Source organism: Falco peregrinus, chromosome 7, assembly GCF_023634155.1.
Source record: "Falco peregrinus isolate bFalPer1 chromosome 7, bFalPer1.pri, whole genome shotgun sequence".
In the NCBI taxonomy this organism is placed as follows: Eukaryota; Metazoa; Chordata; class Aves; order Falconiformes; family Falconidae; genus Falco; species Falco peregrinus.
This window is the reverse complement of record NC_073727.1, coordinates 57342884-57467828: the sequence shown is the minus strand read 5'-3', so window position 1 is coordinate 57467828 and position 124945 is coordinate 57342884. Positions and strand designations below refer to the sequence as shown.

The 124945-nt window shown below is 41.1% G+C and overlaps 2 protein-coding genes across 16 annotated transcripts; one reads left to right on the top strand and one right to left on the bottom strand.

Annotated features, from left to right (window-relative positions):
- Nucleotides 1-14749: 14749 nt before the first annotated feature.
- Nucleotides 14750-88323, bottom strand: PUM2 (pumilio RNA binding family member 2). Of its 15 annotated transcripts, XM_027779243.2 has the most exons (22): nucleotides 88147-88323; nucleotides 83303-83414; nucleotides 60978-61046; nucleotides 55277-55382; nucleotides 54795-54982; nucleotides 53981-54153; nucleotides 50404-50674; nucleotides 50016-50109; nucleotides 47962-48087; nucleotides 46646-46785; nucleotides 44901-45039; nucleotides 37969-38112; nucleotides 36640-36921; nucleotides 31664-31900; nucleotides 24896-25163; nucleotides 24209-24338; nucleotides 22084-22218; nucleotides 21683-21820; nucleotides 19887-20012; nucleotides 18841-18962; nucleotides 17370-17562; nucleotides 14750-16672 (listed from the first exon to the last, which is right to left on the bottom strand). In XM_027779243.2, exons 3-22 carry the CDS (start codon nucleotides 61026-61028, stop codon nucleotides 16541-16543), a joined length of 3195 nt encoding a protein of 1064 aa, XP_027635044.1. In that variant the 5' UTR covers nucleotides 61029-61046; nucleotides 83303-83414; nucleotides 88147-88323; the 3' UTR covers nucleotides 14750-16540. The 15 variants fall into 15 exon arrangements, with proteins under 15 accessions (XP_027635044.1, XP_013150421.1, XP_055665399.1 ...); XM_013294967.3 differs by lacking the exon at nucleotides 83303-83414; XM_055809424.1 differs by lacking the exons at nucleotides 83303-83414; nucleotides 88147-88323 and adding an exon at nucleotides 82238-82534.
- A 9258-nt stretch (nucleotides 88324-97581) lies between these two features.
- LOC101924251 (b(0,+)-type amino acid transporter 1-like) lies at nucleotides 97582-112021 on the top strand. Its single transcript, XM_005232077.3, has 6 exons — nucleotides 97582-100210; nucleotides 101710-101843; nucleotides 104662-104791; nucleotides 106729-106853; nucleotides 107274-107361; nucleotides 109152-112021. The coding sequence occupies exons 1-6, from the start codon at nucleotides 99398-99400 to the stop codon at nucleotides 109383-109385; spliced, it is 1524 nt and encodes a 507-aa protein (XP_005232134.2). The 5' UTR covers nucleotides 97582-99397; the 3' UTR covers nucleotides 109386-112021.
- The last annotated feature ends 12924 nt before the right edge of the window (nucleotides 112022-124945 follow it).

Genomic DNA, 124945 nt, shown 5'->3' with positions numbered 1-124945 from the left:
AATGCTGCTTCAAAAGAAGCGCCCTGCCGCGCGTTACCCCCGCTGCTGGAGTTAGCAGCAACTTAGGTGCTCTCCAGCGCTGCTGCGGGTGGGTCTTTGCACATCCCACCGTAAGACGGCAAAAACCCAGGCAGGCAGGCGAGTATCCCACGAAAAATACACCACGGGCTGAATTTTATTACCTTGCTTCCAGACCCAGGGCTGGAGTTCCTGTTTGCTTCCAGTCAATTCAGTTGTCTCGTCTGTTTTTTTTTTTCCCCCCCCTCGTGTGTGTATGCCAGCGCATGTTGAAGTGTTTGCTGTAAGCAATGCAACTGCATGTGTGTGCAAACGGTATTTAAAAAAAATATATTAAAAAAAAAAAAGGCACTTTTTCAGAATTAATATTGCTGGGAGCTGCAGGAGCGCACGCTGGCTGCACAGCCAATGTGTGCCACGTGCCCACAGAGCGGCTGGATGGACAAGGGATGTGGCCAGGGCTGCAGGCATGGGGCTGTGCTGCCCCGGGACTGCTCCTGGGGGGGGTTACCCAAAAAAGGAGCCATAACCGGTGCTCCCTGGTCGCTCGGGAGGCTCTCGGTGGGTGCCGGCCCATCTCTGCCAGGCCCAGGATCCCTTCCCACAGCTGTGGCCCAAAGGCTTACTAGACCTAATTGGATATTCAATGTGGCTAAAACTGTTGTGATGTTATCACATGTCTTTAATTAGCTCGCTTTCTTCCCCCCTCTCTTAAATTACTCATGCAGCCTTCCTAGGAACGATTCCTACCAGGCCGCCTTTCTCTCAGATGAGCCATGGCCACCATGCTCTGCTCCCCACGGTGGGGCTGACGGGGAGAAGATGGCAACGTGGGGCCCCACAGTCAAGCCAGCCACTGGTGTGTGGGGCAGCTGGGCAAAGCAGCGAGGTGGGCTGGGGAAAGGATGCAAAATAAAAGCCGTGGGGGGATGTGGGTGCCTGGCAGATGACTCTGCAGGCAAAGCGGCTCCAGGGTGGGAAAGCAGGCTGCCACTGAGGGATGGCGGCAGAGTGGCCTTTCCGAGCCACGTCTGGAACCTGATGCAACCAGAACACTGGAGATGAGACTTTTGGGACGGGACTTGGGACAGAGGTGCTTGGTGCTGCAGCCTGCAGGGTGTGAGGCTGAAAATGTCACCCGAGCTTGGTGGGCAGGTTGTGACATCCAGCTGCCGTGGCATCAGTGGGCATCGGGAAACGTGCGCCGGGCATGGCCAGCCTTCCCGGCTGATGGTGGCATCACGGAGGATGGTTTGGCCAAGGCTGCGGCTGATGGACCTCTGCAGCCACGAAGGCGGGGGGAGATGCTTCCACAAGGGCTGCTCCTGGGAGCAGTGGTGAGACACTGGTGGGCTTGTGCGACGTGTGGGTTTCCTGTAAAGTGTGGGCTCGTGTGTGTTCAGGGAGATGGTGGATCAAATAGTGCTGTGGTACTCCTTGCTGGATTTGCTGGAAAACTTTGCTAGAGCTTGATCGGGATGTTCTGGTCAGGATCTGTGAATGGGGTAAGGGAAGAACAATGCTGCATTTGGAAGCCAAGTGTTTTCAGTGACATTCCCGTGCCCTCTGCTTGATCATTGAAGCATGCTAAGTATTGTGGTTTTAGTCAAAAGAGCTCCATGCTGAAAAGCCAGATGAGACTTGTATGGAAAGGAGTTTCTTGGCAGCCCTGAGCTCAGGGGATGATAGGAGTTGGTTGCCTCTGCCCAGTACAGTGGAGCTGTGGGGATTTCCCAGAACTGGATCAAGGGCTTCCAGCAGTGTAGCCCAATTGAACTCAGCCTCCCTGGGGATAAGGGGCTGGTTTGAACTGTGTCCTGCCATGGGATGAGGGGAAACACAGCTTGGGGAGGAATCCAGCCGGCTGCTTCCGCCACCACCAGAGGCAAGGGGGGAGCAGGGATGGCAACTGTTGATTTTGGGCAACCGCCACCATTCTTCACTGCGTTCTGCAGCAGAAGCCATCGTTCCTTATCCCCTAATGAATGTGAGCATCGTGCAGGGGCAGGAGGTGCCTGCCTGGCTCTCCAGGTGTCGGACCTACCCAGAGTAGTGTGTGAGGATGTGGCCACCATCACCGTGTGTCCTCACCCTGCATTTGCCCACCAGCTGCGGTGGAGCCTGTAGAGCAGAGGATTGCCTCTTCTCCTGAAGTCTGGTGCCATGTGTCCTTAGGTGGTTTATTAATGGGCTGTGACCAGATGGGGTGGGGTTAGAAAAAGCTGATCCTGTTCCCTGTTCCTTAACAAAGGCTGGATCGTACCTGTGGCATCAAGCTGGATACGTTCACACATTGCTTCTCAGTGACTTCACCTGTGGACAAACTTGTTTGAGAATGTTACAGCCTGACACCTTGGGATGCAGAAGGGGAGTATGTTCCCTAACACGCGGTGGGAGGTTAGAGTATATGCAAATATTGAGATTGCTTTAAGTGTACAGGCAGTTGCCTGCCTGCTGGGTCGGGGAGTTGACAGCTCACTGCTAATGGATGTGGTCTCTGGTTGACTTCAGATAGTTGGCTTCCCTGCTGATGATTGCCATTTTCTCTGTTGTTGCTTTTGTGCCTGAGAGAAAACTCTTTTTTTCCCCGCCCTAATTGGTAGCTCAGTTAACTAAAGGGGGCTTATAAGAACTCCACAACTCCTCATGTGTTTCACTTCTCAGCTACAACGTGTAGGCAAGGCTTTGAGTAAAAGACCTGAATCTGTGTGGTGGTTACTGAACAGGACGGAGAAGAAAGAGTGTGCCCTCAGACACGTGGGGCAGTGACAGGGTTTAGTTAAATGCATTCAGATCGAGTCTGCCCCAGAAAGTGGTTGGAGCGAGGTGGGAGATGCACCCGCAACAATGATGGTGTCTGGTAAGGCCTTGAAGTACTGTCACCAATGTTCCCTTTGGTGTCCGGGTTTTTCCCACGGATGGTGCCTCAGAATGGTGAGCTGGCAACAACAGGTCTTGATCAGTGGCCTAAAACATGGGGGTGGAAGAGGAAGGGTTGGTTTCTTGAAAGGGCCAGGAGGAGGTTATGACAATATGGCTGGTGGTCTGTTTGGAGACTGTGGAGACCAGGAAGGTTTGCGAAGTTTCATTTGCTGCTAGCCCAGAGCTTTTCTACTCTTTTCCCTTTAAAGTCCCTCTGGCCAGTGTCTCTACTGCCCATGGTTTACACCACATCCTCCTCTTTCTAATTCCATGAAGTAACAAAAGAGCAATCCACCCATTCCTTAAATCAATACCAAGTGTAAGAACAAGTTTGCAGAGGAAGCAGCCTGGACCTTCAGCCTTGAGTTACCAAAGGCTTGTCTGCCAGCGTGCAACATTTGGCATCCAGTCATTGTGCTGGCTCATCTTCTGGGAGCCCAGACACTGCAGTCCCCTCCCCGAGTCCCCAGACCGTCACTCTTTGTTCAGGGGGGTGGCACAGAATACATTAACCCTCCTCCTGCCTCCTCCCTTGCCCTGGTGAATCCTGTGCAGTTTGTTTTGGATGTCCTTTTGCACTGATGTAGAAATAATTGATTCTGACCCTTTCAAATGCTGACTGTGATTTATAGCAGGATCACCTGAACCCACCCAGTATGCTTGCACAGTGGTATCTGATTTTGCTTGTTCTGTCCAGCTGCCTTTGCAGTGAGTCAGACATCTCTGAGCAACACCATCTGCCTCCTGGCTTTCACTCCCAGGAAGTGAGAGACTGAAGGAGGCTCCCCCCGGGCCCACCCCAAGGTGTGGGGTGTGAAGTTAGCCTGAGGGGCTGTCTGCTCTGATCTCCTTTCTTCTCCCCCATGTAATGCTCTGATGGAAGAGATGACCTTGCTTATTTGGACAAGAATAAGTCTTCCTGCAAAAACTCCAAGGGTGTTTTTTTTCAGCTTAAACAATGCAATGTTTAATGGTCCAAGTGTCAGTGTAGCAGCAGTGTTGGCTTTACAGATACCAACTGAAACAACTTGGCTGCCTCTCCCAAGAATTTGGTGGCTTTTTTCCTTTCCTCCATCCCCTTTGCCTGTGTCCTGCTAATGAGAACTTCTGGGTGAACACCGAAAACTATATATAAATGTATCTGTGCCACTAACCGAATATTTCTCAACCTAATTTAGCAGAGCTTCCTTTGGCAAAAGCCCAGCTGGCAGTGGCATGCCACTTTTGTGATAGTTTTCATAAACAGCTGTAATAAACCCAGCTGCATTTCTTTGATGCTGCGTGTGAGGGCCTTGTAGGATCCTGCACGCTCATTACAGAGAGCCTCAGAACTGGATTTTGGGGCCTGGTGCATCAAGATCTATGGAGGGGTTTCCCATTAGCCTCCATGGGGTTTGGCCAAAGTTACATGGATGTTGCCCACAAGAAAAGACTGACTAAGTCTCTCCTAATGAGGTCTTTTGCTGTAATACTAGCTTGTGCTTTCAGTATTCAAAAATTTTGGCCCATCAGTCTCAGGACTTGTGGACTAAGCAGGTTTTTCTCAAAGCACTCACCTGAAGAACCGCTTATTTTTGGGGTTTTTTTCCTTGCCCAGGGAGAGAATCTCCTGCATTTCTGTGACTCACTTACCCATGTGGTTAGCTCAGGCCAACCTGCTTGCAGTGACTAACGCCGGTTTACAGTGCAGGATCCCTCAACCTCTGTGACCCTAAATAATTTGAGCACAGAATGGGGTTTGCCCTGGCATGAAAATGACTGTGTGGAGAAGGGTATCGTGATTCCCAGGATCATACAGAGGGGCAGCTGCTGCTTCCGAGAGCTTCGGAGAAAATGGAAGAAGCATAGGGAGGACAGAGCCCCCCTATTTCCACAGCATCCCCTGCTTGGTACCTGCTGACTTTCTCACAGCCAGCCTGGCTCTTGCAGGGGCGGGGGGGGGGTTCCATCAGTCCTGTGGTGCCATGAGGGATGGGAACTTTCCTCAGTGCATCCACTGAGGAAATGCTGAGACCAAGACTCACAGGTCGGATGCCTGAGCTGCACATACTCTAACTGTGGACAAGAAGTTGGACCCTTTGTAGCTGCCTGCCATCCAGCAAAGCAGGGCCTGTGATACTTAGCCTTTTTAGTGCCTCAGTGACTGCTGTGAGACTAAAAGTATGTATAGTTTTAATCCTACAGCTGGCTCTGGCAGTGCCACAGAGACCCATTATTTGTTTGGGAGAGGTGGAGACTCCAGGTCAAATGAGGTATAATCTCTTATCAAAGAACTCCTGTTTTTTCTCTCTGTATTCCTTTACTGTCCTGGTTTATTATAGAGGCTCCTGGATGCTCAAATAACTCACAGAAAACTTTAATAAAAGTTTTCCTTGTGGGATGTGGCGCCTGTTTCTCTCTGACTGTACCAAATATACAATGTACTCTTGAAGTTAGCTATCAGTTTTTGCATAAACTAGTGCTATACTGCTGGTTTGAAAGTTCCAAATGAAGAAGAAAACTAAAGAGTTTTAACCAACATATAGAAGTATTCAGTCCACATGGAACGTGTTAACTGTAGGCTTCAACACCATCACTTTTAAATAGCCAAGTGACTTTGGTTAGGTGTCTCTGCTACGTGGAGATTTTGAGTAAGCATGTACAGCTCCAGGAATTCTGTCAAAGCAGGTTTAATACTCCTATGTATGCAAAAAAAATGTGGTCTTGGAAGAAGCAGATGCTGTAGCAGAGCAGTTGTGAGAGCGGGGTTAGGCTGCATCAGAGGCTTTGGTTCAATTTCAGTAACTGCCGGCTACAACAGACATGTGCAACATTGTGAAAAATGCCATTGGTTTTTTTTGTTTTCATCAAGCTGATGTGATCTGGACCCAGACTCACTGAGGGTCTTTGAGGAATGCTGCTCTGGGGATGACTTAAGGTTTTATCATTTACTCTTGCTACCAATCAAGACTATGCTGTGAATTTGATATGATATAACAAACAGGTTTTCTTCCTGATTAACCAAGAGGAAGCATCTTGCTGTAATTAGCATCCCTCATTTAGCATTTCGAGGCCAGTTACCCATTTCCACAGATATCAGCTGTCTCAGGGCTGTGTGCAGTCACTCCACTGCCCTATCCCTCCAGGCAGTACAAGCATCTTTCAGCCCTTGCTGTCATAGTGTTGATTCACCCACTGATTCCCCACCCATCCTGTCTCATCCTTCATCCTGGACCTTCTCATGACTTCATTAGGAGAACACCTTTGCCCAGCTCCTGCTGTCACCCCACCTGGGAGTGGGGTTGGTGTAACCCCCGCCCCAGGTAGGTTTGTGCTCCTGTGCCACAGAAATGGAGCTGGTGCAAGGCTGGAGCAGCGACAGAGCAAGCTGTGCTTGAATTGTCTGCCCATCCCCACACCTTACTGGTGATTAACCATCACCGTAGGAACATCTGCCTGGGGGTGCGAGGCAGGGTGCATGGCCAGAGGGAGGAGAGCAGGGGGGCACAGGGGGACACACACATGGGTGAGGAACTGGAAGAGACGAGGGGATCACGGGCTGAAACCTCATTTGGGCTGTGGGGTGGGTTTCTGCAGCACTGACTTACGTGTCTATGGGGAAGAGAGACTTGGGGGTTTACCTTGGGTTTAAGCTTTGTGTGCATGCTGCCTGCCCCACTCTGAGCAGCACTAACGCTGGCAGGGTGAATGCAGGTATTTTAATTGCTTAATATTTTCCGCTTTTTTGTTTCCTTTCTGAAGTTTGATTTCTTTTTAGGTGATTGTGAAATCAGCTGTCCTTCACAGGAAGGCCTGGAATGAAGGTTTTGCTGTGCATAGAGGTTGTCTTTTTATTATTATTATTTTTTAAAGATACCATTGGATTTCAAAGGTGCTCCTTCTCTCTTCCCTTTCCCCTTCTCCCAGTATTTATAATCCAAGGAGTCATTATGATTATTACTTGGTGGTTATAGTAGCTTTGAGCATGTGTGTGTGGATGTGTATGCTTTGTTTCTCCACCTCTTGTCCCATCCTATTCTGCAATATAAAGCTGTTCTCACTCCCACCCCAACCAAACCTTTGGGCCTGTTCCTGCCTCCTATTCCCTCCCCCCCTGCATTTTAACCACTGATTTACAGAAATCGGTTTCTGGTACCTTCTAGGTGAAGAGACCCATTGTCTATATGAAGGTGTCCAGTGCCACCTTATATACCCTTCTGGAGCAGAAGGTAGAGGCCAGGCGGAGGCAAGCTCATAGGGGATGTTCACCTGCCCCGTCAAGGTGTCTTGGACGCTCAGGAGTCTCTCAAATGGCACCAGATACCCACGTAGGCAACAGGATCTGTTCCCAGTGTGTCTGCATGGAAGTGTCTACACCTAAACTGAAGTGGGTTTAAACTGGGATGGTGTCTCCCCCGTAGCCTTGCTGATGGAGTGTAGCTGCGTGACCCTGGTGGGAGTATCCCTTCTTGAAACGGGTAGCAGGAGCCGTGCAGCACTTCACAGAAGTTTAGAGCAGGTGACTTTTAACACCCTGGTCACATCTTTGGGCTTCTGGTTCCCCACGTGTGGAAGGGGTGGCATGCAGGACAGGGTGGATGAGAGGCCCTTTCCCAGCAGGATGCGAGCTTGTACAATTCCCAAACTGGGATGAATAACCAGACTCTTGGTTCTCATGAGACGCAATAACATTTCAAGGAAATAGGAGACATCATGTGAATTTTGGAGTACTTAAGATCATCAGTTTTCAAACAAAAAGGCTTTTTAAGAGCCAAATGGCCCGGCTGAATGAGACCAGTGTACAGCCTGGCACTCTGACAGGAGTAAACTCTGCTCCATTCATCCCATCCCTCCATGCAGGGCATTGGAATTGGTTCTGTGGCTTGCACTGAGTTTGCCCATTCTCAGTTCTTCAAGCCTAGCTTCAGCCCTCTGTAATTCTTGCTTAACGAGCAATTGCTCTGATTGTTGTACCAGCCTCTGGAAGCCAGTTCATATACAAAGGTGTGGAGCCGGGAACAGCACTGAGGCAGGCTCACCAGACCCGGGCCCAACAGAGAAGCAGCTGGGCTGAACCCTTCCTTGAGATCCTAGCTTGTACGAGAAGATGGTCTCCTGAAACCTCTCCTGCTGGATGGATCCTGGCAGGGGAGAACTGCAAATACTTTCTGATGCTGTATTGCAGCTCTTAGAGAAAGGGAGATAAGGATTACACAGGCAAGGAAAGAGAGGTCTTCGTGTCCACCAGGGAATCTCTAACTTCTTTTTCTCCTGAGGCAGTCAAGGAATAGGGTGCCTATATTTGCACTCATGGGAGAAGAGAATATAGTTGTGAATGTGCTTTCTGGTGTCACCTCCGTCACTGGCCAGGCCGGTGCTTTCTGCCACCACCTTCCTGTGTGTTGCCCTTGCCATAACATTCCCCTTTCCTGCAGTTTCTACTGGCCCTCAGTAAGCAGTTGTTTATCTTTGGGGAACCTTACTTTATCTTGGGACCTACTTCATGTGACACCTGAAACAGCTCTGCTGCCATAACACTGTGAAAAGCCCTTTGACAAGACCAGAATGTGATCTTGCAGCCTGAGAGGGCACGGCAAACGTGACCTGTAAAGAGAGGGACTTCAGCAGGCTTGGCCAAAATTCCTCACCAGTCCCCACCAGTGACATTCCTCTGCAGTGGTGGAATGCCACGGCAGCTCTGTGCTGCTGTGGATACGATCTGTAGGTAGCAACCAAAGCAAGTGTTTGTGAAACCATAGTGTATGAACCTGCCTTGCGACCAGCTGACAGCCGGGCTGTGTGCCGTAAACAGCCTCCACCACCGGGCACTGCTGTGCCGAGGAAGGGTTGTCTCCCTCCCTGCCCGCCTTAGGCTCCGCCGGGAAAAGATCCAGCAGCCGAGCTGGGGAAGGGCTGTGGTGCTTCGAGGCTGCCAGGAAATCTGAACCCTCCAGGCAGGTCTTAAGCTCAAATGAAGCTCATTAGTGCTGCCCAGCTCAGCTTAGTGAGGGGTTTCTCCCTGTCCTATGGTCTAGTACATCAGCTGTCATCTGCACTGTGCCCCTGACTCTTGTTTGCAGATCTAGATACTTCAGGGTTGGGTAGGGACTGTGCAAGGAGAGGAGGAAGAGGCAGAAGGCCACTTGTGCCCCAAGGCTGGTGAGAGGGTGAGCGTTTTATTGCTATGCTCGTTCTTACTAATGAAATGATGAGGGTCTTTAGGTCTTCCTACATTTCAGCTGCTGTATAAAAAGCCTCTGGAGTCTTTCCAATTTGTTAATGATGGGGGAATGCTGCTCCCGAGATGTATTTTGCATTAAGTGAGTCTGGGAGAATCAAGGTGGAGACAAGGATCTCAAGAGCGGAACCTACCCACTCCCACCTGCGCGCTTTAGGAGTCATGCTCCATCTTGTGCTGTTCGTGACGCAACGAATAGTTCAAGCTGTGCTAAAAGCCCAGCCCAAATTCAGGAGTAGAAAGTAAACCCGCCCAGCTCCTTGCGGTTAGGACATATTCCTGTGAAGTAAGGGAGGCGGGTTCAAAACCCTGAGGCTGAAAAAGGAAACTAATTCAAGCATCTCATTTGCTGGGCAAGTTCCCTAACCACAGAGCTAGCATGCAAAAGGAGCAGGCTCTGTCCGAAGGGCTCGTGGAGGAAACAGTCCTGCACCACCTCACTGAGGAACACCAGCAGTTCGGGTAAACCTGTGAGCTTGGGCTTCCCTACTGGCTCTCTGCCCCTGATGCAGGGTGGTAGCTTCCTAATAGCCTTTGTGTTCTGAAACTTAATACAGACTCCCAGAATCACAGCATAGTTGTCGTTGGAAGGGACCTCTGGAGATCACCTAGTCCCACCCCCTGCTAAAGCAGGTTCACCTACAGCAGGCTGTGCAGGATCATGTCCAGGCGGGTTTTGAATGTCTCCAGGGAAGGAGACTGCACAGCCTCTCTGGGCAGCCTGTCCCAGAGCTCTGTCACCCTCAAGGGAAAGAAGTTCTTCCTCACATTCAGGTGGAGCTGCCTGTGCTGCAGTCTGTGCCCGTTGCCCCTTGTCCTGTCACTGGGCACCACTGAAAAGAGCCTGACCCCGTCCTCTTGACACCCACCCTTAAGATATTGGTAAACATTGGTAAGGTCCCCGCTCAGCCTTGTCCAGGCTAGAGAGGCCCAGCTCTCTCAGCCTTTCCTCATCAGGGACATGCTCCAGTCCCCTCATCATCTTTGTAGCCCTCCACTGGACCCTCTCCAGCAGTTCCCTGTCTCTCTTGAACTGGGAGCCCAGCACTGGACACAGCACTCCAGATGCAGCCTCAGCATGGCAGAGCAGAGGGGGAGGATCACCTCCCTGGACCTGCTGGCCACGCTCCTCCTCATGCCCCCCAGGACCCCATGGGCTTGCTGGCCCCCAGGGCACACTGCTGGCTCATGGGCAGCTTGCTGTGCACAAGGGCTCCCAGGTCCTTCCCCGCAGAGCTGCCTCCCAGCAGGTCAGCCCCAGCCTGTGCAGGTGCATGGGGCTGCTCCTCCCCAGGTGCAGGACCCTGCACTTGCCTTTGTTGAACTTGATTAGGTTCCTCCACACCCAGCTCTCCAGCCTGCCCAGGTCTCGCTGAATGGCAGCGCAGCCTCTGGGGAATCAGCCACTGGTCCCAGTTTGGTATCATCAGCAAACTCGCTGAGGGTACGCTCTGTGCCTTCACCCAGGTCACTGATGACCAAGGTGAACAAGAGCCAACTCAGCACTGACCCCCTGGGGGCACCACCAGCTACAGGCCTCCAGCCAGACCCTGCACCACTGATCACAGCCCGCTGAGCTCTGCCATTCAGCCAGTTCCCAACCCACCTCACTGTCCACCCATCTAACCCACCCTGCCTGAGCTTACCTATGGTGATGTTATGGGAGACAGTGTCAGAAGCCTTGATAAGGTCAAGGTAGACACCATCTACCACTCTCCCCTTGTCTACCCAGACAGTCATTCCATCATAGAAGGCTATTAGCTTGGTCAGGCATCATTTCCCCTTGGTGAATCCGTGCTGACTACTCCTGATAACCTCCTTTTCCTCCACATGCTCAGAGATGACCTCCAGGATGAGCTGTTCCATCACCTTTTCAGGGATGGAGGTGAGGCTGACCAGCCTGTAGTTTCCTGGGTCCTCCTTCTTGCCCTTATTGAAGACTGGAGTGACAGTGGCTTTCCTCCTGTCCTCCATGACCTTTCAAAGATGGAGAGTGGCTTGGCAATAACACCTGCCAGCTCCCTCAGCACTCAGGTGCATCACATCAGGGCCCACAGACCTGTGGGTGTCAGGTTTGCCTAAATAACCTCTAACGTGATCCTCCTCAAGCAAGATAAAGTTTTCCTTTCCCCAGCCTTTCTCTCTTGTCTCCAGGGTCTGGCATTCCTGAAGGCTGGCCTTAGCAGCAAAGACTGAAGCAAGGCGGCAGTCAGAAACTGCCTCCTCTGCATCCTTCATCACAGGGCACCCACCTCGTTCAGCAGTGGCCCCCCGCTTTCCCGAGCCATCCTTTTCCTGGTCATGTATTTGAAGCCCTTCTTGTTGTCCTCGACATCCCTACCCAGATTTAATTCCATACAGACCTTAGCCTTCCCAGTCACCTCCCTGCATGTTCAGACAACATCCCTACATTCCTCTTAAGTGGCTTGTCCCTTTTTCCACATCCCATAAACTTCATTCTTGTTTGATGTTTGCCAGAAGCTCCTTGCTCATCCATGCAGGTCTCCTGCTCCCTTTGCTTGATATTTTATTCATAGGAATGCACCTGTCTTGAGCCTGGAGCAAGTGATGCTTGAATATTAGCCAGCTGTCTTGGGCGCACATACCTTCTAGAGCCTTAACCATAGGATCCTCCAAGGAGGTCCTTAAAAGGCCAAAGTTAGCTCTCCTAGAGTTCAGGGCTGCAATCCTACTTACCACCTTGCTTCCTTCATGCAGGAACACGTAACGCTGGGTTCTGGTTCACTCCCTTGGATGAAGCAGTTGCTTCCTTAACACAGGCACTGTACTAGCAGGGAAAATTGTATTGTGTATATATATAATTACATATATAATCGTATATACAAATGTATTGGCTCTGGAGTGCTATCAACACTTGATGGACATCCTTTCATGCTTTCCATATGGGAGGAGGTGACCTGTGACTGGCCTTTCCCTTATAATGGTGCTGGTTTCCAACCGCTTCCAACGATGGAGCGGCGGGGGCCTGGGCTGCAGTGTCACACAGGAGCGCCGACACCCCAGGCTCATTCTGCAGCATCAAATTGTTCCTTCCTGGACAGCAGGATCTGCATTTGTTACATTCTCCCAAACCTCCTCAGCCCAATTCTGTGTGCTAACGCTCGAGGAACCAAGCAAGGCCCCGAGAGGGATATGCTGTCCTTGACAGGAACCACACTTCCTCAGCCCCAAGCCAAGAGGTGCCTGAACCATCTGTCTCTGGGCACATATAGCATCTCCCGAGTGTTCCTGGCACTGTCTACAATCGCAGGAAATTCTTCAGGCAGTGCCTGTAGCACACATTCATTGAAATATCAGTGTTGCCCACAAGACTGATGAGATCTTAGGCTTGCTTCAAGCGCTACCAGTAGTAGCTTGGTACTATGTGAACCACTGTGTTAACGGACAGATGCTCCTGCCTTGCTGTGGGCTGGGGACAAGGGCTGGGACAGCTGAGATCAGCTACAGCATCTGTTTTTTCCATTTCCTTCCTCAAGCAGCAACACAGAACTACATCATCACTGAACAAAGCCCCCAAACTGCCCACTCCCAGGATACACCATGACCAGCGACCATTCTCTGTGTAAAACCCAGCATTAGAGCACTGCAGCTGCCCTGACTGCAACCGCTCAGTAGCGGATAGCTTTTCTGTGGAGCTAGCACTGCGCTTCCTCCACAGGTCCATGACATATGTGCAACCTGCAATTTTAATGACCAGTCACTACATCTTAAAATGTTTTTGCAATTGTTCCTAACACGGTGGGAGTTTTTGTAACCTCACTGTTTACCTGTTTTCCCAGTTACTAGGATGTTGAACAAATTTTCTCATGGGCCAAAACTGACCAACAGATCAACCCCGTTACCGTGCTACTACGCAGCGCATCCTAAGCCTGTTCCTTAGGAGCAGAGGGAAGAAGCATGATTAAAACTGTTTCTGAATCTCCATCAGAACTCTAAACCATCTAGACATTATGACCCCAGGAACCTCAATCTTCCCCATACTCTGATGAAAAAATATCAGTGGATCTAGTAGTCAGTGATAGAGGCAATAGTATTACGGCTGTACTGTCCATAAGGAGCCACTTCGGCGAGTTACTTTACCACCACCAAAAGCAGTCTCTTCCCCTGCAGTCAGACAGACCACTTCGCTCCACATCTTAAGCTAAAAATGTTCCTTTGAAAAAATCCTGGACAGTAACAGAAACAAGTGTGGATGCACCACCACCACAGACAGGTAACAATCTTAGCCCTCTCAAAGGGTCAAAACTCATCCTGGATCCAGGGGTGTACTGCCATCAGCTGTAGCCTTACCTACGTATCGGTGAAGATGTTTTTGTAAGACAAGATAAAGGTTTAACTGCTCAGAACTGGCCTCTGGAAACTAAACGATCCAATACAGGGTTCTTCGATCATTGACTGATTACCATCAGGTCACTAGGAATCAGTACCTGGTCAAAGAGCAGCTCCACGGCTAGCAGACAAGTCACGTAACTAAGAATAGAAAGAACGGCTGGTTTCCTACAGGAAAAACACAAGACCAGATATATTTCACACAATGTTATTCACACATTTTGATTTTTACAGTATATACATGTGAACATTACATTATTCAATACGAGCCACCTGGAGTCAAACCTAATCGAACTGGTCCATAAACAATCTATATCAAAAAGCAATACTTGAGCAAAAAGTCTAGTGGTTCTACCCAAAGCATCAAACAGTTGAAAGGAAACCCAGTGATTTTCATGTTCCTGGATAGAATTTGTGCAAAATGATTTTTGGAAAGCAAGTGGAAAATTATGTTCAAGATACTGAAAGCACTGAGGATGATGGTTATAGGACTGTTTAAATTCAACCATGGCACGAATGCTACAGGGACGAAGTACTGGGACATCATCAGCTTCTGCCTGGACATCCCTGAAAGCCTAACTTACCGTCTCACATGCTGAAGAGAATGTTGGCTCTGCGCATTACGACATGCAGCATCTGTACACAGGGTGAAGATGGTCACTGAGAACTAACGTGTCCAAGGAAGGGGCTCGAAAGTCACCCTTTATGTGACTATGGGAAAGCTCTGGGTCCAACGACAGGGCTTGTACCTTGAGAGGAATTTTGTGAACTGTTATGCAAAAACTACTCTGCGATTAGAATTGTGCTTACTACTAAAAATAATTAGGCCTACTATGTCACTTAATGCAGGCACTAAATGACAGATTCAAAAACTGGAAGTAGGCCAGAACAAACTTTCCCATTTGCCTATTAATGATTCAACGCTACCCTTGAAAACGTAGCGCCTCAGTTGTATGCTTTAATAAGATTTAAGTAAACCTGCTATAAACAGTAAAACAACAGAATTCCTTACACAAGTTTATGCCACTACCATTTTCTTTCCTCATGATCGGACCCCTACCGTAACAGCCTTTATTTGATCAATGCTTGAGACATTTGTTTTCAAACTATCTTGTTGATCAAAACTTTTAGGTTAAGCCATCCAAAATGAATGTTCTACACAAAATACTTACTTCAACACATACAAAGCACTTTCTTTATCTTTCAGAAACTGAATATACAAAGTAAGCTTTTTCCAAAATATTTCCATAGGCAAAGGATTAAAAAGGATTTTAATTATACACATATGGTCACAATTCTGCCTTAAAAAGATCATTGGGAAATGTACATAAGGCCGCTTGTAAATGTACATCATCTTTATGTTACTGTTACAATGTCATATGTCCAGAGAAAAAAATTGACAGTATCATACATATTTGCTTTATGCTGGGAGAAGGTTATTCAAAAATACAGTACTCTTCTGTACAAAAAAATCATGCCACATTTATTAAGATGGAAGAAGCACTGGTTTCTGTGATAACCGAGTATTTCAGTCCATTTCTTACTATGCTTATTGTCCCAACTTCAAATTTGAACAGACTGATTTCCCAAAGTGTCCATATTAACAGAATCAACAGCTATGTTATAAACAAAACATAATGTTTCTCACAATAGATAAAAAGAAAGCCGGTTCATATTTCTGAAACCATATAAAGATAGAATTTAAAAAAATCACTCTTGATTTGCTGAAATAAATTTATATTATACAACACTATATGCCAGGGGGAGAAAAGGGAATGGGGATATGAATATACACTAAAATGCAAATTTTTGTCCCAAAAAGGGGTAAAACAAATTACATTTACAGCATGAGGTTTACAAATGTACATCTGTACAACCAAGGTAAGCATCACTACTAAATTAGCAAGGCTTGTAATAAACATCGAAACGAGAGATTTGTTTTCCAACTGTAAACTTACACCTATTAACTACACGTATACAATGCATATATTTATAGGAAGCAAAAAAGCTATCTGAATATTTAATCAATCATGCTTAAATGTTGAGCTATCAAGTTTACTTTTCAGTGGCCCCTTTTCTCTTCATCGATACCTATTTTTTTGCATCTACAGTGAGAAAGCAAAATAAATGCTCAACACTTTCAAATCCTTACAATTCTATATGCGAAATAAAAAAATACAAATCTCTACTCTTCCTGCATTGTAAAACTGACTGTAAAGTTAATACAGGGTTCACTCCTTTTCCAACAGTGTATTGTACTGAATGGAAGCACCACCATCATTTTAATCCCTCTACCTTGTACAACAATTAAATATATAGGTATATACAGCACTTATTTTTAATACATTGATCGAGAAAACCTTAGGGCACCATTAAAAAAAAAAAAAACAAAACCAAAAACAACTTTACCCACAGCAAGTCATGAAAGCTAATTTTGAAGTTCCCATTGTTTTGTTACTCCCTACTTTAAATTGCTGTGCCCAGTTTATTATTTGGATAGTATGTTGTGAACCACCAAAATACAACTTAACTTTTCAACATGTTAAATAATGTTTATGCATCTGATCAGTTTTAATCTGGTATAAAAGACTTCACACAAAAGGGAAAAAATAAGGATTAATTCTATATACAACTCTATAAACCTGTTGTGCTATGGTGCTGGGTAGACCTACCAGATTGCAAGCCAGTGTATTAAAAGAATACTGTACTTTTTCCCTTTAAAAACTATTTCAGTGACTTTACAAGGTAAAAATTTACAAAATATGTGACAGCTATTTTGATACAATTACATCATATACAGGCATTCTGTGCTTTGCCAGCCATCCAATCTGATAGGTCTCCGGATCAGGGCTGGAGATATTTTTTTCTTTTTTTTTTTTAATAATTCACTCCCAAAAATATACACAAGAATAAAAATTTTACAAATGGATGAACAAAGTCAATAAATAGATTTAAAAAAATCAGAACGTTTATAGTTAAGTTGTATGTTTTGATCATTCACAATTCAATTTTTCTTCCATTTCTTTTTGTCTTTTACAGCATCCCATTTGGTGGTCCACCAATTGGCCCCAGATCAGCACTGTTCTTCAGGTAATACTTTTCCAGCTTGGCCAGAATGTGTTTGCCATAGGTATATTTACGCAGAGTTGTGATGTGGGGTCGAATCTGTGAGAAGAAACATGTTATTTTATCTCCCCCCCTTCAAAAATTTTAAGCAGCGGTTACCACACTGTAAAAACACCATGTAAAAAAAAAAATGTCAGAAGCCTGTATTTCAAAACGTTCTAAGTTACTGGAAAGATGTAAAACTGGCAATTTGGACTCAACTCACATACCAGTCACGGGAACTGGGAGTTCGCCATTTTGTGGGAGCGCCTTCCTGGCGACTGCGGAAGCAGAGCTCCTGCAGGAATATGCTGCATTAAACAGCCCAGGGCAATTATGGCAACAGCACTTTTGTCCATGCCTGGATATTCTTAAGTAGAAAATGTGCCTGTATGTTAGGAAGTGTGGGATTCTCTTTTGGGGAAATACAGAATGGGTTTGTATCAGCAACCAGCAAATAGAGAGAAACCTGTATTTCTTCTATTATATGAAAATGTAGTATCTTCACAGAAAACCTGGCATAAAGAGAGGATATGAAATCCAACTTTTGAAACTTTTCTGTAGATTTACATTTTTAGCTCACTGCTCCATGACCTGAATATATTGTGCTTTATTAAGCTCCACTGAATTCAGTGTTTACACATCAAGTTCTAGATTACAGAACCAGTGAGTTTTACAGCTAGAGGGAAAGGTATTCTAGCAGAAATATTAGTACAGATAATATTTTCTGACCCAATAAAACCATATACAAATATACCTTGTGCATTATTATCTTCCGCTGAGCAGGTTCAGCCATATCAATCATCTTCTGAACAACATAGTTGGCATACTGGTCCTTCATCATGGTGTATAAGGCACTATGAGGACCATCATTCTGGCAACAGACCTCATCAATAAGTAAAGCTCTTTCAGAACGAGAAGCATGAGTTACACATTTTTCTACCACATTGCTGAAAAATAAGACAAACGCATTCTGTGACTTAAGATGTAATGTTCTTTTAAGTAGCATTTTAAAATTTCACTGAATAGTTCAAGTGTCTTATCACTAAAGAGAACACCGTAAATGCATCAAGTCCCGATTTCCAAATCTTTAGTCTGTGATGAATTAAGAAGTACTATACACTCCTCCTCATGTAAAAAAATATATATATTTTCTGATAATTATTATCTTGTAGGAGGGATTTTCCACTGGACCTACAGTGGAGATACTGGACCTCAGGTTGCAGATGTATTCTAGTACATCTATTTCTGTTGTGGGCCCTTTTTAAGGCACAACAGAGAAAGCCAGAAACAAGGCTTTCTGCTTTTTGAATAAAGATGCTTTTCAGGAGCATGCCTAGATCAGAAATACTGTCAAGCATTTCTTTTTGTAGAGGAAGTCTGACCTTCCAGAAATCTCAGAAGCTGGAAGGGCCATAAATGCTTATAAGACAAAGTGATTCTTGTCCTAAATTTGCGCTTTAGAAATTAAGCAAGATCCAAGGAAAGGATTACGAACAGGACAGAGAAAAGTCCAGATAAACTTGCTAGTTTGCGTACAATCCATTTTTAAAACAAATATCCCCATAACATCGCAGCGCATTTCTACTTAATGTTGACGACAAGGTTAGTCTCACTAGATCATCCAGGATGAATTCATTCTGAGGTGTGCTTGCTTTAGCAAAAGGCACATAACTTATATTTCAGCAAAAAGCTGAAGGATAAGTTTTAGGTTCTAAATTTAGAGCAGTTCAGGGGCAACAGACTCCTGCAACTCCTTTGAGACTTCCTAATGCATAAAATCCTTGCCTGGCTGAATCACGGCTTATTAAGGATAGCCTTTTTATATCTGTAAATTGCTTGGCTGGACTGATTGATAGGACTGTCAGGAAGTCCCAGCTTACAACCATCAGCATATCAAGCAAGTCGGAGAGCTTTTCACCTGGCTCTGGGGATCCTCACATGGAGACTGGGAATCCATTCTCTGTGCTTGTACAGGGTGAACAAAAAACATCCCATAAACCCACGGAATCTTCTCTGGTTTGCCACAGAACAGCACTTCCCCCTTCCCTTTCCCAAATCTAGTATAAAAATACCACTACTGTACATCTTTATAAAAACACAACATTTCAGGAGGCAAGTTACACAACAGAAAAAAACCTACCATTATCCTTTTTGTAACACAAAAAAATACAATACTACAACTTTAAAAGGTTAGTGATCTTTAATATATGACAGCTGTGCAATACCTGGCAAATTTGTGCTGACTCAGAGCTAGAACTTTTCCTCTTATTTCTGAAACTATTTTACTCTTGTCTTCAGGACGACCATGCTCCAGTACATGTTGAATAACGTAATTTCCATATTGATCCTGAAAATAAGATGACTTCAATTTTCTTTTGTGTTCACACCAAGTAATCCATATAGCTTTTGTATAAACTTTCAAATTACTCTTCACACAGATTTAAGGAAAAATACAATAATAACGTCAACATTATAGAAACAAATTGATGCAAGAAATATTGCATCAAGAATTAATGGGCCACAAAATTTACATGCAAATAAGCTATAAACCCAGCATTTTTGTAGACTACCTTTTCTCTTAAAGAAAGAAGTCCTCAAAATTAAGATCATTCTTTAACAGCCCCAATATCTCCCTGAACTTCAGTTCCTCAAGACAGTATGTTTTAAGTAGACTTGCATATACAAGAAACCACTGAGAAATAAACTAGACTGTAAATATGCAGCAAAAGGCTTTTTGTTTGTAGAAATTCCTACGAACACCAAGTCCCTTCCAGTATTTTAAAACTGGTTCTATTTCAAAGCCATTTGTGGCACACATTTTGTTTGTCTGAGACCATGACAGGAAATCATGTTGTGTAAGGTCTTTTACCTTCTTTTAGAAAAGATGCCCTTTCTGCATAAGAATATGCAACATTTGTATTTCTGACAATGTATTTGTATTTAGACATCAGACGTTATCTAAAGGACATCTGAGTAAATTAACTACAGAAAGGCAATCTTTGCAATAACTACACTAATTATGTGCATTTACAATGTGTATCCGAAGCTACAGTCAAAAGTGTAAGAAAAAGGCTTTTTATATCTTCTTTGCCTCCCAACTTCCAAATTCATTTTCATTAAAACTATGGAAGGAAAGAAAAACAAAAAATCAATGTCTAAAAAACTAAAGAGGCAAACGCATTTAAACTATTTCTTAAACTAAGAAACAGGAATAAATTATGACAACAAAAAAGGCTCTGTAACACATTAAAAAATTAATACACACACTAACCTGCACCAGTTGTTCTGTGTGTTGATGCAGTTCCTCTAAGATTGGCAAAGTCTGCTCAGCAGTACAGTGTTCCAGAATGCGCTGAATTACTCTACAACCATATGGATGAGTTGAAAGTACAAATACCTTAAAATAGGATTGCAAACTGAAGTTAAACCAACTGAAGCTTACAGAGACAGTAATATTCAAATGTCTGAAATGGAACTGAACATGTCAACTACTATAAAAAAAAAATTTGCCTTCCAGTATCAGAATTCCACCTCCAGGAGAAGCTGAGAAACAATGAAAATGCAGGTTTTTGTGTGTCAAGGATTCCAGTAATTATATAACTAAGAACTCAGGTTTTCATTAGAGTATTTCTAGCCTATTTATCTGTAAAGGAAAGCCTGGAAGTATGACCCTTAGTTAAGCACTGTTCACCTTTCAAGCTTTTCTTTGTACTTAGTACTTCATCTTCAAATGTTAAGATTTTGAAATTCATTTAAAAAAAAGTTCAATTATTACGGCTGATTTTTCACTAATTTCACATTCTAGCATATACGACAGTCTTCCTGTTACAGATACAGAGTTTGTAAATAAGTATTCAAAACATACAGTCAAAATCTTGCTTATTCCTTTTGTTTCCTTCTCCAGAAGCCAGGTTTGTGTTTTGGGGATTAATTCAGAAGGTTTAAGAGGCAGTGTTGGTCAGAACTGAACACACAATCTTGTCTGACTAGACAGTGATCCAAACTATGCAGGCAGGCAGGTGAAAAAGATACATATTATTATATGACGTGACTAAAGCCTATTACTTTTCATTTGCCACTTCAGATTAGCTGGTATTTTTTTATATATAATTACTTGGAGCTGAGGGTGGATGTCTAGTAAAGAGAGTCACATTTTAGTCAAAAGGCTGTATTTACAGTTTAGAAACTGCATCTCATCTACCCCTATACCCTTTGATCTAGAAAGACCTGATGCTAGAAACCTTGGCATGCCATTTATTACTATGTATAACAATAACTCAGGTATTGCTGTTGTGTAAAATGTGAGAGAAGGGTATTGTAGATTTTGTTCAGAAATACGTTTGGCCATCCATTAAAGTAAAATTTAGTTAACACAGCCAAGTTAGTGAGATTTTTACAATTCTTAAGACTATAAAAGTATACGTTTGTCTCAGAATATTAAAATCTTATTTAGCTGCAGCATATTCTTTAGCCTGCAGCACAGTATCAACCTTTTATTAATAATTTTTTTGGAAACAGAACAAAAACCCCAACCTTAAACAAACAAATACCACCACCCCCCTTCACTTAACACTAGCTCATATGTAGGAAACAGATTAGTAGATTTCTTCAAAGTATTTCCTTAATGACAGACACTGATTGGGAAACGCTGAAAGAGACTTGCAACATAACCAATGGAAAATGGAAATTTTAATGAAAAAGTATATGCTAGAGAGCAGATACTTTATTGTTATGTCAAAAACGGCAATGTTAAAAGTTATAAAGGAAATCTGAAATGGTGTATCACAAAACTCAAACAGAAAGCCTGGCCTTAAGCCAAATACCTCGTACGTATTTATAATACATCCAAACAGGTCTTTCTAGAGCCCCATCTCCAACAGATTCATCTTTTTACAGCATGTTAACTGTCTCTTCAACCGCTTTTCCATTTTATCATCCCTTTTTTATCCTACTTAAAACAAGCTGACAATGTGCCAAACACTATATTGTACAGGCAAATGATGGAAAAAGATCTGCAAATCAAAGCAACCCTACAGAAGAGGAAAGGAAATGAACTGCTGACATTACCTGTCCTTTGAACGCGTCAATGATGAACTGGAGCGACTGGGGTTGAACACACTCAATACATTTTTGTACAACATGGTTTCCATTTTGATCTTTCACACATTTCAGAACATGGCCATCCAACTCCTTCACCATTTCATTCTGAAGACAAAAAAAAAAAATTATCCTTGTCTTTACAATGATTCTTCCTCACCCTCAAAAGAATATTCCATTTCATCCTAACTATCCAATCTTCATATACACTGGTGGTTTACTTCTGTACGTCAACATTTTAATTTTAATTTAAACAACTATTTTAGTCCCTAGGGCATTTCATAATGAAGGAAAGGATCGACAACTTAAACAAGTAAAAAGACTGATGTAATAAAAAGAAATAAAATAAAAAAAGTATTGCTCTAACTTACAATTACCTGCTGGTCAGGCGAGATTGACTCAAGTGCTTTCTGAATAACACGACAACCATACATCTGTAGGGCTAATGGCAGAACATGACCACGTATGCGTGTTGCCAGGGCTAACTTTTGATCCAGGCTTCCAAACTGAAAAAAATAAAATAAAATAAAATGCTGTTAACAAGTGAAGACATAGTGCAGCATGCTGGAGTTTACATGTCAGAGTAAGTACTTTCATGATATATTTCATGTTTACTGTGTGCCTTGAATGATTTTTCCCTTTGTACTTCTGGTAGGTGCATTTACCAGAAGCTTTTATTTTCTAAATGCAACATTTTGTAATATTCCACATTCCAGTCGCATACGTGCTATCAAATGCATGACCTTGAAAGACAACAGAAGAAACTGAAGTAGTTTATACTTCTCTGTTTGTAGGAATATTTAAGTGCAATAACCCACTTATTTAGACAAATTATACCAGGCAAATTAATTGCAGATTACTATAAAATACTAATTCAAATCTGTTTTTCTCTGATTATCTCAAATTCGTACTGGTCAGTGTATATTACATCTTGTATACAGTAAGCAAGCTGTAACAGGAGGGGGCGGGGGAAGCAGATTTCAACCCCTGAATTTACCAAGAAGCTACTTCAAACTTTACATGGCTTGAATGATGATTCTGACCATGGGCACTTCAAGAAATTTAGAAATGCTTGGGCTCTGCAGACCAAAGTCAAAATGTTTTTGAACACTGGCTGCATTAGTGTAACTCAACCAATGTCCTTCAGCAGTAGCTAGTTCCTGCCCATGTTATTCCTTCCACAGTGCTACTACAGCCTCCTGTGCTGCTCCCTGTTGAGCAGAGTAAAGCCAGTTGAGCTTCATAATAATACACATAATCCTGTTCCCAGATCCCCATGTAAGATCCTGAGTTGGCACAGTACAAGAGACAACACAGAAGCAATCAGCTGGACAACCAACTGGGTAGCACCAGCAATATTCACACAGCACTGCTGAGAACTCCCAAATCCGACATCTGTAGTCATCCAAGACTCTGAAGAAAACTCAAACAACTTCGCCTTCCTACTTAAATAATGAGCCAAGTCCTTTACTACACCTAAGGCCTACTGCACTTTTTCTTGAGAACTCTTCCGCAGAATTAAGATGAAAACACTCAACTGAATGATTATCTATGTAACCATCCAACCTAACATTATGGAAAAAACCAGCACCTGATGACCCTTGAACAAGATCAAGATCTTACCATATGTCAGCCAGGCTTTTCAGAAGGTATTCTGATTTGTAAAAAAAGAGCATCAAGCAAAAAAAAAAAAAAAGTAATCACATTGTTTCATAGATTATTCCTTAAAAACTACATTTTTGTTTACAGCAACCATCTTATTTCTTAATGAATGTTTTCCAGCTTCACCTTCTATCCACCCCGATACTTCGACAAGCTCCCTGATTTAAAGTACACTAAGCCAGATATCTTTCCTACATGTAACTTTTTCTAGGACACAGCTATTGCTTAATTCTCCTCTCAGCAAATCAAATCTTGTAACTCTTTGATAAGGCCTTTTTTTTTCCACCCCATAGTTCTTAACAAAATCCAAAGCTGTTTTAAATACTAGTTCCCGTAATATTGGATGTATGTTATGAAATCCCTTCCTCAAAGTTTTTCCACCCCAATACATGTGTTTCTTCATATACAGCACTCGACAAAGTTCACACCGCTATTTATTTTGGGTGCAAGCGCTTCTTAGAGACCCACTTTTTACCAGGATGCAGGAAACAATAAGTATCATCCTTCAAATCTTTATGTTCACTATCATCTGCTAAAAGACTCTGTAAATTACTCTAAAAGGCTTGCAAAGCCTGAGTGTGCAGCCTGTACGTTCATCAATGTTCACCAATGTATGTACCACCAATGTAAAGAGCAACTGTGCCTGTTTGCCTGTTACAAATAAAAAAACCAAGAGGATACAGAACAGAAAACATGTGTGCAGTCTTACACGCCTGGGTTTGGTGGTGAAAGTCCAGTAGAATTCTACTATGATGTTAAGAAAAAAGTTACATTTAATCAGATTTTACAGCATTTCATTTGCATTTCTGTTCATACACTTAGTGTTACGCTTACCTCAAAGAACTTCTGTATTACATAGTTTCCAAACACATCAGTCATCAACTGATACGCTGCTTGCAGGATCTCATTAAATACCATCTGGCGCTCAGCTGGAGTAGCTCGCTCCAGCTTTTGCTGTATAAATCTAAGTGCAAAAAAAGGTACATTATGCTTTACATAAACAACAGGAAAACCTCTCAAACACTATTTCAATGAGACACCTCAAAATTCTAAAGCAAGTATTCAACCCTTATAAAACTTATTAAAATGAAAGTAGTGCCTTTGCGTATAAAACTATACATTTTAGTAAAATTATACTTAAAAACTTTCATTTGAAAAGGATTAAAGATGAAAAGAATAACAATAGCTAAGTACCTGATGATGTATTGCTGAAAAAAGTTTTACATTCCAGATGCCAGATATTTTGTTTTCTTAATCAACCTCTTTTTCATACCTAAATACTAGTTTACAAGTCTAGTTATAAGGCTGCTTCAACACTGAAAACTTCCACAAGCAGCTAAATTTATACTAGTTTTATAATGAAATTTCCTAGAGAAGGAAAAGGTCAGTGTAAGAGCATGTGTGCCAATTAATGGCATGCTTTGTATTAAGATGACTACCAGCTCATTCAAATGTCTGACGTTAATATAACAATATCAAAACAGTAAAACATTATTAAGTTATTAACTTCACTATAATTACCTAGAACCATGCTGGTCTTGGGAAAATTCAACAATATGTCCAACAAGGTCTCTTAATTGAAGATTAGGGAAACGATTGTTTCTGAAATCTTCCAGCAATCGACTACGTCCAGAAGGCATAATATCAGACCTACTGTAACGAAGGCGTGAAGGAGGGAAGAGCTGACTGGTGGAGCTAAAAAGACTGGAGGTACTTGCTGCACTGCGATACTTTGCTTCGGCTCCAGGTGCTGCAGAAATATAGCGACCACTACCATTTGTCAGTCCTCCTACAAGGAAGCAGTTCTGTCAGTAAAAGCCATAAGGAAAGTAAGCAACAGCAAAACAGTAAGTGTACTAGAACTACGGATACACCCTGGAGCCAAAGAAAACAACGGTGTTGTCTTGTTATTTATATTTACCTCATTATGGTTGGAAAAGTTAGATAGCTTTATCTTCCAATATAATAAAACCATTCTCCTCCTCATTTTTATTTTATGTGAAGGGCACCAGGGAAAGAAACGCCATTAGAATAATATAACAAAGCAGGTAAAGTGAGCACCCACTCAGAGTTACAGAAACCTTAGAACTGGGTGGGCCTTAGCTTAGTGGGCAGATTTCCACTTCATAAGTAATACTCACACCTTTGTTAGTAGTCTCAAAGTTAGCCAATTGTTTCAAAATAGACCATGAAATCTGAACTACCCTTCAGTCCCTACTGAGGTACCTTTCCAACTTACAGGGTGAAAGGGCATTTTTGGGGAGACACACATGGTGCCTCTTGCCGTGCTGTACCTGTTCTGCAGGATATTTGATGACTTCAGCATCCCAGGCTTTAATCTGGTACCTCTTGTAAGCACTAAATATGTCAAATTTCAAACCAGGTAACTAAGAATGCTCTACTTAATTCTAAACCACTCAAAGATATAAAGTTACTTTTAGGAACATAAGTCTTTTCCTTGCTGTGAAAACATTCACTGTCACTACACTCTGTCTTCCCTTACTTTCTAAGAACTAAATTGCCTTCCTATGTTTAGGTTCTACTCCTTTTTGCTAGGATTCCATCTACAGCTATCATCATCTCAGTCCTGTGAATTTCTCCTCATATATTGCTCTCTAATCAGTTTATGTCACTCATCTCCTCCAACAGCCCTCTCTCCCCTCTATTTTACAACAGGCAACAATTATCACAAACAGCATGCAAACAAAGCATCTTTCCCAACTACAGAATGATTTTAAAAGGGATACTGCTAACTATATTACAAGCAGAAATCCTCAAAGACAATTCCCACCTAGAAACCTCAACTCTACTACTTAAACAAAACCCCTAAAATTATCAAGTATGAATTAGAGAAGGAAAGCATTTTCAGTTTCCCTATCTAGAAAGTGACACAGTAACTGAAAGCCCTTTCAAAGTCAACAGAGGAAGTATCTACATTTGAATTTAAAACAAATTGCAGTATGTGCTGTTTGAATGGTGCTCTATTACAAAATTAATTAAAAAAAAAATAAAAATCAGCTGACAGTGCCCCAGCCAAGCCTTCTTTTGGTTCCAAGTATTTATAAGGCCAGGCAACAACAGTGTTACAGTGGGCTGGTAATGTATTAATAGTAAAGTATCTATTTTGAAAGGTCAAAATTACTATACCAGAATCTAAGATGTTAGTGCTCTGCAAGACATATCAAGCATCACGTTTATGCATTGTGTAGGATTATGCCCTAAAATAGAAATAATTAGTATTTATTTTACAATTAGTTTTCAAAATTCAGTGTAAAAATCAGTAAATACTTTATGCCCCGCAATACCTTTTAAAAACTGCTACATTTTCCTTGAAATTAAAGTCATTTAATTCTTTACAGCCATAAAAATCAAGGTTTTTTTTAAACTATCATTTTTAGTTTCCACTGACAATCACTATTTCCAGAAAAGACCTGACAGCAACATGACACTAAAATACAAAAAGAAAAAAGAATCCCAATATTCTGCAGGTGAAGCAGTATGGACAGTGATGTTCTATGGTCACTTCTCTTCTAGGAACAGCCTTCTAAAGAACAAAAAGTTATGCACCTGAAATTATGGTATTTCTCAGCTAGATTTCTTAAATATATGAATGAAGTCTTAGCTTCCCCGTAAATGCTGTGTAGTAACACTATTTAATACCACGAGAGGGCAGCAAAGTCCGTTCAAAAGGAAGTGTTACAGGCTACTTTCCTGTCGTAGCATCTCTATTACTCCACTGATCACATGTTCAATTCTGTGCCAGAAACTAATAGTTTTGATTATATGTTCACAAACTGCATGGCTTTAATTAGCATTCACATGTGCAGTTCCATGACTGTATCAGGAATAGTTTCAGCTTTGCTTTTTTTTTTCTTTAACTGAGTTTTCATGCAAGTATAAATTAAATTTATCCAGCACTTAAAACCAGAAATTGAGAAACTTTGTAGTTTTTAACATGCTATATATGTGTAGTAGAACTGCACATATACATTTCACACTCAAGATTATCAAGCCTTTCTTCAGTCTGATTTGGGAATGATTCCTTTTTAAGTCTTCCAAGACAACTAGATGACTATGCTGCAACTGGGAGGCTCTTGTCTAGCCGGTGAAACTACTTCAGAAAATCATGTTAAGCAGGATCATAATTCAGGAAGGCTGAAAACATATCCACTGTGCCTAGAAGAACCTGTCATACTTCAAAAGCACACAGAAAGGTTAACCTTTTAAAACCCTGGGCACTACCATAAAAACCAGTAATTTATAAAGTAACTAGATTTTCTTCTCATAAGCTTCTACTACAGCAGCAGTATTATAGCTCAGTGGCAACTCTGCAGATTTGCAAAACTGTAAACCCCCCAAAATAAAAGCATATTGTCATAGGTACTTATTATATGCAGATATACTCTTGTATACAACGTATACAATTCTTGTATACAACTCTTAAAATTATTATTTTTTTTATTACTTTCTCAGTCCAAAAATCACCAAAGCATTAGTGTGGACTTTAAGGACACCTGGCCTCTTTTCTGAAAACTTCGGGTGTGCACAGCTTAGAAAAGGAAAACTGAAATCTGAATTCTAGTTACCCTATCACCTCCCCAGGCTCTTCAAGAACTAAGGACACTTGTTCTACAGATTCTGATTCCAAACTACAAAGTTAACAGCCTAGGTCTTATGAATTATTTGGGGAACATACGCTACTGAGTAAAGCACCTAGTCTAAACATTTCTGCAAACGCTGACATTTTAAAAGACTTATCAGGCATCAGTACAGCCACACAATTACAAACCGCTGGGGAATAAAGCATACAGTTCATTCTTCAGATAATCACTTAGGTATCACTTCTGATCTTGTAAAACAGAGTTCTCCGATGCAATGATTAATATTACGTTTGTTTTACAGCTTAATTGAACGTAAAACCCTGTGGCTAGTCCATAGGGAAGAGGAGGCACAGAGGTATAAAGGGGATATAGACCATCTAAAACAGAACCTTACTAAGCTTCAAGGACACAAAGCATGTTAAAAGTACTAACTCCTTAATGTGGATAGCGTATTTAATGTAAAGGAGAACGTGAAAAAAATACTAAAAACTAGATCTAAGCACATTAGATAGCATTAGTCTGTTAGTACTTACTATCAAAGTATTTTAAAAATTAACTAAGACATAAACCAGATTTACTGCACAGTAACTGTTTAAATCAGTCAGCAGTATTATTTTCTAGTAAAATAATGCATGAATATATACACACTTTAAACTTGATTTCTACAAAGTATTTGTTGACCTGTAAAAAAACATAGCTTCATCTCATCCTCAGCTAAAAAATTTCATCTTCATATAGAAAACAGAATTACACATATGCACGTACACATATATGCATATATATGTACATATTTTACCAATCAATGCAAGTGCTTATTATGCCTGGTTTACTGAAGCCCTACAGAGTAGGTACACAGCAGAGGCAATGCAAAGTTCCCCATCCTGTCTAGCCAAGAGGCCTTCACTCTTTCCTAGAATGACCACTTCTGAAGATAAAAACATCAACCTGACCTACTAACAAACTTGGCTTGCAACACACAGAAAATAATTACCTCCGAAAGTCCAGATTTTAAAAATCCTCGTCTACACCAAACCCTTCAAATGCTGCAATATACCATCAGAGTATGCACTATCAATCTAAAAGGATTTTTAATAATGTAGGAAAAATCCTTCCCTCTTGCTGTTTTTTGTCCCTGGGAGTGAAAGGGTAGTTCAAATTCATGACCTTACTGCTCCAACTGATTACAGCAAAGCAGCAGTTACAGACAACTGACAAATCCCTTCAAATACAGGAAAACTGACACTGGAACAAAGCAATTAGCATATTCCTATTTTAGGATGTTGGATAAGAATTGGTGAGAAGAGATAAACCCAGTAAAATATCACAAGTTTCTTGTAAAAGGGAAATTGGTCTTTTAAGCTACAAATTGCAGCAGTGTCTGACAAAGGGGTTATAAAACCATGCACCCTTTCCCAGTATTGTGCTCTAGTATTCTGGTGGCTATAACAGGAGCAATCGAGTTTGATTTTAAAATAGGAGTTAAACTTAGCTGAACCTGTTGATAAAAGCAGGCGGGACAACAAGTTTTGAAGGTGGAGGGAGAGCTGCATTTGACAGGCATTATCAGAATACCAATGGAAACTGCATGCATACATGAACTTACAGTGTTGTTCTACTCTGAAAAGTGACTACGTGTTTAATCATACCCTTCTTAAAATATACTCCCTGTTTGATTTCAGGTATAACTTCTCACTTGGCGAGGAAGCTTTGCCTTCTTGTTTTTTATGTGTGAACAAAATAAATGCTTCCAAGAGTAGCTGATGAACACACCAGAATAAATTTAACAGGACAGACCATTAACTGCAGAAATAGTCTTCAACTTTTAGCAGTGGTGCACCTCGGACATAACTGCTCAAATAAACGACACAGGGCAGAGCGCAGGAAGTGCTAAAAAAAGACTGCATTTTTGTGAAAGCAAAAATCCAAAAGACCTCAATTTTCAAATTTCAGATTGATTTGGTAAGGTAGCGAAATGTTTACCCGTAACCAAGGTCCACTTCATTTGCAAGATGAAGAGGCAGTACACATGGAAGCCAACAAGCTTGTGTCAATTTTCAGAGTACAACTGTACAGCGTGTAAAAGTCAGAATGATCTAGTACATGATTTTAACAAACTCTTATGCTTAGTTCACACTGCCAAACAGTCTGAAGTGGATTAAAATCAGTATTTAACAATTTCTGCTAACAGAGGTAATCCTCTATACTGATTGCAGCTTATTTTCTCAGAATTGAAAAAAGTATTTTAACATTTATCAAATGTGAAGCAATATAAAAACATCAAGTGTTTTGAATTTTAGATAATGCCTTCCAAAATTTGTTTAAGTATAGTTTTCAGCAATATGAAAACTATAGTGAGAGTACTTTGAAAAGAAAGAAAGAAAAAGATTTCCATGATAACCCCATTGTCAGATGTTCAGAACTTTCTCAAAAGCCTCCATTTGGGCTGAAACTTTCCATGCTTGGTCTCAGCCCAAAGGTGCACTTTGTAGACCTGAAAAAGGAAAAAAGGTAAGTAAAAAAAAATAAAATGTGCTGAAACATCCCCTTGCCCAGTTTTACTTCGGGTATTCAGCACTTAACCGTGAAGGGGATACTGAACTGTAAATGTAATATATTTAAATTACTTTTAACCTTGTTATACAAATCATTCACATATTTCTCTCTAAGTGTATTTTGGTAGGCACTTGAGTTTTTTCCTGTTTTATTTGTGCTAAGAGAAGTACAGGGGATTAGGTTGCCTATTACACGCACGAAAGTGTGCACTGAATAGTTACTGGAGCAACTGGCAACTCAATCTTGAAATATATGATTTTAGCATCCAAATTAAATGACCACAAAGACTTGCAGTGAAAAGAAAAGAGAAAGCTTATCGAGAAAGCTTATCAAGTAACCTCAGGTTAGAGGCATTATCTTCTAAATATACTGTAGGCTGTGGTGGGGTTTCTGTAGATTTTTAATTTTTATTGCATTTTTAATTTTTTATAAAAACAAGGTTGAGCTCCCATGTCACCTAACTAGCTCAAAAATTTTCTACAAAGATTACTATCATCATTCCTTAAAAAAAGTGTATCTGGTAACAGAGAGCCACCACTGACAAAGCCTTTGCTACTTCTTTCACAAAATATTTTGGTTTTTTCCACCAGCCTGGTAATAAACTATTGTCTTCCTGGCAAAGCATCTAGGCCATGAGGCAGAAGGCTCACTCACTCAAAAATAACCTTTCAATACATTTTACAGTGACAGCTTTGCTCACTTTCTACTTTATCATGGTAAGGGGCAGTAGTGAAAGTCGCTTCACTGTTAAACACAGTATAATCTTAAAACATGCTTTAAGTGGTAATACACTGTAGTAGAAACAAAATAATGCACCTTTGCTCCTCCATACTGTAGAAACATAATACAAAAAGGACCAGTAAGTCTTACTGGACTCTCTATCAGGCTTCTGCAACGGAAGAGAAATCAGTTGTTGGCCTGATATTGCAAAAAAGCTGAGTGCCCTCCACTGTCAAATCAACGAGCATTTGAGCATGCTCTTCACCTTTCAGGAATGGCCCCTCTTCATTACAAAACTGTTTAACAGCAAAGGTAATGTGACATCTCTTATGCAACATATATTTTACACATAGAAATACATACACACATACAAACAAAAAGTGTTTTTTTGGTTTTTTGTTTTTGTTTTTTTTACCTAAATGCAAACTGGATGAGGATCCATGTGATGAAAGTGATGGCGGTGGCGTAAGTGAATGTCCTGGCGTTTGGCTTGGCAGAGGCATGCCTATTGGACTTGGAGAGGAGGAAAATCCCAGACTATTGTAAAATGGCTGCCCTATGGGTGCTAGGCTGCTACTAGATCTTTTGTACAAGTCAGAGCTAGTAGATAGAGAATCTCTCCTTGTGGCACTACTACTTGCAGAACTGCCAACTGAAGAAGAAATAAAAAGACCCTAATTACACAGTGTCAACTGAATAAAACCTATCCCCAACTACAGCTGGGCAATAACAGATGCGATCACAATAATTACAGCAATCGTTACGACAAAGACAATTACTGTGATAACCACACATGCTTTTAAGTAAATCTAAGTGGGTATAAACATACCACTGGTAAGTAATTTCACCAATGCCCATGTCTTTCAACATTTCATTCTAGATTTCTCACAGCAATATTGTAGTACTCTGTTTTAACCACCTGGCTTCAGGCTTTGGGACAAATAGGGAATTTATGAGATTAGATTACACTGTCACTTTATTCACTTTATAGAATAAATGATTCTAAAAATATTTCCACTAAAGTCTTTGATAAATTTTTTTCTACTGTAAATTATGAGACAGTGATACTTGATTTCAGGAAAAAGGCTAAAGAAAATTGACTGCTGTTTAAGGGCTCAGAAAATCTACGTTGCTGTTCAGCCGTTCCTGAACTTCCTCCTTTGTGAACCCCTCACCTGTAGGAAAAAAATGACTGCTTAAAATTCCCTACGAGAATTATGGTTCTCAAAGAAGTGTTTTGAAAAGATATTATAAAGAGGGAATAGGCTAAGGAAAAGATGAGCAGCAGAGCAGAGATAGGAAAATTAAGGAGAGAAACTGAAAATGTGATTTTACTGCTACCAGTATTTCTCAAAGTCAAATCAGATTAGAAGCTTTGGATAACAGTGTATTAGTGAAGGATTGGTTATCCTGCACAGCATCATTCAGCAGGGCGATGAACAGTCTAGGATAAATTAGGAGAACAATAAAAAGCTTTTAGAAATGTTAAATTCTAGTATTGTTACATACTAGTGAAATACTCAACTACCGTGCCTGTAATAAACACTGGAACTTTATTATACTCATGAACAAAACCAAGATTATGGATATTAACAAAGATACTTTATAAGCTAAATTTGGAAAATTGATTTCTACTTCAACTTAAAAAGGTCAGAATTTATACTTCCAGAATCTTCACCCTTGTCAGGCACCTTTTCCTACTAAAGCTGGCAGCATGGCCCAATATAAAGGTCTCCTGATACTTTCCATTTTAAGGCACTAATTTATTTTCTCGTAACATTAGCAACTTGGCTAATACTTTTCATGGCAAGTATCCGCTTGAATGAAGTTTTTCAAAGAGGCTGTGCCCAAACGCTGCCATTTCAGAAAAACAGGCAAGGAAAGATGCTTTATCCTTAGCAAAATAATCCAGCTACCTATTATTTGAAAAGCTAATGCTTTCAGGTACTCAGACCAATACGCTAGCAACAGGAGACCTTTATTTTCATGCTCTTCAATTGAGCTAAAAATCTTAGCAAAATCACAGTTCATACAAGTTCAGCACAGACTTATAGCTGAAAACTTAGAACTCCTGTCCATACATGGCACATCTGAGATAGCTAATAAACTTTTCCCTGCAATTGAGCTTCTAGGCTTCTGTGTGCCATGCCAAAAATGGACTGAGACTGCTGTCCAAGATCCCACCTTATGTTTGGAAGGCCCATCAGGCAGTGTGGAAAGGAAGTTTTCCAATTCAAATGCAGAGGAGACAAAAGCCAAACACAAGAAATAGACCAGGGAAAAATAAAAGAAAAAGAAAAACAAAGAAACCAGAACCAGGAGGAGAGAGAGGTCAGACAAAGGAGCCAACAAGGAGACTGCAAGAAAAACTGGCAAGCACTTTTCAAAGCCAGTGGGACTGAGGATGAAAAGAAAGCAGATCTGAAGAAAAGTCAGGCTGTAGAAGGTATATGTGACTGTGGGGCAAAAAGACTGGAATAGTAAGCTGATGATGGGAACATCACACAGTACAAGCAGAAACAGAAACATTTGGGAGGGGTAGGGGAAGCAGGAGATAAATACTGCCTGTAAATTGGGAAGACATACTACAGGAGAAGCCAGAAGGAAAAGATACTGGACTAACTAGGCAAGGAGATTGAGAATAAGAAATCAGAAGAGCAAATTAAGGCAACAATTAGAAAGAAATCTCAAGATTTGAGACTAGGTCTACAAGTTCTGGCTCAGCTAGTGAACCATGTGAATGTTAATATAAAGCTACATGATGGATTGTTATTTTTCCAACTATGAAAAAATCTAAGCAAACTTTAGCTTTCTTTCAGGGTTTCTTACTCGGCTAAATTACTGCAGCTTAACAAGTTACTGTGAACCAGCTGAACGGCATTTTCACACACACAGAGGCAACGCTCACAAAAACCAGAAGATAATTTAAATTGGCTTACCCCTCTTCACCACTAAGCTAATGTAATTACTTTACACATGTTACAAGGCAGAAGTAGGCACCTGGAAAGCTGCTGTAGTTGATCTAATTCTTAGCTACCTGTTAAGCTGCAGTAACTTACTCCATTTTAGGTTTAGGTACATGGTATGACTAACTTTGTAATAAGATAATAGATGTAATGTAAAGAGATATAAATAATGTAAATAGACTGTAACTGTAAAGTACATACAGCCATTTATATGGTATGCTTGCCTCTTCAGTTTATATTTTGTTGTTCAGTCATTCAGCTAGAATACGCTCACCTTTACATTTTTTGCAGTTTTTTTTTTTCCCCACGTAACAACTGAAAACGTAAGGGCAAGACCTATATTGCCATCTATCAGTCTTCACAGCTATTTTTTAACTGAAATTCAACCTTTACAACACATTGAGTTACAAAGAAGCTGAAACTTTGGCAGGTAAAAAGTTAAACTTGTTTTTCATTTGCCTCAACATGCATTAACACCATTTGTTTAAGTACTTGCCTGTGTAATTCAATGCATATATACATACAGCTCATGAGCTCTTTTAAAAAAAAATAAATCAGAAAGCATTTTTTAAGTGGCTATTATGGCAAGTACAATTTATACTTGGCAGAGGGGCACTTTCAATATACTATTATTCCAATAATACAACTAAAAATATTTAAGGTTTAGACAGCACCTTTCATCAGCACTTCTCAAACTGCAAAAGCATAGGCTTTCTGCTTCCCTGTGGAAACTACCATGCTAATTAAATCACCTAGGATACTGCTGCAAGGTTCCAGCACATGCTGTCTATGCTGAAGGCTTTGGGCAAAGCCCTGGAACTGATCCTTGCTACAAGAAAAAGGCTTACTCTCCTGTGGCAGAAAGAACTATGCTGATTATTCTTAAGTAGATCCACAACTAAAATATGTATTCTATGGAGGTCCTTCTGATAATGCTGGATAAAGACTTTTATGACTTAAAACGGGTGCACTGCATTAAATATGCAGATATACTTATCATCACTATCAATGTAATGAAACTGTATTAGCGCAAAACACAGCTGCTGAGAACTCGCTGAAATCCTACAAGTAACTCAGGACAAGTTATATTACAAAATATAGCACTGGGATAGCACAATTACTTTGTAAATAAGATCTACCTGCTCGGGCGTTATGGAAAACTAAGAAACTGTACATGCCTGAGTAGCCTCTACTTTTTTTAAAAATTATCAAAACTTTATTCTGGATTTTTTCACATTAATTTTGTTAAAATACATAATTTTTCAGATTGACTGATGAAAAACAAGACTGAGAAAAATCTCTGTATTGGTACACAGCATATTTGATATCACTATTCACCTCCACTTAGTTACCAAATAGCAGGTATCATGTTTTAACACTGATGTGTTTTTCCTTCAGTGTTTACATATATTAAGATATCTTGTAATAATCTTCACTTTTTAAATTTTTTTTCAACTTTTTGTTTTAAATTCCCTTAGGGCGTTTAGTTTTGAATTAGATTTGAATTTAGAGTTAGATTACTTCCCCCCAATTTCTACCCATCTTCAAGATATGTAAGGTTATAAACATGCTCTGCTGATTTCATTAAAATACTTCTAAATAATAAACAATTCGGTGCTGTAACTTAGAGAGTAATAGCCAAAGGAAATATTCTTTAGAAAAGATACTTCGCTTGCCTTACTAATACTGCATCTGAAATATAAGAAAACCTACCTTGCATGTTTTAAAAACTGTGTAAGAAATTTCTGCTATAAGAACAGAAACATGAAGGCAACTTTTTTTTTTTTTTTTTTTTTAATACAAACAGGTCGACAACATTTAGGAGCATCTGTTGAATAATTTAAGGCCTCAACTTGCAAAGAACTATTTAGGCTTAACTATGTCTAAGATTAAACCTACTAGAGTTAACAATGACTGTTCTTCAGTATTAAGTCTTTCCATTCTATATATCCTATTAAGAATCTTATGGAAACAAACACTTTTCAAATTCAGAAAGTCATATGCTCTTTAATTTTGTAAAAAAAATGGAATTTTCCTGCAATGAAAACTAGAACAAAAGAATGCATCTCTCAAACATCATCAATTGTTATTTTAAGCGCAGAATGAAGATTTCCTTGAAAATAAAAAGCAGCTCAGTAAAAACAGCAACAATCTTCTGCAGCAGAGTACAGTGCTCAAAATGGAAAATATTTTGGAGATACCTATGACTACAGAATATTCTTCAAAAATGCATCTTGTATACAGAGCCCGAGTGAATTTAAAACCCCCTTTTTCTACCTCTATAATTTGTTTTAAACTTGAATAACCTATTTTTGCACATTCTTTATAGAAATGTACGTGTATCTAATATGCCTGGATATAGATGCAGTTTTTTTTATTAACACGAAAGTCTCACAGAATTTCCTCACTATATTAAACAACCTACCTGATGAGCCAAATCCACCAAGTGCAGAGCCGATAGCTGCTCCTAAAGAGCTGCTACTTCCAAAGCCAAGAGATGTGCTTCCTGGTTGGCCAGGACCATGTGAAAAAAGGGAACTGCTCTGGGAGTTACCGGTCAAAGAGTTACTGCCATAAAATGAATTGGATTGTAGGCTACTGTTTGTTTGCTGTTGCTGTTGTTGCGGCTGGGCACCAAGTGGCCGAAATAGACCATTCGTGGCTCCAGTGAGATTGTTTCCTGTTCCTCCAGCTGAAGCAGCTGCAGCTGTAAAACATGTTTTCAATCATGATTACTCTCTCAGACATTTCTGACTGGAAATGGAATATTGAGATCTAAATCACATTTTCTTGAAGCCCCCTTAAACAAGCAGAAATCCACATACTGAAGAACTAAAAAAGACTCTATAGTATTACCCAGTCTTAATTACCCCAACGAAAAAAACAGACAGTGTATGTTGTAGGCTAATCAAGGCTGTAGAATTGTTAATGTAATTTAGGGAATTTTCAGTGTAAACATGTAAGACATTACTGTTTACTGAACCGTACTTTTACACCCAAGGTTGCAATAGCAGAATTGCAGCTAAGAGTCACTGAAAGACATCTTCAGCTATTTATGTCAGAAGTGAGTTCTCCATAAAGAAGCTTATAGATAAACTTAAAACCTAATTTTCTGAACAGATTAATTCATCTGGTGTTAGCATTTTGGATTTTAATTTAACAAATACAATAAATGCATGGTTCAGTAAAGTAGTACCAGACCTCATCACTGATAAAAAGAGAAGAAGAAAACCAGATACTTTTGATATAACTAATTCTCTTCTGCTGTCCCCTCTAGTTATTTCTTTGTTGCCACACTTTTCAGGAGAAAATACTTTCAAGAGAAAAGCATAGCAAGGCCCCACAGCACTCCATCATCTTCTGCCAGGCTGAAGCAATGAAGTGATGCTGCCCAGAGGACACTACTTAGGAGATTGATGAGAAGTGCGCGTTATATGTGTGGGGAGAGGAAACTGAAAAATGTTCACATCTGACAAGCAACAACATTTGCAGAAACATGCCTGTATATGTATGGGGAGAGGACTGTAAATTTGAATTTAAAAAAAGGAAAACTACATCTCTGAGAAACAGCAGTCTCAGAGAACGGGACGTGACAGAATAAGAAAAAGAGTATGTATGGTATATCCTTCACAACTAGAAAATTTCACGGATGCATACAAAACACATCAACAATATCAAATACTAATCAAGCAACATTACTGTTAAGATTCAGTATAAAAGTGGAAGAAGCCTCCATGCAGGATTAAGTACTCACCTGCTTGTGCTGCTGCAGAGCTGATTATAACAGGAGCTGAGGCCACCAATCTGACTGGTGCTCCAAGGCCAGTCCTTGCTCCAGGGCCTACTACTAAGGCACCAGTCTGATCGTAATAGGCAGTGGGAGCTAGTACTTGATAGCCTACACAACATAGAATACAAGAATTAGTAGTACAGATAGTCTCATATAGTCTGTGTTTCTTCTCACCTTGAAATATTCTGAAAACAAACTACAAGGGGGAAAACAGCATTTCTGCCATATTACCTTAGAACGTCAACTGGACATCAGAAGAAAAAGCAGTGAATATTGTAAAACAGTGTGACAAAAATCTTACTTAGGAATGCTCTACATAGCTTTTAAAAAAACAGAGTAACAGCTAAATTTAGTAGTCTAAATCTGAATTTTATTTTCAAGGTTAACAAAGGAAGTTTCTAATGCCACAGTGAAAAGGTAGAGGAACACCACAATTGGTCATATTTGGATCGTAACTGAATCAGTTTCTTTCAGTATTTTAAGATAGTCTACATTTCTCTTGTACTCCTTTGTACGTGGAAAAGGTACAGAAATCTGTACAATTGAAGGGCTGAACTAAATGCAGCTTTGGCAATTCCATACATGACTTAGCCACACTTAAAACTGTATCTACAAAAACAGTAGGAAAAGAATGCTAGTAAGTGCAGGAATACCTTGGATCAGTCAATTTTACAGAAAAAAAGACTGTAATCCAAGTTTAAGTTCATTCAGTTGACAGTTAAGAGTTGGAACTAGGAGAGAAAAAGGAAAAAAGCAAGTAGTAGGAAGGAAAACAGGATACAAGCTATGAATGAAGGCAAGAGACAAAAAGGAGCGAACACCCCCCACCCCCCCACCCCCCTTTATTTAGGACAAGAGCAAGAGAAGAATTAATTTTATAGGTCTGACACTTTATAATCAACTAGAAGAACTGGAATAAGATCCCTTAAAAAAATGGAGGACAAGAGCTAGGATAATCTAAGAAAGGGTGCTGACAAAGATAACACCATGTAATTTTTAGGTTGACTAGTCTTATAAAGCAATAAAACAAGACCCAAGAGAATTTTGATATTCCTCCCATGTTCAAATATATACTAATGCTATTAAGAAAAAAGTCAAGATTGCAAAAATCACACATCTATTTTTGTACATGTAAGAACCAAGACTTTGCATATTCTTTTCAGTCAGTTTCCATGTATGTTCAGAAATAGGTCTGGCAGAGTTCTCTGAAATATATATGGATCTGAACATAAAGACCTGGGCCTCTAATTCCAGGACAGTACTTCCATCACCAGGCTTCCATGTCGTATTTTCTGCTCCTCAATTTCTAAAACAACTGTGTTATCTCTTCTACCTAGATGACTTGCTTCAAAAACAGAGGTATAACCACCACCTGCCTACTGGCCTAGTGGTTATGGTCCTCGGCAGGGAAGCTGGAGACGCAGGTCCAAATTCTAGGTGCCACCCCTCTTCCACCTACAAAATTGTGCTGTACTGCTCTACCACCTTCCCCACTATGAAAGGCTGCTACATTCCCAGGGTATGGAAAGGCGACAGTGGCCGCTGTTTGTTTTACTGTATTTCTGTACAGAATACAGCATAGAATATCAGATTAGTGACACAGCAGGAAAGGTCTTTATAATACCACATACGTTCCTGCATATATTTGCAATATTTAATTACTAGTACCTACATCGTTTCTACTTTTACTGATAGCACATTCAATTTATAATACCATGTTGGTCCCGCCATTTGTTACTGCTGTATCATAAAAACCTGCTTTTTCAGAACTCACAATTAGCTAATGCTTACAGGTATTTACTCTGTCATGTCCACCTACCCTCTTCTAATGTTCAAACCCACAGATAATGCTATAGCTGTATACAAAAAGGACTAATCATATATTTACACCCTTGTGCTCATCTGAAACTAATAGACAGCATTTTAAATGACTTTAGGTCCACAATGTAAAGCAGTCTATTTTCCAATACAAAATACTTGGGGAAAAGAAAAACCCAAGAAGGTCACTTACACAGTATTGCATAAATTAAAACTACTGGGATTAACAGTAATGCAGTTTAATACATTCATTTTAGATCTTCTAAAGCAATTGACTAGTATGACTGCCGAATTAAATGGAAACAACTTGCACTTGCTCTTTGCATTACAAAATGCCCAGTTTCTCTCGATACTTCCTTACCACCATCTTATCTGTAATGCCACCCACAAACAGGTCATTTAAAATTAGTAATAAGCTAGGTCATTAGCATCAAGATAACATCCACCACAGAAAGTTCAAGCTGTGTACGAGAACTGATGGGTGCATCTATGTTCCTAATCTCTGAAATGAATGCATTCTGACCTAGAATACAAGGCCTCTCCGCTTTCTAATCTACTAAAACAAAGCAATGTAAAACTATTTATGAAATTGCTGAGACCTTGCCAAGTGCATTTCCAGCCTCAAAGGTATAAAATTATTAGCTTTGACATCAAAAATGATTTCAGAGAGACCATCTCAGATTAAATAACTGAACAGCTTCCATAGCAAAACTTAAGTCTTCTGCTTTTCCCTCCTTCAGTGTTCTACAAACTTTGCACAAAGATAAAACTATTTCCCAGCCTTCACTCTTACCAAAGATCAAATGACAACTTCCCAGATCCTCTAATTTCCTTTTCTCTTCCCCTTTCAGTTTTTATTACCTCTCCATCACATCCTCATCTCCCTGCAGCTGTGCAATTCCCCCTCCAAATTAACTATAAAACTCATTCAGTGCATTCACATTCAAGCTTACCATGGTCTTCCACTTCAACCAAAAACCTAAAACATACTCTTTGCTTCCTAATCGATTTCCTAATCGCACCTTTTATTTTAAAATTCAACTCTCTATCTACACTTACTGCCTCCTGATCAGCAGGGAATATAAAAGTAAACAATCTGATTTACCAGTAGTGTGCTTTCTTGAAATGATTTCTAAATGTCTTCAAAAACAGACCGAAAACTTTTTGGATTCTTTTCACACAAACCTTAAATGTTCTTAAAGAACGCACGGAAGTCTGTTCTCTTGGCTCCTGCAGCCCACTCTTAGCATTGTTTTTATCCATCCAGTAATTTCTTTAGTGTCTTTCTGGATACTTCACACTCTGTTCTCACATTTTTGCATGTAATACCACAAAGCTCTGCCCAGATCTCCTACTCCCTTCCCTCTATGCAACTTTCCTTGCTGATGACACCCAAACGTATGTCAAACTTTGTCACTTCTCTCTACTCCATTTAAGTTAACAGATGTGACACTTCTTACTGCCAACTCCATTATCTGCCCCTTTTAACACTACCATCCTGACACCTTTCCCTTTCTCCCCTCAGAAGCATAACCTGCAATTCACTGTAGTCATCTCTCCCTGTGTAGAAAATTTACAGCTTCTCCCTTCTCAACATTCCCAAGATCCAGTTATTTTCCTCCACATATGGATTTGAAGATTTATTCAGCTCTTAGTCTTCCATCTTTCCTTAAGTGCTGCAGTCTTCAGTCTCCCAAGCTTACCAAAACCCGAACCACTGTAACCTTTCATTTGTTCTGACAGGCATGCAATGCCTTATTCCCGCACTTGCCCTCTCGCAAATCAAATTCCTAACTTACTATCTTACCAGTGATTTATACTTTCTATAACTTTGCCAATACTGTAATTCCCTGTATGCCCACCACAACTAAATCTGACTTCTAGTTCATCTGGAAGCAGAGAATGCATGACCCATCGTAATGTCACACTCCAAATTCCTCTGGGTAATAAAAAAATGCAATGCCAATAGAAATTGTTGAGTTTTAATGCTTTATACAAAACCAGCACATTCAGACAAATCAATTTACATGCCCACCTGTATGCTAGATGCACCACTACAGGCAACACTAACAGCTTCTCTTGCATGAATTCAATAAAATTTTAAGTTGCATATGATCTAGCCAATGCAATCAATGAAGCCTCTAGAGGGATTAAGCTGACCTGCCACTAGACATCTCTTTTAGGGTACGCTGAGCAGCTCTGCAGCCTCTGTACAGAAACTGCACTAGGAAGATCTTCACTGAGCACAATGACTCCTTAGACAACTGAGGTCACATGTAGATTCCTGAATTTGGATGACTAAGCCGAGCCCAGCCACTGCCTGTGATGAGGACTGGTTTTATTCGTAGAAAAGAACATACTGATCATATTATGATGAAACTGGGAGCACACTCTGTCTTGCGTATTTATTTAATCAGAAACTTTTGTTTTTTAAAAAATCCTTGTTACTGAAAGACTTGTTAAATTAGGACTAGAATTTAAAATGTAATTGTACAACTCCAGTGCAAAATGCATTTAATTTTTGATAGTTTTAAAAAAGAACCTGAATTCTTCTGGAAAGAGACTTAAAAATATTACATGAAAAGTAACCTGGATTTCAGACACTCTCTCTTTGCACTTAGGATATGTGCCTGAAGTGCTACTTGAATATACCTCCCTAAATTAATGCAGAAATACCCGAAATATCAAATTTGAAAAATAAAACAATCCTATAGTTGGGATAGCTCATTAATTTTATGCAACATGAAGGCTGTGACACGGAGAAAGCAGCTGAAAATTTAAAAACAGCAGTATGGACAAGCTGAAGAATATACTCTCATCTATTAGCTCACAGTGAAACCAAAGTACAAATATTCTCCCTGTAAAGAATATTCAAACACTTGAAAAACTGTTTGGACCTACACTTTCTTGTTAAACATCTAAGTCCATTGAAATAAGATTTTCACATATTTTCTGCTTGTTTATTACATTATATGTGTTGTTCGTGGTTACTACCTGGGATCCACTTAATCACATTTTGGTATATAGATGTAATTTAGTCATCTTGACCCAATTTTAAAGTATGTGGTTAGAAAGAGGCACACGTGGAGCCATGCCTACTTTATCCTAAATCAGGCAACTAAAATAGAGGCAGATGAATCAAGACTAAAAGTTCCTATTTCTCTTCGCTAGCTAAAAAAGGAGCCTTAAGTATCTAGCTCAAATACAGACATCTAAAAGAGTATCATGATTCCAAACTAAAATGGCTTGTATTCATTTCATCATCCTTCAGCCTTCTCCACCTAAAAAAAGGAATCACCAAGCACTCCCTATGACTCACTATGAAACCATCTTGTGCTGACTGAGAAAATAAATGTCCTTTTTGTTTATATTTTGAGCCCTATTTCCTCTAAGAGCATGGTCAGTAAGGCTGAAAGCCAGTTGCAAACAATTCCTATTATAGAACAGTCTGAAATACAATCACGTGAATAAAGTTTTTCTCTGACCATCCAAGCATGCGGCAGATGGGACAAAGAAGCAACCTACAATGGAAACTGAACAAAAAGGCTCTTGCCCTCACACAAAACCTCTTGGGGCTTGTGGAAGAGGAAAAAAAATCTTCAAGTCCCAGCCCAGTCTTCGCAGGACAGGCTCTTGCATTACTGAGTTTATGTAGTTTACCACACGGTATTACTCCCAATCATCCACTTGGAGAGGGGCCTTTCTGTGGGTTTAAGAACAGCCCTTGAATTATTTAATTATTTCTTTTTGAAAATAACCTCTTTTTACATCTTCCTATAATGGAGTCACAAATTTGGGCTGGGTCAAGGTTTCAAATGTTGATCTGACTCAAGTCAAATCTCACAGCCTTTTTACAAGGCACGGACCACTCCACAGTTTTACAGCTCCATGTCCAAAACAGGAACTAATAAGTAACTATCAACACACACACACATCCCAAAACACAGAAAAAAAGGGATAGCAAAACCTTTGAGGCTTTTGCAAAGATGCTTACAGCATCTTTGATACTCCTGTTTGCAGGCCTTCTCCACCGTTTTGGTGAGGCACCGAGATACCTGACAAGTGCTGTAACAGCACACTTTGTTGACTCCTCATTTTAGGTGAGAGAAAGATGCTAAAAGCTGAAGATACTACTGCATGAAAATAAATAAAAATGGCAGTTATAAAACACAACAGACAAAAGAAATCACAGGAGCCAGTCTGTTCCACAGCTAAACGTGTAAAATATGACTGTGTGAGGTAAAGCGCACAATGCAGTCCCCAAGCATCCAGCAACTAACTGACTTCTATAGGTTGTGAGGCATTTCACAGTAGTGGTGACAGAAGAGAACCCATACAAGTTAAATGCATCTGCAGCTATCATCGACGTTATCTAGCTTAACTATGTAAAATCTTAATCTTCACATTGAAGAACAGCTAAGTATACTTAAATTGTTCTTGCTCAGTAATTGTATCAAACACCTAAAAGTGATACTTAAAGCTAACATTATGCATTTATGACATGTGCAGTGAGACTCCAACCAACCATTCCCCAGATAAATCGGAAGCCATGCACACTAGAAGAATCTGAGGCTTCAAGCTTTGGAGTACTTCCACTTCAAGCATGTTGCAATCTTCAGAGATGATTAAGCGGTATTTTTGTTTTAAATTTCCTAATTATGAATTCAATTTTAGACTGTTCTTTTTATTATATGACACAAGCAAAAAATTACTGCAGAAAGACAAATTAATACTTCCTCTTGCATCAGAGTAACCAGATGCTCATGACCTTTTAGGACAGCATGTAGTTGCTTCATTATGTATGAAATTGTCCTGCAAAAATCTACAATACTCCTTGTGCATACATTCGTAGTAAGGACAGAGAAAATGCTCCAAATAAAAAGTGCTAGAGGAATTTCTTACGGTCTGAGAATCCTGTGCCAGTATTTTAATCCAACTGAACAATATAAAACTATATAAACTCAATTCTAAGCAGCTTAGCATAAATGTAACAGGACTTTGATAGTTAATCTGTTCTTAGATAACACAAGTATTTTAACTTTTAGTGATTCTCTTTAATCCACTGAGAACATACATACCTGGCATGCCTGTAGCAAGACCCTGACCAAAAGCCAAAGCTGGATTTGCTGCTGCAGCTGCTGCAAGTGACTCTGCCTGCTGCCCTTGCTGACCCTGGTTGGGAGTAAGTGGGCGCTGAGTTGCTCCAGTGCGCAGAACCTGGAAGAGACCAGTATGACACCCTTTCCTTAAAAGGTAAGAAAGCAAGCCTGTTATGTGCTAAAAGGTCTAGAACAGTTGCTTTGTCCATTTGATGTCACTTAGCTCTGAATTTCATTTCAGGAATACTCCACGTTATTGGTTTCAAGGGTATACACGTACAAAGAACAAAAGGCATAAACTATTTTGCTGACAAATGTGACAATAAAATACCTGCCCTGCTCTGGACAGCAGAACTCATGTATGTTCCATCAATAGTTATGAGTATAAAGGAAGAAAAAATTGTAAGAGTGGCACATTTATGACCGGCATTATTTATTACTGAACACCTTCCCTGATAAACACACTTGTTTACATTATTTTCAAACAACCGATTTTTTTAAGTCTGAATACTTCAGGGCTTGTAGTAACTTGTCTAATTAATTACCACCAACAGTGCTGTAAAAAATGCATCCACTAATTTTAAGAATTCACTTATTCACAACACTCCCATCATGGTGCAGCACAGGCTTACTATGATGTTCTGACAGTGTACCTCCCGAAATCTGATTGAAAAACAATCTCAAGTTTTGCCACTACTCTATTCCTCTTGGTTAAAATAACCTTTTTCAGGTCCAAAATAAGAAGGAAACACAATTTACAATATATCCCCATAAAGTATCTTGGATGCGATTGGCAGAAATTGGATATTAATTTTATAGATGAAGCAATAAACACTGGAGAGATGACACACATTCAGTTTTCAGTGCAGTTCACTGATAACAATAAGCAGTAGGAGGAAAGATCCACATGAATATTAAAACAGTGATGAAGCTACTCTGGAACTTTACAGTAACTCAAATTCCCTTTTCATATTAAGTTTGTAAGAATGGCGTTGAAATTAACCATATTGCTAGCTCATAAAAAACTATTTTTTACATTAATTCAACCACAAGATCTAAGTAAGATTTGAGTTTTTCCTTTGTGGAATAGAAAAAGTTAAAGAAATTAAAATTTCAACAAGGTCTTGTAACAATTGCTTACTCTTGATTTACCGAGGCAAAAATAACATAGCACATGGAGATGTTGCAATACAATTACTCTGTCACATAAAAATACACAAGGCAACAGATTCGCAGCACCTTTATGCCCCTGCTTTTTAAAGTGACAAAAAAAGTGTACCATTCTTTTCCAGCTAATTAATAAAAATGCAGATTTTTCTTCATCAAGCTTCAAAGACAAAATATCCTCCTAAAATCACTGAAACATCTCTTTTAATCTCCTTATATTAGGTTTCTAGATTAGTTTTTAAGTTTACATTAAATTTTTAACAACAGTACAGGCAGCATTATCTAGACATAAACATAACAACATATTACCCTGGAAAAAAGGAACTGTTTTTAATGGGTTTTATTTAAAAAACCAGGACTTCAAAATAAGCTGTTTAGTATGCAGTAAGGGAATGATAATCAGTAACGTAAGGGAATTGAGAATTTTTAATATTCATTTGTTATTTGATACAACACAACATCTGAATTACGTACAGTTTTCTACACCCTGATCCTTATATACTGAAAATACAAGGTTAAGGAAAGGCTTTAAATGCACATCTTTATGAAGGACATACCGGTTGCTGTCCCTGTTGTGCCTGTGAAGCTGCTTGCTGATTTGCTGTGGTATTTGCTGCTGCAGCTTGCTGCTGAAATAAATTGGCTGGATACACCCCCCATGGAACACCATAATACTGAGGTGGAACCACAGCAGGACCTAAAACCAGAAAACATCATTATTCCATCTATTGCAGCTAGTTAAAACAACTGTTTATATTGTTTGTAGCATCCCTCATTGATCTAAATGTCAAACCAGAAATTAGTATTAAAAAGAAACGAATTCCCCTATTAGCCAAAAGGATACATGAACACAAGTGGGTTCATTTAAAGGATTTACATCAAACCATACCTTCTCCACAAAGAAACAAATACACTTGTGAGAGTCAAGTGACAATAAAAAAACCTTATGAGTAATCAAAGCTTGTATAGCAAAGAACTTTTAAAATCAGTTTCCGTGGCTGAAAAAAAAAAATATTTCAGAGCATCACAGAACGAACCAAATCCATCCTCCATAGTGATACACTGAGACTTTGATCATCTACTATTCCTCTTTCCAATATGCTTCCTTTGCTTATAAACACAACTCCTGCCTCTGCCTCCCCTGCCTACTACATCACACTTCAGAGTGGGCACACTTACCTCTTCCAGTCTATTGATAAAGAACCTGTAGAAGAACAATCTCTCTGTATCATTGTATTGTACACATAATGCATTATGTATACATGTATTTAGTTCTTTCTACTGCCTTTCCTGTGAAACCATCAACTGGAGATACCGGGGTTTTTTTCAAAGCGTTATGCTCAGATCTGGGCACTAGCTGGACCTTGAATACTCAATAGTGTTGTTTCACAGCAATATCTATTAACTTTTTAAGATATTTTCCTGGGCTTGGGGTTTATCTGTTGTCTGGGCCTCTTAAAACGCTGGAGACCATCTTTATTCTCATGCCCAATGGGAATGAGAAAACCTGGAATGAGAAAATTAATGTGCCAAGTAAAAACATACAAGGAAAGGCTAGCTGATTCATCTTTTGAAAATATAAAACTACTAATGTCAGATGAAACCTTACTAAGGATATATGTTTTTAGAACAGAAAACACCAAATTATTGTGTATGTAAGTCCAGTGGAAAGAAATAATGAGAATCGATATATAACAGAAACCTAATCCCTTTACATTTTAGTGAAATTTTTCAATACTGCAGTATTCATTTTCCTTCAAGTCCCTCCTTCCTAGAAATACATTTAAAGAGAATAAACAGGACGGATTTCAGGTTTTTTTCTGACTTCATTCAGTAAAATTATCAAGATAGACACTAGAAAGTGTTCAGTTACCTGCTAGGGTAGCTGCTGCAGCTAATCCAGCTGCAGTGTATGGGTCAGTACCTGGAGGAGCAGCACTGATAATGTATGGGTTTGGCACAAAAGCAGCTGGAGCCAAGCCTGCTGAGAATACGCCTGCTACAGTAATAAACAGAGTTTAATTATAGCTAACATACTTAGCAAGCATCATCATAATCAAACCAACCAAATCACAAAGCATATCTGTTAAAATCAGAACTGCTTGTACTTTGGAAGTTTCTAAGAGCAGGTACACCGTTACTGAAATCAACACTTCTATGTCTTCTCACCAGTCCTTTCTTACTAATCCCACAGCCTAACAGCTTTGTTTTGCTGGATCTACAGACTCCAAGGAGATTTATCTCATACATATTTACCTACTCTTATATAGATGGGATTATTCAAAGTGGAATTTACCTTGCCCAACTTTAATTATCTAAAAATTTCACTAGTCTTACAACTAAATCCTTATCAGACAAATTATCTAGTGTCTTAAGTGAATAAGCCAGATAGAATGAATCACCTAGGAGAGATACAGATCTCTCTTCACTGACAAGGGGGGGGGGGGGGGGGGGGAAGAATATCTAACCAGGTAGTTTAGATCAGATACCTGGCTTTTAAACAGCCAGGTATGAGATGCTAATCTTATTTCAAGAATCCAAATTTGATATAAGGATTGTAATGGAAGGAGACAACTGAAGAAACTCAAACAAAGCATCACGACTCAAGAGTTTTCCCCTCTCAGTCAGGTTCCTGTACTTTCTCCAACACTGGGGCAGCAACCAGTGCAGCAAGCACAGCGCAAACTATGTTCCTCCTTCCAAACAGGAGGCTTCTTACTAAATTTCTACTAACATGCATATCAGAAGAGGCTGCGTTTCAAAGGGGCAAGATACAACTGACGGTCAGACAGCACTATACTAAGTAGGGGCTCCTCTGCAGTTTAGAAGTCAAAGACGGGCAGAAGACAGGACCTGGAGTCACACAAACATCTCAATCTGCCATGTTCCCAGCTCTAAGACTGCATTAGTCAGCAACTAACACTAAAGAGCTGCCACATAAACCCCAGCTACAGACTGCTGATTCCAGTCTGAACAGGCCTCACAAGCTAGCTAAACAAGCCGGTGAGAAAAAAAAACTGTCACCATATTGCAGGAGAACATGGGACACATCCCTTTGGAGATGCTACTTCGTATTTCCATCTGGCCTTCTGACCCTCAGAACCTTTTTCCCCTCGCAGAAAAGGGAGATGGGTGCACACACCTCAGCAGCCCAGTGGCAGAGAACGGGAAGGGCAGGACCTTTAACTTGCTCTACAGTGTCAGAATTTTAGGAGCTCCCTTTCTTTAATAAGGAACTGCTTCATGTGCGTTCCAATCTCTCTCACCCTAAACACAGAGCATCCCCAGAGAGACAGACAAAACTGTTGTCACTGAAATACAGCCTCCTTGCCAAGTTGCCAGCTCACTAAGAACTTCATGCATTTAATTCACTGAATTACTTTTAAAGGACAGAAGAAAAACACTTCCTAAAGAACTAATTCCATCACAAATAAAGGTACCCACAAGAATAAAGAGTTACCTGTTTAAAAGGTGCCATAATAAGGAAGAATGAATTAAGCACCACGGAAGTTTGATTTCAAAATCCTACTGTACAAGGGTTTTTAACTGGATTATCAAAAATACTAAACTGCAATAACTGCATTATTTTTTATTTTAGTAAATAAAGCTAGTGTGTTTCTATCACTACTTATAGCAGGAAAGCTTTCTGAATTTTTCTTCCGAAGTTTAACTATTGTGATATACAAGTAAAAATTATTTTTCTTTTTATACAACTGTTCAAAGTAGACAAATTTACACAACAAAACTTTCTCTAAGGACAGGATAGTCTTAGCAGTCATTCTGAGCTGTTTTCAGAAGAACACTAAAATGGGCCAACTGATCAGTATCTATTTGAATCAGAATACTGTGGGTAAGCTGAAAAGATTATACCAAGGCAACACACCCGCTTTTGCAAAGAATGCCTGCTGTACTTCACAAAAACCTCACCTATGTGTGGCTGCTGAGCTGCAGCCAGTGCGTATTGCTGCTGCTGGGCTGCAGTTAACTGTTGAACAGTCAGAGCATTAGTCCTCTGGAAAAGCTATTGGAAAAGAAAAAAAAAAGAAAAATATGCATTTCAGTTTTCAGAAGTCAGGGCCATAATATACTTGGATTTACTTACAAAAAGTATTTTAAGCCAAGCTTCTATCCTAGTAAGTTACTAAACTAGAAAATTATGCACCGCTATTCTTTTAGATTAAGTATATATTTATTTGCCTTTGACTAAGCCACAGACAAAACTGAATTAAATGCATTATACGCTTAAATGACTACCAAACAGGATCATGCACAACTTAAAGGACCAATCCAGCATGTTTTCAAGTCCAGTACTAACCTGTTGCTGAGAACTGTAGTCAAAAAGTCCTACAGTAGCTCCTGAAGAGTCCATTTGTACCTGATTGCCAGGATAGTCAAACTGTAGAGAATCAAGACCAACTTGTTCCATGGCATCTAGGTTCTGATTTTCCGGATTTGAAAATTCTTCTACCAGAGGCTTGTGGGCTGTAGGATTGGGAAGTGGACCCAATCCTTCTGTGGTGCTGGGATTGGGGCCCAAGCGTTCAGCTACTTCTGTTGGGGAGGCTTGTCGACTTCCAGGGGTACGACTGTTAAGAAGAAATTCAAGATAAGACTCTTCAGCCTTAAATAAATCTGTCCATGGACAGAGTACATCATTTTATTTCAAAAGGATGTCTGAACTCAGAGACTTTACAAAGGGAAGTAACAGACTGATTTTAACAACTTTAACCAGCATGCACTAATGGCTCAAGATAAAGGACACATTTAATTTCAAAACATAACATTATTTATTCTTTAAAAAAAACTTAAAAGACTATACAGCTGTTCAAATCACTGTGAGAAAAATAAACTAATCTTTGAGGCTATTTTGAGTGAAATGGAGTGAACTGTGGTCACCAGTAACTTTTGGGATAGCTCTTTATTGCATTTTGGGAGTGACAGGAATTGTTAGAAAATACATTGAGAAAATACATTGAAGAGAAAATTAAAAAAAAAAAAAAAAAAAAAAAAGAAGAAAAAGAGCAAATGTCTAAGTGCATCTCACACCAAAGGAGAGCAAGACACCATAAAACTCAAATGGAGAAGACAAACATATGATATAGCAAGTATCTTTCACATCTCAAAAGCAAGCAATATATATTTAATTTTTTTTACCTTAAGAAAAACAGATCAACAACCACCTCATTTAGCATCTGACTAAACCATTTCATTTCCTACACAACTCACTTAAAATTGACTACACTACACTGATGACTGGTATGGGGAAAAAACGTGTTCATAATAGAATCCCACTGTTTCCATCTCAGTTTCCCTAAGAATAAATATAGTCTGTTGTTCCAAAAGAAAATCTTTAGAATGGACCAAAACACAGATGTTTGATTTCTGCTGACAGTAAGACAGAGATACAGAGCTGGAAACTGTTTACTGTGCCAAACACCTGAAGGTTCAGTTTCCAAATACGAAGGGCTGGCAGCAACTGAGATCTAAATAGCTACACTTACACATCTCTAGGTGCACCAGCATTGAAACTCTCATCAGAGGAGATGAAAATCTAGTTAATACCATCGACAGAGCCTAAACAGCAACTCAACTGACCAGTCATCAGGTGTTTATTTTAGGATAAAAGATGAATTGCTCTCTCATCTCCCACTGGCTGTATTGACTACATTCCCACTGACTACAGGGGAATTTCTGTGCACCTATAAACACATACAGGCAAACATGTGAAGTGAGATGTCAACAGATTCCCAACTCTATATTTGGTTAGATTTAGGGTACTTTGATTTGGAGTGGTACCCGACCGTTGGTGTCAGGGCACATTGTTTAGACTACCAATTTTTACTGGCAAAAATTTAACTCAACTACTAGGAAGGAATTACGAGAGAGAATCTATGATCCCTTAATAGCATTATTGTGTTGGCAGAACTCACTAATTAGTTTCTCAAGAAACAACTTCCAGTTAAGTTTGCTTGATTAAAACTAGGCTCAAATACAAAACACCATCTTGCACGATGAAATGACATTTATTCCAGCAGTACACTGCCAGACCAGTATGGTACACTCTTAATTCTAGGATGGAGACACAGCCTTAATACTACCTGTTCTCCTCCCTCTTCAGGGCTCCAAAGTTGAAATATCTGTTCCTCAGTGAAGCACAAGATTAAAGCAAAGAAATCTGCCAGTACTTAAGTATTTGCTAACACCAACCGCAAAGACTGTATAGCTAGAAAGCAGTCTTTTAGTGAGTTTATTCAACAATACTGTCTGATCTATTACATTGGACAAAATACTTCAAAGGTAACACAGTTACACTAGAGTATTTGTTAATGTAACAACCAGCTTCATGATGATCATCTGTAACATACCGGCTACCGTCTAAGTACCCTAGCTAGCAACCATGTCTTCCTCAATATACAAAGCTTGAGTGTGAGGCCATTTAATATTCCTTATTCTTCCCAAGTGACACATAGCATCAACAAAATGAAGACCAAAAGGAAAAAAGGCAGTTATTTCAGTACATATTTTAGTTTTAAAAAGCTGTAAGTACAATAAAAATACGAGGAGGAGGAAAGGACAAAGTTTCTTTGTTAATACTGAAGTTTACCTAATATAGGTTGCTCCTTACATTGGTGCGTTCTGTTGCTATAGTTAAAGTTGTGTCAATACTTCAATTATAAACCTCTGTTTGGAGGGCTTTATACCACCACTTTATACGGCCCATTTAAATTAGATGGCCTTTTTTTGGGTTTTTTTGAGAGGTTTACTGGCTTTGGATGCTTTTTTGCACTAATTTATATTATTTAAAAGAAATTATTTAAAAATACAAGGTCCTTTGCAACTATTTCAAAATTGAAATAGATACTGGTAAAGAAAAGCAGGACAAAATTCATTCTGCGTTTTCTGTAAATATTATTGAAGGTAACTTTATTGTGTGTATTGCAGCACGCATCCGAAAGGAGCTAATTTGAGCTCTCCAATATGCTTGGTATTATTCTTTTCAATAATACTTCTTGAAAAATAGACTTGAAGAATCCCTCCTTAGCCTCAGGTAGAAAGGGTAGGAATACTTACGTATGGGATTCAAACATGCATTTTAATATACTTGTTCAAATATGAACTAATGAAACCACAACTATTTGGTCACATTCATCACATTAATACAAATTTATGAGCAGCAGTCTATTTTTCTGATCTTGTTAATGCTTCTGTATGACAGTTACAAATGCACCACAGTCATTTAAAAACAAAGATCAGGCCTTTAAAAATACCAAATTTAAAATGCAGTTTAGATTAGGAAAGAACAGTCTGGCTGTGCTGTCATATAGGAGTTCACATTTCAGAAGCTTGAGCCTGGTCCAGTTTTTTCTTCCTCTAAGAAAACAACCAAACCACAACACCATTCTATATTGTGTATAGGTGACATTTAACTGTGAGAATAGGCAAATACATTGTTTCTCCTTAGTCAAATAAATGGCTTCTATAAACAATTTTATGGGGAAATAATTGTTAGGAATTAGAAGGAAAACTAAAATTCTGTAGGACTTATTCTCTACAACAATCAGATGCAAAAGTTAGAATATTATGAAGAAGCAGAGAAAGGAATTTAGTTTGAAATTAAAAGGATTAAAGTTTTCATCCCTCTAATTCACCACATTTTGAAGGTACCCATTTACTTTGAATAATTACTACATTAAGATGAATTTGTCTCATGAGAAGTGACACACACATTAATGACATCCTAAGAAACATGTGGCACAGTGGGAAAGGGAGGACGTGAGGTAGGAAGAATCATTCTGCAGCTGGGTAATGTTTAAAGCTGACACACAAACCAGAACTATAATAATGCCCTTAAGAGACATGCTTGTCTTCTCAAGAAACAGTTAAAAGCTTACTTAAAATCTTTGCAATCGGCATCCATTCCATTTGGCAAACCTCTGCCATTTATTTTAGTAACATCCTCATCATCTCCTTGTTTAAGATCTCTGTTTTTGTCCTCCTCAAATGGAGAAGCCTTGCCTTTCTGATCTCCTTTCTCAGGTCCATCTGTTTCAGCATCTCTAGTGCCCTGAGGAAAAAGAATCTGTTTGATTCTGAATATTGAACAGAACACAATAGGAGCACCACAAGGTGACCTAATTCTACACTACAGTGCACGTAAACAATACAAACAGTTTGTTTTCAATGAAATTGCATTTGGTGGGCAACTTGGTCATCAAGTTTCAACCACATGCAATTAATAACTGCCAAAAATGTGAAAAGGAATGCCAAGATTTATAATGGAAGAGCTAACTCAACCTTAACTATAGCGGTGCTGTTAAAGCAGGAACACTTCATATTTGATCATTTATTTTATACAGTTAAAACATCCTAGTACAAAACAAACCCACACAGAAACATAGAATAGGAAGATCTAGAATAAAGCCCATCACACATCTTAAATTAAGCTATTTGCAATTTTTCCTACCTTCATTTAAAGGTGTTAGGAAACTACTTTTTTTTTGGACAGCTATTCAGTCATGATTCCCAAGCCACTTCCCTCTTCTGCCCCCCTCCAAGCAAGAAAGACAGACAGATAGCACTATACACTTCCTTCTAAAGAGAAGAGTTAAAAAAGAAAAATGGACAAATAGAGTAGAAAATATAACCATGTAAGACAGTAAGACCACAGCAGGTAACTAGGCAAGCTTAACACACTGCATTACTTACAAAAGCTCCTTTCCTAAACCGGGAATCCAATTTATCAGCTGGAGAGGAACTTAACACATATTCTACCATGCTCACTCCAAGGCCACCACTTTCTGATCGTGGAGACAATACAGCATTTACTTCACTGTTTCCATGAAAACCCTGTCCAGGCTTTCTCTGTACCATAATAGGCTGGGACATAGAATGGTCTGTTAAAAACAAATAAATAAATGAATCTATTGTATGTAAAAAAAAAAAATACAACTTATAATGGTTTTGCATTTCAGAGGCAATATTAAACAAGATCCAAATTAAGTTATATAAAAAATTCCAAATCTGTTTCAAAAAGTGTTACTGGCACAAAACCACCAGTGTGCTATACTTTTTCACAACTAAAATCAAGGGAAAATAAAATTTAATACACAATTTATAATATTAATTTACTTTGAAATACTATTTAGTAAACATGACTATTTTTCAACACATATACATCAATCACTTACGAGGAGTTCCCCATGCAGTCTCTCTCCACTCATCACCAAGGAATATCCCTTTTTGTCCATCTTTTGCTGAATCATCAGGTTCCCAAAACTTTTTGGCAGGTAAAAGCTGTTCCAAAAGAGAAAATGGTTTTATTTAAGATATGCTTACGGGCAAAACCAGCAGTATTATTAAGAGGATATGCAAGAAATTAATTTTAGAAACCAAAGTCAACTTCACAGAAGGAAGCATGCATTGCCAAGGAATAACAACACTCAAAAGTTGTGCTGTTACTGAAGCTGACACTGTATAAAGAAATCACTCAAATGACCCCAAAAAGGCTGAGATTCTGAAGTTATGAGGGAGAGATAACAGAATATAGAAGCAAATGTGAAAAGACAGTCAAATTAAACCCAGTGTTAAACCAAGTCAATCCCCTCAGAAACTAACGCTGCCTTCTTTCTGTGCTGGCTCAAAAGCTTGGCCTGTAACTATCATGATGTACAGAAACAACAGCAGTTCATTGTAACATTCTGTTCACTACAAATGCATCATGTTCCAAATTCCGGAAAGCTACTAACATATATATGGTGGCAAACCAGCTCCTTTAGACCACAGGGATCTGCCCGTTACAAATGACACATTCAAATTCAAAGTTCCACACACCAATGATTTCATTCAGCTGTATGGTATTTTTTTTTCATTACTACTTCTAAATGAGAAAGTTTCAAGTTAGATCAGTATGACATCTTGTCCTGACTTTGAGGACAAAAGACAGTACACACAACAGAATCAATGCACAAACAAAAATACCTTGTTTTTACTTTTGTTTTACTACTTTTACTTTATTCCTCTGACTTTTTGCATTGGTAGCAGTACAACTGCCAAACACTGCATATCACATTTTCTCTTTCATATGTAATTAAAAGCCTGTATTCTGACTATATCTTACATGCCTTACAAGGCTGATCACCTGAAACTACAATGAAAACAGATTGCAAAAAAAGTAGGGAAGAGCTCTGAAGACAGCATCCTAATCTGTCAAATTCAGCAAAATGTAATGTTCAATTTAAAATTTAAGATTTTGTCAATTTTGAAAAAAAAACCCAAACAGATGTAATCTGATAGAGCTTTGTTTACAATAAACAAGTATGTCCTGAAGCTTTCATTCTCCTGTTACTTAAGCAACTGAAACACCCTTCTGAACTTCACAGCTTAGTATGACCCTTGATGAAACTAACAGAAGTATTTTTTCAGGTATTTCTTAGTACAGCTTTGGAAGAGCTTGTGGAAACAGCTTAAAGGAAAGGGTAAGATTCCATGAACAGGCCACAATATTAACACTGAAACAGAGATGAAAGATTCCTCTGGAGTAACTTAAGGATTGCCGATAGCTGGTTTTTTGTGCTGCCTGGAACTCTTACCAGAAGCAAAGTATTTTGACTAGCTAACCTACTGAAATTCATGGGTTCCTCACATAAATTAACTGAGAAGGACTTAAAGTGGAGGATGATAAACAGCTAAAGCTCAACGAAAATACTGTATTGTATTTGCAAGAGTGTTACAGTTAGGACCCTGACAAAGATGCCCGCTTTCTCAGTGCATGGGAGAGTCATCAACAGGCGTCAACCAAACACACTTTGGGAGCACCAGGATTAAGCCTACCCCAATTTTAAGGGTTGAAGTTAACCATTAGAGGACAAAAAAAATAGATGAATGGAATCTTGCAACTGTGATTCAACTCAAATCAAAAGATTATCAATTTCAGATCAGACTATGCAATCTATGCATCCTTTTCAGCTTTATATTGTAATTGATTTGCAGTACTAATTTTTCATTTTGCAGGACAGTGGTAGAACAGGTATCATGCTTTCTATGCAACCTTGGTTTTGAGAAAGATAATCACATCTTATTTTACATGTGGTCTAAAACAAGTTCGTGTCCAGCTGAGATCAGAGATATGAGTAATACAGAAGTGAAGGTGTCACAACCTAACACAACTTCATCAGAATAAAACAGATCAAGTAATATCTTGGGTGAACTAAAACAATTTAAAATATGCTTACCCTGAAATTACCAAATTCTACTATCAGACACATGTTCAGACAACACAACATTATGAATATACAAATTTTTAGCAGAACACACTGCAATACCACTTTTGATTTCAAAATTCATTCACAGAATTTCCATCAGAGCAAAAAAACCCTATCCGCTGGTAAAGAGCAGCAATAATCCTCACTGCAAAAGTACAGGTTGTTTTGGGGGATTTTGGTGTTTGTGGGGTTTTTTTTAGGTTTACTTTAGTTTTTTGGGTTTTGTGTTTGGTTGGGTTTTGGGTTTTTTTTAACTACATATTCTCAATTCCAAATGGATATATTCAACTGCTTGCAGCCTTCATGTACTCCAGTACACAGAGAATATAGATTATCTTTAGCACAAAACATAATGTATCATCTATACCTCAGAACATTAAATTTAAACTGTATCTTATTGAAGGTTAAACATTTACAGAAAATATTACCATTAAAATTTCTACACAACAAAACTACCCCAAATATTTAAACAAATGGAATTTTTTGAAGTTAACAAGTTTGCGCGTCCCTGAGGGCCAGTGATTTAGATTTATTACTTTTGACAGATGATGGACATGACATACATTATACTACTTCTAAAAAAGGGATGTTTTATTTATTGCATTGCCACATAAATGAGCAGCCCTAGCAGCTAGCAACTATTCAATTGTGGAACTTAAAAAAATATTTTTAAAAAAGTATTTTTCAGAAAAGCAAAATGTTCCTCTAACAGACAAAACACCTTATTTAATTAGCCCTACTGAAAAAGACTTAATCAAGAAGTCATCATAAATTAATACAAGGAGCTAAAATCATCATGCTTTACCGTTTGAGAACATGTATCTTGCTCATTATTTCCTGCATTTAATCAAATTTGAAAAAAATGTTACAAAGATACATCCAATCCTAATTCTAAATAATGTTAAAGATTGTTGTATTTCTTTCCAACAGTATGCTAAGAATCCTTTTCCAGTATCAGCACTGATCCCTGTTATGTCTCTGCCAGATGAACAAAGCCCTTTTCTACACATTGATAATAACCAATTATGCTAAAGCTGCCTCTTAACCAGCTCTCTGGTAAGTAACTACGCAGTCTCCATTAGTGGCTCTTGAATTAAGGATTCTTTAAAAATTTATTTATTTATTTATTAAGTTTCAGGCATCATTCTTACAGGGCTTCCACAATTTCTCTGAATGAAATTTTGACACCAGAAATGGATATATTGTCCCTAAAACAAAATTTGTGTGTGCTTTGACCCTGTAGTAAGTTACTATAACAACAGAGATTTTTATATATATAAAAAAGTTTAGTTTTATATTCTGTTTGGGAATAAATTGTATATATGCCTGTATCAGGTCACACTAGAAGTCCTGAAATCTACTATGCTGGCTCTGAAACAGCAAACAACAGATGCCTAGAGAAGAGAAAGAGCACCATGTGTTATTATTTCTTCAGAATATTATCACAACCTTAAGGGTCACAATAGCTTTTAGAAGCTGGAGCCAGAAGCATCATCTGTGTATAACCAATCTAAGAGCTGAAATTTTAGGAGACATTCAGAGAAAGAAGCCTGCAATACAGCAGATCTGTTATTGAAATATTAGTTTGTTCCTTTACAGAGTAAATTAACAAAGCATTGCAAGACAAACAGATCAAGGAAAGCATACATCTGGCTCATGTTATACTGTCCTATTCCTGATACTGATTGATACCAGGCTCCATCCAAATGCAGCTCAGACAGCTTAACAGAAGGATTTCCAGCACCTATTGTTTCCAAAATGTGTTATGGTACAATGAGAACAGATTTCATACCATATTCCTTTACTTCAGCACATGGAAAAGATACTTGCTTGAGGACTCACAGACAGTCTTGATTTTAGTAATGATGTGAAAAGTAAGACTTAACAGCCCTCTAATGCCAAGTACTGATTCCCCGTCAGGGGAAAAAAAGACCAAGAAGGATTAGAATTATAAACGAAGTAATTTCAGTTCAGAGAAAAATCTATCCAGGCAGAGAAGATAAGGAAGAGAACAACTTCCCAATAGCTAGAAGCAAATGCTTGACATCACCTCCCTTTCACAATTTTCAAAGCAGACAGAGGGCAGCAGGGAGGAACATATAACTACCAACTCTAGCTTACAAGGGTATTTATGAGAACATTTTCTTTAATAGTTTAGATGGTTATAATCAAAAAGAAGATTAAACCAGCCTTGGAATCTATTCCAGAACTACTTTGGCTTTCTGTGTGTCTGGGTTTTTCTGATGTGGTTTTGTTTGTTTAAAACATCTTCACAGATCCACAGAACGCCATGTAAACAAAACCATAATCATGCAGAAATACCTCCCTCAATCTGAGATACCCTAAAATGAAGATCTGCATGAGCAGTCATATATACCTCGGTTTTAATACCCAGGCATTTATGCCATCCTTGATTTTCACTGCTTTCAATCTTTCAGAGTACTTTGTGGGTGGCACAAGAATAATCATCAATATGAATGTTACCTATCCACTCTACCGCTGTTGGTACTATCACAGGTATCTTACTAACACCTTTACCTTTCAAAGGATTTAAGAGCTGGGGGGCAGGGGGAAGCAAGCATATCTGATGTGGCTACTTTCTAAAGAACAGGCCTTAATTTATCATTGATTTTTCAAAGGGGAGATGGTTTAACAAAGTCAACATGGAAACCTGGATGAAGCAAAAATTGCTGAAAACCCAACTGATTGGTAAAACAGCCATGTGTTCAGTCCAGAAGCATTCAGCAACTAGAACACAGTATTTGTTTTTCATCAATGTTATGGTTTCCATAGAGATCACAGTTGTATCATCATTTTAAGAAAGTTAAGCTGAAATATTGTCACTGGTTTGATTATCAACTGATTTACATAAATATCCAGCAAGACAAAAGGATCAATATTTGAAATCTTAATTCAATGTGAACTTATCTTATTACCATGTCCTGTCAGGGCAAGTAACCCTAACGCATGTTGATTACTTTCAAAACAGTTTAGGGAACTGCTTTTGAAGGAGCTCACTCATCCTCCATGATCTTAAATTCTACCCCCGCCCCTCAAAAGTACATCAACTTAAAAAAAAAAAACAAAACAGACCAATCAAATTCCTTCTTCCCTCTAGCTAAATTATATAAATGCAGTCTTCACCCTTGTTAAAATCTTCTTTTAAGGAGTAATTACCAGTCAAAATATAGTTAATTGCCACACATTTCTGCTAGGATATATGCCAGTTTCACTTTTTCTGGAGCCAACCCTTTTTCAGATCTCAGTCTCCTTGGCTTCTTAAAGAGCAGTAAGCAATTGTTTCACTAGCTTGTATGTGGTGACACTGAAAACATACCTCATTTCATAGAGCTGCACAAACTTTCAAAGTACCCTGTCACTGTCCCAAGAGCATTAGGCATCTAGTTAATACTGACACAGTAACACTGCAGATGCATTCAACAACCATCCCAGTGTTCTTGAAAAGTACTCAAGTTTACCTTCATCTCAGAACAAAAATCTTCAGTTGCCTGAAAAAACAATTCTGTCTTAAAAGAGGCTCTTTGCTTCATGTTACCTTATTTAAGACTTCTTAAGTTGTATCAACATTTCCAAACTATCAACTGGATTTTCAACCCTCAATCATTACCTCTCCCATTCCCCGAGATTCTAGGGCAAGAGCTTGAAACTCATGATTCATTTCATCCACAGATCGAACCTGTAGGGGGAAAAACAAAAGAATGATCCATTCATCAAGTGTCTTTTGAAAAGTTGAGCTTGTAATACTCCACAAGATTTTTCATAATTAAAAGCACACACAAAGTTTGCTACTCAATCTAGGCTAAACATCAGTTTAGATTTCATGAACAGATACAGTTAGTGACCACTTTAATGAACCACGCTAATATAACACCACGTTAAGAAATTCAGATATTTAAAAATTTTAATCTTCACATAAACGGATAGATATCACTGAATATGGAAACAATGACCAAATTGCAATAAATGTAAAAAAAACCAAAACCAACCAACCAAAAAGAAATTAAAGAATTGGACATACAGTATCTTTGGGAAAGAAGATGAGCCATTGCACAAAATGTTACTGAGTACACTTAGTAGCAAACAAAGAAAAACTTCCAAGACACGTCAATATGTTGCTTTTCAAATCTAGTAACTGACTGCATTATCACACTTTCTCATGCCTTCTTCCACAAAACAGCATTCATCCTTCTCTGTGTTGTCTTTTTCGTTTGTTGTAAATATGAAAGGTATACTACACCAGAACAAGAGTCGCTACTGCTACAAACCACCTCCTTTTCCACAGCATGCAGACACAACGCAGTCGGTACATTCTTTCCTTAGAAAATGGTTTCCACAAGGAATTTTTAAAGCCATGACAAGCTTAAAAAATAAATTAAAAAAGGGAAATTCAGATTTGTTTCTTCTCTTCCCTTCTTTCTCAACAGTAAGAAGCAGCAGCGTAAAATGATAAGCTTATACAGAATAAAAGTAAAGTTTCCCTCCCAATTCCATTCTCTTGAGGAGTTAATTTCACCTAGTAAACCCATCTATTAACATTTAAAAATAAAACAAAATTAAGTTATTCCATACAGCTGATAACACATTAAGATCACTTTTCAAAAAACACTCAAATACTAGGCAAAGACACAATTTTAACATTCTGGTGCAAACAACTTTTCCAGTTCTTAGCACTGAAAAAGTGTCCATTATCTGTCAATAGATGGTCTAGTCTCAAAATACTGTTATTGCTCCATAATCATTATAAGCCATTAACTTCTGAGGCTGAGTGTCTATCTGTTTTTGAGGAAGAAATTTCACAGCTTAAAGAAATATTCCCTCAGAAAGAACATTTTTAGTTAAGATGGATTCTGAAACTCATTCTGAAACTAATTCCCAACAATTCCAGTGATCTACTGAAGAGTAAATTTAGTTTCACAGTGAATTACGGGGGGGGGGGGGGGGGGGGGGGGGGGGCGCGTAAATCAGCACCTTGACCGGTTTTCCAGTGATGCGAACATTTGAGTCAATGAAGTTGACTTTATTCTTATAGAAACTGAAAGGAAATTTTCATGTATCCTTAGAAGAGATAAAGGCATTTTTTTCAAATTAAGGTTTTTTTCACATAAATTACAAATAAACTGGTTTTTATTAGCTCCAAGGGATAACCAAATCTTTGTGCATGCACACAAAAAAATAACTGTAAAAGAGGAATTATTTAGAAAGAAAAATCAGAAAATAAAATTTCGAAGACTTCTGAATTTGGATATTACAGTTTCTGAAAACATCATTTCTTCTATAAATGGCTGAGAGAGTTGATTATCTTACCATAAGCCACTGCACATGCTCAAGTCATGGACTTCAGTTTCAATTACAATCAAATAGTAAATTAACTGTTACTGTCTCAAAAGGTGGTTCTGGTCTAATGATATCTCTATAAACAAAATTTGTAGCTAAAGCTTGCCAAACTATACTTAGCATAAACACTACCCAAACCACTGTTAGACAGAAAACAACCAAGCTTGAAAGATGCTTAAGTTTTCCAGCTGAGGTTTTTCTGGGTTTGGTTGGGTTTTGTGTCATGGGGTTTTTTAATTTGTTTGTTTCTTTTGGTTTAGGATTTTTTTTTTCCATTGTTGGGTGTTTGGGTTTTTTTTTTAAATTTCTGGTGGTTTTGTTTGTGGGGGTTTTTTTGTGGTGCAAGGCTTAATACCAAATGCTTATTTTTCACAACACAGCAAAGTTCAGTAACACGGCCACACATACTTCCAAAGTCTCTAAGATAAGACAATCTAAGCATGAGGGTAATAACACAGCTAACCACCTTTTCCCTGAACTGCTGAGTCAAGTCTGTGAAACAAAGTTTTCGTACACTGAACAGTGACTTTGCTTACTGGCTCTTTTCTTACAATCATGAAATTTAAGTTAGTGTTACCTATTGCTATCAGCAGCAAGACAAATAATATGGTCCTTTTACTGTAGCAAAGAGGGTCTCCATTTCCGTTTCCATCAAAACTAGCAGCCTACAAAATCCTGTCCCGTATCATGAATACATGTGTCACAGATCAGTTTACAGACTGGAGAAAATACAGGCAGCACTACCATCTTCAGAAGCTCTATTGTCTTCAATGCTAGCCCTATCACTACAACAAAAGAAAACATACAGCATGACAGCCAAGCTAGATCTACTACATATAAAGACATGCCCTTTATCCAGAGGAGAAACTTTGGTTTGGATCATCTGTGTTACCAGGAATTTTTATTTTCTCTATTTCAATGTCAACATTCACCTGATTCATATGCTCCAGAAAGAAACATTGTAAATATACATTTTTAATCTCAAATTCAGATCATTAAAAAAACACCCTCTACTTTTATTAATTCCCTGTCACCTAGAATAACTCCTAAATTAAAAAAAATAAAGGCCTATGAAACATACTATTCAACATCTACAATTTTTTCCTGCTTTTGGTCGATTACATCTTTTCCCTTGTTTTTTTCTCCCCCACAATCACTCTGAAGACACACCCTCCATTCACCACCTACCTGCTTTTAGGATTAGTTGCTATATCTAATCTTAGTTTTCAGGAATTGAACACCAAAAAGCCTTTCCAACTATGAGAAGCTGGCAATGGTTTCAAACTTCGGATCACATCAGATCATTCCACAGGGCCCTCAAATTATGCATAAATGGGTACTACACACCAAAACAGTTTTCAGGTGTAACAATTTCTCACATACTGCTGTTAAACAGATAGAACAGCTTAAGCATATCCATGAACTTTTACCCTGACATATCAATAGCAAATTCTGATCTTTTTCCACTTTCACTCAAACTGGATACAACATACTAGCACGTATTAGTCAATTTTTCATCACAGCATTAGGAATGAAATTCTAACACATAGTAAAAAAAATTACATTTTTTTGGTAGACTTTCTTCCTAAAGTTTACACTTTTTCTCTCCCCCTGAATTTTACAAAATAATTTATTTTAATTCTCAAGGCCTATGCAAAAACCTTCCTTTACTCTGGCAAAGATCCTAGTAAGAGTAGCTATCTCATTTCTCCTGTATTTTGCTACTACCTCATACTATGTTCACAGGACAATCCTCAATCCTGAGTGCTGCAACATTTAACCAATAGATCTAGTTCAGGACACAGCTAAGCACATCTAGCCAGCTACTGATGGAGGCAGTCCTTCCATCTTTCCCCAACAGCTTTTACCGTCCCCCTTGCAATGAACTTGGTGATCAAGTAAAATGTTTGATTCAGAAGTTTTTTTCCTACTACTTCTTCCACGCATGAGAATTTCACCAGACGAGCCAGATGAAGTGGCTAAAACACCACAGCGATGAGACCACTATATTTCACACGGGGAAAGCAACAAGAAGAAACTGGTCTGGAGCAAGGTGAAGTAGGAATACCTGCTGACCGGCAGCTACATGATAAACCAGTAACATGAAACTGTGTCCTCACATAGGACAGAATTCAGGAGGCAGACTGGATAGTCATCTAGGATTACGACAAGAAACACTGCTTAAAATAATTCCAGTTTCTGGAATCCAGACAGCCAGATCCAGATCTAAGGACAAGTACTCTCTCCAATAACCCTGAATCCTGCCAGAAATAAGCTTCTAACCATTTTCTTGCAAAAGCAAATCTCAGCCACTTCTGGGGGGAGGGGAAGAGTTGGAGAAAAATAATAGCAAAACAAAAATATAAAAGAGAAAGATATGAATTAACCTTATATATCAAAAACAGTTAAACCATCTGACCAGAAAGTAGGAAAACTATTTTTTCTGCATTAAGAAATTCCAAATCTCACCCCTTCCCTGCAGGTGATTACCCTAACCACTGTGACAAGGAAAAGGAAGACACATTTTGCTGTTGAAGCTGTAGTACTAGGCCAGAAATTCAACACAAAACACCCAATAATTACAGTACTGGCTGGAAAGAAAGGGAAGCTGCTGTTCACATTGCAAAAGCTTCAACTTTTTTTTCTCTTTTTTTTCTTTATTTTGCTGTATGACTAATGCAAAATATCTTCCTAATAGTTTCTACAGGGGTGGGTCTTCTGCAGCATTTATCTTATATATGATATATGTTTATAGCAGAGACTTAGCATTATTAGCAATTTAAACTAATTTAAGAACACAAAAATGGGTATTTTTAAAACATGATACATAGAAACTCTGCCAGCCCTCCATTAAATTAAACACTGACTTGTAAAGCCATGTCAGACACTTGATTAGGTATTAAAAAACATAACAAAAATATTTCAGATGGGTAGCCAGCTTGAAATTAGGAAATAAAACCAGTATTTAATACAGATTAAACATGAGACAGAAATCTATTAGGTATTTATAACAAAGGACAAAACGCCTAAACCGCAAATGCCCAAACTTCTATCATGAGATACTGCAGTTCAGGGCTGTATACAGAGATTTCTACTCCAGAATCTATTTTGCCAAGTTACCTAAACCGTCATTATTTTGGTTTAGAGGGCAGCCAACAGTGCATCCAGATAAAAGCTGTTGAGCAGCTGAACAGGCAGCTACCAGAATCACAACTGAACTGTTTTGTACACAAGATGGTTACATAATACTAAATATTTTGTGTAACGTTTTAAGAAAACAAGGCATTTGTTTGATTAAGGCTGGCTTTGGCTAGATGCATCTTCTCATGCCTCTTTGAAGCCTCAAGGAACCAAAGGTTTGATTACTACCAAAATGGTTAATAAAAGTTGCTGCTCCCAAGTAATTCAAATTCTACAGGTATGCTATGTTCTGAAAAGAGGTAACATTTTCTGAGGACCACAAGGAACAACACAACTGCAGACTTAACCAAATACTCCAAAATGTTCAAGCTCCTTAAGCAGTCCAAAGAAACAAGATGTTAGGCATTTCTGACAAATTGTTTAGGCAACCAATTTTAAATTCTGACACATATTTCCATGGTTATAATCTCAAAAGCAGAACATCTTCCCTCATTAAGTATTTAACAATTATCATTGCATTAAAATACAGTATTCTGAAACCCAACTTGAACTTTTTGCAGGTAAGTCAGTAATTCTTCAATCCCTGTATTTTAAGCTTCTTAACATATTCTCAGATTGAACTATACTTTTCCACTATATGACCTTTGATACACTGAAACACTTTAACAACAGCAAATTTAGTTTGTCAATTTAGTTGGCTTGGCTCAGCAATCACTCTGGATCTTAATGTTCTCCTGGTTTTTTTGCCTTGTGACTTCGTATTGTAGTTTGAGAAGCCATCCTCCCAGTGCTGAGGCCACCCAACAATGAAAAAAAAAAAAAGTAACTACTGGATTTCAAGGGAAGGTTTCTGCAGCACATAGCAAGAGGAGGGGAAAAAAAAATACACTCGGCAAAAGCATTGCCCAGTCTGCTAAAAAATCTAAGTCAAAGGGGCAAGGTGATCATAAGACCTGACACTTGCATACACAACACTGACCAATGTTTTACTTGCTTTCTTTTCAATTGTATCAGTAATCTGGATGCATGCACACAGGAGAAAGTAATTTCCTAGGTTTTTATCAAGTGCACATATATAAAAATTTATATAAAATTATGCTGGATAGCATCTCAAAAGTCACTGCCAGATCTGAAAATTACAAATCTGCTTGTATAGTCCCCTTGCCGACAGACTACACAGAGCAAGCATGAAGCAGAGGAAAGTGATGGACATCTTGCCACCTGCTTCACAACCACGTGATGGTTTATTGGCCTAACAAGATTCAGGAATCTTGGGTTCTGTTCCCAGCTGTGGAACAAAACACGCTCCAAGAAGTAGGTAATAGCACACTTGTTTCCCCTGAACATGAACTCTTCCATCACATAAGAAACTTCTCTCTTCCTTGCACAGGCTTTCATGCCTGTCTTCCCATATGACAAGTTCCAAGTTTCGCCTCAAGAGTGGTAAAAAAGTTTTTCTAAACTACTGTCAGGTGTCCTCAAGCTCAGGATTTTAAACCCTACAGTCAAAGAGTGGCAGAACTATCAGCCTCACATAAATCAATAACAATGTGTCTGTGCTGAAACCAGATTTTGTAACTATTTACACTGTTTGCTCCATTTGAGGAGCTAAAGTGATATATTCCAACACAAGTAGGGAATATAGTTTATACTAAAAAACTTAGCAGGTTTCTCACCAGAGTCTTAATTGTATAAGAAATTATCGACTCAAAAGAGTTTAAGAATGTACAGAACAGGGAGTCAGGGTGACAGATGTTGCAGAAGATTGTAAAATTAAAGTCTAGAGAAGAGAGAGTTGATTAAAAGTTATCTATAATTTTACTAAAGAAAAGAATCCCAGAAAAACTTGTCCAATTAGTTTATATAAACAGGAAATTATTTTTTTAAAAAAAACAAAAACAAATTAAAACAACTGATTGAAATAACGTTTATCAGTTTTTTAAACTTTTTATTTAAATGAGCTACAAACAAAGGTAATTCTTAAAGGGGGTCCACTGGTCCTTTACAGCTTGTAAATCAAACTGAAGAACTCTTTCATACAAGAAACTGTATACAGGTTTAATCTTCAGTGTGAAAGTTTAGGTGTGATCCCACTTAGTTTGGTGAGACTCTTAACCTACCGACTACTGCACTTCAACATGTGTGTATTATTCTGCATCTCTTACACCAATGTTCCTGCATAAATATACCACAAACAAAAAAAGGAAGACATTACATAAACTCAGAAGTTTGAAAACAACGCTGTGAAATGTAAGGTGAATTTCAGTTCTTGTCTAAACTTATTATTTAATTGGTGCCAATTCCTTAATATAGGTACATGACAAATTTCTTTTTTTCCAATTTAGAAAATTACTTTTCTTGTTAAGCTAGTCAGTCAGCATCACCTTCCTATAACAGAGTAATAAGTGCTACTGGTCATGTAACAAAAGTTTAGAGGAATTCAGACAAATTTCTAACTATTATTTTTCCATTCTACACCAACAGGCTTTATCAGTTGAGCAGCAACACTCACGGCTACTTCTGTAAGGAAACCTGACACTAACTTGCTGCATCGCTGTTTCAAGACATCAGCCTTCCTTAGTTCATAGTTAGCTCTTATTCAAAAACTTTACTTAGTAAGTTAAAAAACCATGAAAAACTTGAGGCTCTGTAGGCAATATGTTATAAAAAAAGGCTTAAAACTGCCTTTTCTGAAGATTAAAACTGTACAAACCCAATACTTACCTATACACAACCAAGAACTACGGACAATTTATCTCCATTTATGTGTGTTGTAATGATTAATGAGATATGACTTCCATTCTAACAGAAAGTCAACAGGCTTTTCTTAAACATGTTAACAAGAATCAAAACAATTACAACGTACAGGCCTAGAATCAAGTAAAAATTTCTGTAAGTTAACATTATACACTGCAATCAAGACTTTCTTTGCTAATATGTTTTCTTTAGATATGTAAATTATTTCCACTTCTCTATTTGCTGCCAGAGAATCCAAAGCAGAACATTTCACACACACACCCTGAGAAATAAAAAAACAGCTTTTAATTTTTGTTTCAAAAATTACTTATTTTTTCAGAACCACCTTAAGAAGAATGTGATTTTAAGGAATCACATGGAATGTAACTGATTTATAAACAATGTAATTTATACCAAGAAAAAGATTTTGTACATATACACAAACCTCCCCCTCATTAACAGTAGGGCTGAGGAAATTACAAGTCACTGACAGAATTTCCAGGAAACTCTTTTCTTTCATGTTATTGTAGCACTGATACCAGAAAAGTTCTCCCACCCCCAGCAATTGTCGATATACAGCAATCCCCTTCTTTGGAGCATTTACTTTCATTTTCTTCACTCCTGAGTATGGCAGATATATTTCCCATACCATTCATTTTTCAAGGATACAGTTTTCAAGAACACTAGATTGAAAAACTGAAGTTCCACCAGTAATTCTCCTGCCCAGAAATTTCTAGCATCATGACTTCTCCCTCAAAGCCCCAGTAACCTTTCAACAAGCTCTGATGTTTGGTTGGGTTTTTTTCTCCTCCAGCTGGCAAGCGGACATGCGGGAATACCAATACAGTCTAATCTTCTCAAACTGGGCACTAAAGCCAGAGCTGAAGAAATGGAACTACGTAGTCTTTAGACCAGGGGTCCTCAAACTACAGCCTGCGGGCCAGATACAGCCCCCCAGGGTCCTCAATCTGGCCCCCAGTATTTACAGAACCCCCCTGCCCCCCCCTCCTCCCCCGCCGGGGGTTGGGGGGGAAACCAAGCAGCCACAGATGACTGCCTGCCACTTCATCCGCGCGCCGGCCCCCTGGTTAAAAAGTTTGAGGACCCCTGCTTTAGACAATTAATTGTATCACAGGTTGTACAAAAACAATCCAAAATTTTTACTTTTCAATTCACTATGAATAACTAGTTGTTCTAAAGAAAGCTGCTGATAAAACACACAACTTCTCTGTAACACCAGCGTAAAATGCCAGTGAAAAAACCCCACAGGTTTCAAATACATCAAAGTCTCCTTCAAAATCTACCTTGACTCTTCCATCCTTTTAACTCCGAATAATTTTAAGGACAGTCAGAGAGCAGCAAAGCATATTTCTTTTAATGTATTTTAAAGAATTACTGTAAGGAAGCATATGTGTTTTTTTTCTTTATCTGTCTACAGCAGGGGAATGGACACTTAAACAAATTGCTGTTATCACTTTTTTCAGCTGTTTTCTAAGTATGTTCTCTTTGGACAATGTATGTATTCAAACTAACCACAGATTTCTACAATTGCCTAAAAGCTGGGAAAAAAACCAGCCAACTGTAAAAAACCTAAAGAGACTACTTCTAATTCAATAAGTCTCATTTCTAATTCAGTAAAAGCAGCAGCTTAGCCTTGGACATTAATATCTCATTAAATGTTGGCCAGCATAGTCCTTCAACAGAAGTCTAAAATAATACCAAAGAATTTGTACTGATGACAATTAAGCAACTAGAAACAAAGGAGGGTATTTATAATTCAAATTGAAATGATAAAAGCTTTGCAACAAAACCTGGTTCAAGGATTGGCATTAAAACATCTGTGTTACAATGGATTTAAAGTCAAGTTTTTCAACCTTTTCACTTAAGCAGCCAAAAATTTAAGAGCACTTACAGAAATACAAAATTTATAAAATACAAAAATTTTAAAGCAGCTACCAGCACATAAACAGCAGAACTTCGGGAAGGCAGAAGCAGTGACTTGACAAAAAATTCCCATGTTTGAATTACCAGCTAAAAAATATGGTAATTGCCATTTCCATATTTTGATACAAAGAGGTGATCTTACAGGCAAAATTTCTTATTACATTTCTAAATTCCAGGTTATTCATTCTAATATTTTTAGATTCTAATTCTAATAACTCTTAAATTCTAAAATTTAAGGGAATACTAATAAAAATAAAGTATTCCCTTAAATCATTTACCTGACTATGTGCTGGCCCCCTGCTTCCCTTCACGTATTTCCCTACCACTGCTTCGCTCCCTGTGAATTCCAACTTCCATTGTCTTCAATAAAGGAAAAAAAGCTTTCATATAACTCTTCTGTTACCTTCACAAAGATACACAAGGGCTCTAAACCACCCTGACTTGAAATGTAAACTGCACCAAACCGAGGTGGTTCAGAAAACTAAATGTAGCTCCTCCATGCAATAAAGCAGTCATACACTTTCACATGACCCAATTTTAGTCACACGAGAAAAAAAATAGCAAACTACATTCTAAACCTGCAGGTAAGAACTTAGATTAAGCAAAGTAAGTAACACTGACCCAAATTTTAAATGTTTTTATTTTCTTGCCACCTTTCATAACAGAAGGGAGTAAGAAAATATGGAGAAATATACTGCGAATGCAAAATGCCTGAATGACTATATGCAGCCATTTTTTCCCAAGCTTACTAGCTCCCACCACCTTATCCTGGATGTCTATGCTAAACTCTCCTAGAATGCCTAAACCAAGTTTTAGCTTTGGGACAAAACTCCACAACCACGTAATGATCACATTTAAAACAAGGCCTCCCTCACAATCCCACCTAGAATCCAGATCATATGGGAATAAAACGCAAAGAAACTTCCACTGGCTCCATAAGCAGCGAGCTCGGGTCTTTGGTTCCCATTATGTCAAGCTCCAAGGTGCATAAATGCGTTGGCTGCTTCCAGCCCACATTACCTCCAGAAGCAGTGCTACCATTCAGATTTACGCTACTGTCAAAAATTCCTCACAGACCTGAACCAATCCTGCACAGAGCTACTGCTACACAAGTAAACAGGATAATTTATCTTTATGTAAATCAAAGAATGCACAGTTGACCACATGGTATTTGTTTTGCTGTAGTACCACAGCAGAGTCTCCCTATGCTAATTATTGAGTAAGCACAAGTCCAAAAGACTGCTTCAAGAGAGCTCTCAGTCTAAGCATAACACAGACTGATACAATGAGAAACTGAATTGGTAAAGTAAGTATAAAGTAGCCGTTTACATTAAGATACTCAGGAATGCATGAGTGCCAAACATGGAGACATCAAGGCAGGTGAAAATGCGAAGATTAACTCAATAAATAAATCGGCATGAAAAATCTGAAGGAAGCACAAGCACACTTGTGAATGTACTTAATAAAGACACAACTACTAGTGCAATCCACAAAGAGTGGGTAGCAGTTCACAGTTTGATAATGTACAATATGCAGTGGGTGGGAACTGGTCAAGTATCTCACGAGCTAAAACTATCAGCTGCAGTTTGAAATGCTGGTGAAAAAGTCAGAAACTATGCAGATGCATCAAAACAGGAAATGGGATTGGAAGGGGTAATTAAGGAAAAGGCTCTGAAGAACAGAAGTTACATGAAAAAAAACTTACTTGCACAAATCAGGTGACTGCAATTACTCTCCTTGTCCTGATGACAGTTAACATTAAGATCTCTATCCCATGCACTATGTGCTTGAAAGTACTACAAATACAAATCAAGTATCTGCAAAATTCAGTGCTGTAATTTTCTTCTCTTTAGCTAGGGAAGTGATTTACAGTATATCACAGAAAATTTCTCAATGTTTTTCTTTCAGTTGAATTACAAGAAAACACCTTGCAGTATGTCATAAAAGACTCCTTTGTAGCTGTTTCAAATCAGAGGGCAAAGACAGACAAGTTACCTCTTTCTAGTTATGTCGGCTGTCAGAAAGAACTATGAGAGTCACAAGCAGGTAATAAGGGGGTGTCTCAAGTATGCAGGCTGCAAGACATTCAGATTTTTTTAAAAACACACACAAAGCCACAACCTTAAATTTACCTGAAAAACTTCTGACACTTGCTTCAAATTATACAGCACTAGTATGATAAAAAAATCTCACCAAGAACTTATCAAACAAGGTTGTTTTAACAGGGCATACAACATTTTCCAAAACAGGAATCAAATGCCCTCCCCCCCGACACGCTCTCCCCTACCCACAATGGAAAATCCTTCCAATCCTAAGTTTTCTTTTCCTAGATTGTGAGCCTTGAAAAGTTTTACTAAACTGCAAGTTTGAGAAGCTGCTTAAATCATACATGATTTAATGAATGTCAAATTCATAATCTGGGTTTCTAGTTAAGTGGAGCTAAACACTACCATAATTAATTGAAGAAAATAGCAAAATAAAAAAAATTAAAACCATTGAAAACACAGGAAGACAACACTAAAAAAGTTGTTACAGATCCTGTTGATTGCAGAAACAGAAATAAATGATCTTCAGAACAGCTTCAGACAGATGTTAACTTCACACGGAGAAGAAGCCATCAAGCTTTTGCTAAGACAGACTAACAATAAAAGGGAAGTATTTACTACATAGCTGCTTAGCACTTGAAAAAGTCTTAGAAGTATCTGTTTAAGAAAGTTATTTTGAAAGCACTTTAACATAGTTAAAATTCACAATTATACTTTATTTTTAAACTTAAGTAAAAGTTCCAAACAAAGTTAGGAAATAAAATATGGACTGCAAGCTCACTTCGATTTCTACAGACAGTTTTAAGTAGAATCTATGAAAGGAAGAACTAATGATTCAGGAAATGCAACTCCCACTGTAAAGTCGGAAACACATTTTGTTGTTCCCAGTTTGAATGATGAGATTATGTTCACTGTTCCAAGGGATGGCTGACTGTGAGGTCTCATATGGGAAAATTATTTCCCCATTTCAATTGCACAAACATATTAACTTATCTTATTTGAACAACAAACAAAATCTGATTGTTTAAAATCAAGGCAAAAATTTTTGCTAGAAGTTATCCGTTTTATCCTGGAGGAAGCATGTTAAACATTTGCACGTTTTATTAGTTTAATAACATCCACACATTTTTCTCATGGCTATATTAATTCTAATAGATCACCATCAAAGCCATGCCAAATACTTGCAAAAACCAACACACAGAGCTTCTCCTCCATATCACGGAAGTGTCAAAAAGCTCCTGAGCTCAGTCAAACTCTCTTTTTTCTCTCCATCCCTCCAACGAAAAAGTTGTTTGGTTTTTTTTACAGCAGCTATTAACAAAGCTTCTGGAGAAGTTTGTAAATTTTAACACAAATGAGTTACAGCAACTGCAGTTCAACCAAACCTCTGTGCAAAGACATACTTCATATTTTTTGTTTATAGCACCACTATCCTTCCAACGCTTTGAAAAGGCTGCTACAATCAAGAGTATTTCTCTGACATTCTTACTTCTCTTCAACTCTTCATCAGGAACTGACAAAGGCTTCAGTAGACCCAGCTGCAGGACTCTGATGTTTTCACCATGAGTTCCCACTTTTTCCTCTGCTGGAGGCAGAGAGAGCAGAAGCAGCAAACATGTTAAAATTTATAACCTGATGTATTTAAACTGCTGAAGTGCTTAAGTACTAGGGAAAAAACAGGACAAACAGCTTGGGCAGTACCACACTCTTAGCTCTTCACTTCAGCACATGGGAAGAACATTTGCAAGTACTCTGACATCTAAGAAAATCCAGAGCTTCTCAAAAACCTCATCTCTTTAACTCCAAATATTGCAGTGACTGCTGATCACCAACTCTTTGTATCCTAGGCAATTCTTCATTACAGAAGTGATATGAATTAATAACAAACAGATCACTAATCTATCTGCAGCCCCATAGGGATGTTAGCAAGAGGATGATGCCACAGTGGACGGCTGTCTTCCTCAAATGCTGTGCTATCTAAGAGCTTGAAGTGCTTTTCTGGTCTTAAGGGAAAGAAACTGTCAAAAAACCAAAGGAGTAGTCTATACCAAAAAGTTATAAAGGATAATGAACTAAACAAAAAACTATTTTAAAGGAAAATGAATGAGAGCCAGGGATTGTTATTTCTAGATTAAGAAATTTATACTTAATCCTGTTAGTCAGTAACTAGAAGCTCACTGCTGTTTTAATATGAAAGGTGGCAAAGGCAGTTTCTTGACTCAAATCAACACTTGTGGCTTTGACATCTTGCATTAAGGAGTTGTGTATGCATTACCTTTCAGCTGAGTGTCCAAAGATCTTTGGATATCACCCCCTCATGCAAATGAGTGTTCCTCTAGCCTCTGCCCTCCCTTATGCTGCCAATTATTCTGTACAGCCTCTCCCTCTGCCAGCAAAGTAGTTCAACATTCCAAAGTTTCTGCCATTTGGATAACTGTTGTCCATCATTTCAATTTTCTGTTGCTACAGCTGAAGCAACCATAGAAGAACACAGAATGTGAATGTTAACAATGTCACACATTTCTGTGCCTCTTATTCCAAAATGTTCTACGAGCCAACAATAATAGTTTTGAGTCAGAGTGGCTAGTTAATTTAGACAGCAATGTGTCTAGCATACACTTATCAAAAAGATTTCTTCCATCTCAACTAAGTGTTGAATTCCAAACAACTGTGGTGTGTTTCTATGTCCTGCTCTGCTCTTAAATGTGTGGCACCTGAAATTTTTCCATCACAGTCCTGGTAGTTTCCAAATTAGCATAATTAAGCCTCAGTCCTACCATGGAACTCCAGGATAACCTTATTGATCTTTCCCTGTGCTATCAATAGCCTCTAACACTACTGTGTATTAATACAGAATATTTCAGTTAGAAGGACCTTCTAGTCCAACTGTCTGACCAAAAGTTAAAGCATGTTATTAACGGCATGAACTGCCTTCCAACTATTGACACTTCACTTGCAATTCCCATAGTTGATTTCTCAATAATCCCTTATGAGGCACACTGACAAGCCATTCTTCAGGTTTTTAACCAGAGTAAAGATGAAGCACCCTACTGGGCAAATAATTACCTTCACTAAAGATGTTGTCTTGCCTTATACTTGATGATGCTCAGTTCTTTTCAAGACACTTCAGATGGCTTTCAAAAGACCAAGATGTTTCCCTAGTCTTCCCAGGAATTAGTTTCTTTGAATTAGTCAGGTATGTTTACTAACGTCTTTCTTTAGCACTTCAAGTAATTTGAAGATTCTTCAAAATCCAACACCAATTCCAGCCAAGTTGAGCTGATTTCTCTTAAGAAACCAAATTGCTCACAACTCCTCTTTCAACTCACTTCTACATACCACTCAGTCAAAAGTATTAGGTACCTTCTGGGATGGGAGTGAATACAAGGTTCTTCCACATTCTGCATTTACTTGAATTCACCTGTTAAGGCCTCAGACTTATGACAGTTTCTTGCCAGAAGACCAGTAGAATTTCTCAAGATACTTTAAGTAATCCTTACTTTCAATATATGAAAATTTCTTACTTTTTGTAATTATTTTTGCTTGAACAATCCCTGCTGAATTTAAAATTTTCTATTTTTGTATTTCACTTTCCATGCATTCTGAGTTCCTACTGAACCAGTGGGGCTACAGCTCCTGTATTCACAGAATAAACGGTGCAGTCTTGCTGTATTTATCTAAAATACTTTTTTATTACTTTGGCATTATCTTACATTCTTTGACTGCACTATGACATGCTCAAATTTATGTAAAATCCACAGGTTTAAGATATGCTTAGGTAACACATGTTGAATCAAGAATTTCAGTATTATATCTTTTCTACTTCTCATATATATATGTATAAATAAGACAATCTTGGCAACTGGCTTTAGGTTGCCCTGCTTGAGCAGAGGGGTTGCACCAGATGACCTCCAGAGGACCCTTCCAACCTCATCCATTCTGTGTTATTTATCTACTATACTTGCTTCTATTAATTTTCTTTCCATTTTTTTCTCCAAATAGATAAAAAAATATCTTTCATATATTAATCTACACAGAGATTGTTTACACAATACTCACAGAACACAATCACAACTAAACTCCTTATACAGTTTGCATAAATTTAATTTTAGAAAACCTTCTTAAGTACTCCTAACTCAAAGAGTTGTCTGTTCTTTAAAAAACTAAACAGTAACTTCTGTCTTAACAAAATCCCCCCAAAACACTGGTACACAGAGAATACAAAGAACTGAAATGGAGACACTTGCTGATCTGTACTTCATTTCTTTCTGTTAGTTCAGATTGCTCAGGCAGAATGGGAGCAGTGAAAAATGGCACAACGTAAAGGCAGTATTAAGTCGGAAAGCACTGTTTTCACATGGGTAACAATGCATAGAGTGGCTTCCCCTTCACTAAATTTCTGTAACATGTAAAACCACTGAAGCACTTTAAAAAAAGACAAGAGTAGTTCCCCTGCATTCATCATTCAAGTTACCAGAAAACACACGAGGTTCATGACACTGACCTGCTGAAGGAATGAAGAAATATTTTGATGGACCTAACTGAATTAAATAAAGCTGCTGATTAAGACATGGCTCTGAATCCCACTGGGAGTAGAAAGCAGGTGGCAGAAGAGAGATGCAACTGTTACTCAGCATTTACTTATCTGTGAACAATTTTATCTATGTAACCTACCAGCCACAGGTAGGGCTAGCAAAAGTTGGCCCCTTAACCTGTGTAACAGACTGAACACCACCAAGGAAAATCCCAGTATTTTCATGCTCAGGAACTGTGTCCAAGTGGACAAACAGAATGTTGTAGAATTTTATATTTACAGAACTGCTTTACAGTTTCCTTATAAGTGTAATACAGATTGTGATACAGCATGAAGCAGGATGTCAAGGGTTTTTTTTTTTATTTTTGCAATATAAGAGGAAGGGGGGAAAAAGTAAGAGAGTAAAATCAGGAAAAAAATACCAAAAAAACCACTAAAGAATGAGAAAAAAACACAGATGAAGCAAAACACAGATACAACAGATATTCCTGCTTTTAAAGACAGCAAATTTTGTGTATTCACATTTGCACCTATATTTACTACATTTTTGAACACATCCCATAAATCCTTGGGCTTAGGAAAGCACAAAAGTGTGGCACATTGCAAGATTCCTGGGGAAAGAAACCCATTCTTACCTGAAATTCAGAATGAAGTTTTTAAAGAAAAATTAGGAAGCTGTATCAGTTAAACATTTGGAGTAAAACCTTAGAACTGGATTTTTTTCTTCTAGATTACTACCTGCAAAAGGACAAAGTTGTTTTGATCTACACTTTTAATTCTACTACTTTACCTGAATTTTTTTTTACTTGCAAACATAACAAGATTGTGTGCTAAATCTGTATTACTTCCCACAAAGCCTAGCAGAAGCTAGTCTCTTTTCAAACTAAATGAATTATTTTGCATAAATTAAAACCTAATGATTTGATGGTATTGTGACCTGTCTTATTAGTAGGTACAGTAGGTATTTGCTTATTGTCAAAATACCTGACTAACATCAGTTCTGCAACTTCTTCAGACTATGTGACTATCTACCATTGATATATTCTGGGCACTGGTATGCCAAGAACCAAAGTTTCAGCAATACATCATAATGGAGATAAACAGCAAGATACTTGAAAAATGAGTCAAAATAGACTCATTTTTAGCTCAACTACACAAAATCTTCTCCAGTGAATCTAACTTCGTATTTAATCAATACATACATGTAAAGACTTAAGGAGCTAAACACACTGACCCAGCTTTTAAAAATTCACTTCCCCTTTGAAGAGATTTGTGAACAAATTCTGTACATAACTTCAGACCAGCCACACAAAGAAAAACTGCATACAACTAGCTCAATACATCACTGCAAATTCTTCCTCAAAATACCACGTACAAAATCTAACAACAAAGTTACGAACATAGGTCTGACACAACCCTGATTTCCATTAGGATTTACATGCCTAGAGCTTGTTACTGGCGAGAAAGACAGCCAGACCTATTACCCATAACTAGGCTTTGCCAATGCCTCAGTAGCACTGATGAAGCAAGGGGTAACCTATCCCAGAATTGTATGAAAAATTAAAACTGAAAATAATCAGAATTTCAAAATGTACACCAGATTACTCAGTCCAATGTACACAAATATATGTTGTAAAAATCTGCCTGTTAGAAAGTCTGCAGATGTGATATTTAGCACACTCAGTAGAGGACAGAGGACCATATCACCACTCAAGTTTATTAGAAATAGATGTACATACAAAACAGTTCGCAAAAAAGTCAAATGTAGATTATTAGAGATAGTTTTGCTACATTTCAGAGTCCCACATTTCTTTCTCAACTTGTAAGACAGTCGTCATAACCTCTTCAGAAATATTTCTTCTATGTCTACAACTGTTCTTAAATAGCCATGTTTAGAAAAAAAATCCATTAGCCAATAATGAAATAGAATCTTTAAAGATACCGCTAGAGATGACATCTGGTCTTTATTTGTAAGCTAAACATTTCACATACCAGCCCGAAAAGCTCTTGCCTACAATTCTAAAAGCCACAGCAGGTATTCCGGGTGGGATTCAAACTAAATCTTGTTATAAACTTTTGGTATGCAAGCTGTTACTATAAAATAAATTTTATACAACTTGTTTGAAATTACACCCAAGCAGCTAGAACTGAATATGTTTACATGTTCTGATGTCATTTAAAACTCTCTTCCACTATGTAACTATGAAGTGCCTCCAACTTCATTATTAAAAGCACTACATAACTGGTATTTGTTGTTAAAGGAGGAGAAAAACAAGCTTTTAAACGAAAGACTTCTTGTCCCACTTCTGAGACAAGAGCCCAGGCACTGGCTTTGTGACAACATTGGAAGGGTTGCATTGTGTGGAATAATCAAGACAACAGTTATGTTATGGGTGGGGAAAATACACATTAAATAAGTATTTTCAATTAAATTTACTGAAAAGAGGAGAAAAAAATGGTAACTCTTCAATATAATGCAGATAATACAAACAATAAGAAGTATTTATAAAGCATGTCTACTCTACAGCTTGTCCTTTCCTTTGCAGAGTTTCTATTAGAAACTTTTAAACAAGAAAATACAATGTATTGATTATTTCACAGGAGATGCCCAACACAGAAAGCATTTAACATTCAAGAGAATTTTACTGCAATAGACAGTAAATTTTTATGTAATTCACCATTCAAAAAGGAGCATGAAGACATACAGGCAGGAATTCAAACCATCTACTGGATTACTCGCCTCTGTGTATAAAAACTTGGCTAATAATTGTGGGCTTTTAGAAACCACTGTACAAAGAAAAAAACGATTAAGTTTTCAAGGAGAATGCTTTTAGAAAGCTCTCCATAATGCTGATTATTCAATGCACACTCACATATCATTAAATCAAGGTGGGGGGCAATATCTAAAAGTGAACTAGAAAGCACTGCTGAAAATCTGATCTAGTTCACAGTATTCAACAAGATTATGTCCTGTTAGCATACTTGCCCCATACATCTGCAATATCTGGCCCAATGAGAACACAGTAAAGAAACACTTGAGAAAATCTTGAGGAAAACACATACATAAAGCTTTCAATGTGCACTACAATCCTATGTAAGATTTAACATATACTGTCATAAGAAGAAGAATCTTCTCAAGACAGGCGAGTCCAACTTTTTCAGCCAACTGTTTCTTGCACTATTATCTCAATCATGATACCAGATACAATTATAATTGCCTAGCACCATGCCAATATCCCTAACATAGAAGAAAAATATATTAAGTTCTACAGAGTGATACGGGGGGGGGGGGGAGCAGGGAGTACCGTTCCCTATTAATGCACAAGAAAATACTATTCAAATAACATGGACTTTCCTACGTGCAATATTCACATAATAAACTGTATTCACATAATAAACTGTAGAATCTGCATTATCAAGCAGTTTCTCACATGCATTTGCCTACTAACCATTCTACTGGGACAAATTCCAAATTTTCAACTCTCTGAACACTTTAGAAAACTGTCAGGTGATTTAGTGCCATTTCTACATACATAACCCAAACTATAGCGCCACTAAATTACCATTTCCCTTTTTTAAGTTTCCTTCTCCCACCTGCCAAAGACATTTATATTCACACTGACACAAAACTGAGTTGTAGACTAGAGAAAGGTAGACAGTAATTCTCTCAGCTTCTCAACAAAACTGCGACTGTTGTCAACATTCAGTTTTAAACCTAGACGTGACTAAATACAACAAAATACTACGTTTTTCATGTAAAAAAGATAGCATGGGATAGTGATTATATTTCAAATGCATTCATATCCCACATACCCGAACAGCTATACCATCAACTCGTGGTAACTAAAAAGGCCTGATCTCTCAGTCAAGATGCAGCAAAGACTTCAGCAAAAGAGAAACTAAAATAAATCTCAAAGTATTTTCTTAACACGTAGCACCAAAATGACAATTAGGCGATAGTTTTACCGATTCTCATTTGCAACCACCTACATAGCTAATACATGCCTACATTACCCAGAAAAAAGCATCCCAATATCAGCTGATATAACCTCTTTATCACATCACATATAAAGCACGCTACACATTTTGGTGTTAAGCCATCTTGCTTCGAACAGTAACTCAGAAGAATATAAGGCATCCCGAGTGTATTAATTTCTCTCAAGGAATTAGGAGGGTAAGGTTATGAAATACGCGAAAGAGAACAATGCCAAAAAAAAATAAATCTTTGCACAATGACTGCCAAGGAGATTAAAACCCGAACTGTTAGTTGTAAGCAAGATCCACTCAGGGCAGCTGGCATTTTTCTCAACTTTTTGTTATTGTAGTCTGCACAGACACGTTTGAAGGAAAATTAAAACCTAACACTTCATTGTGTGATACCAACTACCGAAAGCATTTGGTCTGCTCGCTCCACCCTCAGAAAGCAGTCATTATCCTTAACAGCACTAAAAAGAAAGAACACAAGTTTTCACGCTTTCGGTAGGTTTAAACAAAGCCCATATTACCCAAATCCTGCACGCACGCAATTGTCCGCGGGGCCGCCGAAACGCCGCCCCCGTGCCCCCGGCGCCGCACGGCGCTCCGCACCGCAGCCCATTGTAACACCCGGCGGCGCGTGTCCGCCCCCCGGCCTGCCCGAGCTCCCGTCACCCGCCCCGGTACCGCTCCCACCTGGACCCCCACCGCCGCCGAGGGCCCGGCCCCCGCGCTTCCCCCCGGCCACAACCTCGCCCCCTCCAGCGCGCTGGGTTCCCGCTCCCCTCGGCTCGCCCTGAGCACAATGCCGCTCCCGCCCCCGCCAGAGGCGCCTCCGCCCGCCCCCCTCACACCGACGGCGCCGCCGCCGCCTCCCCTCACGGCGCTCCCTCCCCACCTCGGCGCCGCTCCCCGGCGAGCCGGGAGGACACAAAGGCGGCGAGGCGCGGGCGGCCGCCGAGCAGGCCCCGCGCCGCCCGGTGACCTGCCACAACATGGCCCCCTCCCGCTCTCCTCCTCCCCTCCCTCTCCCCTCCCCTCCCTCGGCGCGCAGCCGAGGCCGAAGACAAAAGGGGGCTGGAAAAAGGGGGGGCCCGCCCGCCCGCTCCGCCCGCCCGCGGCCTAGCCGGCGCGGCCCCGGCCCCCGAGGGTACTCACGGGCTGGCTGGCGGCGCTGCTCGCTGCGATGGAGCCGGAGCGGGCCCTGGGACACCCCTGCCCGCTCGCCGCCGCCCCGCCGCCGCCGCCGCCGCCCTCCTCCTCCTCCCTCTCAGCGCCTCTCCTTCCTGCCTCCCCTCCCCCCCTTCAGCCGCGAGGGGCTCACAACAACATGGCGGGAGGGCGAGCCCGGCGCGCACAGAGGGAGAGGGACAGCGAGAGCGCGGCAAACCTCCCCCCGCCGCCGCCGCCGCTGCCGCCGCTCGCCCCTGCCGCCGCCACAGCGCATGCGCGCCCGAGCCCGGGAGGGAGGCGGCGAGGGAGAAGGAGGTGGCGGCCCCCGGCCCCTTCCGCCGCGCGCCGCGCATGCGCCGCCGGCCAGCCCGAGCGCGCCCTCCGGGCCCCCGCCCCTCCGCGCGGCCGCTCCGAGCCCTGTTCCCTCCCGCCGCACGGGCCGCTCAGACGGGGCTCCTGTGGGGGCTCTGCGCTGGGGTTTTTCCTTCGTTTTTCGCCTTCGGGGAGGAGTGGCGGTGGAGGCGGTGCCCGGCCGGAGGCCCGGGGTTAGGAGACAAAGGGGAGGGCGAGGCCCGTTTTCAGGGGCGCCCGGTAGCGGCTGAGACCTTAGGCTCAGCGCCGCCCGCGGGGGAGGTTACCGTGGTTTTACAATAAACAGAAACGCATCACCCTGGTTATTAATTAACTATTGTGCCGGTGGTTGCTGCGAGATGATTTTGGGAAAAGAGCTAGTTATTTCCTTCCCTCGAGAGAGTTAAATGCTGTCTCTGTGATAACAGCTGGGTGGTTGCTCTTGGTAAATACAGTGCTGGATGCTAGTAAAACCTTGCTAGTGATGGTTTTAAGCCGTCTCACTCAATACAAGCATAAATTCTACCTATTTAGTTGCCCCTGATAAACGAGAGGGAGCTCTGCCTGTTGGTGACGTTTCGAAATGCGGATTTCACAAGTGAATGCACAGGTTTGCCTTTTTAACCGTTCTGAAAGGAGCCTGGTTAGAGAGCGCTCCATTTCAGGAAGCAGCACGCAGGTGCTATCCACAGATCAAACCTTCAGACGAAACCCGGTTGTCTGTCCTGCAGCAGCTGTTCAGAATGCTGCTACCGGCTGTATTTTCCGTAGGCAGAAGGGAGGCAGGCGCCGCCAGTCCCGGTGACTTGTTCTGGGTATGGAAGGGGAAGAGCAGGCAAGTTAGGGTGCAGGAATACCACGTGTACTGGTGCTACCGCTGGCAGCAGCAGTTGTGGTGATGAGATGTCTGGGACTACCAACTGCGTTCTTAAAAATAGAGATGTCTCGAAGGAAAAAACCCTCACGGTTTTCAGTATTTATAGACATGGTTAAAAACATGAAAGTTCCCAGCTCCTGATAAAGATAGAAACATTTTCCCAAGAAATGAAAATGATTTCTTTGGCTTAATACTAGTCAGCTAAGTACCCAGATGTCTGCAGTCTGCCTCTGCTTGTGTGGCTAATCCCTGTGATCCTGTGTCCTGTCCCACTGCCACCTTTGGACTGTCTCCAGGGAGGCTGCAGGGCTGGAAAGCCAATTCCTTTGCTTACTTGAGGAGACAAGGCCTCCAAGTCACAGGCTCCAACTTAGCCCTTCACTTCAGGCAGACTGGCTGGGACTGGAGAAAACCCTGTTACGCTCTTGGCATCCTGAACACTTGGAGCAGCTGGTCTACATTACACCAGCTCTCTTGCTCAGACCCTTTTGGGGACCATATTTGTCCTGGATAATTCTGATCAGTGTTTGTATAAAGCATTAAATGTCCAGGAAGAACACAGCATGCATTTGATTAGCATAAGCTTGAACAACTCTACATTGGTTTGCTTTTCAGTACTCGAAAATCCAACCTGATCACAAAACAAAAATGTTTAAGTGCAGTCACTTTGGGATTTGATCTAAGAAATGCAATGGCTTGGTTATATTCTAAAAAAAGAAAGACAAAAAATATTCCACCACCACCGCCAATTTAATGATGGCACTTAAGTTTTTTTGTCTCATGCTAAAACAGTTCAAAAAAAGTCTCTCTTAACTTTGTTCTGAGTGGAAACTTTAAAAGTACTTAATACTTTAGATAGTTTAACTCAGTATCACTCCATTACAAAATGCTTTTCCTAGCTATTCCTATTTTTAAGGAGGTGTTAACAGCTGACTGGGCTCTGCTTACACTCCAAACATTTCAGATAAACTCCATTAACACAGTTATGCTTTGTTTTTTTCTATGAATAAGCATCCTCAGTGAAAAATACTAAACAAATGGTACAGTCTACAGTTTAGAATGGTAGCCAAGGATAAGGAAAGCCTGGATGCTGTTGCCTTCCTCCACAGTCTTCCTGTGAGACCTTGGGCAAGGTACTTAACTGAAGAGCACTCACAGAAACTGAAAGCTGCAGTCCTAACCACTCCCACCTCAGCTAGTGTCTAATCCTGAAGGTGTCTACATTCTCTAAAGCCACAAACTTCAGGACCTAAAACTCTGTACATGAACAAAAATTTGTTCTGTTGTGCCACGACATCCACGTCTCCCAGCAGTCTTGACAGGCAGTGCTGTTAGATCTAGCAGAGTAGCAAATAATTAACCTATATTAATTAAAACCAAGGTACTCCTCTGTGAAAATGAAACAACTAGATGTGGCACACCTCAGAGCACGTCCAGAAAATACATGGGTCCCTACAAAAGCTTGCACTCTTTTAAAACAAAGTGTACAACACCCTTCATGCGCAGGACTGGGGAGCACCCAGATTTTATTCCTCTGCTCAAGATTCACAGCTCTGACTTCCTTAGAGCGAGTCCCCAAAACCAGCAGGCTACTTTGGCTGCCCTCTGCTGCAGCTGGGCTGTTCTGCAGGGAAGAATTCAGGATCTTAGTCTCCTATCTTCTACTTAATGGCCTTGCTGGCCTTGCAGTCATAGAATCATAGAATGATCTGGGTTGGAAGGGACCTTTAATGATCCTCTAGTCCAAACACCAAGTCTATCTCCAGTCTAATCCCCAGCCTAACTACTATCCTACTGCTTAAGAGGAGCAGTCATAAATGGGTGAGCCTCTCTCAGTTCTCTGAAATAACAGCTGCTGTTAACTACCTGCCACCTTCACAGAAGGACAGCACTCCAATCGGAAGCAGTTAGAGCTGTCTGTCCATGTTTCAGAGTAGGGCCCTGGAATGGTGGTTTATATCCTTAGTGTGTCCCTTGTTAGCTACATCTCGGTAAGACACACTGATCTGGATGTATGTTTTGAGCATTTGGAGAAGCAGATCCCGTTCTGAAGTTACTAATTTTCCCACATACTGTGTCACAAATCTAGTCACTCAGTGCACAACCCTGGATTCCACTTTGTCAACAGCCACACAATTAATTAATTAAAAGATCAATGAGTCTGAAGTACTACATTCACAAGACTTGCTGCTAAATGCATCACTATAGGAAACCGTCAATATTTCATGTTTTAGGCAGTGACCACAATATGTAGGAGAGTTTACCGAGATAAGAACTGGCCCAGTGGGCCAAGCATCCCCTTTAGCTAGCCCCTGCCCAGGGCCTCAGGGGAATGTGCTTACAAGCCACCGACTCTTACTGAGTGGCTTTCCAATCCACGCATCCTTTTGCCCCACCATTGCTTCAAAACCCCAGCCTTCCCCTGCCATAACCATCCACCATGCTAACTCAGGGTTGACTTTTCTGTGTTATTGCTATTGCTACCATGTAACCTGTTCATTAACTCAGCTCCTGCTGCATCTCATTGTACTGATACTGTTGCCTTAATTCCTACAAACTTCACGGCCTATTCCTGTTTCAACCCTCTCTCTTCTGACACAAAAATATCCCATTTAACACAAAAGCTGGCCCAAAAAGGCCTTCCTTCAGTACGATTCCTGTAAACCCATTTGACAACAGCCAGGATCTCAGTGCAATTAAAAGCCCAGTCAGTTCCATTGCTCAAATTTGTGCTAGTATTTCCATTTGTTTCCCCCATTTGTCTGTGCAACTGTGTTTCTTCAAGGAAGACCATCGGGGGGTGGGGGTGGGGCATGGAGGAGTGTTCAGACTAGCTAGCAACTGGCATAACATACTGAGCTAGTGTAAATTAGAACACTTCAGTTTAGCACTAGGAGAAAATTCACAGCTGAATTATAATTTAGCCACTAATCCCATTTTTTGAATGTGCTCATTACTATATTACTGTTCTAAAATGCAGAGATGCTGACTTGACATTCAGTTACATGGTCATCATACCTGTAGACATGATCAGCTTTTCTAAAGAAGCTGTTCTGCAAGAGGTTTAAAGGGAATGCATGAGGGGAGGTGTCAGCGAACAGAGCGCGCAGCCCTGCAGCACAGATCTTTGAGAAAGAAGTGTGTCTTGTGGGAGTGCTTTGCTAAGTAAGTCTATGCTAGAATGGCCAAGAAGGTGTCAGCTGAAGACTTGTTTCACCGGCAAGACAGCTTTTGTCCCCAGGTCATTCACCCCCTCATAATTGGCTGAGGTATAAACAAACTTCATAAACATACCTCAGAGTCACAACCGCCAGACAGACATTGTTACACAACAAGAGTAACTAATGGCATCACTTCGTGTACATGAATGTGAATAGCTTTGGAGTGGCAAAGGCAGAGATAACGCCAGCTGTTTTTTTACATTCCCATTCACTTGGTTGACAACAGAGTGGCTATCAACGTTTATCTTAAGAAAAAACCTGGGTGTCTCAATACAAGTATATTTTTCTTTCCAGTGGAGAATTAAGTTCCAGGAACTTCATGCTGAATGCAGACTGTGCCTCTTAGAACTGGAGATTGCATATTTCACTCAGTACAAAGAATGAAACCTCAAAGAAGAGCATCAAATTGACTCTTGCTTATTTTATATATTAAGCAGAAAATAGTAAATGCTCCAGTTTCTAAAAAGGGGAAAAAAAGTTCAAAGAAATATCCCAGGCAATGGAAGCAATCACAAGAGCTCTGACTAGGAGACAGTGGGGTTTTTTTGTGCACTTAGAATAAGATAGTTCAGCCAGGTCAGAACCAGAAAGAGTGGGCAGAATGTGGGTTTTTTCCCCCTCTCCTAAGGAAAAACATTCTAAGAATCCTAAAAGCATATCCGTAAGTTTTAATTTTGTGGCATAAAGTCTCACCAAGTTAACTTGCGTGAACTAGAAATTCTCTGTATCTTCAAAAATGACAAGCCATAGTACAGAGGATAAGCTAGAATAAACATCTGCAACAGTACTTTGGTTTATATAATTTATCTCATCTTAGGTTCATCAACACCTTCTGCCTATTGCCGTATCATATATTGGTGCTCCTAGCTGCAGTAGGTTATTCTAATAAGGTTCTGAACGAGCAGCCCAACACCAAGTGGACTTTGCTTAGGGTAATACTGGACATCTGTGGTCATCTTTGCTCTTGTGGTGTAACCACTAGACTATGTATTTTTTCATCTATTTTAACCATACGTGAAGCTCACCAGAATTTTCTCTTCTTACACAGTGGCAAGGGGGCTGACCGCAAGCAATAACATACGTCTACATGACTGGACGCATCATTTGAATACAAAAATGCAGCACAGACATATTTACTCAGAGCTAGTTAAGACCCACATTCTGACTCACCGTTATGGCATGAAGACATATGCACTGGCCCCCATTTCCACAAAGAGAATGCAAACCTTACTCTATGCCAACCATGCCTTCAGAACAGCAAGGCATAGTGCAGTAAATGTACAACACCGGAGATATAGTCAGGAAGGGAAATCCTAGCTTGCTTCCTGAGCATAAACAAAATGGTTGAGCACTGTAATACTGAAAAGTAGGTGTCAATGTTATGCATGTATTGCATAAAGTATTACATAAATAGCGACAGTGTATTCATACATATGTGGGCTTACCTTTAATTATATCTGTAGGCTTCACAGACTTCTAAAGTACCTTTTCTGTTTCCAGTGCATTCCTCTTCCTAGGCAGTTAGTCAAGCAGAATAAAACAAAAAAATCCATCAAGCTGAAATAATGTATTTTTAATACTGGAAAATTCAAGTTCTTTTTCAGTCAGCTCTCCCGCTCTTACAGTAAAGGACCCCTGTCTTCAGCTAATCTCCTATCAGGTCCCAACAGCCATTTGTGCATCTGCACCCACCAGTGCTGGGGTGGGGGCCCAGGGGTAAGCCTGCATCCATAGCAGAAAATGGAAAAGGCAGGGCGAGCAGGAAGAGCAGCACTTTGTTTTCCTGCGGGAGCTGCTGGGGCAGGAACCTACCACCCAGCCACCCACCTATACCTTTGCTGTTCCTGTAACACTGGGAGCAAGGAGCTTTGCAAGTGGGAAGCTGAAAATAGCTGTCCTAATGGGAGTAATCGATTCCCATGTCCCTGGCACAGGAAAAGTAGGCACCACACCACACCCTGCAGCCTGCAGCTTGCTTTGCCTACTGGCTTGAGCTGGCTCCAGGCAGAAATCCAGTTCAGCTGGAAAACTTCTTCCCTCGTAATACATCCTGTTAGTGGACTGCAAAACAGGAAGTTTGTATGTGTAAATAAGAGTGCCTTTCCACTCATTTTGGCTAAGGGCTAAGAACTGGAAGACAACAGCTGTAGATTCATCCAATTTGCATTCAAGAGAACAGTACTACTTCAGAGTGATTCTTGGACATCCTCATTATGTCATGAATTTATCAGCGGACTGCATCACTGACAAGGGTAATTAGGAAGCTATTATCTGGGACCAGGAGGAGTCCTCCAAGCCTTTAAACACAGTTCTTCTCTTCATACAAACTGAAATGAAAATTTACCAAATGGAATTAAAACCTGCTCCCCATCTCCCATACATACTTCCCCTGGAAGGCCAGGAAAAGATGTGCAATCCATTTCATCCTTCCTTTTATTCATATCGGTTTGTAACTTTAACCAAAGCATACAGATGGAAGTAGTTTCAATCTCAACACTTCACTCTTTGCAACATCTTTAGTTTTTCTATTGGTAAAATTGTACAGAACGAAGCATTAGCTGCAGAATACTTTGTTACAACTTCATAAAGCACCAGCTAAAGGTATAAAATGTCATAACCTATGTGACTTTTCTAGGCAAAAGTTCTTTTTCCTTGATGTTTGGCAGACTCAAAGAAACATTATAATTAAAGAGTGTTAAAATTAACCCCTTGTCCTAGCTTTTTGAGAAGCTGGGCAGTGGCATGGAGACAGGCTGAGCCCCCTTGTCCCTGACTTAGCTTACCCCAGGAGACCAACTTCGCAGTGCTCCAAGGATGGCCCAGAGCCTATCGTACAGCTCATACCTCCTCCACAAACAAAATGTTTTGGGCACGCAGGGGCAAAGCCTGACCTCATGCTGGCCCTGGCTGTGTACTGAGGCACATTGCACCCCTGCGTGGGGGAACAGCAGTGGAAGAGTGATCTGCCCCACATGTGCCGACAGCAGTCTGCGCAATGCCGGGATAAGCCTACCCAGCCCCACCCTGCACTTCATGCTGTGTCCCAGGGAAAGCAAAACAGGCAGAGGCAGCCCACAAAACATTCATGAGTTGTTGCAAGCAGCATTACCCTATTTTTCTTTCTGGCTGTTGTCCTCTGAGTGCTTTTCCTAGTCCCCTAGTAGTAGAGCAGGTGCTCTGCTCCCAAAGCTGGATCCTCCCTGCTTTTGCAATTAAGAAGAATGAAAGAGGCAGGTGGGCCAACAGCTCTTTAGTCTTTTGGATTATTGGGAGGAAGATGCTGCTGTGGCAGCAGTGAGGCAGGCTGGGGAAGGGAGCTGCTTCTGGGGGCCTTAAATGTCACTCTCGTCCAGAGTTTCATTAAAAAACAGGTATCAATTTTGGTGAAATGTTTAAGGCATTGAGTTTAGTACCTTCAGCTACTATGTCCCCTTTTCACCTGAGAAAAACTGGAATGATTTTGGCCAATATTATTATGATGGTTTTGACAAAAATTGTACAGAGGACGCTACTTTATTATAGAATGATACCTAACACAGTGAATGTAAAGTTATAGGCTAAGCTCTAAGCTTGTGTTGTAAAAATTCATTTTAAAAATAACGTTTAGTGTTAGTGAAAGCATTACTATACACCTACTCATAAATGTAGGAATGCATTTAACTAATTAAATTAACAATTTTGGAGTTGAAAATATAGCCATATTTTAATTCTTTTTTTAATCTTGCTTGCTAGAGAGTTTTAATGAAAGTGTTTATTTTTATTCTGGTATTTAAAATTACAGCATTCATTTGATAATGATTCTGCAAAACAGACTTCATATAGGACAAGATAATCTAATCTTGAATTCAACTTAATAAATAAATGAAAAACAAATTTCCAAACTTGAAAGGAGTTCTCAAGAGTACAAACAAATGCAAAGAAACAATTGACGCTAATTTGAAGTACTGCTAGAAAAAGAAAATGAAAACAGAACAGGCTTGGAACACTGTATATGTACACTGTGTATTTATATAGTTATAAAATCAGGAAATATAGATATGAAGAGGAATGAAGGAACACATTTGTATAATATTCTCTCAGTGGGTGAAACAAAATGTGCCACTGGCACTTTATACAGTAACTGCCTGCAGTGCCAAAACGTGGAATCCTAGAGCCAGCATCAGTCTAAGACCATTGAGTTTTTGTAGGTTGGTTGGTTGTTTTTTTTTTAAATGAAGTCACTGCTCCAGCAGCCTGGGAAATGAACCCTTACACAGATACTCTTCTGTTGCTCTGGTCACTTAGGATTTTCCCTGGTTGTATTGGTTTCTTATGTTTGCAGTGTCTGGTGGTAAAAATCTAATCCTTATTTGCTTGTTTAGCTTTGGAATGCTATTCTAATAATATTACAAGCAGCATTATCTTTTCTAGTTTTATTATAAACCTTTCTAAAAATGTTATTTCCAATAAACATAAAATGTTTGTGAACCAAACTTTAAGTCACAACTCCTGACTTTCTAAGCAGTGGTGGGGTCAGTACTCACAAAAATTGTAATTATTTTCTTTTCATCTGTGGTTCTTATTTTGTATTATTCCATCACTGCCTTTTAAAACAGTTCTTTTATTTAAGAGTACACTCATGCAACACATAAGAGTGGCACTGTCAATTGCCCTATGCCCAGCTCAATAGAGCAGCCCAGAGAACATGCAATATGACACGAATAGCTTCCTCCTGAATACAGTAAGATAGCTAAACAAAATATCCGGTATCTGGCAACATTTAGGATACCAAATGCATCTTCATGCAGAATATCTGTAAAACAAAAGTAAGTCTTTCAGAGTTTTAATAGCTCCAGAACTAGAATATGCTGAGCCCCCAGTGAGCAAGCACGGGGAGCCTGGGGCTCACCTTCCTGCGGCCCCGCTGCAGGCTGCCTGCAGACCCAGGCAGGAAGCACTAACTCAGCCTATGGTAAATTCTGGTTTTTTAGATCCTCTCTTAATCCCCTGGGCTCAGATCTGCTATTGTAACATGAGAGGGAAAGGTAGTTACTGTCCAAACTTAAACAAGCTCTGTTTTAGTGATTATTCTTGGTGCAAAGCCTAGGACTGTCATGTGCCCTCAGAAATGCCTTTTTTCCTCCACATCCTACTCCCAGTAGCCCAAGCTGGGTATCTTGCTAGCTGTAGCCTGTGTTGGCATTTTTACAATCCCACCTAGAGCTTCTTTGCTGCAAGGCATACCAGGAGCCCTGGTCCCCTGGGGACAACCAAGCGTTGCTGGCTCCCGGAGCGCAGAGGCTGACAGCACCAGAACCACAAATGGAGCTGGTGGGTCCAGGCTGCCTCCAGTGGGGTGGAGGCCCAAAGCTGTTCTGTTTCAGGGCTTAGATGTGAGAAGAACCAGGATGCACTGTGGAGGTAGTCTTGGAGCCAAACACTATAGGGCACCCCTTCCCCAGGCAGATACCTCTAAATGAGTCCTCTTTCCTTCTCATGTTTTCACACAGGGCACCTGGGCTGTTTTCTCTCTGCCCCAGTATTTCTTCTGGGCTCAAGACCAATTTCAGAGCTCTGCTTCCCTAGCCTTTATTTCCTCCATTTTGAAGCAGCCATCTCTACTTATACTGCAAGTGCAGCCACCAAGGTCTGCCTGCAATTGCAGTTCAAAGCCTGCATTTTGGAGGTGAGGGTACTCAACTTAGATTTGTGGGTTTCTGTGTTTTCAAGTAGAGGAAGCCATCAAACCCACATCTTATGTCCTGGATGAGTTTTCTAACCTTTAGTACCTCTCATATAAAGTGGTGGGGTTTTTTCAAATTAAAAAAAAAGAGTCTTGATCCCTGCACAATTCTAATATTGGTGCCTACCTCCAAAGAAAATTATGGGCAATGGCTTTGGCCACTTAATCCTCAGACTGTGGGTTGTTTTGAATCCCCATTCTGAGATTTGTAACTCTTTCATAAGCACGGAACAGGGAAGTAAACGGTAACTCTGTTCCAAATACTACTCCTGGGACCTAACATTAAGTATTGCAAAATATTTGCCCACATGTTTTGTCTAGTTCTTACCACTGACATTGGCCTTTACCTTAAATTAGCTTTCTCTAGTCCTTATACCTATTATGGAGATAAAAATAGCTCTAAGGACATTCAAGGAGAATTTTCATTCATGACTCAAGCTTATATATACAAGTTACTATAACAAGTTAACTATACAAGTTACCTTAGTATTGAAGAACTAGTACACGTTTTAGGGTTTCTATTTAATCACTAATGCAAACTATCAAAACCAAATGTAGACTGAGCTGTTTCACTGGACAAAATTGCCTTATTGTTTAGAGACCAGTAGATGGCAACCACCCATTGCAATGTCAAAGGTAAATGAAAAGTGAGCTGTTTGGGTAGTGCATTTATTATGTGACAGCTTGAGCAACAAAGCTCTGCTACTCCACATAAAGAGAAAGCATCAGTTTTATTTTTACTCCTCCTTATACATGCCTTTTGAAGGAGAGAAGTGAGATGCCCTTTTACATATCCAGTTTTGACAAATTATAATTGTGAAAATTCATTTAACTGCAGTATCTTATGGCTGCTCCTTACTGCTAATATCAGTCAAAAAAAGAACAAGTCAATGGCAAAAAACAGATCCAAAGCAATCAGACTGTCCTAGCTTCCACAGCAATAGCCTCAATTCTTACCATGATTAATTAGATTCATTATAGGTAGAAAAGAAGCAGTTACAACTGAATAACTATGATCCTGGGATTGGAAATAGACCTCCTTTTAGAAACTGACAGAGGTTATTGACATAGCAGTTAATCTCTCCTGGCTATCTGAGTGGTCTTACAGAAAATATCAAATTGACATGGTCAAGTGTGAAGAAATTCTGATTCTTTCTACAACATAAGATTAAAAGTTCTTAATTTTTAAAAGCAAGCACTGTAAAGGTTTGAAAAGATCCTCTCAGCCCTCCAAGAACCTTGCGTTTACCCTTCAGAAAAGAATCTCCATCATTAAAACAGGAAAACAGTTACAGAAATACATCAGTAACCTTACTAGAAGGATACTTAACTACCTGTAGTCATATTAAGTTTTAATTTAGCATTAATTAAACCATATTTTGTGAATACATTTTCAATTAGGATCAGTATACATAATACATGCATGGATGCACACAGAAGTAGAGTGTCCATACCGCAGAAAACCCCAGACCTTAAGACCTCTGAAGGTTTCCAGCATCGCTTAACACTGTGATTAGCAATTTTACAAGAAATACGCTACAAATAGCTAAACCAGCTAACAGGAAGAGCGCTGTCATTTAGTAGAAGTAAAACAAAGTACTCTGCATTACTGGGATGTCTCCATACAAGTTCTCAAGTACTTCACAAACCATTAACTTGAAATGCATTAATTTGCAGTCTTGCAGTAGAAAGGTGAATATGTTTACTCTCAAACTCACATCTTTGCTAGGAAGACTTAGAAAAATACTTGATGCAAATAAAGTAACCTTTTGCTTTTCATAGAATCATAGTATCATAGAACCATTTCAGTTAGAAAAGACCTTTGAGATCATGAAGTCCAACCATTAACCAAGGACTGCCAAGTTCATCACTAAACACTGTCCTTAAGCACTGCATCTGCGCTTTTTTTAAACACCTCCAGGGATGGTCATTCCACCACCTCCCTGGGCAGCCTGTTCCAATGCCTGACCACAATATTTTTTTCCTAATATCCAATCTAAACCTCCCCAGTGTAACTTGAGGCCATTTCCTCTTGTCCTATTGCTAGTTACCTGGGAGAAGAGACCTACACCCACCTGCCTACAACCTCCTTTCAAGTAGTTGTAGAGAGCAATAAGGTCCCCCCTGAGTCTTCTCTTCTCCAGACTATACAACCCCAGTTCCCTCAGCTGGTCCTCATCAGACTTGTGCTCCATACCCTTCTCCAGCCCCATTGCCCATCTCTGGACACGCTCCAGCACCTCTGTGTCCCTCTTGCAGTGAGGGGCCCAAAACTGAACACAGGATTCAAGGTGCGGCCTCACCAGTGCCAAGTACAGGGGAATGATCACCTCCCTAGTCCTGCTGGCCACACTGTTTCTGATATAAGCCAGGAAGCTGTTGGCCTTCTTGGCCACCTGGGCACACTGCTGGATCATGCTCAGCCAGCTGTTGACCAGCACCCCCAGGTCCTTTTCCACCAGGCAGCTTTCCAGCCAGTCTTCCCCAGCCCTGTAGCGTGGGCGTCCTGTTATCCAAGTGCAGGACCCGGCACTGAGCCTGGATGAACTTCATACCATTGGCCTCAGCCCATCAGCCCACCCTGTCCAGATCCCTCTGCAGAGCCTTCCTGCCCTCAAGCAGATCAACATTCCCCCCGCAGCTTGGTGTCATCTGCAAACTCACTGAGGGGGCACTCAATCCCTTTGTCTAGATTGTCAATAAAGATATTAGACAGAACTGGCCCCAACACTGAGCCCTGGGGAACACCTTGTGTGATCAGCCACCAGCGAGACATAGCTCCATTCCCCACCACTCTTTGGGCTCAGCTGTCCAGCCAGCTTTAAACCCAGCGTATAGTGCACCTGTCCAAGCCATGAGCAGCCAGTTTCTCCAGGAGAATGCTGTGGGAGATGGTGTCAAAGGCTTTACTAAGGTCCAAGGAGACAACGTCCACAGCCTTTCCCTCATCCACTAAGTGGGTCATCTTGTCATAGAAGGAGATCAGGTTCATCAGGCAGGACCTGTCTCTCACAAACCCAGGCTGGCTGGGCCTGATCACCTAGCTGTCCTGCACATGCTGCATTGATGGTGCTCAGGATGAGCTGCTCCATAACCTTCACCAGCACTAAGGTCAGGCTGACAGGCCTGTAGTTCCCTGGATCCTCCATCCTGCCCTTCTTGTAGGTGGGCATCACACTGGCTAACCTCCAGTCTGCTGGGACCTTCCCACTTTGCCAGGACTGTTGATAAATAATGGAGAGCACTTTGGTGAACTTCTCCCCCAGCTCCCTCAGCACCCTTGGGTGGATGCCATCCAGCCCCATAGACTTGTGCACATCTAAGTGGAGCAGCAGGGCATCGACCATTTCCTCCTGGACCGTGGGGACTTTATTCTGCTCCTCCTCATCCTTGTCTTCCAGCTCAGGGGGCTGAGTACCCAGAGGGAAGCTGGTCTTGCGATTGAAGACTGAGGTAAAGAAAGTGTTAAATACCTCAGCCTTTTCCTCACCTTTGTGGCAATGTTCACACACACACACGCTGCTCCTCCCCCCAAAATGAAAGATGCAGATTACCCTTGGCCCTCTTTTTGTTTCTAATTTATTTGGTAGAAAAAAATTTTTGTTATCTTTTATGACGGTGACCAGCCTGAGTTCTAGCTAGGCTTTGGTATCACTAATTTTTCCCCTGCATAACCTCGTGACACCCTTGTAGTCCTCCAGAGTTGCCTACCCCTTTGTTTAAAGTTGGTAAACTCTCCTCTTTGCCCTGAGTTCCAGCCAAAGTTCTCTGTTCAGCCAGGCTGGTTGTAAAGGAATGAAGCTGGGTTAACTAGCATTGATAATATACAGCTGTGGGCCGGCTTCAGGGGCGGTGGGTTGGCTGATGTAGATAAGGTGCAGCTGTGGCTGTTCTGTTAAGGGGTTGTGAGCCAGTGAAGAGAGAGCAGCCAAAGAAGAGAGAGGAGGAAGAAGCAGAGAGAAGGGTGAGAGAGAATGTGCATGCCCTGGATGAGGAGAAGGCAGCAGAGGGACTGGTGTGAAGGGTATGTTGGTATGTGATGGTAAAAGATCTTGTTGCAGCTGGCTAGTCTGGAGAGTGCTGTGACAATTGGTGCTCTGTGTGAGGCCCTTCAGATGATGAGACTGAGTGTAATGAGTGGTGACAGCAATAATGGCTGTGCCGGGGGACATTTGAAGTTTTCAACAGTGACAGCGGTGCCCAGTGTAGCGGAGACAGGCGGGGATAGTCTGTGATCTAGATCACGTTGAGATAGGCGGGAGAGCCTGGGGACCTGGATCAGATACCAGTAAAGGTGAGCCGTTGGGATCAAAGAGAAGGAAGGCTGACTGCCATCGAGTTAAGAGGCTGAGGGTAATCGGCAATAGCAGCGGAGTACACAGCCAGATGTGGCAGCAGCCCACAGCGGTGGCGGGTCCAGAGCGTGTCCGGCCAGACAGCGGTGATGGCTGTGCTGGCGGAAGGCGCGGGAGCAGCGCGGTGCCGCGGGCGGCTCCTGCCGTTGCTGCTGCTGCTCGGCCTGGTGGTATTCTTGCTGGCGTTTATGTGCTCGTTGAAGGTGTCTCCACTTGTAGAAGAAATGGGCGACCACAAGGCTGTTAAGAAGTTTTTCAGGACACAGAATGATGTGTTAGCGTTGTATTCTAGATCTGCTGCTGCTGAAAGCTCACTCAGGTTACTGTCTAGTGTGACCCAAGAGGTGAAAGGACAAGGCATGACAAGTTCATCAGAACCCCCCTCTGAAGAAATCAAAATCCCAGATGCTAAGAAAGCAGATAAGAAGAAAGGTGATCAACCTGCAGAAGCTGAAAAGCCCAAGATAAAAGTGAAGAAGGAATTCAGGGACAAGTTGTCTGGACTGTATGAAAAGTTTATTTGTAAAAAGGTTGTGATGATTGTTAAATACCTAAGGTATGAAATTTTAGAAAGAAAAAACAAAAAGGGGGGGGGGATTTGTAGAGGAGTCAAAGGACTGTATGAAAAATTTATTTGTAAAAAAGTTGTAACAATTGTTAAAAACACAAGGTATGAAATGTAAAAAAAAAAAGGGGGAATTGTAGTGGAATGGAGCTGGGTTAATTAGCATTGGTAATATACAACTGTGGGCTGGCTTCAGGGGTGGTGGGTTGGCTGATGTAGATAAGGTGCAGCTGTGGCTGGGCAGCCAAGGAAGAGAGAGGAGGAAGAAGCAGAGAGAGAGCGTGCCCTGGATGAGGTGAGATGAGAAGGCAGCAGAGGGACCGGCATGAAGAGTATGTCAGTATGTGATGGTAAAAGACCTTGTTGCAGCTGGCTAGTCTGGAGAGTGCTGCGACAGCTGGTCATCTTCCCCGGCAGCTCATCTTTTGGCACACTTTGTTAAAGCTACAGTTTTACAGGAAATCTGTGGTGAGCTTTACTGAGAAGGCTTGACTTCCCCTACTGTGAGTCCCAGTTACACACACAGACAAAGTTTAAAGTACAATACTAACATTTTTTGGAATGGTAAGCAAGATTATGAACATCAAGACACAGCAAAGACTAGAAAGTAGTAAATAGGAAAACTGCTAGCAGCAATGCAAGATTATGGGGCTCCATACTTACAGTCCTTATGGAAAGCAAGAAGATGCCCCTGGGACAGATAGTAAGGCAGAGGCTTCTGCCGAGGTGTCTGACAAATTTTAGGGGTTTCACACTGAATATTTATACCATAAGGGGAGAGATCTGATAATCATCACAAAACTGTACAGCACCAAACTGCAACCTGATGGTATTATGTGCTTTGTGCACTTTCCCATTGTGTACTTGTCCTCTAGAGTGTAAGACAGCACTAGCTTTCTAGGTCTTAGCAGCTCTTGAGCTGTGCCTTTATAAGAGCAAAAGGTCACAGTCACAGACAAGCTTTCACCGCAGTACTGTCAAGGTCTGAGCCCTTGTGCAGGCCGGAGCCCAAGTGTCATCCTGTATCAGGAGAACAGATAGTTTTAAAGATTCAAGGTCTGCTGTTTCCATGAAGATGTGATACTTATCACAGAAGAAGTCTGCAAGAGACCATGAAGGACAGTAACTCCCCTTTTTTACAGTTGCAGTCAGTACAGTTTAGTTTAAAGTTCAAAGGAATCCATATGGAGATTCCCTTCCGTTCAATACTTCATACGTTTCAGTAGCACAAAATACACTGGCATGCACTGTAAAAATACTCGGATTTTTAGCAGAACCCTTCCCACAGTCTGAAATCTTATGTGTTAGATATCTGAGTAGGGGTCAGTGGAATTCCCAAAAGATTAGGCTACATTTCTCTTGGATGTGCACTGCAATGTGTATATAATGAGCTGCGCCAAAGTCTTCTGAAGATTGTGGTGTGATGAGAATATGCGTACCTCATGTACGTTGGTAAAAAGGCCCCATAAAAATGTCACTCCAGCCTTTTCACTCTTCTCCTCCTGCACTTTCTGAAATTTGAAAAAGCCAGAATTGCCCCTTACTATTGTGCAGGAAAAAAACATCTCTGAACTGTTTTTAGCAGAACATTTCTGTGTCTTTGATGAAGACACTGGAAATGTTCCTCGTTGAGAAAAGCTGTAACATGTAGTGTGACAGGCATGTTTGTTTGGTCACTTTGTAGTGGGGAATGAAAATATGATTGAGCACTAAAGCAGGTGTTTGAGCGTTGACTTCTAAGCAAAGAATAAAGTACAGATTTGCATGGGGATTTTGCTTACTCGACCCTTATTTCAGATGCCATTTAAAGCATGATTTAAAGGAGGAGTAACCAGAGGGACAGTCCAGTAAAGTGCTGCGTGATTCTGAGGTGCCGAATGCTATCTGTTACCATTGCTTGCGATGAGATTTAAAGGTAATCAATGTTGGCAGGATCTGAACCATCATAAATTATGAAGATAAGATGGTTAATAAAAGAATGCAAATGCGGAAGGTAAGTTTGTGTTTCTTGACAGTGTTCAGCATGACTTTTGTAATTATTAACTTCATGCTAAATGCCTGAGATAGTCCTTGTTCAAATGCCTCAGTCTAGCTCCATATTATCTCCTAACAACATTTCCACAATGAGGAAAAGAAAGACAACAGATTCACCTCGTTCATCCACAGATTTGACTGAAGGGAAGGAGAAATTAAGATTGAAGAAAGAGGTTGGCCTCATTAGTGGAGTGTCATTAATTGCAGGTACCATGATAGGCTCGGGGATCTTTATGTCCCCCGAGGAGGTGCTATACCGTATGGGAAGCCCTGCCAGCAGCCTGCTTATCTGGGCAGCATGTGGTCTCCTCGCCATGTTCGGAGCCTTGTCGTACGCTGAGCTTGGAACCATAATTAAAGAGTCTGGAGGTGAATATATTTACATCTTGAGGATTTTTGGTTCTTTTCCTGCTTTCCTTTTTGCCTACACTTCTGTTATCCTAGTGAGACCAGCTGGTTTGGCAGCTGTCTGTCTGAGCTTTGCTGAATATGCTGTTGCACCGTTCTACCCAGGATGCTCATCTCCGCAGGTTGTCATCAAATGTACAGCTGCTGCCTGCATCCTGCTTTTAACTATCATCAACTGTCTCAATGTGAGGCTGGCGACATCGATTATGAACATTCTTACAGCTGCCAAACTGTTGGCTTTGTTGGTGATTGTGGTAGGCGGATTGGTGCTGCTTGCCAAGGGACAAACTCAGAGTTTTCAAAATGCTTTTCAAAACACGACTGCAGGTATTGGGGCAGTTGGAGTGGCATTTTACCAGGGACTTTGGTCCTATGATGGCTGGAACAACTTGAACTATGTAACTGAGGAACTGAAGAAACCTGAGGTAAGTGAGCTGAGTTTTACTTACTTAATCCTGCTGCTAATATGATTGAATCTGTCTATGAAGGGTTTAAAGCATTGAGGAAAGACTACTGAGCTTTCCTCATGATTTGTTCTGTCTTCTTGGCAAGACACTTAAGGCTATGTCCAGAAAGGGTAAAACCGAGTCCCTACACAAAACTAACAGCCTACTGACAAGAAAGCACTAAAATACCCCTTTGACTGGCAACAAAGCTATTAGGCAGCACTTGGATGCTTTGGGATGAAGCTTTGTCTTAGTGTTCAGAGGCTCTCACTATAGATACCTAGATATACGCAGAAAAGCACTCACAACTATAATCCATAAAGGTTTCTTAACGCCACATACTCCCTAAAAGACTTGATCTATAATGTATGTATCAAAAAACCACTTATCTCTCCTCATGGCATGGAGTGGGGACTTCAGAGCAAGCCAAGCCTCACTGGAGAGGGAGTCTAGCTCTCTGAATGACCCCTGTCTTTCAACACCTACTTTTTTGGCATTGTTCTCTCCATGCTATAGGCACTGAAGCAGCTCGTGTGCATCTTACATCAGCCCTCTCTGTGCCATATTACCTATTTTCACAGATCAGACACTACAGCAGTGAACAACCCTTTTCTAGAAAGAGCTGTGTGAGTGCAGAGTGTACAGAGTGTGCTTTCTACCAGCCCTCCGCACAAGATTTTACAGATTAAATGAAAGCGCACAGTTAAATGTTAACCTAAATGGCAGCAAAGATCCTAGGGTCATGTGGTACTTGTGGGGGGGGAGGCAACAATGTAAGGAATTGCTATATCTTGTCCTACGGTGGGAATGAGGAATGCAAAAACTGGTATTTCAGGTTTTTAGATATATATGATTGCTATATGATCACTTCACTACTTTTTTCCAGTGCTTTCAGCTGCATAAGGTAGTGCTTGTTGATTTTATTGGGCCTTAAAATGATCTGTGGTGTTCCAAGACAGCATACTGTCACTAGAAAGAAATATGTAATTCCTTCCTAGAGCAAATCTCCTTTGTGCTGCCCTGTTTTGATTTAATCTGTAGAGGAGTTAAATGTGATGCAACACACGTGGGTACTTCATCCATGTCAGTGCGATGTTCATGGGAAAATGCAGCACGCCAGGAGACAGAACATGCTAGTAACAAATCAATATTAAAGTAATCAAGAAGTATGCAACAGACATCTTGGGCAGCTATGAACCAAAATCTTTTAAAATAAATTTGGGTGGGTTTTTATGGTTTGAGACTGTTGTTTTTTTTTCAGGACTAACTTTTGAAATGTACAACCTTACTGTTTGCATGACATCTTTGGGACACTGGTACAAAAACTGCCATGTGAATCTGGATTGAAGTCTTGTTCTGTAGAAAAGCTTAGTGAGCAAAGGAGTTTGAGAGATGTGGGTGGTGGCAAGGACAAAACAAGAAAAGCCCCGTGCAGGCATAAATGTGCTGCATCTAACATTCCTGTCATCCCTTTCCAGGTGACCCTTCCCAGAGCTGTGATGCTTGCCATTCCTTTGGTTACATGCCTGTATTTGCTGGTAAACGTGAGTTACTTAGCAGCCATGACTCCATCTGAACTGCTGTCTTCAGGAGCTGTGGCTGTCACTTGGGGGTGAGTTCTGCACGTGGCAACACAGCTGTTGCAGCCCAGTAAAATATGGGTTCTCCCCTGAGTTTCAGGGGATCTGCTATTCCCAGTGAGAATGGCAGGACTGCATTGGTCAGGCCAGGAAGACATGTCAGGCTGTGTCGCAGGGAAGTGTGCTGCCAGTCCCCTCTCTGTCACCTTCAGGACACTGTACAACCTGCCCCCACCGAAGGCCAAGGCTAAGAAGCCCCGTTCGGCCCATGGGGTCCAAAGTTCACCTAGGCTGCCAAGACGGGGTGCTCTGCAGCACATCTCTTCCCATTCACTCTCGAAACCTGTGGCTCCCTTCCAAATCATGTTTTTCCCCATGGAAAGTGGCCATAAAGAGGTAGTGAAGTGCGCACCAGGAGCATCTCAGGACAGAAACTGAGGATGCAGCAAGGGTGTATATCCAGACCTGGGGGCTGGGAGATGCCCCACATTTTAGATATTTCCAGAAACATGGAAAGGACAATACGCCACCCACTAATGCAGAGGCAGTGGTTTGGGAGTGAGACAGGAGCCAACTGAGTGAATCCTGTCCACTCAGCACCTGGAATTAGATCAGACCAGAGTCTTTTGGTTCAGTTTCTCCATCTGTGGGGAAATGGAAAATGACGCTGATCTCTACACCACCTTTGAGAAGGAGTTGGGTGCCTTTGGTAATTGTATCTTCAAATTGGCATTTGTTTTTTCAGAGTTGCAAAGAAACTATTTGTACCTGTCGTCAGCCTGAAATGTTTGTGATATTAAACAACCTCTCCGCAAGACAAGGATTTTAGGAAGAGAAGGGAGAGACTGTCATAAGAGATGTAGGCATCATCAACTCCTAACCAGATGATCTTCCACCAGAGCATCCAGCCTTAGTCTAAATATTTCCAAAGACACAGAATCTGTGATAGCCCTAAATGAGTCATATGGCAGAAATGATGACACAATATATCCAGATTATGTTGCTGCTTATCCTCTTCCTAGAAAGTCATCAGTGACTTTGCTTCTGTGTGCATTTCACAAAATCTCCAGTTTGAAGGTCTGACTGAGCTCTTGCTGGATGCATTCTGTAACAGCTTTAATGTCATTATAAATAGGAGCTTTTAAAGGTCTAGTGCTTTGTTTGAGCAGGTTACAAAGCCTCACTAAGCTGCAGTGTCATGAACTTTCTCTGCACTTCCTTTCCCATCATTCCTGATTAACAAGTTATTTGTGAGCTTCCTCCTTTTTAACACATCTCCTTTTCCTGCCTGATTAATCTTTTCACCCTGAGAGTGCAATTCAGGAAGAAACATTGAACTAGCAGCCAGAAAGCTGGGCACTCAAAAGCCTGGAGGATAGGTGGATGGCCACAGGTTGAGGAGGGTGTAACGGCTGTGGTTCATGGGCAAGAGATGTAGCTATTCAGGTCAGTAAGTAAGGGTGGGAGGAATATAAAAAAGCCACAGAGGAAGACATATCACATTTAAATGTTTACTCCCCATATAAGAAAACTGCCAGAGAGAAACATTGTTCAGTGGTGAGAGGTACAGCCACAAAGGAGCTCATGAAACTCTCCCCAGCGTTTTGCTGATGTCTGTGATTTACCAACTGCAGATCTCAGTTTGCTTGGTAGAAGTGACTCACAGTAGTGCCCATAGTTCATTTTCAGGGTCCAAACAGCAAAGCACCAAACTCATAAAAGCAAAAATACACAATTGCTACAGATTTTACTATTACTTTTGTGATATATGTTGTTTTCCCTTGAGACCTTATGGTTGTGGAGTCACATGATTATAGGAGATACCCAGATTCCATCATTTTGAAAAAGGGAAAACATTTTCGTTCTGGTTATTGTAATTAGCTTAATAACTCAAAGCCTGAAGGACCATAACCCAGGTATTAAGCTTCTAAACTACATTTTTTAAGTTGTTGTGATAGATAAGCTCCTGCCATGACTTTAGAAAGCCCAACTCTTGATTTTTGAATGTTTGGGATAGGTGATACTAAAAAAGAGTTCTTAGGGCATAAAGACATACAATTTAGATGGAAATATAAAGTGTTCTAAAAAACTTCTGAGTTTGGAATTTTTGCCAATTAGATTAATAGTGTATTTGTGTGTATATGTATACGTGTATGTGACAGTTATCCCCAAACACCAGCATTTATTACTCAATTAATAATCTTCATGCTGCTTCATTCCAGAAGACAAGCTTCACTTTCAGGTGCGAAGATTATCACATCTTGCAAATATTTACCTCAAACTCTATTTGTAACTCTGCTACTCCTTCTGTTATGGAGAAAGCAAACCATAAATGTCTGAATATGTTGTAGAACCAAACTCCTGGAATTTAAACAATTGCTTTGGCTTAAGCCTTAGTCACAGAGTAGCAGAAATGAGTGATTATGGGATTAAAGGGTTAAATTCTTATACATATTAGGGAAGAGGTTATAGTGCAGGATATTTCTTCAGGTCTGGTGGAAACAGTTTTTCTGTGCTTTCCAAGCTAATATTATTTGCTGTAATAGCAGTATCCCCAGGATTCATGCCATAGCATCTGTACACAAAAAATGGGGTCTTGCCTGTTGTGACAGATTTGTACACTATTGCAGTGTCAACAGATGTAGATATATATACACTGGGCAGGAAGAAAAGCTGCCTTCTCTGGATCAGTGACTAAATATGGGAACTGGAAGAAGGCTTTAAATCATTAGAAAGGCTTTGGAAAAAATTTCAGTGAGAATAATGGAGGGAAGAAACCTGTCTGGTTCTATGATGAGTATTTGATACATCTGTGAGCTGGATGTTATGGTGTGAACTCTTTCACCTCAGGGACAAAGTCCTGGGCAATTGGGCATGGCTCATCTCCCTGTCGGTGGCACTGTCTACATTTGGTTCATCGAATGGCACATTCTTTAGTGGAGGCCGCGTGTGCTACATTGCTGCAAGGGAAGGCCATATGGTAAGGACAAAAAAATGGGGTCTGGCTTGTAGCATGATAGCTCTTTAGGGGGTTGTTTCTTGTTCAAAGAATTTCTTCCCCATCTTTTTTGAATGTAATGTGTATGTTGTCTCCTGGATTTCTTCTTCAGCCATGTAATTTCGGAGAGAGACATAATTACCTCTAACGTGAAGTTTAAGAACCGCTTTGAAATGAACAACTGAAATAACGCTTGCTGTATTGGAGCACCTGGCACAGGCTCTGTGGTGACCTAGCTAATACACCTGCCAGGGAGGGGAAACCTGGCCATGCTTGCATGCTGTAAGGCATCCTTGCTCACTCTGGGAAGGTAGCCCAGCACTGGCACACTGCCTTTGCAAGCAATACAGACTACGCAAGCTGGTCTCAGGGGTGTTCCGTCCTTCCCGTGGTGTAGTCCAGTTCGGATGTAGCATCGGATGTCTCTGCTCTTCAAGCTTCATAGCAATTACAAGGTGATGCCGAGCCTTCCACCTTCCCTAGCTGGGGTTTTTAATTAGTTTTGTCAGGTGGAGACAAATCTGGTAGCCCAGCAGAGGTCAGGCTGCTGCAGCTCCATACTCCCTGGTCCAGCCGGTAAATTCATCATATATTCCCAAGAGGCGCACACATACAAACACAAGTATACAACATATATATACACACATACATACATGTATATTTGTATATATACATATACAGATAGCAGGGCACACAGATTTACATATAGACACGCTTAGTGCTCACACAAACACTAGCACATCCCACACCAAGGGCCTCATCTTGTTCCCGTCTTTGGCTGATCAGGGCTCTGTTAGTGGGAAATATAGATATATACAGATGTACAGTGTGGGTCCCTCCAGCAGCTGGGCTCAGACATTCAGTCTGCTCAGTATCTGCCCCTGAATCCCAGTCTCCCCAGTTGCTGGCACCTGGCCATACAAGCTCCTGAGGCTGCTGCTGCATTCCACCTGCTGGTATGGACCCCCTCACTCACAGGCACGCTTCTCCTTCTTAGTGCTTGAGCTGAGTTACATTTGTCCTCTGTTTTGAGCAGGCATGTTGTGTTCCTCTTGGACCTTTCTCCTTCTTTGGTCCTTCCTCCCCACGCCATCTGGCATTTCTGCTCTCAGGTGTGAAGGATATCGCTCCACTCCTTGTACACAGGAGGGAATCTTTGATGTATATGAGTTGCCAGGTTGGTGGAGATGACTGGGTTGGTGGTTACTGGTTCCACAGTTTCTGTTACTGATGACGGTGTCTGCTTTATCGTGGTCAACTCTGTGCTAAGCAGTTCACAGATGGCCTGAATTTGACCATATCGGATGAGTTGAACGTTTAATGCCATTTCTTAGACACTCAGCTCTAGAAGAAGTTCTTGCATGATATCTTGGTTGGAAATTAGGGGGGTGGGGGGAGGGAAAAAGAGAAGCCTTTCTCATTAAACTTTCCCAATGAACCAAGCAATAAAGAGGCTAATGATTCTCTCTGTGTTCTGGAACGAATCCTGTTTTTCTTTGTGGTTAGTTGCATAATTGTTTCAGGAGTACTCCTCGTCTCATTTTCCAGGCATCCCAAAAGAAGTAAGAGGGACATGACAGAGAGCAGAATAGTGGGACCATGCACAAGGTCCTGATGATCACCAGGAAAGCTCTGATTTGACTTGGCCTTAGTCTGTCACACTAGTAGTTTGAAAACCTCATCTTGCCTGCCCAAACTGAGCATATTTGATATAAAATCAATTAGAAACAATAAAAATATTCTTGAGGGGGAGTTTCCATGTTTACACTCCTCAGAGCTGAACTGCTTTTATGTTATGTTTATTTGATGATCAAGAGTGGCTCTGGCTGCAGGCAGAGCTCCCACCAGCAGCTGAGGGGAATGGGTAAGTACGTTTGGGTGTGTGACATGATGGTATATTGTTTTGCTTTGGCTTTCAGCCAGACATTCTGTCTATGGCTCATGTGCGATGCCTCACGCCCTCCCCTGCTCTGCTGTTTACATCTGCTGTGTCTTTAATAATGGTAGTATCAGGAAGCTTCACCAGTATCGTGAACTTTTTCAGGTATGTATGTGTTACGTTTCTGTTTGCATCCCCCGTGCTCCTGGTTTTTTTATATTGTGGGGGTTTTTATGAGCTGGGGCTATTGCTTCCTAACCAATATTGTGGAGAGGAGGAAGGGAAGAAAGAAAAGAGCTTAGGAACCAGCATCTTTGCAATGCATGAATGCTTCTGTCACTACATACTTAACTGGATGTGATTCATCCTCATATTGAAATGAATCTATAATATTCAGATCATTCTGAAGTTCTCATTGTTTGTGCTGGAAAGGAAATGAACAGAAGAACTACTAAATTTATATCAATATTCTCCTTTTTAATTGGAAAGATGAACATCTGGGATCTGCAAGTCAGGCCTGACATTCCTGGATGATCTCACCCCAAATGTAATGCTGTCTTTTTTTTCTTTTTTTCTCTCTTCTAGTTTTATAGCATGGTTTTTCTATGGCATGACTATTTCTGGCCTCCTGTATTTAAAAATCAAGAAACCAGAACTGCCAAGATCTTACAAGGTGAAGTAATAACATAAAACCCTCAAACCCTTTTCCTACATTGCCCAAATGACTACAAGCATTATGAGGAAAGAGCGAGCACTGGGCTGGTTGCTTACAGATTTAGTGTGTTGGTTGTTTTTTAATTTCATGTTTTATCTCAGCAAAATCAACAAGGGGCAAGATAGTGTGAATATACAGGCATAAGTCAAGGCTGAATTCTGTCTTGATAAGCTAATAATGCTCTGCCCCCTGAGTGTGGAAAATATATCTACCATATCCTCTTTTTTTCCAAGAGATTTAAGAGGAAAATGAAGGATGATTCTGATAAAAAATGTAATCACCTGTTTATGGTCTCAGAGTTTGGTTACACTCCTCAGAGGGCAGCCCAGGTGTAAGAACCTTGCAGAGGACAAAATACTCAGCCAGAATGGCCCAAGTCTTTTGAGACGGCCAGGAGACAGGTTTGTTTCCAGTAAAACAGCTAATTGGAAAGAAATCAGGGGTTACCTGTTCTTTCCCCGGTGCCATGAGTTGAGCTGCAGCGCTTCCTCAGTAACAGAGGGAAATATTTTTACAGAAAAGAATGCGTGAACAGGAACAGCCTCGTTTTCATAGGGTTCCTCCAGGATATAGATGACAGGCTGACACTGCCAGGCTGTGCGAAACAATATCAAGTGTCCTATGGGGCTCAACATGAAGAAGAACAGCGTTCTATTAAGTTTTGCAGTCACTGGCTTCTGTGGCTCTGTCCTGAAATTAGGATGCTGGATGAGGATGTTCACCCAACTTGTGGCAGAATGGGCTTCAAGGAAAAGTTCTGTTTCTACAACAGTGTTTCATATATTGTATAACACTCCCATGTCCTTCAGGCCTGTGGATGGCATGTGAGGGTGTCAGCCTGCTGCAGCCTTTGGCTTGATGGCCTAACTCTTTCCTTAACTAGATGCAACTCACATCTAAAGGTTCCAGGTCAACTGACAGTCTGTGGCTGATGTCCTGCAGAATCAGTATGCGCATTGCAGGATTGTATTTAAGGGAAAGGTTGCCCTTGGTTTGAAAATAATTTTTATTAGCATTTTGCCAGAAGTGTTAGAACATGGTGTGGGGGAAGCAGAGCAGAGTAGAGCATCCCACTAAGACAGATGAAGCCAATGGCAGGTCTTCTCCCTGCCCCCACAGGTAACCATGAACATTTCCTTCGGTCTGTATCAGTGCCCTTGTGTTGGACAAGGGTCACAAAAGCAAAAAAAAGGAAAATCCCAGCTTGAATGTTCAGTTTTTCACCTTGTGAAATCATTTTCTCTTGTGCATTCACTAGCCTTTGAGGGAGGACGGCCTCAAATTTAAATTTAAATGTTTCCTGACCGGACTTACAGAAATACCCTCTGAAGTTGCCTGTCCACCTATTTGTCAACACATGAATAAACCTTTTTTGCCCAAGGGTGCTAAGGTTCAGTTATGTGATTTGTATGCGTTGCTGTGTGTTTGGTCTACAGCTCAGCTTTCGGATGCAAGGTAGTAGGGAGAGCAAGAACAGACCTGGCACTAAGAACAGTAGTTTGCAATTTCATGTCTAGGAGGGCAGGGAAGACCAGGGGTTAGGGTGTGTGGTGATGGTGTAGCTCTTGAAGGGATGTTCAGCCTTGGAGTGGGGGTGGGCTGAGAAACAGGATGCCTGGATTAATTGAGATCTCTAGGTAACACCTCAGGTTGCAGCATGTTTTCATCTGCAAAAGTTTCAGGGATGTCCAGACCCACAGTGGCCCATGATTACGTGATTCTTGACACCAGATTTTTTTCTTTCACAGGTCCCGATTCTCATCCCTGTGATCGTGCTGATAGCAGCTGTGTACCTGGTGTTAGCTCCCATCATTGATCAACCCCAGATTGAGATCCTCTACATTGTCCTGTTCATTTTCAGTGGCATCATTCTTTATTTCCCACTGGTTCGCTATAAGCGCCACTCTCACTTTTTACAGAGAGTCACTTTACATCTCCAGTTGTTCCTGGAAGTTGCTCCAACCACTAAGGATGCAAACTGAGATAACATCCTCCTGGCATATGGCTGCCTGCCCCTCATGGTTTATCCCAACACCTTGGTTTTCAAGGCTTAGAAAATATTCTGTAAGGGAGAATGAGTAGAAAGAAATCATCAGTAAAATGCCTAGCTGAGAGGGACTAGAGCCATGACTCCTCACATTTCCTTAAAATTTTGGGGACATGTTTTTCCCATTTTCAGCTCTGCCTTGGTAGATTACATACAGGTTCCAAACGAATACATGTTTTTGAATTTTCCATCCCAAGAAGAGGTGTTCACCAAACCCTTAGCTCTTCTATTTCAAGGCAACAGGCAAAAAAAGACTGAAAATGAAATATTATTCCTATAGCAGGCTGTGACCCTAAGCCATTCCTGGTAATGCCTTTAATTATTTCCACCTAGTTCTGCCCACTGTGACCACAGAGCTTCTCCAATAAATGAAGCATGGATACACTGTGTTCACAACAAAAAAACCTTTTTCACTCAGGTATTTGCTTTGGGAGCTTGCTTTTCCCTTGCTCCTTCAGTTCCAGGTGCACAGTCCAACAGTCCTTTCTCTGTCTCAGAAGTCATCCTGTATCTTTTGTAGAAAAACCTCTGATGAAGATGAGAAGTGCTTTGAAGCTCTGTAGTTTACTCAGTTGAGAAGGCACTTGTCATCAGGGATCCATCCAGTCATAGTGCAAACACAGGCAACATCACTCAAGTAGCAACAGTCACTCGATAACCTTCCTGTAATTCCCCCAAAGACAAATAATTTGTCTTTGTCACTTGTGACAAAGTGAGCAAAAAAACCCCAAACTACAGCAAATGAGCCAGAAAGATACTCTCATTGCAAATTAAAGAAACCACATACTAGGCTACGTTTGGAGAAGTGTGGCCAGCAGATCAAAGAAATGCTCTGTCCCTTTGGACTCAACACTGGAGAAGACACACCTGAAATGCTGCACCCAGCATTGGGTCCTGCTGTTCAAGAGGGAGTTGTGAAGACAAAGAGCCAGGCTCTTCTTGGTAGTGGTGGTGGTGGGCAACAGCCACAAGTTGTTGCTTGAGGTATTCAGGCCGGACTTCAGGAAAATTTCTTCACCATGAGGATGGTGTGCAGGAAGGTGGTGAGATCTCAGTTCTTGTACATTTCCCACCACAGCCATTTCCACCAGTTTCCAAGATTCTAAAGGCACAACACAAAAAAGTCAGGGGCTGTGCTCTCACCCACACCTAACACCCCTAACACACTGCAGTGGCTGTTTTCCTGTTACCCTGAGGCTGAATGCTTTTTCTTTTCTTCTAGGGGAGAAAGAGACATTACACACTTCTCTTTCCACTTGTACAGATTGTTCCTGAATAGGACCTGTCCTGCCATAGGCTAAAAAGGTCTAGGTGTTAGTCCCTAAAATGTCTTGTTTTATCTCAAAGTACCGAGAATGTTACCCAGGTTAACTTTGTCAGCTTGGTCTTCTGCAGACCTGTACCTAACACCACATTCCTGGAACAGGGTGACTTGATCCTCCAGGCCTCTTCCAGCCCATCTCAGAGCTGTGTATCTGATAACAATCTCACTCTGCCACATCACCCACCTCTGCTGTTCCTCTGAGTGCTGATACCAGCAGCTACACAGATGCAACAGTGGTTTTTTCCAAGTGTTAGGTATGCTAATGGGATTGGCCAGTTGCTGCTCATCTTCTAAATCCTTAGCTTAAACAGTGTTTAGGGGGATTTCCTTCCACTGCTTCTTACTGGAGTTGTCAACAAAGGCCAATGAAGGAACAGTTTTCCCTCCTGAATCCCATGACAATGCAAAATTCTTGGAATGCCACCTTGTCTTCCCTCCCTGATAGAGAGTGTGTACTTAAATGACTGATGAGCTCAGGAGCTCTAGGTTAACTTCCCACTACTGCCCTAGGCTCTTCATCTGATGTCAGGCAAGCTTCTCAAAGGAGCTATATCCCAGCTACTTATCTAAAAATTAGGATAATACTATTTCTATGATTATATATATTTTTTTAACAGTTGCTGTTTCCTACACATATTTATGGAACCAGCCACATGGGACTGTGCTCTTTTGAAGATCTACAGTCCATATCAAAAAAGTGGGAACTTAAAGGCTTAAAGACATGCACAATATTTGTGGCTTGAACCACCTATCCTTCTGTACCTAAATATAATCAGGGTTGATACTGTCTGCACGTAATTCTTGTGGAACAGGAGTTATTGCTGCTGTTTGACATTATGGGTATAGTATAGATGATGAGAAGATGAAGGGATTAAGTGGCTTGCACATGAAATGTGTGGAAAATGTGACTGTTTCTCCCAAGGTCTCATCAAGCATCTTACCATGTAACCCATCCTTTCTTTCTGTGCAGCTGTGACATATGAACAATGATAATGAACACAAAAAGACTTAACACTTTGAATAAGTAGCCTTTATATGGTATTGGTTGGTGTATGGATAAAGGGGAGCTGAAAAGCTGCAAGTATTATATTTTGCACCAATCTCATTTTCTATAGATATTATTGCAACAAGATGTTCTTTTTATGTTGCCTAGAGTTTGCAAGCACAGGTGTTTATAGTACCAAAACAAGATGCTGATAGCTCAGAGAATGGCAAGATAATTACAATAAAATGGACATTAAAATGAAGTGAGTTGATGTGGTGGTTTGCTTTCCATCCAAGAAAAACAATTCGATAGAAATTTTTACTGCATGAACATAAACAGTCAGCATCAGGCTTATCTCTCATTGGATGGAAGGTTTAACTACACGTGTGGGTGCTTGGATGTGCATACTCTCATTTTTCAAAATGATTGCTTATCTTTTTCAAACCCAGCATATGCAAATCAGAATCTCTCTTTCCTTCATTAGACATTTGAAATAGAAGTTTCAGGAAGAGGCAGCACATCCTTACTTTTCGTTACTACAGCACAGCAACAAACATGACAGCGGGCAGAGCATTAAAGTTGCCATGGCGTGTACAGGTTGTACTGTAAGCTCATGTTGGTCCTGTCTGTCTCTGAAGCTCCAGAGCCCTGTGACATGTGCTTAGCCCCTTCCTTCATGGGCTCTGAGAAAAACTGGACTACCAGCATTGCCATCAAGGTAGTCATAAGATCTATACTTCACCTCAAGACCCTGAGTATAATTGAATCCCATGCTTCAGCTGGCAACCTGCAACCACCAGTCTGGAGTTTTACTTTGGTGCACAAAGTGGGGGTTTTCCTGACTTCTTCAGAAGCATCAGAGATGGGCTACACCTGGGGGCAGTCAAGGATGGTCCAGTGTGTGAGAAGCTACAGAAAATCCTCCTTTGGTTATTTTCTGATAAGCCTTACTCATATGCCCAAGTTTAAGTGATTATCATAATTTGTGGCTGAGGAGAAATTTCCCCTTGGGTGAGACAGCACAGAATCCATAATGATTTTAATTTTCCTCTGTTGCAGAAATACAGTTCACCTGATTGGATTGGCTGAATTTATCGTATCAGTTTCTGCCAGTGCAGAGGGTTTGGTGTTCAGTCTCTCCTGCTTTCCTGGGACATAGGGAGTAATCAAGGCCTTACTGGACCCTCTCAGCAATGCTAAGGGGATTGTAGAGCTTCCAGTTTCAGAGATGAGATAAATATATCCTACTCTTGGAATCATAGACCATTAAAGTGTACGTTGGAATTGACCTCTGGAGGTCTGTAGTCCAACGTCCTGTTTGGAGCAGGACTGTTCCCCATCTTAGATTAGGTCACCTGTGACTCTGTCTCACCATGTCTTGGAAAACACCGAGGATGGAGAGCTCACCATCTCTCTGTGCTGCCCTTCTGATAAGAAAATTTTCCTGAAGACCAGTCTGAACCTCTCAAGCCACAGCTTGTGGCTGTTGCCCTTCACTGTACTATCTGCTACCGCCAAAGAGGTTGGCTCCATCATGTTTGTAACTCTCCTTTATGGAGCAGTCTCTTTTTGCCAGACTCAACAAGCCCAGCTCCCTCAGCTTTTTCATGTAGGTGAAGTGCTCTAGGCCTCTAACCACCCTGGGAGCTCTCTGATGGACCCTCCCCAGTTCCTGTGCTTCCCTTTTGGACTTGGCAGGGGTCAGAGAACTGGATGCCACATTCCAAGTGCACCCTCACAGGTGTTGAGTCTGTAGGGACACTGATGTCCCTTGATCCGCTGACTGTACTGCTAATGTAGGGCCAGTACGTGTAACCCCAGCTCCTTTCAGCCAGTCAGTTCCCAGCCTGTGCTGATGCACACAGATGCATCCAGATGCAGGACTAATGCTTCCCATTGCTGAACTGCAGGATGCATCTGCCAGCCCAGTCCTCGGGTTTCTCTGGGTGCCTTTGGATCGAAGCTCCACCATTTGGCATGTCAGCTTCTCCCCCTAATTTATTACCACCTGCAAATTTGCTGAAAGCACATTTTATCACATCATCCAGGTTGCCCATGAAGACACTGAACAACATTGGCTCCAGGTTTAACTGTTGTGGTACTTGTTTCCAGATGGTGACCAGATATCAAGTCACTGATGTAGCTGTAGCTTCTATGTAAAGGTGCACACTTCTAAGAGTTTCAGCTGACTCAGTGGAAGGCCACGTCAAACCCTCATTTTATACAGCTGGTGCTAGTATTAGCAACTTTGGATAGGCTGTGATAAATCTACCTGTCAGGATGACTCAGTCTAGCAGTTTAGAGGGATCTATATCTTGCACTTTATCATTTATTGACTAGTTAGTCAAGTATCATCAGGGTCTTTGTGTATGTGACTCATTTCTCACAAAGGAATGATTTTTGCTAAAACACTATGTAGTCTCAGAGTCATACAATAATGGGGTGGTCTTAGGTTTGTGAATTAGCAGTGAGGCTAGGAGGGTAGTGAAATAGCCCATCTGTTTTTAGAATCAAGCTACCATGTCAGATTTGTCCTCAGAGGCAGCGAACCCTATGGCTTGAGTGTCTGGCAGATAAATGATCATCTCTTTCTTCTAAAGGTTGGTCATTAATTCTTATTGTTTAATTTCATGGACTATGCCCTGGTTTTCATGCGGTGATATGACAGCCAACGGGGGAGCTGGGAAAAGGGAAAATGAGAAGTAGATTGAAAGCAAATTCCTGTATGTGTGAGTCTTGGCTTGTGTGCCTGAATTACCTATGTGAAATCCAGACACGGACAACACCTGAGCAGCAAAGACACATGCCCAGAAATTCAAAAGTGCCAGAATAAAAGGTGTTTGTTCAACATTAATCTCTTTCCTTTCTGTTTGTACATTTTGGGCTTATCTTTTAGTTTGTAATCTATTTTTTCCACAGCACATCTGTGTCATTAATGGACAAAAGAGAGCAACAGTTTAGTATTTTGCCTTTTCCCATTGCTCAGCCTGTGGTTTCCGTAATTCATGAACAGGTCACAATTCCTCTGAAGAGGCAGCTCCAGAACAAACACATATTTTCAGCAGAAGGTATGAGCCCTGGCACAAGGGGCAGCACCACAGCCTCACTGCTCGCAGTTCCTGAATTAGGCATTCAGAGCTGCCCCGGGGATCTCTCAGAATATTGGTCCTGCTGTCCTCCTTCCTTTGATGTGACCATACTCCTGGACTCTGCATGCTTAGCTTTCCACTCGCATCTCACCCTGTGTAAAAGGAGGCTAATGAGACTTTAGCCTTGATGAGCTGTGTGAAGCTTAGTTCATTCAAGTTCGTAAGTAAAAGGAAATCATCTGACTGAATAGGAAGCAGAAGGTCAAGAGATGCCAATAGTCTTTCTCTACCTAGGCCAAGCACCCCTTTTACCTCTAACCTATATTAAGTGTGTACAGACTGCAGAAAATATGCAGGGTTTTTTTCTGGCTGAAGGGCCACTCCTGTAAGTCATACCAGCTAAGCCACCGCTTCGGTGTCCTTGGGTGGATGCAAGTCCAGCAGGGCCATGTGGGCACCTTGTAGGCAAGAGCCATGTCTCATGCACAGCAAGAAAGTGCAAAGGAGGTTGGATGTGAAGCATGTATTTGAACGTGCCCAGGTGATGCTGCAAAATATCCCAAGGATTGGGGTCCCTGGAATCCCTGATGCCCACAGAGAGGCAGACAGCTGTGCCCCTTGAATTGAGCTGAAAAGTTTATACTGAATCCTGCTGGGGGTTTGTATTCAGCTCCCCACGCACCAGGCACGAGCATGACTGTGGGTGAAGAAGCATATGGTGATTTTTCATCCCCTTGGTGCTGCCTGAACTCAAAGCCACTGTGGGGTCAGAGATGGTCCTTAAAAATCCCCTGCAGTCTTCACCAACTTCCTAATGGGTTATCTCACCCCAGTCTCCCTCAGCAGCAAGACTTCCTGCCTCTCCTGCCCCGAGGGCTGTGCTGCCAACCTGCCCAGCAACCCCCTGCCTGTTTTTCCGCTCTCATTTAATTACTTTGTTCAAAAAACACCATTCCTTAGATGTGCAGTGCAAAAGGTCCCTGGCAACACTTAAAGTACTATTCTCAGGAGACCTGACTGTGGTACAGGTGAGGCTGACAGGGAAGGTGGTGGGCAGGGTGGGCATTGAAACCTCAGCTCAAACCTCAGCTTCCTTAGCTCAGACATGTGGGTGAGCAGTCCCCCATGCTGTTGTCCCCAAGGCATGGGTGAGTATCCCACTAACAACAGGCGGCTATTGGAGCTGAGGGCATCAGTCGAGCAGCTCCAGGCCATGGAGGGGATTTTGCAGAGGATCTGGGTAGGATTTTTCAGAGGAGATAGGTAGGAATTCGGAGAGGAAATAGGTAGAATTTTGCGGAGGAAATAGGATTTTGCAGTGAAAATAGGATTTTGCAGAGGAAATAGGATTCTGCAGAGGATCTGGGTAGGATTTTTCAGAGGAGATAGGTAGGAATTCGGGGAGGAAATAGGTAGAATTTTGCGGAGGAAATAGGATTTTGCAGAGGAAACAGGATTTTGCAGAGGAGCGGGGCGCCGGCAGGTGGCGGTGGCAGCCCCCGGATGAAGGGCTCAGCTCGCAGGCCGAGGTGGCTCCGCGGTGCACCGGCAGGCAGCCCCCGTGCAGCCCCCGTGCAGCCCCCGTGCAGCCCCCGTGCAGCCCCCGTGCAGGCCCCGTGCAGCCCCCTGCTCCCCCAGGGCCCGCTCTCTGCTACCCCCGCACGGGGCGATCCGCTGAAACAGCAGAAAAACTCATTTTGAGTGCAAGTGAATGAGATCAATCAGCTTTGCTCCTGGTCATACAAAGGCCAGCTCTTGCACAAGGGAAAAGGAGGATCCTGTAGCTGGAAGTGGGAGGGGGAACAGGTCCTGCCCTCCTCAGCAGGTCCTCCTGGTCCCTGCACCTGTGAGCCCCTCGCTGTGCCCCAGGCACGCGTGGTCCTGCACCCACCAGAGCCGCCCGGTGAACATCATCAGGGAGACCTCTCCAGGGCTGCAACTAGTGCCCGGCAGCAAACTCTCCCTGCCCCGGGGCGGGAGATTCTCCTAAGGGCCATTGCTTTTTTGCTTAAAGCAGTGCCGGTTAGAAAGGATGACAGTTTATCAGGCTCAAATCAGCACAAGTCCTATGAAGTCAGGCAGATTCATGAGAACTGAATTATTCATGGATGTATTTGAAACATAACCATTCCCCTGCCATGCTGGAAATCCAGATGAAATGCTTTTGTGCTGGAGCTGGATAAGCCCAGAGGTAGTTTTGTAGCACACTTTAAAAACCCGTCTCTTTGTCTTGTCGTGAGATCAAAGCTGTTTGGAAAGCAGGAGGTGCCTCCCGGAGCGTGCAGGACCTTGCCCAGCTGAGCGCAAGGCTTGCTGGAAACCCACAGGGTAAAACTCAAGACTTGAGTTGTGTAACTGAGCACAAAGTGAATCTGACTTTCATTTCACTGTCCAAGATGAGTGCAAACTGAGTGCACATGGCCTAATGGCCAAGGGTCAATTAGATGTAGTTTTTCCATTGCTCAGTGCTTTGGTGGAAGAAAGTTAGCATTATTTTATGATAGGTTGGTCCATAACACAGAAGCTGTAGCTGTGAATCAGGACCTCCATTTTGCTGGGTACTGTACATATGCAGAAACCCTCTCAAAAATGAAACCTTTTGCCAGAGACCATCTCAGCATGACTGCACCATATAAAGTCTGAACTATGCAGAAGAAAAACGCTTGTGTTTTCAGTGGATGCAGTATATGTCCTGGAGCCCCAACTACTATGCAGTTCAACACACTTCAGATCACACATACAAAGCGTGACCCATGGAAATGCTTTGTGGGACAGTGTTTCCTCCAGGAGCATTTTCTTAGAAGAGGTGGGACGGGCAAACAAACTCAGTTTTCCCTTTCCAGCATTCCCTCAGGTAGGACAGCAGGGAAGTGTATTCCTCCTGGGGCAGAAGAAAAACAGTTATTGGTCCACCAGCTCAGCTTGTCCACAAGGACATATCACCCTCCTCTGCCTCTCCTGTAGGGTATACCTGGATCCATGCTCATGACATGTCAGCAGCCACAGAGATGTCTTGTATTGGAACAGCTTCAAGCAGAAATAGAGATATGTAACCCATGTCATAAAGCTTGCAAAGCAAAGATTACATGTAAGAATGATAGACCTTTCTTTTTAAGAGGACATAGAAAATAAAATGCAGAAAGGGAAAAAACTTTGGCTGCCTGCTCTGAAAATGTCCCAGGCAGCTGTAGCGAGCCAGCCATGGAAGGCATTAGCTATAGCTAATTAATTTGCTAAAAGCACTTTGGATATTATCAGGTTACTTCAACCTGGTAATGATGCTGTTCCTTTGTTACTACTCCAAGCAGTGAATTCTCCAGGGTTATGATGCATTATCTGGCTTTACTCAAGCCACTGCCCTGGGAGCTATGTTGCCGCCAGGATGCTGAGCATCCTTTCCGTGGGAGGATCCAAGCCGTCCAGAACACTATCTCAGCATTCTGTGTGGGTGCCTTTGGCTTAGACTTGGGTTCTGTCCTGACATTTATTGAAAAAAAACCACAGGGATTTTGCCTGGTGCTGAATGCATGTCCCAGAGAAATGGTCAGGAGAAGAAGGGAGAAATGAGAACAGACTAGAGGGGCAAACCTGGACAGCATTTTGGAGTTACTGGGAGAGGCAGACCAAGAGATGGAACAGTCAGAAGTCTGTTGCAACAGGGACAGCTCCACAGCCTACAATGTCATCAGCTGGGGAGGCCTCGGATTTGGAGCTACCAAATAGAAGGAGAAAATATATTTGGTGGAAACCAAGGTGAAGGAGTGGAGGAAAGGGGGAAGATTAACTCGGTGTACAAATGAGATGTAGTTTTTTTGCATCTTTGTATTATGAATCAAAGAAAACAGACACTTTCCCACCCAGCATTGCGTTGCTTAGTAGGATTAGTTATGTGCTTGGCAAGCAGTAGCTAGAGATGGTACTTGAGGCTGAAGCCCCTGCATGAAAAGCCAGGCACCGTGATGGGAGTTGTGCCCCAAAGTGCCTGCAGTCCCCAAAGCAATGATACAGGGAGCAGACTGTCCTGGACTGGTGCTGGAGTGATCTGCTGCTTCAGGGGTGGAAATCTCACTTCTTCTCTCCTCTATGAAACTAAAGAGGCCCCCTGGGGATGTTCACATGGACCTTCTGGCCTATCCTCTCCCTCCAATCCTATAGCCCTGTTTTTTTGCTACTGGGGTCCCCAGGTGGATGGTGGAGGCTGTCAGGGACAGGTGCTGAGAGTGGGGGTCTGCTTAGGTGACCTGAACCATTCTGTCATTTATTGTTGGGAGGATGTCACTGTCCCTCAAGTGCTCCTGCTGAGCCACAGAGAATCCTGTGCTTGGCACTGCAGCGCACACACAAGCTCAGTCAGTGTTTCTCTGCGGATCAGTGGGAACACTGTGCATCCCTTGGTTTCCTGCAGGAGCCTGGCCTGATGGTTTGTGTTGTACCCTGTGATACCTGGTCTGGTTCCTGTGGCACAGCCATGCACTGTGTTAGCCTTGGCTGGGAAGTTTAAGGGTGGAACAGGCACAGCCACTAGTAATGCAAGAAAATCAAACCTGATAGAAAACCTGCATCATTTTACTCACAAAACCTTCAAATCACCCCTCTGTTGCAGCAGTGCCATTTTGGGGGCAGATGTAGCCAAACTGCCCCTCACTTACTGCTGAACTTCTCCCAAAGGCCAGTGCAGCTCTGAGGGACACACATGTCTCTCTGAACTCCTTCCCCCAAGTGAGTTTCAGCCCATGGTCCTATCCCAGACTTTAGTCTATGAAAATGCAGCCAGATCCAGATCCCTGACTCTGACAGGCTGCATGGGTTGGGGGGAGCTTTAGAACAGTCTGATGTATCGCCAGAGACAACGGAGAGCAAATGGGATCCAGATGTGTCCTCCAGCACAAAGCTTTTCTTTCGGAAGGAATTTTCCCAGTTCTTTCCCCAGATTCTGCTGTCAGGGTTTCTCTCATGATGTATGGCTGCCTGGCTTCCATCCAGGTCCCAGCCATCAGCATCGGCTTCCCAAGGGGGGAAGTTATGGCCAAAATAGTCTGCTCCCCTCTACTGCCGCAGCTTGCTGCCTGTCATCCCTCATGCCCAAGGAGTGGAGGGCTGATCCTCTTGAGCTGCCCCAGACCCCCCACCAGCCCCTCACCCCACTTCATAAAGCCAACCAAATCCTGGGCTACATCAAAAGAAGCGTGACCAGCAGGTCGAGGGAGATGATTCTCCTGATATGTTCCTCTCTCATGAGACCCCACCTGGAGTGCTGCATTCAGCTCTGGGGCCCCTGACATAAGAAGGACATGGACCTGTTGGAGCAAGTCCATAGGAGGGCCATGAAGGTGATTAGAGGGGCTGGAGCACCTCTCCTATGAAGGCAGGCTGAGAGAGTTGGGGTTGTTCAGCCTGGAGAAGAGAAGGCTCCAGGGAGACTTTATCGTGGTCTTTCAATACTTAGAGGGGGCTTATAAGAAAGACGGGGACAGACTTTTTAGCAGGACCTGCAGCAGTAGGACAAGGGGAAATGGTTTTAAACTAAAAGAGGGTAGATTCAGATTAGATATAAGGAAGACATTTTTTACAGTGAGGGTGGTGAGGTACTGGAACATGTTGCCAAGAGAGGTTGTAGATACCCTATCCCTGGAAACGTTAAAAGGCTAGGTTGGTTGGGGCTCTGAGCAGCATGATCCAGTTGATGTCCCTGCTCATTGCAGGGGAGTTGGACTAGAATGACCTTTAAAGGTCCCTTCCAATCCAAACTGTTCTATGATTCTGTGAATCTATGATTCTATGATTTTATGATTCTATGATTCTTCCACATAGCCTGTCATGAAGACAACAGTTGGACCCTGTAGTCCTGCTGTATTGACCTGAAATGATGCTTCAAAGCACACAGAGGGTGGAGAGTGGTGCCACGAATTCAGCCTGGGCTCCTTACAGCCTCCCTGCCCTGTGCCAGAAATGATGATGAAACATTTATTGATTGCAATGAAGTATTGCTGCACTGAGAAAGCTAAGGCAGGAATTCACATGGCTCAGTGTTTCAAACCCTTTGCCTCAATATTTTTCCAACTACCATAATGTATTTTTTTTCCTCCCAGGCAGACATTTGGCAGCAGAGTTAAGTGAATCCTAAGGGCTGTTATAACTTAGACCCATCTTTGGGAGCCCAGTGATGCATGAGAAAGAGCTCTGTCTTTATAAACTCCTAAAAGCACATAGGACTACTGCATCCTGCTTTTCCACTGAGACCTTCAGACATCTTCCAGCAGGATTACTGGGTGTGTTGCAGGCAAACTAATATCAGTGCTGTGTCATCTTGCCTTTTTATTTTGTGAATTCAGATCTTCATAATTAGTGCAATAGAGAAATGCAGCAGACAATTCAATTGGGGGGAGAAATCTGCCTGGGACTCTGAGGTTGAGGAATTTAAATCAAACTCTCTTTCAATAAGTGCAACCCATTAAAAACCTCTTGATTGTCTATTTGAATATTTCAATTTAAAATGCTACTTAGAAAGAGTAAATAAAATATGCTTCGGTTCTGCAAATCAGATTTATCCTTGGTTAAAGTCCATTGAGAGATACCCCTAGGGTGAATTTGCTCTACATCACATTTTTGCCCTGGGGTGTTTTCATAGCAGTCTGAGTCATCCAAAGCTCCCAAGCTGAATTAATTTCTGAATCTCATAGTTGATATCCCACAGACAAAGCCATGTCTGTGATGCAGAAAAGCACTGATTAATACTGAGCAGGAAGAAGCCAGGCACTGCCGTGTGCTTCTGCCCATTTCCCTACAGCTCGTTGGAGTCAGCTCGGCTTTCTGCAAGTCCCGTGTGATGCGGGTCAGCATGGGGGGAAGGCAGAGACTCAGCAGATGGATAGGGAAGCTGCATGCGTTGGTGTGAGGGTCCTTTCACCATCCCAGCAGCTGGCAGCTGTTGCTCTTGAGCACACCTCCAGAGGAAGCAGCCAGGACTTCTGCTGCGGCTATGCCCGCTGTAAGCCCGGCCAGCACTCCTTTTTCATGCTGCAGCAGGTCACCAGCTTCATCCCTCCCTGAGGTTTGTCCCCAGCCTCTCCAGCCCATCCTGGCCCTGCAGGGAAGGTCCTCCCACAGGACATTTTTGCTTTTGTCTGCTGGAGAAGCACTGAGCTCTGTTAGGAGGGAGGAGACCCTGGCTTACAGGGCAGCTGGCGATGCCTCGTACCAGAGCCCCATATGGCAACAAGCGATGGTCCATAGCCAGTGAGCTCTGCCATGGGATTTCTCACATCCTCTGCATGCTGGTGAGGCATGGATGAGCTGCATCCACCACTGGTGATGCCTCAGGCAGCTGGATTTTTTCAGCATTTTTGACTCCTCCACTTTTCCTCTGAGCATTTGGATGCTTTTTGGGCACCAGACAGAGGCACTGCCCCTGTCCATGGAGTAGAAGTCCTGGTGGAGGTGTGGCAGAGTCCTCTGTGAGCTCTGAACTCCAGTCCCTGGATCCTCCTGCAATTTCAGCTGGGTTTGGAAGTGTTTCAGCTGTGATGAGAAGTGCAAGCCTGGCAGTGCCAGGGCTTTGCAGTCACTGAGCAGGTCCCTGTGTAGCTGCCCATGGCAGGGCCCTGTGACGGGCGGTGGGGTGGTTATCCTGCTGCCCTTCGGCAGACAGGCAGATGGTGCCATCAAGTTGATTAACACCACCAAACCCAGTTTTCTAAGAGCCTTTTGATTTTCCAGAAGGCTAACGAATTTTCTCCTTCTGTACCAGCACTGAGCCTGTAGCAATCTGCTATATAGCAGGAGGGAAATCAGCTTTCAGCGTGATTTAGGGAGGGCTGTGTTGCATCCAGACACATACCAATGTGATCTTTCTTGAGTGTTGTTACATACTGCCTTAATAATTAATTAGAGATAAATAACATTTATGTTCAACACTAATTTGTAGCCGAGTTAGGACAGTAGACTGAGTGCCAGATCAGGTCCTGCATGGGGCAGATGGCTTCCTGATGAGTCACACTGAGTAAGGGTTGACCCTGGGCTCTTCCTCTCCCCAGGGGTCTTTGAGAATGGGCGTGTGACCACATAGAGAAGCAATTCTGGTGCTGGCACTGTATTAACCTCTTTTCTTGACAGACTGAGAATTTGGGAAGATCTCTGGTTAGCAGTGATCAGGTTAACAGTTTACCAGCCGTGATGGTTTGCTCTTGTCTTAAAGCATTTGGGTTGTGGCTAGACAGCAGCAAGGGACCTCAGGAGGCCCTGCCACTGCCAGGAGCTCCCCGCTTTCCTCTGGGGTGGCTCAGCCCCTCGTGTTAGGCACTGTACAAGCACATAACAAAAAGATGGTGCTGACTTCACAATCTCATATCTTGATCCATATGTGTGTAAAAGCCTGATAGGTGTTACCATGAGACTTTTCTGTACCTGTCTAACTATAAAGCCAAGTCTGTCTTGTAATGGGAACACAGCTGTCTGGGGAGCAGCAGAGGGAGGTAACAGGCTTGGTTTTGGGATGTTGGATGCGGCTCATTCCTGAGCCCTCAGCTTTCTCTCTGTGGCCCCTGCTCAAGGCTGAAACATTTGCTTAGCAAAGGGGACCATGGAGATGCTCTGACAACTGCAACAGGGGCTTACCGAGTTCTGTGGACCTTTAGATCCAGCTGTTGGGGAAGAAGCCAGTGTGCTCTTTCCAACAAGACTGTGATGAAGAGAAGCAAAAGTCTGAGCTGCCTTCATTGTATTTCAGAGCACCATCATCTGTTGGCAATTTACTACTAATGCAGCATATACTGTGTTTACAGCAGGTCACTGGAAATGTACTTCAACCCATTCATTGTTTTAAATAGCAAAGCACTGTTTTAGTGCAACATAAATTTACATTTACCATCCTGCAGAAAACTGTGGACAAGGAGCCTTCCAAAAGATGCATTTTTATTAGCTCTCTCTTCTACATTTAGCTGCTGATAAATATTTATTTAGACTTATGCTGCCAAAGGCTTTAAACACAGCCACATTTCACTTCCTTCCACGGATAAGTGGTGGCAAAGAGCTGTCAGTGATGGGCAGAGACTGCGGGCCAGGCAACAGTGGGCAAACCCAAAAGTGTCTTCCCATAGTGGCTGCGGAGCCTGACTAAAGCCTCACCACAGGCACACAGAGGTCAGAGGCCGGGTGCGGGGAGGAACCCAGATAACCCAGTGGGGGACACGAAACCCCGATGTGGCCCCTCCCAGAGCTGTCCCAGGGAAGCCTCAGCCCAGGGTCCAGGGGGACACCCAGCACCCTAAACCAAAGGGAGAAGCTCTTACGGACTGAGGGTAATAAGTTACTGCCTCAAGGGTATGGGACACATTATGGGATGCAGAGGAGGAGCATCTTGGGATTGCACAGGACTATGTGATGTTTAGGGGAGGAACCAAGGGTGGGGAAAGGGAGGGATCTGTGTGGTTTGGGAAAGAACATAGGCGGGAAAACAGAATAAACAGATAAAAGGCTCCAATGACATGGAAAGAGTTGCCTGGTTGGTATGTCTGTCTGGCCATGCCCTGCACCTGGTCAGCAGGGCCTGTCTTCTCATTAAACTCCATTCAGATGTTTTCTGGTGGACTCTCTACTTTGTGTGCACATGAGTGTTTGGGGTTCTGGGTGAATCACTGGTGAATGTAAAGCTGGACTAGCTGGTGAGTAGGGTAAGGGGCTTTGGGAGCCAGGTATCGAAGCAACTGTAAACTTGGGCTAGATGCTGGAGGTGCCAAATGTCTGTGCATTAGCTACTGGAGAGCCCAGAAGGTCCTGGCCAGCTACTGGGGAGATCATGGGGTCTGGAAGTCAGCTAAGAGACCTGTTTGAGCAAGAGCCAACTGGAGATAAGAGGATCTAAGGGCTGGCCAGCTACTGTGTAGACTGAGTGTCTCTGGCCAGTGGCCAGAAGGATCCACGTTGTATACATGTCTATAGAAGTATATATATATTTTTTACTAATGGGTTTTCATCCTGATCATCCAGAGAGCAGAACACGATGAGGCCCTTGGTGCTGTTTGTGTTTGTGTGTGCTGAACGTTTCTGTGTTGCTGGCCACACACATACATAGATATGTGTTGAAGATGAGTGTTTATGCT

Excerpts from the sequence above, each read along its gene's own strand:
- PUM2 (XM_027779243.2), bottom strand. The coding sequence starts at position 61,028 with ATGAATCATGAGTTTCAAGCTCTTGCCCTAGAATCTCGGGGAATGGGA. Across the intron at positions 24,339-24,895 it reads CAAGACCAGCATGGTTCTAG|ATTTATACAGCAAAAGCTGG; the intron begins GTAATTATAGTG and ends TTTTGCACTTAG. Across the intron at positions 20,013-21,682 it reads TTGACGCGTTCAAAGGACAG|GTATTTGTACTTTCAACTCA; the intron begins GTAATGTCAGCA and ends TCCTATTTTAAG.
- LOC101924251 (XM_005232077.3), top strand. The coding sequence starts at position 99,398 with ATGCCTGAGATAGTCCTTGTTCAAATGCCTCAGTCTAGCTCCATATTA. Across the intron at positions 106,854-107,273 it reads AGTATCGTGAACTTTTTCAG|TTTTATAGCATGGTTTTTCT; the intron begins GTATGTATGTGT and ends TCTCTCTTCTAG. Across the intron at positions 107,362-109,151 it reads AACTGCCAAGATCTTACAAG|GTCCCGATTCTCATCCCTGT; the intron begins GTGAAGTAATAA and ends TTTCTTTCACAG.